At 45.2% G+C, this 144,179-nt stretch overlaps 1 protein-coding gene across 1 annotated transcript; it reads left to right on the top strand.

Annotated features, from left to right (window-relative positions):
- Positions 1–33,497: 33,497 nt before the first annotated feature.
- Positions 33,498–90,482, top strand: LOC119185559 (glucose 1-dehydrogenase-like). Its single transcript, XM_075890481.1, has 9 exons — positions 33,498–33,680; positions 37,357–37,496; positions 39,399–39,491; positions 49,262–49,400; positions 52,853–52,893; positions 54,745–54,814; positions 69,808–69,844; positions 88,668–88,731; positions 90,171–90,482. The coding sequence occupies exons 1-9, from the start codon at positions 33,644–33,646 to the stop codon at positions 90,369–90,371; spliced, it is 822 nt and encodes a 273-aa protein (XP_075746596.1). The 5' UTR covers positions 33,498–33,643; the 3' UTR covers positions 90,372–90,482.
- Positions 90,483–144,179: the final 53,697 nt, after the last annotated feature.

The raw sequence follows: 144,179 nt of genomic DNA on the forward strand, positions 1-144,179 counted from the left end.
ACTTCTGCTGCACACTCGAGGCACTCTAACACAGCGCCTTCAGAATAACATTCACTGATTTTTTTTCAATCTTCCCTTCTATTTCTCGGTTTTTTGTAAATATTTTTGTGTGCCTGTTCCTGTTTCTCTCTCTTTCTTCATCTAAATCTTTTTTTGCTTTTTCAATTCGTATTCTTATGTATATATACCCTTTCAATCTCTCTCTGCTTCTCCTTTTTTCTCTTTTCTTAATATTCTTTTCTTCTATGTCTTTACTTCTGTGTTGATCTTTGTTTTTTTATACATTTTTTGTATCTGTTTCTTTATATCTGTCTCTCTCCCTTACCTTATCTTTCTTTGTTTTTTATATTTTAAAGTTTTTCTCTTTTTATCTTTAATTGACTCTTCATCCCCGCAGGGGTGTCTGCGCAAACAGGCGTTTGGTGTGTAGCAACACCATTGACCCGAGCCAACGGGGGGTTTCAACCTATCCCACGCCTAGCCGTGCGTGGCTGAGCCGTGTCCGGGGAAAAGGGGATCCTGGGGGTTGAGCTGACGCCTGGAGATGGAACGTTTAAGGCGTCCCGGCAGAGGCAACACACCCCTTTGGCCACTGCTTCACGTAGACGGCACCACTGGGCTGACCCACTCAGGGGAAAGCGGAAGTCGCCTTTTCTTGTCTCCTTATACTCTCAAATCTTCGCCTTTCTTTCACTTTTATTCTTTCCCGTCCTCTCCATCTTTCACTTACTTCACCTTTTTCTTGGCGGCAAGGGTTAACCTTGTGTTGCGTGACCTACCTAGGTTATCCTATAATTGGTTATAGTGGGAATTTACAGCTGGCGTTCGTGTTTACTTCGAGTCTCACGGCGTGCCCTTGTTGGGCTCGAAGGTGGGTAGCTGGCATGTCTGCCGAACAAATTACACATCTTGATAGGATCCCTTGGCTCTCACCAAACTGATCGTCCCTCAAACAGTTGGCGCACCAATGTCCTTTTTGAATTGCTGCCGACAAAGTAAAATTTCTAAGATATCACATAATTAACAGCAAAAGCAACAAAAAGAAGGCCAGAATTATTTCACATTTTATAGTGTCAAGTGTCTTGTTTAAACCCTAGGCGCCGGGTAGAAAGCGATCAGGACTGCTAGTGGAGATCTGCTGCTAGAACTAAAAGACCGCACCAAATACGAGAGAACGCATGACCTAAAAGAATTCCGTCCATAAGCATCCCACCACATCGTACTTTGAACACTGCGAAAAGACTCGTGTCAGATGGTGATCTGATGGATCTCTCCGATGAAGAACTATCGATAGGCCGGAAGGACGAGAATGTCATCAAGGTGCAACCCATAATCATACGAAGAGACAAAAAAAAAATACCTCCCACCAAACACCTCATACCTACCTTCGGATCCGCCACACACCCTACAGAAAAAAATGGGACATCCCACGCACAGTGGGAATCGATGATATGCGAAGCACGAATGAGAAAGGTTGATACGTCACTTTAAAATCAGCGCAACATTACGAGGTGGAGGTAAATGATGCCGTACATGACTTCCGTGTAATGGTTATCATGTTTGGATGTATCATTCACCTTTTTCACCTATTCAACTAACGTGATACCCAACTTAGTATACGTGGAGCTAAGGAAACGCCCGCGCGCACACTATGAGCGGAGTATGTTGTTATGTTCTCACATTACACGCATGTCAGAATTATCATGTTTGCACCAGTCATATATTTTGTCATTCATTGACGTCACGTAACACCAAATTTGTATATGTTGAGGTATCACAATGGGCGCGAGCGCATCATGAAGGGCCGAATATGCGCCTACGTAACGTTGACGCGCCCGCACGCTGGGCACACCGACGCTACGTTAGCCAAACGCGAGCACTCTATAGTCTGACGCCAGGCGCGACCAGCGTCCGTCGGTGCGGCCCGACGGCAACCTGCGCGAAATGTGACATGCTGCATTTTGCGCCGATGCGTTACCCAGACGACACTGGGTCTCCCTCTTTTCGTGACGGAGGGACGCCGGACGCGCTGAAACGGGTATGTGTCAAAACAACGAAGCGTGGCGCGCTACCGGCGCCTTGCGTGGCAACACCGGCGTGACGCGACGAAATGAACGCCCGTGAGCCCACACACCGCGTCACGTCGAAATGTATTGGCGCCTTGACTGTGGCATGTAGATATGTTCTCGTATGACACTCACCTCATGATTATCATGTTTGCACCAGTCACATGCCTTCGTCACCGCGTAATACCGAATTTGGCACATGTGAAGCTAGCGAAACAGCCGCGAGCACATCATCAGTGTGGCATGTAGTAATGTTGTTACATGACACGCATGTCATTTATTCATGTTTGGATGCGTCATTTACTTATGTCGTCCGTTCGCATCGCGCAATACCGAATTCGGTACATGTGAAGCTAGTGAAACGGCCGCGAGCCTCATGAGCGTGGCAAGTAGTCATGTTGTTAAATAACACGCATGTCATGATTTTCATGTTAGGGTCTGTCGCTTGTGTTCGCATGCAATCATGCCATACCATACCAGTTTCGCAACATTCCATATGAACAAAACCACCACAAGAGCTGCAGGATCACGAAATGTAAATCATGACATTTCTGACATGCATGTCATGATTTTCATGTTCTGACTAGTGAAATGTGTTCTTCATATAGTAATGTTATTCCATAGCAAGTTCGGTATTGATACAATTACCGGAACGGCCAGGATAGCTGAAAGTCGTAGGCGGCTAGATAGACAGATACGCTCAATGTCGCCGAAGTTCACTAAGAAATGCTTCGCATTTAATAAAACCAGGTTATCTCAAACTGCCAGTGAGACCATACATCCCACACCCGCGGTGCTGTTTCAAGTGCCAGTGGTTCGGCCATGCCTCGCAGAACAGTCTAGGGCAGCTTACCTGCACGAGATACGGCAGCAAAGTCCATTCCGCTGACGGTAATTGTAATTCAGAAATCTACTGCGCAAACTGTGCGGGTGATCATCCCGCATATTCCAGGTCATGTGTGGCCTGGAAAAGAGAAAAAGAAATAATAACCACAAAGTTCAAACTGAACATAAGCTTCCGTGAAGCGTGGCAGCGCGTTTACGCGCATTATGCCGAGAACACGTCGTATGCCGAAGTGGTGCGAGGGGGGTCAGCACCACTACGGTTTTCGGCGATGCGTTGGATCATGCCTAGCGTGCGGAGGCAAACGCCACAAGCCCCCATGGGGGCAGCAGACTCGGCTGCGCCACCCTCCCTCAACACAGCTCCACCGAAGGCTCCTGTCCACCCTGGCACCAGCCAGGGTACCACACAAGCTACAGAGGTCCCCTCGACCTCCGGCCCGGTGGAGTCAAAAGCTCCGTCCATCGCGACGAAGCCTACACCGAAAACAGTCCTGTCTGGCACCTCTACTGAGGCAATGAACACCTCCGGTGCACTGGCGCAGATTGCGCCACTGAAGAGGCCAGGTCCTCTCGACCACTCCAAAAAATGACGAAACAGTAATTACAGGGCCTTCCAAAGGCCCTGTAAAATCGGTCAGTTTTCTTTTTGAGACACCAGCCACACTCATTTCGTACACACAGCACTTCTTTACTCCCATTATGTAGACCTAATTTATACAATGGAACGTCAGAGGACTGCTTTGAAACCTCGACGATGTCCGGGAACTCCTACACAAGCATTCTCCGAAAGTGCTGTGTTTACAGCAAACACTACTAAAATCCAAAAATGCAATTTTTTTGCGTCAATATGTCATCTTCCGAAATGACAAAGATAATGCTGTAGTGTCATCTGGCGGTGTAGCCATAATTGTTAATCGAGGAGTAGATGTACTCATGTACTCCTACTAACATCATTAAAGGCAGTGGCTGTACGAGCAGTTGTTTTGAATGAACTCGTCATCATCTGCACTTTGTACATACCCCCCCACTACCACCTTGAAAAACATGAATTCCACTCTTCAATAGATGAGATATCAGAACCTTATCTGGTCCTCGGAGACTTCAATGCAGATAGTAAACTATGGGTGGACCCTCGCTGCGATGCACTAAGAGGTCCAATCAAACAACTCCTTTTTTTCCTCCAAGGCGTGTTGCTTGAATCGTAAAAAGCCAACGTAATATAGGTTGACAAACAATACCTACACGTCCATAGTTTTTCCCATCCCATCCCCAACAGCACGCAGGGGCGTCTGCGCAAGTAGCGTTTGGTGTGTAGCAACACCACGGACCCGAGCTAACGGGAGGGTTTTGACTCCCTCCCACGTCTAGCCGTGCGTGACTTTGTCGTGTCCGGGGAAAGGGGGATCCTCGGGGTTCAGCCAACGCCCAGTGATTGGACCTTTAGGGCACCCCCGGCAGAGACATCACACCCTTTTGGCCCCGGCTTCACGTAGACAGCACCCCTCGGCTGACCCACCCAGGCGAAGTCGGCAGTCGCCTTTTCTTATCTCCCTGTCCCTACATCTTCGTATTTATCTCTCACTTTCCATCTGTCCTGTCTTTTACTATCTTCTGTTTACTTCAAAACTTCCTGGTGGCTAGGGTTAATCCTGTGTGGCTGACCAGACTTAGCTCACCATATTTGGTTATAGCGGTGGTGTACGGCCGATGTTGGCAGGCTTGTCATCGAACATTTTCTGTCGCGTCCCCTTGTTGGGCTCGGTGGTGGGTGGTTGGCGCCACCGCCGAAACAGAAACACCTACTATGTCAAGTATATCCTTTTCCCAACTTGATCTTACCCTGAAAAGTGTACGCACCGAAGCACCCCTGCAATTTTTCGCAAGATGTCGGAACGTTTCCGAAAATATCACGTTGTGCACAGCGAGCAATCAAACGAAAAAACCACAACCATTTCACCATTTCCGGTGACAAAAAGCCTGATTGAAAAACTAGGACCAGGTTACAAAGCGACTAACATGGCGGGTGGCGATCTACTTCTTGAGCTCAAACAGAGGACGCAGTATGAAAAGCTCTCCAACTTGACATCAATATGAAACATTCCTGTCACAGTCACCCCACATAGGTCCCAAGCACCGTTCGTGGTGTCGTTTCAGATGAAGATCTCTTGAACTTCTCTTAACATAAGCTACTTGATGGATGGAAACAGCAAAATGTCGTCAACGTAGAGCGAATCAAAATAAGAAGGGACAGCTCAGAAAAGCCAACCAAGCACATAGTATAACTTTTGAAGCAAGTGAATTGCCAGAAACCATTGTGACAGGATACACGTAACTTAGAGTTCGGCCTTACGTTCCAAACCCACGCAGATGCTTTAAGTGCCATAGGTGCGGCCACAGCTCCCATACTTGCAAAGGTCAGTCTACTTGTGCCAGATGTGCCTCAACGCAGCACGTTTCTGAAGGCTGCGAGGCCGCAGCCTACTGTTTAATTTGCGGCAGTAACCACCCAGCATACTCGCGATCATGTGAATCCTGGAGAAAGGAAAAAAAAGAAATAATTTCATTGAAGGTCAGAAAGAATATATCTTTTAAGGAAGCCAGCAAACGAATTGCACCGTTATATGGCACCACTTATGCGGATGCAGCACATCAGGGGGCAGCGTCGCACCAGCCTATGGCCCCAGCCCGGCCTACGTTAAGCGCGCTATCAGCTGTGGCACCCGCCCCCAAGGCAGCAGCAGTTAAATCTGCTCCGCCAACACAGCAGAACTCGGCGACTCCAGTGTCGTTGGGTCACAAGGCCTCGTCTCACCGAGCGAGGTCTGAAACTCGAACGATCAGCCTGAATAAGCGGGCATCCAGTGCCTCCCACGAAGCAATTTACACTACTCCGATGCCTTTGGCACCGAAACAACGGCGCATCTTTGCGGACCGCAGTAAAAAAAGCAGAAAATCACGGGTCCTCCCAAGGACCCTTGAGCAACAGCTTCTAGAATAATACTGTCACTCACAGAAACCTCTATGTTTGCTAATATGTCGACACAAATAATGATTTATAATATCAGGGGCCTCATTTGCAACCTACATGACTTAAATGACCTGCTTTGCTCCTAGCAGCCCAAGGTGTTCTGTGTCCAGAAGACACATTTGAACTCGAAACACACGAACTTACTCCGGCGTTTTGCCATTTATAGGTAAGATTGTTAAGAAACTTTTGCTTCATCAGGAGGTGTGGCAATAAGTGTTGACAAGTCTGTGTCTTGCCATCATCTAGTCCTTCAAACGCCTCATGAAGTAATTGCAATCAGTGCTATTTTATTAAGTTGGTTACCATCTGCTCCATTTATATATCATCTATCTACCCCCTCACTAAAGCGGAATTACACAACTTGATAAACCAGCTTCCTGAGCCCTACATTATTGTTGGAGATTTCAACGCACACGACATACTCTGGGGAGATTTGCGCTGTGATTCAAGAGGTCGTCTTGTGAAGAAAATTCTTACAACCTTTTATATATGCCTTTTCAACAAAAAGGAATCAACATATTACAATCTATCACACAATGCATACTCATTTATTTACCTCACAATTGGTTCAGCAGTTATTCTTCCCTATCTTGAATGCAATGTTGTGAAAAACCTATTTAAGAGCAACCACTTTCCCATAAGGCTGTAGTTAACAGAGCAAGATGATTTCCTGCCCCATGCCTCCAAATGGAAACTAGACTTTGTTGACTAGGAGTTCTTCAAACAATCCACATATGTGTAACAAGATTTTATTGATTATTTTAACATCAACGCTGCTGTTGCATACTTTACCAGTTTTATTTTAGACGTAGCCGAAAAAGTGATACCACAATCAAATGGACACACTAGCCGGCGAGGAGTTCCCTGGTGGAAGAACGACTACAAGCAAGCGCGAAGAAAGCAAAATAAGGCATGGGGTACCCTACGAAAATATCCAACTGCGGAAAATTTGGTATAGTTTAAACTGATCAAATCACAGGGAAGGCGCACATGGAGGCAGGCCAGACGGAGAAGCTGGGAGAAGTTCATCTCCTTCATAAACTCGCACACTCAAGAATCTAGAGTATAGAATAACCTGGGGAGGTTGAAGGGGCAACAAGCCCAACCATTTCCAGTTGTGAATAATGAGAGAAACACCTTGAGAGATCAGGCAGAGGCCCTGGGAGAGCACTTTGAACGTGTATCCAGCTCTATGAACTATTCAAAGCCATTCCAAAAATACAAAGACAAAGAAGAACTCAAACCACTGGATTATAAATGACATCAGAATGAACCTTGTAATCGGCCTTTTTGCATAGCGGAGTAAAGGACTGCCCTCTCTTAATGTGAGAGCTCTGCCTCGGGACCTGACAGAATTGTATATGATATAATTAGGCACCTACACACTGACCCACAAATGACACTACTTGCAATTTACAACATTTGGGCAGATGGACACATTCCAGACACGCGGAAAGAAGCGATAGTGACTCCCATATTAAAGTAGGGCAGAGACCCCTCTTCGGTAACAAGGTACCACCCTACCCTATCGCACTAACGAGCTGCCTCAGCAAGGTGTTTGAAAGAAGGATAAACTGCCGCCCATTGTATCATCTTGAAACAAAGAAGTTTCTAGACTCGTAACAGTGTGGCTTCAGGGAGCGCAGGTCGACAACTGAGCACCTCGTGCGTGTTGAGACCTACATCCGCAATGCATTAGTCCATAAACAGTACTTCCCCTCAGTTTTTCTTGACATTGAAAAAGCGTATGGTACGACTTGGCGTTATGGAATTCTTCGTGATTTGTCTACAATGGGTGTTGGCGGAAACATGCTTAAAATTATTGAGAGTTACTTATGAAACCGTACATTCCGTGTCAGGATTGGTTACACGCTTTCGGGATCATTTATTCAAGAAACTGCGGTACCACAAGGTGGGGTACTTAGCTGTACCCTTTTTATTGTAAAAATGACTTTTTTGCGAAACTAAATTCCAAAAGGCATGTTCTACTCCGTGTATGTCGACGATGTGCAGGTAGATTTAAGGTCCTGTAACCTATCTGTGAGTGACACGTACAGGTAAGTCTAAACAAAATATCCAAATGGGCTGATCAGAATGGCTTTGAACTTAATGTGCAGAAAAGCTCCATAGTAATTTTTACTAAGAAACTAGATGCTTGGTCTCAGATCCAGCTATTGAACTTCATGGACGACGCTCAACGCTGTACGCAGAGCAAAAACTTTCTACGTGTTACACTTCACTCCAAGCTTACTTTTATTTCCCACATAAAATTCCTCAAGGCTATATGTCTCAAAACAATGAATATTCGGAAGATCTTGTCACACACCTCATGTAGTAGTGACAGAAAGTGCCTGTTAAATCTTTATAGAAGCCTTGTTCGATCACGGCTAGACTGCGTTGCTGTAGTTTATCAATCGGCTACACCCAACGCCTTAAAGATGTTGGACCCAATCCATCTTTTAGGCATATGTCTCGCCACTGGTGCTTTCAAAACAAGCCCAATCCAAAGCCTATATGTCGAGTCAAATGAGTGTTCACTTGACTTACAACATTCATACTGTGCTTTTATTATTTCCTGAATGTACATTCTAATAAACACCACCCCTGCTAACCCATAATCAATGATACCTCCTCTGCACTAGTTTTTCACAACAAAACCACAGTAAGAGAGCCATTATTTAAGTTTCGGACCAGTCAACGTAACTAACGCGTTTTTAAAAAGATATGCCGAATGGATAACAAAATGCCTGCTTTATAACCAATCATTGTCGTGGCATACCTTACCACAGGATTGGAAAATAGGAAAAGGGATTTCTATACATAAGTTCGGAAATAAAAACGAACCTTCATATTATCGTCCCATCTCATTGACATGTACGGTTGGTAAACTGCTCGAACACATAATATTAAAGCACATAACAAAACACCTAGAAGAACACAAAATACTGTCCCCTTTTCAACATGGCTTCCGCCATGGCATGTCTACTGCAACACAACTCATTGAAATGGTCCATGACGCCTCATTAAGCATCGATCACCAAAAACAAATTGATCTTATTCTGCTGGATGTCTTCTGCCCCGCCGCGGTGGTCTAGTGGCTAAGGTACTCGGCTGCTGACCCGCAGGGCGTGGGTTCGAATCCCGGCTGCGGCGGGTGCATTTCCGATGGAGGCGGAAATGCTGTAGGCCCGTGTGCTCAGATTTGGGTGCACGTTAAAGAACCCCAGGTGGTCGAAATTTCCGGAGCCCTCCACTACGGCGTCTCTCATAATCATATGGTGGTTTTGGGACGTTAAACACCACATATCAATCAATCTGCTGAATTTCTCGAAAGCATTTGATCGGGTGTCGCACAGCAAACTCATCTTGAAGCTACAACTTCTTCTAGGCAAGGGCCAAATTGTTGACTGGATTACTAACTTCCTAACAGACAGGTCGCAGTTCGTGGAATTAAACCATGTTTAATCTTCAATCATACCAGTGACATCTGGCGTACCGCGAGGCAGTGTTTTGGCGCCGGTATTATTCTTAATTTTTGTGAACAATCTTCCTTCATCTGTTAATGTTGGATGCAGATTATTTTCAGATGACTGCATCCTGTACAAAGAAATTGACTCACACGATGACCATATCGCCCTGAATACAGCGCTAGACGCAGTTTCAGCCTGGTGCAGTGATTGGCCAATGAATATCAACGAAAAAAAGTCCGCGCTCTTATCTATAACTAGAAAAAAGAATCTATCCAATTTCAATTACGTCATCAATTCAGCTACCCTTTCTAAAGTCACGAAACATAAGTATCTAGGGGTCAATCTGTCACATGACCTACGGGGGACGCTCATATTCATTACATCACATCACCTGCGCTGAAGAGACTGTTATTTATAAAAAGGCGATCACAGCAAGCCCAACCACACACAAAGTTTCTGGCCTACAATACACTTATACGACCTATTCTGGAGTATGCAAACACCGCCTGGTTCCCGTACACAAAAAACCCAACCAGCAAGCTCGAAGGTGTTCAACGGAAAGCGCTTAGAGTCATCTTTAACAAATTTAACCGAACAGATTCACTTACGGAGCTGCTTAAAAAGGCTGGACTACTAACTATAAAAAACCGGGCGATATTGGCATGCTTAAAGCTGGTGTACCAACTGTTACATGGTCAACTAAACAAAGACAAGTCCCGCTCCATAAAGCTATCCGCCGCTATAACTACCCGCCACAATTACTCTCACACCCTTACCCCTCACAGATTTCACACAGATGCCTTTAAATTCTCGTTCTTCCCGCTTGCGATCATAGAATGGTATAACCTGTCCCCCTCCCTTACCAGTAGCACACCCTTAGCCACTTTCACAAAAGTAGTAGAAAGCTACTTGATAGCCTCACAAACATAATATGGTGCTATGTGATATTTCTTCTTCTTTAAGTAAAGTGCCAATATGATTGTACTTTGACAAGTGTGCTTATATATTTTCTTTTTTATTGTTGATTTGTTAACTTTTTTTTATTATTTTTTCCTTTTCTATTGACTGTACTTAATCCCTGCCTTAGATTGTCCACGTGTTATAATTCCTCGGGGATTGACAGTATGTTTAAATAAAAATAAAATTTGCACATCGAGTTAGGCGGTTGTGTGAAGATATGTCTGTTCCACTTCTTGAGCACCGCCTAATGGCTCCATCTGAACAGTTCCCGCCATGGATGTGGAACATTGTAGACGGCGACACGTCATTTACGGAAGTGAATAAGCATGCTCCAGAACCCCATATCCACACGCATTTCCTTGAGCTGCAGTAAAAATACTCCTGCCCTGAATATTACACAGATGCGTCCAAGTCTCTGACTGGCGTGTCTTTCGCAGTCGTTGTTATATCCTTCACTGAATCAGATGTTCTACATCCAAATACAAGTATATTTACAGCCGAAGCATATGTCATACTTTCTGCTGTCAAAAACATCAAGCAGCTTAGACAGGCCAAGACACTTATATACACAGACTCACTGATCATGGTTGAAGCCATAATGTCATGCCGGAAAAGCATAAACCCAGTATACGCGGACTTGTATCAACTACAGTGCTCTGTCAACACTTCTGGGCAACACATTACAGTGTGCTGGGTGCCTGGGCACAGAGTTATCGGGGGAAACGTACTGGTGGACCGAATCGCATATTTACTCCACGCTAATGCAAATGGAAGATCTATTGCTGTCCCTGTACAAGATCTAAAGCCATACCTGCGAAAAAAAACTGCGAACTCACTGGCAACATGACTGGGACTCTCAATCTTTAGACAAACTCCACATTGTTAAGCCACAGTTAGGAAGTTGGCTATCATTAACGAAGTCAGCACGAAGTGATGTCCTATTCTGTCGCCTCAGAATAGGACACATGGTGCGCACAGTTTTTTTTATTGACTGGTGAGCAGCAACCCCTGTGTGGTAGATGTGGCGAAATGCTTAGCGTTCAGCATGTCCTGTTGAAATGTCATTGAATTGAAAGCGTGAGACATTTTGCTTTAGCATATAAACAATGCATACCGCTTCCCTTGTCTCTCTTCTTAGGCAGAGAACCACCATTTAGCGCAAAATCTGTTTCAGCTTTCTTCAGCGATATCCGTGCTCAACATTATCTGCTGTAGTAGTCGTAACACTGCCTCTCTCGAGAGGCAGTAGCAATTTTATCTGTAACGGCACATGTCTCCTGAACCTTGTATTCAAGCCCTTTGTGAGGCTGATGTGCTTCTTGGTATTTCATCTATTAAAAGTTAAGACGCATTTTTTTAGAATTTGACGTCCTCTATTCACAGAATTCACCTCACTACAACAGCCACCATATTTTAACTTCTAGTTATTTCAAAGCACCTACAGTTTTGATTTTAAGGCTTCTCTACAGCCACTGCATAAACGAGAAAGCCATACAACAACAATACCGCAGTTTTGGCCCTATTTCGCCAAACCATGACCCTTGCGCCACTAAACGCCATACAACATCATCATGATCATTATCATCATCATCCCCAGCACTTCTACCCCTTTTCAACTGGAAAATCATTAACAATAATTAGAGAAGTGACCACTTTCCAAAAACTCTGAGCACACGATTGTTTTATGAAGGTCCTGCACCGATTCCCACATGGCAGATAGGCAAGGCTAACAAGGAACAGGTTCAAACAGCTACTCAAAGAAGTTGGTCTGATGCTCATGACTTAAGCATAGATGCAGCTGTAAAGTACTTCACAGCTCTTCTTATTGATGGTGCCACAAATTGCATCCCACAAACTGGACTGTCCACCAAGCGACGCGTCCCTTGGTGGAACAGTGATTCGCGGAATGCACAAAAAAGCAAAATAAGGCAAGGAGGTTGTTTCGAAACTCACCGTCAACCGAGAACCTTGACAATTTTAAAAATATAAAGTCTCAAGGCAGAAGAACGCGCAGACGGGCGAGAAGGGAGAGTTGGCATAACTTTTTATTCGGAATCAATTCATATACAAAGGAGGCGAGAGTCTGGAACATGGTAGGCAAGGACGGCAATCTAACCCACTCCCTCCTGTGAACACACAAGGCGACAGCTTGGAGGACCAGGCGAACTCTCTTGGGGCGCACTTCTAACAGGTCTCCAGCTCGTCACACTATACGACATCGTTCCAGCGGTACAAAACAATCATCGATAAATAGAAAATAGAGCGGGAATCCGCATACCGAGAAGCATATAATGAACCTTTCGTTTGAGCTCAGCTACAGGGATCACTAACCTGCTGCAAGATCTCTGCCAGGGCTCCAACCGTGTATTTTATGAAATGTTGAAGCACGTGTGCACTGAACCTCAAAAATTCCCTCTTCACCTGTATAATTTCGTTTGCCTTTCCGGCAAGATCCTCTTTGTCTCGAACAAGCCATTCTAATTCCAATTCTGAAGCAAGGAAAAGACTCATCTTCCGCTGCAAGTTACATGCCGATTGCATTGACAAGTTGTCTGTGTAAACTTTTTGAGAAGATGATTAACTGTCGGCTCTCACATTTTCTAGAAACAATGTACTGGACTTATATCAGTACGTATTGCGCGAGCGTAGATCTACTACTGACCATTTGTTACGAATTGAAGCGCAGATACGTGATGCTTTTGTCCATAATCAATTCATCCTTTCGCTGTTTCTCGATGTGGAAAAAGCTTATACCACTGGCGCTTCGGAGTACTGCGAGACCTCTCACAGTTAGGTGTCTGAGGTAACAGGCTGACCATAATCGAAAGTTATTTGTCCAACCGCACTTTCAGTGTCCGGGTGGGGAATGTTTTGTCGCAAACATTTGTCCAGGAAACTGGAGTGACGCAAGGTGGTGTCCTAAGTTTCACACTTTTCATTACAAAAATGAATACCCTCAATTCCTGCATACCATGCAATATGTTCTATTGCGCATACGTCGACGATGTGCAGGTAGGCTACAAATTGTGCAACCTCGCAATGTGCGAACGGCAACTTCAACTTGGTTTGAATAGGGTTACCAAATGGGCAGGTGAGAACGGGTTCATTCTTAACCCGCAAAAAAAGCACGAGTGTTTTATACACAAGGAAGAGAGGTCTTCAAACAGATGCGATCATTCACCTCCACGGGCAGTGATTAGCTGTGAAAAGTGAACATAAATATTTAGCTTAGTTCCAGACAAGAAATTAAAATTTGTTCCTCACTTGAAAAACCTCAAGAACAAGTGCCTGAAAGCTATGAATAATCTGAAGGTTTTGTCGCGGACATCATGGGACAGTGATAGAAAATGCCTGATAAATATTTTAAAAGCCTCATACGCACTCGTTTAGATTACGGAGCGATTGTCTATCAGTCTGCCGCACCAAGCTCCCTGAAAGTGCTTGACCGGTCCATCACATGGGTATCCGGCTTCCTACGGGTGATTTTCGCCATAGCCCCGTAGAAAGCCTGCACATCGAGTCGAACGAGTGGTTGTTGCAGCTGCAGAGGGCTTACATGTCTCTTGTGTATTACCTCAAAGTAACCGCAGACGATAAGCACCTCTCACACTCTGTAATCAATGAAATTTCCAGTTTCACAGTGTATGATAGCCGTCCTTCGTTTCGACAGCCCTACTCGCTTCGAGTGAGAAGCCTTGCGGAGAAAACAGGACTGCCACTTCTTGATCAGTGTCTGATGGCTCCTGCTCTGCATCTGACACCATGGCAATGGCAGCTCATAGAATGTGATATATCCTCCGAGTAAGTTACGAAACACGCACCCACGGTACATATTTGCACGTACTTCCTAGAGCTTCAACACAAATACAACTGTCCTGACTTCTTCACAGATGCCTCCAAATCTCACACTTCTCTCTCGTATACAGCAGGTGGCCCATCTTTTTCGGAGACTGGCCAACTGCATCCTCATACAATCACCTTCATTGCAGAAGCATACGCGATACTTGCGGCCGTCAAACACATTAAACAATCAAAAATACAAAAGGCAGGAATTTACACAGTTTCTCTAAGTGTCGTAAAGGCTTCGAAACTCTTAAAAATCTGCCAACCTAACCTTCTGTCTCCCCCTAACCCGCTTTTCTGCTCTGGGGATCCAGTTAGTTACCCTTAATGACCAGCGGTTATCCTGTCTACGCGCTACATGCCCGGCCCATGTCCATTTCCTCTTCGTTATTTCAACTATGATATCCTTAACCCCCGTTTTTCCCCTAATCCACTCTGCTCTTTTCTTGTCTCTTAAGGTTACACCTACCATTTTCCTTTCCATTGCTCGCTGCGTCGTCCTCAATTTAAGCTGAACCCTCTTTGTAAGTCTCCAGGTTTCTGCTCCGTAGCTAAGTATCGGCAAGATACAGCTGTTATATACCTTGTTATATTGCTAATGACGTAAGTGACATAACCGTCAGGTTGTTCGCAGATGATTGCCTAATATACCGCGAAATCAATAACCAGAATGATCAGGCGTCACTTAAGCAAGCTCTTAGAGCCGTAGAGAGATGGGCCACTAAATGGCAAATGAAAATCAATGATTCTGAATTGGTTATGCTCAGAGTTACGAACAAAAAAAGCATGCAATTAAATGTCAATATGAGATGAACTCCACAACTCTAAACGAAGCTGACACGATAAAATACCTAGGATTAATCATTCATGGGCGGCGATGGCGTAGTGCTTAGAACATCCGCCTCGCATGCAAGAGGTCCAAGGTTCAAATCCCGGTGTCGCAAAGTTCCCAACCGGATTAAAAAAAATCCGCTTGTTGATGAAACTGCATTAAGAGGCCCGGGGTGTGGCTCCACTGGTAACCACCGCCGGAACGCACTCCCTCACCAGAGAAGGATTGGCCACCCTGGAGCAGTATCTGGCCCCTATCTCCCACATGCACACGTCGAATAACTCACGGCGGTTCAGTCACCAGCAGCTGCGAAGCAACTGACCACGGCGGCGGTCAGATCTGCAACGCAGCAGAGGGTGCTAAGAATCTCTGGATGCGGACAGGCCGCCATTGGAATCTAGAGTGAAGTACATTTTGGCAAAACAACGGCTCGGCTAGTGGAAGCGAGGGCACATTTCGTGCTTTAACTCGTACACTTTCACAGGTCCAGCTTTACGGTGGCTGCAACGCCCGAGAAAATTACAGTAACTTCCTCTGCATGCAACTTGTAAAAAGATATGCTTATAGGTTAATCTGGTCAGTACCAGTGGCTCCAGTTGGTGCCATTGCTTTAAGCAAGCGTACTTGACTATGAAATAAGGATTTCTGCCTTCAAGTTGGATATCTCACGAGGAAGGCATTATATTACTTAAAGGAGTCGTGAAACGTATTTCTAACATTTCACTATTGTGCTGTAAATATAAACATGGGTTTCCCAACCCTAACAATCAGAGAGAGGGATGAAGGAAAGAGAAACGCAGTGAGGCTAATCAAGCTAGGCTCGGTTGACTACCCTGCACGTTGGGTGGGGAAAGGGGCAATAATAGATGAAAGAATAAAGGAAAGAAGGCAAAGCAAACCGCAAGGAGAGTGCTTTGGTGCAGGGGTATGCATCACGTATACTTGTTTTGTTATCACTACGTGAAAACGACGCTTTTGATTTCGATACCAAAAAGGTGGGGTCACTGTAACGGGTCGTAGCAGTGAGACATCACGGGGAGACAGCAATGCGTGACCTACCAGTGGCAGATCTGCTCGCGGTACACGTAAACAACATGGAGTGTATTGCCTCCAGTGACGGTGATCTCTGTGATTTACCTTGTGCATGCAGGGCGCAGTCATCGCAAACTCAGAGGAACTGCATTCACTAGTCGTGATTATGTCCACTGCGGCGTGGTTGGCTTGCTGATGCTGAGCAACGTAAACTTCAGCAGCAAATAGATAGATGAATGGATACATTTTATTGGCTCTTGTGAAATCAAACGAAATATTTTATACGCGTTGGCTGACTCTGGTATGCGCACAGCGTTAGCAGTTATACTTAGGGATGTCCCTTTTGCGATGTTTCAGAATCGTGTTAATACACCTTTAAGTTCGATGAGACGGCACACCATGTTAGGTATCTGTCAAGCTCAGCGGGCATGAAAATGATGTGTCACAGAAACGTCCACTTATTGCTCTTCGACATTTTGCTCCTCGTAAATGAAATTTCCTGCAGTTTATTTTTGCCCATTGTGTGTGACAGCATTGGTCAGTGTTCTCCTCAGAAGTTGTATTAAATTTCACGCATAATTTGGTTCTAAACTACAGGTAACAGCTGCTTAAGGTAATAAGACTGTTCTATTAATTATGCTTATTGCCCGGAAAAATTTACATTACGTCATTTCTTAATTACGCTTCAAAATTAGTTATTTTTTGTTTTCTTGTATGTTCAAAAGCTACATAAAAAGTTTAAAATGAATTATTTTTGAATTTCATTCTTTTTTGCTTTAGGAGAGAAATATTTATTATAAACTTGTTCCCCGCGAGCCAGCAGGATGATCTTCAATGTGAAGCATAAAGCTTTTTCTCAGCATACAATGAAAAAACTTGCGTGATAAATTGTTGCTGTGCTGCATTTCGTTAAACATGATTGTATGAAATAAAAGTGCAAATAAAGCACATTCCTTATTAACTTTCTAATTGTTGACTTTTACGCTCTCTCTATATAATATTCAGAGTTTCCGAAACTCCCGAGATGGTTCTCAAACATTAGTTCCCCAATTATGCCAAATATGATTGCAGAGAATAATAAAAAACGCAAACCAAAATTATATAGGTGAATACATATCTAAAAAAAGCAATATATGAAATGTAATTACAAGACACCGATTTGCATTTTTCGTAAACTGGTGACAAATAAAGCCAAGCGCGTGTTTCAACTTAATATGTAAAAATAAAACATGTTGCTTCATTTTTCGGAAGTTATAAATACTAAGCCACCAACTTGCCAACGTTGACATTCACGCGCAATTGAATAAATTAGGGAGAATGCTGCTGTAGTTGCCATTTTTACATTATTGAGGGCATCATTATGCCCTCTCTTCGGCTCAAAACATCAAATTGACAAAAAATGAACAAGAGTTGCTTTAGATTGGAAATGTGTACCTATACGTCTTTGTACTCGTCGTAGTACTGCTCCTGGTGAAATACATTACTGGAAAAAGTTCGTCTAGAAGCATACTCGAGTCGGATTTGTGCATGCAACAGCTTCTTCAGCACTAATGTATACGCGTCGTCATGCGGTCATGGAAAAAAAATCGGTCCACGCAGAAAGTGTGTTTTGGGACGGCCCTCACAATTACCGCCTTTATTCACCTGAAAGTGTCGTTTTCCCTTTCTAGTCACCTTCGGAAAAGAAATTTCTGTGGAGTAAAGCCCCAAGTTTATCTCCTCAACAGCACTTCAGGAACGAAATATTTTGACAGACACCGCATCTGCACATTTTACGCCAATCTGCTTGAAGTGGCTGAAGGAGTTTCCGAGACTGAGAGATCTTCTTCTGACGTAAAGTTCATGAACAGAGATTATCTAGGTCTTCCATACTACAAAAGTTCTCCTTATAGTTGATTTTTACTATTTTTGTGCTTGTACAGAGATCACTACAGGATAACTATGAGTTGTGTAGATATGCCACAAAAGTTCTGCAGAAGGACTTGTTCCGTGGCTAGTTTGTTCCGGATGAAATTCGTAGTGTAGTGCAACAAACGACAAGATGGACAAAAAAAGCACTTATGGTGTGTCGTTTTTTGTGTCCGTCTTGTAGTTTGTTGCGCTACAATATGAATTTGAGCCACAAATATCAGGGGAGTGCAATAAGCTTATGCATACTAGCACAGGCTGCTCAGCAGACGATTGCCAGGCAGTCGGCTGCATGATTGACGAAGAAAAAGCTGCTTCACTGCTACCATTTCAAGCTTTTGAAGCAAACTGAACTTCAGAAAGGACACGGTCATTTCAAAGACACAGACAAATTAGCGTTGGTCTTCACGTCCTCAGACGTACCCGGGTATGCGTTAATTAAGGTCCAGACAAGATTAAAAAGTACGCAAAGCTCTCAGTGTAACAAAAAAGATAGTTAAATAAAACAGTCTACTCAGCGTGTTCATGCATAGCAGATGGTTCGAGCCCGCACTTTCCGTGCAATTGTAATAGAACGGATAGTCCTTAGACCACCTTGAGTGTTAGCTTGAGCACTACAACGTTTATCCAAATTGAAGGGCACGCTTTCAGCAGTATCGCTCGTCTATCACTACTGTTATTGATCGGGTTACACATAACGTCTGAAAGCAGAAATTATTCAAGCGTTTGTCTGAAGCCCTGTTCCTTGACGTAAATATAGCATACGAGTAACTCGCTACACGAGGCAGTTTTTGATACTCTGCGATGGTTGGCCTGGGTGGTCGAATATCCCGATGGAATTCGACCACCCAGGCCAACCATCAGCTACTTGACATGAAGGGTATTCTTTGTGTCAACCGACGACGACACAACTGCACGAAACTATACCACCCGGGAAAGCCAAGCCCCATTTTATTCAACCTCGCCTTGTTAAACTTATGAAATGTCTGCTGAGTACGATCGCGGTATACATATACGCAAAAGACACATATGCCTGGACATCTACCGTCACACACCCTCAGATACAAGCGAGGCTTCAAAAAGTTGCAAATTTGACCGCGAGCTATCTCGGCAAGCAGGACTTCAAAATATCACCGGGAAAATTTGCGTTAGTAGCATTTACATGTAAACCAAGGAGACACTTTGCCGTTTCTATTGAAAGATGGATTTTTATTGTGCCCATGCCCACAATTTTCCGTGAACAATCATAGACAGAGACTTTTGTTGCAGCTGATGTCTGTCTTACATGAAACAGCGCTCGACAGACATATCCCAGGTGTCCAAGTTTTTGTGCGGCAAAACTTTGGCCATGTCGGTAGACTGTAAACTGGAACTGTACAGATCACTGTTTCTGGCTTTTTTAGATATGATCTGCCCGCACTGACTAATACTCTCAAGACTATCAGACTATCAAGACTCTCAGACAGGCTGTAGAAACTCAGGCTCTCAGAGTCTGCCTTGGCTAGCCGAAATGAGCGCCGACTGAAGGGACTATTTCCATTGGACAGTACTCTGTAGTGGCAAAGCAGTGGCCCACGGAAGGTATTTTTGCTGGGCCCATTGTCATCACCTTGAAACACTGCCTTCAAAGAGCCCACAAGTGTCGTATCGTGCATTAATTTTTGTCTATTCCCCCCGACTTTCATCAGGCTTCAGCCCCACATCTCAGCCAGCAATGCCACCGTGGAGCTTACACCATCCTGAAGTGCACCTCAATGTACCCTTAATAAAAAAAACTGAACTCGCATCACTAGTGCTGGAACAGCTATCTCTGATGCTTTTGGACGAGAAGTACACCCATTATGTACATGTGCACGCACTCTGCAGTGTTCGTTTGGAGCAGTGGTCGTCCCAGCGAAAGATATTACCTCCAGTTTCAAGACAGCCCATCCAACGTCATTGGCGGTGGCAAAGCTTGCTGCTCTTCGCGCTGCACGTGACCTAGTCAATCGCGGACAGCCTCAACGTTGTCCAGTCTTCAGTAATTCAAAGGCAGCTCTGTAATCTTTACCCTGTGGCACGGACCATGCGAAGAGCAGGTCTTTGAGGTTCGGTATCTATTTCATAGTACGTTTGGGGAAGCACACCATGTCACATTTAGGTGGCCTTGAAATCACTGTGGCGTGATAGGCAATGAACACGCGGACAACAATGCAGCGTGTTCATTGCAACGCTTCAATGCAACAGGCTTGAGGCAATACCGCTATCGAGGACTGACGCTCCTGGCCAACTTCGTGTCGCCACAAGGGAAATTGCTCTCTCCACTTGAAATACACGTAGACCGCGCAATCAACACTACAGCCCGAACACTTTACGTGTACAGACACCTACTGGACTAAGCCAAAATGATGCCGTTCTACTTCGCCGTTTGTGGCTGAGAGTGGCTTTAACGAAGTCATAATAGTTTCGTATCAAAATGGCTGGCCATCCACCCATTCTGTGACAAGTATGGTAGCGTAGACGCACTACACGTCTTCAGCGACTGTCCTTGCTACACTGCACCGAAAAAATCACTTGCGGTTGCGCTAGGTCGTATACATCGCAGACAGATGACGGAGGAAACCGTCCTGGTATGTCGTTCAGAGAGGTCATTACGGGTAAAGTGACGAAAGCAGTCCCAGATTCTGGAAGGCAACACACTTGCACCGGCTAATATAGCCTAACGCTGTTATGATGACTGTGAAGTGCGACTTTGTGTGCGCGTGCTCTCCTATCTCTCTCTCTCTCTCTCTTTTTCTTCGTCTTTCAAACTCCCTCACGTCTGTCCCCAGTGTAGGTAGCATACCCGTCATTCTAGTCTAGTTAATATCCCCAGCTGCCTTTTCTTTCCATCCTGTTCCTTCCTTTTGTATCATTGTAATTCGTTCAAGAGTGAACATGTGGTATCATTTATGTATGTCGGAATTAAGTCTTGTTACGAATGCATTTGATAAGTGTGAAGCCCATTTTATAAAAAATGAAGATAATACATGCCTAAGTGAACTGTACGTATTGTTGAAAGAGGTACGTACGTAATCGAAGATCCATGTGGTAATGTGTTTTGTGTTTTGCGCGTAAATATGCTGAACTTTTCGTCACAATTTTAATTGTTGGAACGTATGTCTGGCTTTGTTAGCTCCACCTATATTTCGCTCTGCCATAGATGTAGTATATAATCATGCATGAACCAGGCCAACAATCAGTTTTTATCTACGTATATGTGTAAAGGTATACGTACGCTCCCGCAATAATAAATGATCATTGTGTCTTCAGGATCATAATGTTCAAAGAAATTGTTTTTCGGTAAGTATACGACTTCTGATGTGGCTGTAGTTGTAGCGTGTCACGTCAGTTGTACCACTAGCATGAGAGGATACCTTGAGCATGGGAAGAATAGCAGCCATGTGAAACGCATACCACGATCGTTTGCGGCTATAGTGCCTGTGTTTTAATTGAGTCGCAGTATATGAAGCAATTATAGCAAGACCAAACCTATTTTGTTTTAACTTTGAAAGCATGCGCTTAGGCGCACAACAACTTCGTGTCTTAAATGTCCACGCAGTGTTTTTTTTGTTTTGAAGTCCGACAGTGTGCGCTGGAAGGTTTCCTGAATCCACTGGTCGATGTCGGGTGGTGCGGCGATCATGAAGCCTGTTGCATGAATGTAGTAAATATGGCTTTAATATGGCTTGCCAAAGTCTGCAGCAAGTGCGCCGATGTCATATTGTAAAGCAAGGTGGTAAAAAGGGGCAGGACTCACCAATGAGGGCCTTGGTACTATTGCGCTCAGAGAGTGGACGAAGACTAACCGTGTAAGCATAAAGCCGGCACGAAGCCTCCGCAACCTACCATTCCTCTCGACAGGTTTAGGCACTAGGTAGGTCTAACATCTTTCAAGCTTCGTATACAATGGAGTGATGTATCTCTTGTGGAGACAACGCTTTATGAACAAACATAATAAAGGTAACCGCAATAAAAAGAATGCCGAGCGTCTCAATTGAGCTCAGCATTGCCTTCACTGCAGCAGATTGCAATGATTAACGCCTAATTCTTCAAAATGGTTCTCAGTAGAACTTGTTAGGGCATAAACCATGCTTTTGCATCGCACGTTTTATGTAGTCGTCATGTCTTCGCTTCTAACCTCTAAGTATTTCACGTCATATTGTAACGAATGTAGCGGCCTCACAGTAACGATGTTCTATTTACACGGTTTATTAAGGCCAAACTTGTGCCCAAAGTGAACGACGCACAGCAATCAAGATCCAAGGGCGGTAGTCCTCGTAAGCCTCTGCCTCGAGCACCCTCGTTCTCTTCCTCTTCACGTGCGTTGGCTGTTCGGCGGAGTACCGGGCACATGCAGGGCCGGCTCGTGCATTGCGGCTGGCTTCGTTGCTCGTAGTCGTGCCGTTAGCATTTCTCTGGTTCCGAACCTCCGCGTTGCGCGGAGCAATGATAATTTGCTGTGGCAATATATCATAAGCAGAAGCGCAAGCCACATAAACAGTGACCATCACGAGGTGACAAAGCGAGAAATGAGCAATATGTAACAACTTTTAAACGCGAAAGTGGCGAGAATCGGAATCATGTCGGTAAGCACCTCTTTCACGCCCGTGCAGTGTCATAACGACACCTGAAGGCTAAGCAGCAACAGCCTGCGCATTCTCCTCATTACTTAAGAAAAAAATATCGTAAGTGCTCAATAAAGAGTAGCCAACATGTATTCCACAAACAAAACAAGGAAAAAAAACGAATTTAGCCAGAACCAACACTCTAACTAACTACGTTTTTCGAGGTTGTGGCGCATAAGGTTATTATGTGTTGCTAAATCTTCTATTCAAAGACCACGAGAAAAAAAACCTTAGATAATGAGGACTTCGCCAGGGGCTACACTCAGCGGGCTAAATAATGGTTAGCTGGCTCACAAAAGCTGGCCCTTAGAAGATGCGTGACACCTAGTAAATACGAATCATTTCTTTCCTCCACGAAGGTAAAGACGAGGTCAGTCTACCACACCTGTAGCGCTAGTGCTGAGGCGTGGTGCGTTTTCCGCCATGATAACTACATATTCTCTATCTTACTTGTCTTAATCGCGCAACGATATGCACAAGGGCAGTTCACAGTAAGCAAATGCGGACGCGATCAGAGTGGTTCATTCATCGCGACAAGCCCCGCACATCCGCATCGGCTTATTCACCCATCTCAAGACGCCAATATCTGCCCTTCACTTCAGCGTACAATGCCGGAACTAAGAAGATAAGTGGTCTTGATAAACGGTCCGTCTTCGGCGTCTAGTTGCGGCCTTTTCGAGAGCGGCCTTTTTCGAGTTGCTGCCTTTTAAAGACGGTAGTCTTTCTTGGGGATCTTCGACGCAAAAATTTCTGTCTGTCTGTCTGTCTGTCTGTCTGTCTGTCTGTCTGTCTGTCTGTCTGTCTGTCTGTCTGTCTGTCTGTCTGTCTGTCTGTCCGTCCGTCCGTCCATCCGTCTGTCCGTCTGTCTGTCCGTCTGTCTGTACATTTGTCTGTTTGTCCACTCTTAACAGCATCGGGTATTTGAAACGGCCGACCCCATCCGCAGCGGCCACCTATGTTGCTCAAGACTAGCGTTCATACTTGTGCGATTGTCGATTAAAAAGCAATTATTGCGCGTCTCTGGGGCACCATGACAACACGTATATATTCTGCATGTGCGAATTTTACTACAATGGGCATACATAAATAATTTTAAGGAACGTAGTGCTTATCACGCTGCGCTGACCATCCAACGCTTGTAAGGAAAGGCGAGTGTTTCCAACGCTTTGCTAAAACGAGATGGTGGTGGCACCTACCCGCTGCCTTGCGTTCTACAGCTTATCACCTCTCATGCGGGCATGCATACCCGTCTCAGAGCCACACGCTTTGTTTTTGAGAAAACAAAAACTGCTAGATGGCGGTCTTGTCTCACGTGTGACAAGACTTGATGCGCTCGTTCGCCTCCGTTGCATGCTCGAGGTACTCTAACGCAGCGCCTCCAGTATATGATTCACCAAATTTCTTGAGCAGAACATAAAATGAATGTTTTGTTCCCTCTCTTCACACACAAGACTATCGTTTTTCGACGACATTTGCAGATAAAATGCAGATACGGGGTCATTTTTTTTGCTGCTCTACCTCGAAGAGCTCCTGTGAAAACTAATTTTTGGAATGGATGTAAGTGTCTTTAAAGGTTGCGATATGTACAGGCATGGCCTCTTGAACTGCGCGTGCGCATGTCAGATGAGACTCGTGACTCAGAATCGTGACTCAGAAAAACACGAACGTCACTTCGCTCGCGGTCGCGTCCACGTTATCGAAAGGAGCACGCTGCTCACATACTATGACCAAATAATTGCATGTGACAGTTATTTGTTCGCACTCGTCATGTGTATTACTTTAGCGATCGTCTTGTGCATATTTATTTCTGTGTATTTTTTTAGGCGTGGTGCTTAGACAGTTATTTCTTTGCCATCCTGCTGTGTATGCTCATTTCGTGCTTTCTGCAGGAGGGGCGCATTGTAAGTTTCGAGCTGCTTGCCATTCTTCACATAAAATGGCAGTTTATGGCTGAAGCATTCATTCGCCATTGTGGTGAAACAATAAAATAAATGCTCAGCTACCTCAGTGAAGACGCGTTTCACTTTCCTGTTATATCAATCCCCCAAAAAAGGGATCAGCCATGTTTGATTTACATCGTTTTTTGCCACCACAAAGAAACAGAAGGAATGCGAACAAATATTTAGTCGTGTGTAATGTAATAGCGAAAGACGTCTTTCCGGGCTTAGAGATGAACCTTCTCTCAGGAGATCTTTCTATGTGCAGTATCATGAACAATGTCATAGAGAAGTGTTTGCTTTATTTTTTCTTGCAGATACAGCATAAGAAGGGGGGGGGGGGGAGCATCGATGCTTACATGCATCTCTTCAGTACCATTTTATTTTTGTGCGTAGTGTTCGGTTCCACAGTGCTTATTTTATGTATCATAGCATTCAAAAGCTGGTGACAATTTACCACATAGAAAACTAGAGTCGCCGCTATATTGCTAACTACCGTAATGGGGCATCTTGAAGTCTAGTTTCCACTGCATACGAGCTTACCTGATTTTACCTATGTGTTGCATCTTTCCCCGGTTTGAAGTACTCGCAATATTACTTTGTTCAAGAGTTCTTGCATGCATTTCGAAACATTCTAAGGCTCTTATGAGTTTTCGTGAAGCTCTACGAAAACTATTATAAAAGTCTTGAATTCGTATTTAATTTTATGTCATTGCTGTAGGATTCGTATCTGAGTAGTTCTTACCTTAATTATCCGCACGTCCGTAATGAACGCCAACAATCGTCTTCTTTTACACACCCTGCTGGTGCCTGTATATCTTTCTGAAAGAGTTGATTTTGATACTCCCTCTCTGACAATATCCCAAGATATCCTGATATTTTTTCTGGTTCCGAGGTGGTGTTGTATATAGGGGGCAGGGGCAATGTTTTAACTTAGGGCTGACCCCCCCTCCCCCCCCTCGCCTCGCCTCCGGCGTTGGTTCAGAAGAAAACACGACACGCCTCACAATGAACAAAAAAAATCTCTGAATATCCACGAAGTGTACGACGAGGAGTGGCCGAAGCTCCGGAGGTAATCAATTTGGTGTATCGTAAATCCTGTGTACACTTCGCTCATACGATAAGCATGTGAAGACGTGACAAATAGGAGGTGATACAGCATTTACAAACACAACTATTTTATTTGTCGCTGTATATACAATGAAACGTTGCTTTTATTGATCCTTCATTTTGAAGGCTTCATTATGACAGTTTCTCGAGCTCTCAACTTCGGGTGGACACGAAGCTGGCCTCTCGCTTAGGCTTCTAGAACCCTAAGCTCTTCATCGGCTTAACGGCGAGCCCGCGCTGCAGCTGCTTTGCGAGCCCTCTGCGCCGCCACCTTGTCTTCATTATATTCTCACAGTTATTCGCAACTCCATAAAACGTTCCACGTGGAGCGTTTTGTGATAGCTAAACTTAACACGGTAAACTTGGCGCTATCGCTTGGCGCTGTGATGAACTTTCTTGGTTGTAGCATCGAATGGCGTTGCTTCGTCGAAAGCGAAAAGGTGTTGGCCGCAGATCACCTCACTCGCATCGGCATAAAACATTTCACTGGCAAAACAACGGAAAACGTTGCGCTGTATGTACAAACACTGAGTCTCTTACACGAACCGCGCCAGACTTACATCGAGTTGGAGAACCTGTTCAGCGAGCCTGAGGTTGAAGAAGGCAACTGCTCATGTGAAGTGGACCTGCACAAAAGCTGCTAGCTGCGTTGCGTTGCTGCACTGCTACAGCAAAGACCTCAACAGTTTTAGAGGTAACTATGGGCTGAGATTCGTGTTGCTGATTGCATGTATCCCATTATGTTCCGTTGCACCGTCAAAAGCTGAATACGCCTGCCGTTCACTTGATTATTGAACGGAGCTGTGCCGGGGTCAGTGTATCTTGAGATAAGGCGAATAGTAGTTAAGCTTTTAATAGGAGTGCGCTTTTCTTTATGTTCGCGAAGGCATGTTATTAAGTTTATAACAAACGAGGTCGTGGGCTTCTGAACACTCGCTTCTTTTTGTTAGCTGTACTTCATATTTAATTTCATTTTATTTTATATATACATACAGCAGCCCATCATGCGTTATTGCAGGAGTGGTGATAACGTCCCCTGCCAAGCACAGAAAAAAGTCGGTCATTGGCAGAGTGTGAACAAACCAAGACATAGCAATCAAACGTCCAACAGTTGCAGGAAAGTAGCTATATTTGTACAAATCAATTCTAGATTTAAGCGGCAAAAGAATAGGATTATGCGAGCTACGAGTACAGGAAGGTTGAGCAAACAGAAAATACTGATTTAAGTACTTTCAGTTCATAAATTCGGAGACCAAAGCCCATTTCACCAGTTCAACCAGACACCATGAATTCAAAGCACGCACAATACGCAGGTTATATACGTTAAAGCTGTAAAGCGCGCACGAATTTCGCATACGAAGGACGAGTGCGGACTAGCACATGTAACATCATCACACTGTAAGAGCGCTCTTTCAACAGAAAGACGCACAAAAGAGGACAAACGCGAACAACTTTCACCATTCTTCCTGCGTCGTGTGACAGCAGCACACTCTTTTCATAAACGCGGCCGTGGCAGCGTGCGAAGTGAACTACGTCGTGTCCCTAGTTACGAGTCTGATAAGCGCGTACTTTACGTTTGGCCCGGCAATTTGTCTTGGCAGACGTTATAGTGCGTAAGCCGGTCTGCTAGGATGCTTTCAACCCCATCGACACCCAGTCAACTAGACACTGTCCTGTAGGGATTCTAGGTAGTGGCCGGGTCTCAAATAAAGCTTCGCGAGACAACTCTTTTGTTGAACGGGTTCAAACAGCGTGGGAAGGCGCCACTGTGGCAGTTCCCATGGAGTCAGAATCTCGACTCAGCTGCCATCGCGGACGCGAAATCGCCACAAAAGCCTTGACTGTCCAAAAGCGTGTGAAGGCGTCGCAGTCGCTGTTCTCAGGGATTGAGCACCTGGCCTGCCGAGTTCGGGAAACTTCTGGCAACACTGTAGCGGAACGATGCCTTGGACCGCTGCTGACGTTCGTGTCAACGGCCATCTCCACGGAGGAGTTCAACTTCCCCTCTCCACCGGACTCTACCCCCTCGCCCTTCAACGTCTTCAAGGCGTGGGCCGGGTGCGTCATTGTGTGGTGCGTACGTGCTACCATTGAACATTTTCGCTCAGCCAAGTGGTGCAATATTTGCACCCTTTCTGGTGGGTGGACCACTGAGACCTCGTCACGTGATTTGTGGCAAGAGTGGTAAGCGCCTTTTTTGGACCTTCGTGTAAGGAGACGGCAGGCTATAAAAGCCGAAGACATTTTGTAAACGATCGCTGAATCTTTGAACTTAGCTCAATAATCAGCTGAATCTCTGTAGAGTTCCATCTTTTAACTATCATGTAAATAAACCTTTCGTTCAGTATCCTATAAACGCGTCCCCTCACTGGGGAACATCGGCTATGCGGACGACGGCGGTAAGCCAGCTACCATAAAGAAAACCCGCCGTACCTACCATCGACCTCGTACCGTTAACAACTAAATGGCAGCGGTGAAATGGGCCTCGCGACATGATGCTGTGTTGCGGTGAGTACTTGGTCTTTGCTTTGACTTTGCAGGCTTCATTTTGTGAGTGTGAGTTTATTAGAAGCCGGATTGTGTGTGAGTTAGGGAGATAACCTATTTCTGAGTACTGAGTTAGTCATAGGAATCCCCTGCATTTGTTTGAGATGCAGGACCAAAGTAAGCCAGCAATTATGGGGGTTAACACACTACTGAAAAGTGCACTCTTGTATATTTGTAAAAACTAATGTATTAAGGTCGAGGAGGGTATAGGCAGAACACTGATTGTGAGGCTGATTTTGCAAAAAGCCAGTGAGAAGATTGAATTGGAGTTGAATGCTTTCGAAAGTCAGGCGGATAAAGAAAGAGAAGAGAAAGAAAGAGAGGAGAGAGAAGGCTAACAAAAGAGAAAGGCAGGAGAGGGAGGATAAAAGGGAAAGACAGGAGTGCGAGCAAAAAAGAGAAATAGAAAAACGTGAGTGAGAAATGGAAAAGCGTGAGTGCGCACTCGATCTGGAGATTGAAATGCTGGAAAGTAAGGTTAAGGCAATGCGTCCAAAATCTCAGTCATCCGCAACTGTAGCGCACGAGAAGTGCGATGAACAAGTGAGCGAAGTGCAGTTCAGAGCCGTAGAGAGGGCTAGCACGTATCAAGACAGCAGTAGGTTCGAAGATGAACCGAATGTGAGAGCTGCGAAAAATTCTGCTCCAGTGAGAGAAGCCGCCGAAGGCCAGAGTGAGTGCGATGAGGGGCTGTGCCAGTTGAATGCTAGTGAAAGAGCTAAGATAGTGTTCGACAAGCTGGCACGGACCTCAACTCAGGTTGTCGCGACGGTTAATCTTGCAAACGAGGTGAAAGTAGTCGAGAACACCGGAGAGAGCTCAGGAGAAGCAGCGAATACAGAGAGTAGGGAAAACAGTGTGGTTGCAGTCAGCTCCCAGCAAGGCGAGCTAACTTGTTCGAAGGAAAATAGCGGCATGGTTTCTAAGCGCGTTAAGCTGTCCACCAGTCAAGAGTGTGAAAGACATAATTTTTTACGAGAATAATTTAGACTGCGCGGGTTAGACAGCTGACGAAAGCTGTGAGAGGGCTCACGAGTGTGAAACGCGATCGAGAGACTCCAAAACGAGCCGCAAGAAGTGGCGCAGACGCAAGAGACGTTGGAGAGCAGCGAGCGAGACAAAAGGCACTACGCGTGTTGATGAAAGCTCGAAACATTTGAGCGTAGCAGGCAAAAAGAGTCGTTTCGCATCAGCGTCAAAGTTGCTCTGCATGCGTCGGAGCCGTTGGATGAAAAGAAATAGAAAAGCGGGTTTTTCGCGAATGCATTCCCTTGTAAGGCGCTGATACTTCAGTTCTATCGACAGCACGTTTCAAGGCGCGCACGAGGGCAGCTTCAGTACAGTTGAGTCGGCCCGACATGGCAACAATGCCAAAAAATCGAAATGCCGAAGTGCTAAAAAAGGTGGTGCAGATGCGCCCTTGAGTTGTGATTCCACCGATGACGCAAACCAAGGCTCACTTTCTAGTAGTGAGAAAAAGGTCGGTCGCAAATGTCGCCGCAAGAGAGTGAAGCGTGCGCGCGCGACAAAGCAAAGGAATGACAGAGCGGCAAGCAGCCGGACGAAAGAAAGAGGGTTACATCATTGGCTAGTCCAACGAAAGGGCCTTTGTGGCGTGCAGTAAGCGACCAGCGGCGCAACGGTAGGCCATGGCGCGCATTCTCGCGACGGAATGCACGCCGGGGATTTATAGCTTTGCGCTGACATGAGCATCGAAGGTGTCCTAGAAGAAAGGCAACACTAACTAAGCACCACGCGGGTGCAAGAAACAGGACATCGCCACTCTTTCCCGCGCGTTGCTCGGATCCCCTCTGCCAAACTGACAAAACCAGGCCGAAATCACGAAGGATGCGTGATACGCAGTTCGGTTTTTAGCACGTGAACGTTGTCGTCTTGGGCGCTTTCAAATCCGCCAAGACCACGACCGCCACGTGTACGATTGAAGTGAGGGACAGCTGTAGACTGGAGAGTCGGACAAAGGAATTTTTTAGGAAGCATGTTTGTTCAATTTTGGTTCTAATGTAGTATTTCTATATCACCTCCACGGATAGTTCGTTTAGCTACAGTTTCTTCCTGCTAGATTTTGTTATTGTGTAAGCTTTGTCAGAGTTTAGATTCAAGTGGTTAAGCATTATGCGGAAGAAGTAACCCGCATCAGTCAGCCGACTGCGTACAATGAGTTTTTCTCTGATTAAGAGCGCGTTAGTAGTGAAAGAAAATTTGTACGCCCCGCTAGTTTTGAAGGCATGGTAGCGTTGTCGAGCGGAGCCGAAGTTTGTATGCTTCGTGCTCTTTAGTGTAGTGCGAGGTTTTCTACCATCTTTAGAGAGTAATTGAGCATTGTTAAAGAATGTTTTAGAAGAAAACCAGAAGCGATTTTCGAAATGCTCCAGTTTGAGAATCATTCAATGAAGGGTTTCTAACACAAAACTTAGGCAAGTTCTGTTAGGTGCTCCTGAAGTGTATGGCATCTAGCGCTGTTTTATATGTTGTTCCTTGTGAACATTTACGGCCAGATGCGTGTTTAGAGGTGCCTAGGTTATATGAATATGACCTATGGTTAGGTGTGTGTTAGCATACTAAGCATTCTATGAGTGAGAGTATTATGTCGTGCTACGGCATATAGCAGTATACTGTCCGTTCTTTAAAAGACATGGGCTGACGTGAGGCTACCTTCAGCAAATGAGCGTATTAGTACACAAGATTTGTTCCTTTTTGCTATTTTAGTGAGTGCTCAGAGCTAAAGTGATCTCTTGAGGAAAGTGCTAAGCTTTAACGAACGTCGAGGCTAGAAATACATTACACGGATTTATAAAAAAAAGCAGTTCGATCTGTTGTGAGAGAGTTATCGTTGGCGTCAGGGTGTCCTACAAGTAGATACTCACGACTACGCCTTGAAAGTATGTAATCAGAAAATAGAGAATGCGAATATACTTTGTGTAGGTACAGGCAGCATTCCTGTGAAACCATTGCAGTTAGTTGTGTTTCATTATGTGAGTTAGCGGATGTTAGTTGCTACATAGTGGTGCGGATGGTAGGAAGTTGGCTTTGAGAGAGGTTGTATATTTTTGTGGGGGGCCAAATTGTATTTGTCGTTGTGTGCTTTTCTCGCAAGGTAAATATTTCCATCTTCAGTAGGCATCTCCACATCCATGAATGTTGTAACTTTGGCTGCACAAAATTCCGTAAAAATTTCTGAGTAGAATTTGTTTGTGTTTCTTGAGAAGCCTGGTGGGTTTTAATCGAGTTCATTATGCTTTACTGCGGCATGGTATTGTGTTGTGCGATTCGCCTTGCTGTTGTCGATCATTGTGAGGTGGTTTGGGAGTTGGTTACGAGTTCACAGTTGGAAGTTCCAAGCCAGGCCGTCGTCCTCGTCAGCAGCCATACTCTTCATTCCCAGCGGTTGGGAGCACTGGCCAGCCAAGATTTTCCGGGCGGCGGAGGAGCTGTAACGTTTGGCCCCGCAATTTGTCTGGGCAGACGCCATTGTGTGTAAGCCGGTCTGCTAGGATGCTTTCAACCCCATCTGCTCTTTGCCAGCTAGACGTTGTCCTGTAGGGGTTCTAGGTAGTGGTCGGGTCTCAACGAAAGCTTCGGGAGACAACTATTTTGTTGAACGGGCTCGAACAGCATGGGACGGCGCCACTGTGGCAGTTCTCATGGAGTCAGAATCTCGACTCGGCTGTCATCGTGGACGCGAAATTGTCACAAAAGCACCGAAAGTCCGGAAGCGCGTGAAGGCGTCGCAGTCGCAGTTCTCAGGGCACCTGGCCTGCCGAGTTCGGGAAGCTTCTGGCAACACTGTATCAGAACGCTGCTTTGAAACACTGCTGATGTTCGTGTCTGCGGCCATCTTTCCGGAGGAGTTAAACTTTCCCTCTCCACCTGACTCTACCCCCCGCCCTTCAACGTCTTCAAGGCGTGGGCCGGGTGCGTCATTGTGTGGTGCGTACGTGCTACCATTGAACATTTTCGCTCAGCCGAGTGGTGCAATATTTGCACCCTTTCTGGTGGGTGGACCACTGAGTCTTCGTCACGTGATTTGTGGCAAGAGTGGTCACCGCCTATTTGGAACCACTGTGCAAGGAGACGGCGGGCTATAAGAGCCGAAGACATCTTGTAGATGATCGCTGAATCTTTGTACATAGCTGAATAATGAGCTGAATCTCTGTACAGTTCCATCTTTTAACTATCATGTAAATAAACCTTTCGTTCAGACTCCTATAAACGCGTCCCCTCACTGGCGAACATCGGCTATGTGGATGATGGTGGTCAACCAGCTACTCTAAAGGAAACCCACCGTACCAGCTATTGACCTCGTACTCTTAACAGCGCGCAGTAGAGACCACGCTCCGTGGAGGCGGCGCTTCGTGGAGGCGACGAACTTTATAGCACGCCCAACGTGAGCCCGTCACGCGGTCTTGTTACTGATAACAAAGACGCTCTAAAGTTTCGAAGGTCAAACGCTATATAATGTATATAAATGGCTTGCCGTTAGCATTCCGGACAGCACAGCTCTGTGACGTAAGTACATGGTTAGACCCGCCTGTTGAGAACTGAGAGGTTGCTGGTTCGCTTCCACACCACAGATGCTTGCCTTCGGGGTTTTTCTTTGAAATCTGTTGGAATATATTTTTCAATGACACTTCCGTGACGGAAGTACGTCCGCGGAGCCGCGGTGGACCCCGGAATACTACACTTTTGCGTTAAAAGTAATGACGGAACGTGTTTTTCTTTTGGATTCAGATGCGTTGTAGAACTATTGATGTAAGATTCACTTCAGTACTCATTAGAACGTCTGGCGATCGCAATGACTTTCTACGAAATATTAGTGTTAAAGAGCATGAATAGTTACCTAATCAGGGATCTGGTGCTTCTACTGCATCTGATTACCCTTTTACTGTGATTATGTCTACTTTTTGATTGTGTTATGGCTGTAATTGTTCTTATTGCAACTAGTGATTGTACTCTTAATGTGTTATTGGTTATATTCAATGTTGATTTGTATCGTTCTAATCTGTTGATTCTACTGTCCTAGCAAGGTACGGTGGGTTTAGGTACTCCTAGTGCCTTATCTCCTGAGTAGATACACCTTCTATATGTGTTCTGACGAAATGAAGTGTATTTATATGTTTTCTCTACTTCCGCCTCTCGAGGCTAGGCACCGATATACGCACGTAATCTCGTTGTACCAACATGCGCAATCTTAGCTTTCTATTATTTGCTCCAAGCCGACAGCATTTTATCTCTTCTTTCGTGACAGTACAAGGAGACGGACGCACGGGGGTGGTTCACAATACACAAAAGTAGACCCGATGATTGTGGTTCATTCGTCGTGAGAAGTCCCGCACGTACGCATCGGAGTGTCAAGGCATCCCGAGTCGTCCATATCTAGCGTACGTTCGTCACCGCGCGATGCCGGATCTAAGTGGAAAAGTGGCCCTGATAACCGGTAGGTATTGATCATCTAAACTGCGCACCACTCCAGTTAGGGATTGTGCTACTCAGTCTCGAGGAACTCCTGTAGAAGCTGATTCTTGCAATTGACGCTGGTATTTTTAAAAGTCTGGATACGTGCATGGTGTAACAGACAGGTTTAGTGATGTACTTAGCTATTGTTTGAATCTGTCGACTTGGCTCTCCTCAGTGAAATAATGAAATCAGAAGTGTGAGGAAATTGTATCAAGTAGGTGTGTGGTATAATTAGCGAAGAAGGTTAACCTCCAACAATTGTCTCAAGAATAGTGTTTTGGCTGTCACACTGCATTTGCGTATAATGTAATGAGGAAGTTTAAAGGTAACATTGCTAGTGTATCGACATGTATTGGTCGCCACCCATATTTAGCACTTTCACGAGTTTGATGTTAGTGCAGGGTGTGTCCAGACAATATCGAGCTAATAACGTGGGTTTACCGCGAGAGCTGATATACGATCACAACAAGGTGCCATAGCTGTAAGCCGCCGCTACCGCCAGTGTCCGTAACCACTATCGCGCAAGAAAAGAGAAAAAGCTAAGTACATAAAAACTGCCAGTATGCAAAGAAATTCAAACTGGGGTCTACGGCATGCCAGTCCAGTGTAATACCACTGAGCAGCGTTGGTGCTCCAAACTCCGTTTGAAGCTGGCCTTGGGTAGGCTTGATTACGGGAAGGGAATCGATTCAATATGAGTAATAAAACGTTTTCGACAATAAAGTTGTCACCAACCAACCAAACGTTTTAGAACAAAAAAGAACAACCAGGTGTAACACAATGGAAATTGCGTAACTAGTGCGTCGTCAAACGCTCCCACCCATCTTCAGGCAGGATTCATCGTTGTCAGTCAGACAGAGAGCCAGGTATCCTAACCACTAGACCATGCCAGAGATGTTGTCAGCCAAAGCGTGAAAAATAGCACATAATTCCTTGAAAGTGTGTAGCGGGTCCCACGTTTCTCCGAAAAGTGACGAAGGATGGCATAATGAATTCTCTATACATGGACTTCATATGGGATCACCTCTTTACAATTATTCGTTTCTTGGCCAATACACCGGAGTGCGTGTGAACCTTAGACATAGGTCATCATCAACATCATGATCAAGAATACCTCCCTGCTACACGTATTTAATGACGTAGTGAGCACCTTCCAAGTGCGCTTGCAACAGTTGCCCAAAGAGTGCTCAAAAAAGTTTCTGAAAGGTCGCGCTTGCAGCTTTTGCTGTGACTGTGCTGCGTGTACTGTGCAGTCCTGGCGGTTTTTTACAAATTCAATAACTAAGAAATAAGGCGAATTCAAGTAAACAAGGCTGTTTCATTCCATTTTCTTTTGCTTCACAGTCTTGATGAACGTAAGTCATTTTCCAAAAACACTGAAGTTTAAAATATATTTCGCAGAAAGGTAATTTCTTATTTTTCAAATCCCCGTGATTGAAATCATTAACCCCATCTGCTAATCTGAGTGAAAAACGTTCCATGAATTGTTTTCTATGAAGTTGTTTATTTATTTATTTGTTTGTTTATTGATACGTGTATTTTAGCGTCCCAAAGCCACTATACATATATAAAAAACGCCGTAGTGAAGGACTCCGCAAATTTCGACCACCTGGGGTTATTTAACGTGCGCCCAAATCTGAGCACACGGGCCTACAGCATTTTCGCCTCCATAAAAAATCGAGCCGCCTCAGCCGGGATTCCATCCGGCGACCTGCGGGTCGGCAACCAAGTACATTAGCCACTAGACCACCCCGGCGGGGAAGAAGTTGTAAAGCGCCACATATTACCAAGTCAGCCTTTTGGCCACGTAGTTTGTTGTGGCCTGGAAATCAGATTTAACTCAAAATAATTTTACGCAAGACAATAACAAAACAGTGGCTTCATACCAACAATTGAGCAGCCAGGTTGCATGGGACAGCAAGCTTTGTCGTGATCAGCCGCTTGATGACACCGCGGAAGTCGCCGTACGATACTTCAGGTTGTGACATTGCGTGAGTGCCGCTTCGACGGTGGACGAGCTCTGCCTCCGCATGCAAGCTGCGCTGCTAGGACGAATGACGTAAGAGGTATTTACCTTCGCTCAGAGGACCAGTTGAATAAGGATAAAAAATTTCCGAATGAATCAATTCAGGTGGAAGATTGCGCCTGCCCGTGGTCGTTGTCGTCTTTTGTGTAAGACAATTTTCGTGCAAGAAATGGTAGAGCGTGTATTACCAAATAGTTCGAAACTTGTTGAGCTTGGTAGGAAGTGGACTGATTCCTGAACTGGTATAGATTCCTAAATTAATATTGGTCCACCACGTGGACCAATATCAGAAAACATCAGAGGTGGGGGAGAGTTCAACGATGGAATCAATTGAGAACACAAACGTAATTCAGCGCGTATCTCACGTCAGGGCTCTTTATGTCTCGCAATAAGTCTCATTCCTGATAGTTTAACTTTTTTACGAACTGTGCTACAAGTAATCGCTTTCACGCATTCTGGTAACTTAACGTGTTGTGAATATATTGTTTCTTCATTTGAATTAGGTAAGCGGAAGTACGGTTGGCATCGCTTGGTCCTCATTGTCTCTCGACTTCCATACATGTGATTTTCTCAAGTTGAGTACCTCAGTATTGTTTCTCCAAATTTAGTGCATAGCGAAGGTTGCGTCTCCGGTTTATTGTTCAGTAGACTCGACGCTACAAAAAGGAACACTGCTATTCAAAGAAAAAAAAAGACGTTAGACAGCCCCCACCGTGACATTGAGTAACGTGACTATCTCGGACAACTCATTTAAAACTTACAAGTACTCATGAAAGGATAGGCGCTGTGACTCGATATGTCAAAAAATAAGAGGCTAGATGCGTTAGCGTGCATGGCTAGTCTACAACTAGTGTTTTTTTCTTCCACTTCCCTTCGATGTATTTGTTCGTTTTTATCTTGTGTATTTGGCGAAGGCTAAAGCTATGATTTGCTACTACTGTGTACCCATTATTATTCTATTCATTTGAAAGTGTACAGCAAAAATTACATATTAGACCTATTGTAAGTATTCTACTTCCTTCAAGACCAATATCAGAAAACATCAGAAACGGGGAGAGTGTAACGATGCATTCAACTGGGAACAGAAAGCATCTATCTGAATCTGTTTAGTTTAGAAAGTTGAGTAAGTTGCTAAGAATTCATATTGAATTGAGCCACACGAAGACAGACTCATGAGAAGAGAGCCAGCCACCAAAAACGCTGTTTGAGTAGACTTGATCAGTTCTCAGATACGCCTCGCCATATCTGTTGGTATTTAATGTTTACGGGCGCTTCCAATCGCTCTGGTGCGCTGTATATTAGGAAGCTTGCCAGAAAAAAAAACAAATGCCTGTGTTTCAGGCCCAAGAGGCATCGTCTGCAGCCATAATAACGATGCTACACGTGCTTGGCACGTTTCACGGCTCGTGCAAATTAGTAAATGTTCTCTTGGTTTTTGTTTACTCTTTGTATCAGTCACTCTTCAATGTCCTTTAGCACGAACTGGCCCTACATTCAAGAAAAACAGCAATACATAAATTTTCATGGGCGTGAAGTTAGGCGATGCTAACAGTTTCGAACATATTGAACACTTATTTTGTCATTGCAAGCGAACCGTCTCGTTTCCCTTTTGTCCGTTTTATTGAGGCAGGTGCTTCATCAGGCATTGGCGAAAACACCGCCGTACATTTTGCCTCTCTCGGCTGCTGGCTGTCGCTGACTGCACGGAACCAGGCGAATCTTGAAAGAGTGGCCCAAGCTTGCTGCGACAAGAATGTTCCACGAGACAAGGCAAGTGCCATGTGTTGTCAAACTCAAAGGTAATGAAAATCCCTCCCCCCCCCCAAAAAAAAATTAAGTAAACATGTTTCTTGATCGCATGATGCAACAGTCCACTAAGAGTGAGCATAACCCTGAAAGATTGGCGTTGAAACGTGACAGTGAGCTGCTCAGGTTTGAATTATTCATTTGGCAAAAAGCAAACGTGAGACTCATAACATTGAGTTAGCCTGAATTCTAAAATACCTGCTACCAAGTAGCATTCATACGGACATAAAGAATGGAATTGCTTCGAAGGGTTCGCCCACACCAACATAGGCGTGCGAATAGTGTTTATATGTGTGAAGGGGCGGTGGAGGCTGTATGCTTCACCCTACATTGCTTAAGGAGCACTGCTAACAGTGTTAACACTGTTATCATTCGTACGAAAGAACAAATTGTCTTCAAGAATTCTTGGGAGGTCGCTGATGACGAAGTAGTCAAACGAAATACAGGCGCCAGAAGAAGATGCCAAAGAAGAGGATTTTTGGCGTTCATCACAAATGTGCGGATAGTGAAGTTCAGAAACTAGTCGGATATGAATAAAATAGCCATGAGATCGAATAAAATGTGACTTGACTACTATTAAAGTAGTTTACGAATAGCTAGAGGACCATTTTTATAACAGCCTTAAAAACGTTTGCCAAGTTTGAAAGAAGTCTTCAACAAAGTACTATTACGATTACTTCGTACTCGTGAAAGATGCAGCTATTACGTTTCTAAGGTAGGCTTGCAGCAGAGACTGCACTTCGAGATACCTTGTTACTGTAGGCTTCGATGGAGCGGTGACAAAAGAATTCAATGTGGTACATTGTAACGAGCTTTTAAATAAAACTGGAACATAAATTAAGCAGTGTACAACTGGAAACTACGCATACAAATCAATACGTATTGAAGAGATAAACCACTTATCACCGCGTGTCCCTTCGAAGAAATTGGAGGTAAACATGAATTTAACCATGCTGTATCTACAAGAACAATTAAAGCAAACAACACTGCCATCGGTTATTGTTTAAGTAAAAATAAAGTCTTTCATCAAGAAGGCTCGTCTATCGCAGACACGGTGGCCCGAAATACCACCTAAGTACTGAGAACAGTAATGAATTGAGCGTGCACTCAGTTCAGTGGCACTGATGTTTCACGAAAAAAAGGCTTATTCGGTAATCAACACCGCATCTATTCTGCCCATAAAAGCATACGCTGTAGCTCATTTCGTACCTCAACGATTAATACAATTTTAAAATTATTTATCCCTAACATAACGTTTTGGGCCTACGGGTTTTTCCCCTTGGTAGGGATCATGCGAAAAATATATTCGAAAGCTTTAGGTCTCATTGTAATCCGTGAATGTGGCTGACCTCTATACATCTTCGAAAGAAGCAAACAGGATTTATAACATAAGCCGTACACTCACCCTCAAAATAAATCCGAAATGTCTGTCCAGAATGTCCCTTTTCACTTTAGCCCATGCTTCTTTAATTGTTCATTTGAGCCACATTGATCTTTTGCCTCGAGGTACGTTTGCTTGCCTGGCTTGCCCAAAGCACCTAACGTTTCGTGTGCGATTTTGAAGGGCAGTTTCAACAGCACCATGATTATTATACAGTGTACAGTGTTTCTGATAGACTTGTGAAAGCGGAATTGCCCACGCTCACAGCGTTAATGCCAGGGAATGTGCGACACCATCACATGCAGTGTAACCTGTAAGTAATCTACGCAGCCCTTGATCATTCGAGAGAAACTAATAATTATAAGCCTCCTCAATCGTACATACAGCGAAACAAATTATTTCATGAAAAGTGTTTCGTTTATCATGTATCGACACGAAACGTGACTTCTCAGTATTTTTTTTTTCTTTTTCGAATTGATCTTCAGGTGCTTGTCGTTCCCGGCGACATAGCTGTGGAGAACGACGTCGCCAAAGTGGTCGAGAAGACTTTGAAGCACTTCGGAAAGTTAGACATTCTGGTGAGTTCGATGACTACGTGCAGTTGAACGATCTGCACTTTCGGGCTGGAAAAAAGATCGGCGTTTCTCGCAACTTGGAATGCCTCTTTCTGGTCGTCTGCAGGCACCTTGCAACAAGGGAGGCGAACTTTCAGACCAAAACTGTTTATTACAAGCAAAAGTCAAAGGTTAAATAAGATCAGGTACACGCAAATTATTGCGCAGCGGTGGCCGATTCCCGGCTCGCGCTCCTCTTCATTCCGCATACACCTTGTTTATAAACAGTCGTTGTATGGTTCGAATCCCTCAACCTGTTTCGATCAATGAGTACATCAGGTCGTAATACCTAAAAAAAGAGGTAAGGCTGTTCTAGTAGTAGTAGTAGTAGTAGTAGGATTTTTATTTACAGTAAGCCGGATGCAGAGCTCACTGCAGGGGCAAAGGGCTAAAGGCGAACAGCCTGACAAAGGCCCTTGTCCCTCCGCAGTTCGTGACAGTGCAAAGCTTAAACAATATATATATTCAATACACTGGTTTCAAGCAACCTGAAATTGTAAACACAAAATTCAAACATAAATAGCATAAGAAGTTTACATAACACATTTTAAGAATTAGAGGTCACTCTCGTTATAGTTCACAACAAAACAATATAAATGAAACAACATCTAAAACAGACACAAAATGCATGCGGATACAATGAATTCCGCTGTATACACTCGTATAATTAACATAGAAGTTGATGAACAATTTAAGCATTTGCAGAGGCATGAGACTCCATTACGTAGTTTCGGTAGTGTAGACCGGTGGTTCTACATCGTAGCCGCCCACTTTTGAGCCCGCCCTGTACATCTTTGGAGCAACACTGTGCAACAACTACAGCAGTGTCCCAGAGCCTTTTGTTTACAAATTGCTTCTGTTTGCTTGTAGTTGGCCTGGCGCGCCGACATCACACGTGAGTCCCTCAGCTCGCCAAGATGTCACCACCTCCGAGCAAGTTAACTTGCCCTTCGCCCCATGTGCACAGAAATTCAAAGCGAGATCGCTCTTCGTTGTTGGCTTTTTGAAGCAACAGATTGCCGCCGCCGAGGGGTGCTCTTTGTCAACAATCAGGCTTCCCCTAATAAACGATACCGCCAGGCACTTAAACGCCTGTCCTCCCCCGGCGAAACGAGCATTCTCCTCTCGCTCAACACTTTGAATGAAACTGGGCTGGTGTGGCAACATTTCTCTCCAAACCGCAATTGCCTCCGAGGGTTGCGCCCAACACACAGCAAAGTTAGCCTTCCGTGCCGCTCCAGCTGTGGCCCAGGTCTCCATCATTCCCCCAAGTCGCAAAGGACGTGCGCCCCTGGGGAGGTTCTTTGCGCATGCGCGGACCTCTCCCGATGTACACAGATGCATGGCGGAACGAGCGGACGTCCTTCAAAGGAATGGTTCTTCTGCCCCCACGCATTGAATCGAATGCAGTGGTGCCAGAACGGGTGCAACAAAACCCTTCAGCAATCCGAACACGTGTTTTACGTGTTAACCGCTGACTCAACCACGTGAGAGTTCGGCTCGGTGAAGTTAACTGCTACCAACGACTGTACATACGCAGCAAGGCACTACGTATTCAATGGGAAATTTTCTCGTCGAGAAAAGGAAACTCAAACGCTTTACTGTTATTCAGTGCACTGAGCCTTATTCGGTCATACGGCTTTAATGAACCTGTAGGAAGAAATATCTGTGATACACGATCGTGGTAAGCTCTTGTTTTTTGTAGTATTTGGCTGAGAAGCCCTAGTCGTTGATTGCGTTGTGAGCGTTATCTCGCGCGTACAGAAGTGACATTGGAGAAACAATATTAGTAATACAGATTCAATAATGAGATTGGTACTAAAGGGCACGAGAAGTCGGCTCCAGAGCACGACCTAACCAAGCTGCTCGTTGTAAGATACAGATACAAGCAACACAATTCCTCTATGCAATTGTTTGGGCGCAGATCTCATGTCCGACTTAAACCAGTAAATCTAATTGTGGTACTGTAATTATAACAACCTTTGAGATTATCACGGTACCGGCCACCAGATACTGCGTCACTTCTTGCTGGCCACGTAAGTTTAATTCCTCTGAGATTCATTAGATCGCTGCAGAAGTAACCTGATGCCGACGTTTTGTGGCACATTTGCCATAATTTAATTCACGAATGAAAACAAAGAATAAGGTGTGTGGTTCAACCACTTTCCACTGGACCGGAGCAAAACGCTCTCAGAACCAATAGTACCTTTAGGTGACCAACAACATTTGCCCTAGCTATATTCGCTATGTAACTATATTTCCCGTTTAAAACTAATGGCTATTTTCCTGAGCGTCATTTTAAAGCACAGAGATCAAGCATTTGGTTTGGACGTTACCAAGGATATTGATACGACCACAGCACGCCGCACTACATTACTGTGTTGTTCACGGAAACACCCCCCAGGGTACGATCAATTTATCCCGAGTTGTTATGACTTGTAAGCCCCGAGAGATGGTCTTTCGCAATGACTTTCTGCGAGACTAAATATTCATATTCGTGTGTGTTTTCAGTTGTTTTGTGGCGGCCAAAAACATTAAACTGATGAAAACCAATCTCTGTAAAGTCTTTAGATACTTTCGCAGCCACTGCGAAAAATGGATGAGAAACACAAAACATACAAAAAACCTGTACTAACTTTTCATATATATCCACCTAAAGTTCCTGCTTTGATTCATTCAACGCACCATGGGGTTGTGCAATGAAGGTCAAGGTGCGTTGTCACCTGTCTTCGTACAGTCATTTACCACATCTGTAGATGATATGCAGGAACTGGCCACGGTGGTCATTGCATACGTTGCCCTGTATAGTAGCCACAATAAAGAAAAATGGGTCCTGCCAAGCACAAAAAATTGTAATTATTCAGTAATATGGGTTAGGAATCTATGAAACCGCACCAGCCTCGCAAGTGCGTGCGACGAAACACGAGAATGCACGTTTAGTAATTGCGAGCGTGTAATTCTATATATAGCGCCATGTTGGTGAATGCGCACTGGGGGCCAGCTTCACTGCGAACCCAGAATGAGGGCCCAGATGTTATTGACAGCACTGAGAGATTCGAAGTCACAGCGAGAGCTCTGGTGCGAGCGCTTGGTTTGTACTAAGCTAAATCTGTCATTGCAACACGTGAATGCTCCGCATGACCCTGCACCGGAAGTTCGTTATGCACGTATCCCGCAAATTATTCATACGCATAACATTCCTATTACACTCTTGACGTTTCTGTGGCTACAATATCAATTATTAAGAGGATGGGGTCAGGTTAGAAGCAACAAAGTTCTGAAATTGTAAATATTTATTTTTATTTCCCTCCTTACAAATAAGCATCAAAGCATAAACTTTCTTTTGGGTCGAATGTATGTGTTACATAAATATTGCCATCTTGCCACCACTCGAAACATTATTAAAGAAAAAATAAAAAACTGCTCCAGACGTCTCATTTTACTCCAACCTGCGAGGCAAGACGAAACGCTGCGTGGAGCATAACAAGACAGCGTGAAAAAAATTCATTCCTTCAATCTTTGCAGTAAAAATACTTTCAATTCACTCTGTGAGCCCTTACGCAGTATTAAGAAGCCCAGTGTTTGGACTCCATGCATTACATCTACACAGAAGACGGTGTTTTGTTTCTCCGAAACTCTTTACAAAGCGAACACCACCAGTCTTTCCTTGTGCTAATGTTGTCTGTTGTTGAACGCTTGCACCTCATGAGATTATTCAATAATTGGATGCTAGAGATGCTTTTGACGTATCTTCTTCACCTATTCTTGGCGTTTTGATGCAGAACTGCTCGGGCGTTTCACAGTTTTTAACTTCGTTCACCGGGCTTTGTGAGGCAATGATTCTAAAACTGTGCTAGATTTATACTTTCTAGCGCTTGTTTTTTTTTTCAACAAGGGTACAGGAGGAAAGACTTTAAACCTAATCTCAAGATGTGTTTGAGATTCTGCCATTTTTCTACGTGTCTCTTCAGTGCATACACGGGAACACTGAAGAACCTCGATGAAGGGCGAATGGGGGGAGTCATGTCCTGAACGGCAATCAGTGGTTTTCATATCGTTTTTCACCCAAGAAGCTCTTTATGATTTTCTCTTCTCTGTACAAGCCCTTCTAAACAAATGTAATATATAATAAATGGTAGTTATTGGTTCAAATATTTAGGACACTCTCTAAGGCAATTGGATGCCTTTTTGTCGCAGTTTTCCCCTCTCACATGCAATATTTAAAAAAAATAATTTCTGCTTTGTCCCAAGGCACTATATAAACTAAACTTTCTTTGTTATGTAGCTCGTAGTCTAAAGTAACAAAATAAATATTTAGGTCACTATACTGACGCATGAGTAGTTTTATTCATGGATCCAAAATTTCGGCCGAGCAGAATTTCGGCCGAGCAAGCAGGTTCTGTTCGGTCAGCGAGGTGACGTTCACTCCGAAAGACACGGAAACTGCAGAGTCCTCACCTGAAGAGTGCATGCTAGGATTGCTGTATTTATTTCTCGCAGATTCACATAGTGTAGCTACGTTATCCATGAGTTTACTGGGCTGTCGGTAACGAGATGTGCCTCCGAACCGTAGACTCGATCGCAGCGAAGCCATTCCGACTCAGTAGTGCAGCTTTGATAGATAGATCTTCAACGTTATATAAGCAGCTGGAGGTGTGAGAGCGTCATAGCCGTTAAATAGGTGGTAGCTGGCGCCACCTGGAGAAACTGAACCACGAAAAAAGAAAAATCGCCTGCGGCGACGTACGTTGTCATCCCCACTATCACGGCTCCCTTACGGATTGTTTACGCCTCAGCCCATTCAGGATTACTCACTGCCACCGAACGCCTATTATGTGCTGATGCAATGCATATGTACACAAGGAGACATACTACACATAGTACGCATATAGTACGCAATAAGTACGCTAACATATAGTACGCACATGGTACGCAACAAGAGCACCATCAACCATTCACAACAGCGGCACACACTTCGACGTGTTTACCCACACCCTACTACGAAAGCGCACAAGATTATATTGCGATGAATTTCGACTGACCATAGTGCCACAAGTTACAAGTAGGTTTTCCTACACCTTTCTTTACGTTTTGTGGCAATAACACAACATGCGCACACGTCAGTATATTGTATCTGATGCTTAGAAAATCCGAAGTTTATCAACGGTTGAACAATAATGAACACAATAATTACTAGAGGTTATCTGGTTTTCACGAAAGCGAATACCCCCAAGCCATGCATAAAATGCCCTCGGCATTCCGAACGGTGCGCCATCTCTCAACCACTGCCACAGTTATTTTTTTTTCTTGAAGCCTCCGAGAACGCAAATGGTTGCCGCGCGCCAGCCATTTCGGAAGAAACGTTTTTTTTTTATTCTTCTTCTTGTTACACAAAGAGGGCGCAGCATGCAGACCAAACTTAGTCTCCGTCGTGGTAGGTGTTCTGTAGTCGCGTCGACCTCGTTTCTTTGTTTCGTGTTAACGTTTTCTTATATATACCCCGGCTGCGACGGCTGCATTTCCGATGGAGGCGGAAATGTTGTAGGCCCGTGTGCTCAGATTTGGGTGCACGTTAAAGAACCCCAGGTGGTCGAAATTTTCGGAGCCCTCCACTAAGGCGTCTTTCTTAATCATATGGTGGTTTTGGGACGTTAAACCCCACATATCAATCAATCAATCAATCAATCAATCAATCATTCAATCAATCAACGTTTTCTTATATTCTTATTACGTGCTTATCACAAAGGTGACCGTTAGCCATGGATACAGTACACCGCCAGCCCTTCAACGACTATGTTTTTGATGCAGTAACGACCATCCTAGCAGTGTATACTTAAGTTACAACGTGGGTCTTGCGAGAGAAATAAGCGATGACCTCGCATCCGACAGTAATTTTTCGTGAGCTATAGCAGTGGCTGTTGGCGTCGCGGCAGCTCTATTACTTGAGTGGAGGAACTAGCGCTGCAGTGCGCAAATTTACTATAACGTTATAGCATGTTGTGCCTACATACATTTCTGCTTCAGACGCCTCTCGCGATTCGCCTCGCGTGTCAAATTGCAATCATAGTGCGCGCCACAATTTTGTTGTTAGTGCTGTGGCTGGTATGGTTATTACTCTGGATTTGGAATACTCTTTTCACAAAGGTGAGTGAGCGTTAGTACTTACTTGCTGTGCACAGCTGTTACTAGAAGTGCATTTTGTGTTGAGTTTCTCAGGACAAAGGAGAATCATAAATGAGAAAGGCATACTGCACGCGTGCATTATTCCGCCTTACTTCTCAGTGCTGGCATGGGCAATTCAAAACGCATGCGATTAAGGATTTGGTTTAACTGACAGAAGTCATTGGTTTACTTTTCACAAAAGTTACGTTATGATTATGTTTAAAACGTTTCTGATGGTTGTAACCTAGTCTGGCAAATAAACGCTCGGTCAAACTTCGCAGCCTGTTTCCCATTGTGCTTTCACCTGCCGAAGTAGCATAGCCTTATTGGGTGTAGTGTGACTATGCTGGAGGACACAGGTTCGACTTCCGCCCACGGCAGCCGTATTCGAATGGCGGTTAACTGCAAAGAACATACATATGACGGTAGTTGGTTGATATGTGGGGTTTAACGTCCCAAAACCACTATATGGTGATGAGAGACGCCGTAGTGGAGGGCTCCGGAAATATAGACCACCTGGGGTTCTTTAACGTGCACCCGAATCTGACCACACTGGCCTACGACATTTCCGCCTCCATCAAAAATGCAGCCGCCGCAGCCTGGCATGTATATCTCTATCAATTGTATATGATCGTGCTTTCACGCATGGACTGTAGAGTGGTATCAGGTTTCCTAGAATGTTGAAAAATTAAGTGTGATGCATCTTTATGCGCCTCGTTGAATTCATGAGTGCTGTTGGTGCCGTGCGAAACCAAAAATGCGTGGGCTTACCAAGTATGTCAACACCGAAAAAAAATCATTATTTTTGTACACTCTAAGGTAATCGATAAAGCAAGACTGCTTGGGAAGCAGATCCCCTTGTATTCGCGACTAATTAGTAGTATGAAACAACACGAGACACACATGGAAGTGTGCGGAGCATCGTGCGAGTGCCTGACGATAAAAAAAGAGAGGCTTTTATTCTACACCAATAAAACAAAAGAAAACGTACACCTGCATTGCATTGCTTACATCAATCTTAGGCAAAAGCAATCTCTCCCGACTGGCCGCGGCCGACTAGGCTTGGCGTGTGCATGCGCGCGCGTAAGACCCCCGGGATTGAGAAGAAACTTGAACGCTGAAGGAGGAACGTTGCTCCTTTGGTCTTTGCCGCGAGAGGGCGCGACGGGTAAAGCGCCCGAAAAGGAGGATGTCACTGCGCCGAAGGAGGAACAGAGCCCGTTTCTCCATTCTCGCTCCTTTTTTTTAGAGTGTACGAAAGTTTCGAGAACCCACATAAATAATTTAGAATTCTTTATGTATTGGTGTGTCACTGGCACTTCTCTTATTTAAGTTATATTTGCTCAGACATATAGTTAGTTATTCAGCGTAATTTTGATAGTTTCTGATTTCAACAAAAGGGAGGGAATGATTCATAGATGTCAGTAATAAATTACTCTTTGTATTTAGCGCTATACTCTGCGCCACCTTGTTCGGAAGTTCACACATTTGCACTCTCGCTTGCACACTCAGCTTCATATTCTGTGGTAATAACTTAAGTACGCAGGCATAGAGAGGCTGCACAATCAATCCTTACACCTAGGATTTTGGTGCTTGAAATAGTTGTTTGTGACTGACATGATGCAGCGTGACACAGCACTCGGCAAAGGGCCGATCAGAGTCACCAGTGAATGCCGCCATCGCCAATGCGGGTACTGCCACAAAATTCAAACGGGCGATGTGACAAGTACCAATTTTGAAAAAAAAACAGCAATATTATATTGATCACTTTCATTCGCATAATAAGACAGACAGTCGCTATTGGTTATGGTACAGTAAATTTCGGCCAGTTCGATGAAGTTCAAAAAGTTCCCGGATGGTAAAGTTCACGCGAGCGCACTTTTCAGCCGATATGGAAGGTATTATTGCAATCTTTTGGGTGAATCAACAGCGCTTGCTGAAGCATTTAATATCAAGATGAAAGGTGGGCGCTATATGCGACTGCTCAGTGGCTTATTTAAATAAACGGGTAAGCGTGTGCATTGCACAGTGCAATAAAACGAAGCATCAGCCGCGTACCTACAGAGTGGGATCACCGGAGTGCCTCTAAATATTCATGAGGTCAACAATCTCGCTCGTTTATGCTAAAAAATATAAAGAAATTGAATGAAAAGAATATATTATATCAAATTCAGCACAAAACGTTGCCAGGAAAATGTAGATATTCATTTTGAAGATGAAATAAGTTGGAACGTTCTAGCTTTCCCGTTTCCCACAAAGTCGTCAAATTACCATCCCGACAACAGATCAAGAGAAACTAGCGCCGTCCCTTGCGGAGCCCACCTATTGCGCTTCAAGGGCCATACTCAAATCCGACGCGGTGCTATCGCGATAAGTTACGTGTGTACTATCGTATTTCTTAAAATCCACTACAGGGAACTTTGGCACTGCGATCATTCAGCTACCATGGAAATGATGGGTAGTACACCGACTTGCCTAATTCTCGTGCCCATAGTATTTGAACGCGATTTCGGCTTTGTTTATTGCTATGATTTGGTTTTGTTATAAATAAAAGGGCGGATTGTTATGACCTTCGCGTCGTGCCGATTCGAGCAGGTGAGGTAATTCAGCGTAACTGCTTAACGTTTGCTGAACTTCGTCTTGCGGCAAATTGTATTCAGGTCATTCGGAGCAAAACCAAGTCGCGATAACAAGAATTGGACAAATTTCTATCATTCCTATATGCTGGATGAAGTGCTATGCAATGCAGTTCCCGTAGACACTAGCGCCAGAGCTTCCTCTATTGTACTTATAGGAAAATTTATGGTGCCTAAAACATGCCCATGCAACTCAGGAAACGTACTAGCCTCGATAAATTTGGCGCTCAGGTCACCTCACTGCCAAAAACGGGAATCGCTCATTTGGTAGGGCCTTCGCTTCCTCCGCAGCCATTTAGGACTGGTATCGCACGGAATAATTGTGGTGCGGTGTGTCGACTATACACGATGCAACATAATGAAAATTACGTGCTCAGCCATGCATGTATGAGTTCGGTCCAAGGTGCCACATTGCGCTAATACCATCTCCAAAATGATTGTCAAGCGAGTGGCATACTTATGGTGAACCAAAAACGGAACGGTGAGTACCGAAGATCAATGATGTCGCAAAAGTGGAGCGTGAAAACTTAGTTTTTATGTCTTTTGCACGATATGCATCTATGTTGTTGCTAGGTAACAGCGTAATTGTTACTTGCACGAGTTTTGTGGCTCTAAATATTCAAAAGTTAGAGTATTCCAGCTTTAGAATGCGCATTCTAAGCCACATATACACGTGCCTGCAATGTCAGTAAACGACTTTTTGATTATGCTACTGTTGCGCCAAATGCTTAGCGCTTGTAAGTTATGAACTTGATAATGAAAGGTAATGCTACTTTTAGAAAAAAAAACGCATTTAGCTTCCAAATGTTGACTATATCGTGGTAGTCAGTGTTAGTCGGGTGGCCTACTTCGCAATATGAGATCATCATTGCGGAGAGTGAAAAATTTCGCCACAGTAATGTGTAGCTCAATATAACTTTCTTCTTTCTATTTCAGGTGAATAATGCTGGTATTCCCATGCAAGGAAGAATTCAAGATGCACCGATGGAAAATTTTCATCGAGTTTGGGACACTAACTTTCGCGGTCAACTAATGATGACGCAGAAAGCAATGCCACACTTACGCCACAGCAAAGGTACGTATGTACATTGTTTAATAAAAATACAATAGATTAGCTCTAGTGTAACTGTTTATGGAAGCTGTAATGCACTGCGCTTCAGCCTGTATGAGAATTATGCGTTGTTCACGGATTTGTTGACGAAGCTCAGCAAAGGGTTAACACTTACGCTTCACCACCTCGGCCTTTTTAAGCTCACCAATTTGAATCGGCTCACGAAGTGAATGATCTCCCGGCTCACGAAGTTCACAACTATTTGTTTATATATATTCGAAACGAAGCCGAAACACTACAATAAACAAAGCTACATGAGTAGGTGTAGAAGGAAAGTGTTTTCGCCTGTAGAGTGCTCTCCTCGTTTTTGTTCTGGTTTTTTTTTGCGCCAAATGCTACCCGCAATAAAATGCAAACTCGCCCTACGTTTGGTTCATCAAAGCTTTAATAAGTACGACGGATGACAAACGCATGCACGAGCGGCAAACGTTCGTTCGGCACACATGCACGATTACTCTTCTCGTGCCCTGTGATGTGATTGTGCGCGTTTAAAAAGTGCGCCAATCCATCAGCCAGAAGAATATGGAGATGACGCTCGGTTGCGGCACGTGTGGGCGTGAACATTTTGGTCCAATGAGGTCCCTCAACAGAGATTTAGGAGAGCCACTGGAGAAGAACAGCGAAGCTATAGGGAGACGTGGCCGAGTCGGGACCGATTGAAGAAGGTGGCCAGGGCGCGGGAGTGGCGGCCAGCAGAGCTCCTGCATCAAGGTCCCAGTGGTCTCCCACCTGGACACAGAGCTTCTTCTCGTCACCTGACGTGGGCCAGGCTTGTTCTGGTCTTGTGGCGTTGGCCAAGAAACGTCTGTGGCTTCGTGTGTGAGCTGAGGCTGCTGAATGCCGAAAGGTCACCGACTTCGACCAGCCCGACGCTTCCTTCCGTGCCAGTCAACCACGTGAGCGTCTCAAGCTAATCGCCATTTTTCCCTGCTGTACAAGTGCGTCTTTACTATTACTCGGTCGCATCAGTTGCAAGCCCCGTGTCACCGCTGCCATCGTTTGCGTGAGTGCGTACGTCCATGCCTTGGTAGCGCAGCCTTCGCTGCAAGCACCTCGTCCCGCTATGTCGTGACAAGGTTTATTTTCCACTGAACATTTATGTCCCTGCACTGTTCATGTCTTTAGCCGTTTGTTCTTCTTGCTAACCTCTTTCTAGTTATGTATGCCATGTTCTTTGTCTGCTATTTGTCTTTTAGGGGTTCTAAATATATTAAGTGTTAGGGATTTCAATGGAAGCAAATGGTCTCGTCAGCTCTTTTTCTGATGATCGTTATGTCATCAATGGTTTTTGCTTTACACGAACCTACACGAGAGCTTGCCCATTAAAGAACCTCGTGACATGCCCACACTTCATTGTTTTCTTTCTGGAATGACTATTGAACACACTCCGTGGCCCGAGGTGATTAGTTCTATAAAATACCATTGTCGAGGGACGTACAGAGCCGTCCAGTTCTACCTGAACACCGCGCCGTGCGGCCAGTGTTCAGGTAGAACTCTACGCAACATGGCTGTAGTTTGGGGGATCGTGCAGCCGGCGCACGAGCAGCCGCCACTAGTGTGCCCGTCACTTCGAACTGCGTACTATTTTCAGCTGCAGCCACCGTGTTGTCAAGGTTTCGCTGAGAAGGTCATTGACTCTAGCACGTATTATATATTACTCTGCGTGTTGAGAAACGCGTGTGAGGCGGTATTTTTGAAGGAAAAGGACTTTCGAGCGCCGGGCACATCGTCTGCTGCAGTGTGAAGAAATGCACTTGCGGCTTTGTGAACGCTGCTCGTGCCATGGTCGGGGAAGATCAAGCTGCCTTGCTCGTGCAAAACGGGAAACTACGCCTGTGACTGCACGGAGTGTGCACAGCGGCATCCAACACAATTAGTGATTCTGGTAGCTGAGCAAACAAACATTAAAGAGTAAATTATTGCTACTAAAATTCGCAGTACCTGTCCGACTACGGTAGCTCACTACCGAATTCAGAAATACCAAAGTAAAAATCACCAGCATCAAAATAAAATGCACCAGCGAATCGCCAAAGTGAGGCCGACTGAACGATGGCACGAGCTGGCTGTACGAGCATCCCCCAAACGACAGTTACGATGGCTGCCGCGTGGTGGCACCACCATCTGTCAAAGTTGCAAATACGAGTATGCACCGCAGGGGGTCGACAGTTCATATCTGGGCAAATTGTTATTCAAATGCAAGAGCGTAAAGAAAGACAAATATCGGTAGCATACGTGAACCACACGAATGCGAAGAACAATGTTAAGATCTTCGCAAAAATCAGAGCAGGTCTTCTGCGTGGCAGTCCGGTATTCTACCAAGATAGCAACACCTGGTCTAAAGACTGCGCCGTCATAACGCCCTTACGCAGGTGTAACGTCGGTGCAAGGTCAACTGCCATTGCACTACTGGCTATTTAATTTCATAAGCAAGCAATAAACACAACATCTGTACTCGTGCCATACGGGCGCCATGTCAGGTTAACGTCTGTGGTTCTAGTGCTAACTCCACCTTTCTAGCAGTCCGATAAACCTAACAATTGCATTGCTATGAACCAGCAAGCTATATGCGAGCGTTCACCATCCCCAGAGGCATAGACTAACGAAAGTTACGTATAAAAAATTACCACGGTTTTTGAAACGCTATCGTTTCACTAAGTGAATTTCGTTTTAATAATACTGATACATGTTCTCTAACAAGAGCGCTGACGTTTGTCAAGCGATATTTTGACCTCTAAAAAAGGAGTGTTGTCTATATTAGCCTGGTAAGACGATGATGTGTACAGAACTATAACACTTATGAAAACACGCTAATGCACCTTAACACTTATGAAAACACGCTAATGCACCTCAATATAATATATATGGCTCAATACAACAATACACGACCTAGAACTACTGACTACTTTGCATAAAAACTATTACCATAAGGCCAGGGACCTGCCAATGTTTTATTTTGGCTTTGAGAACCGTTTGAAAATTCTCGCTCACTTTAAAAGGGCAAAGCATAAATCGTACCCTTGAAAACTGCTCCAAATGCGGAAGACGACTCTCATTCACTCTTGCCACAAAAGTTGCCTCTAAAGCACTTTCTCTTCAGTTTGCAAACATTTTGTAACTTACCGCGTCAAGTTTCGGGGCTAAAAATTGCACTCGACAAGATCTGAGCCTAATCACGTAGCGTACGTAATTATTACTTCATCGAGCATTTGAAGAAAAAGCTGTGTTTTCTAATAACAACAAATAAAAGGCGTTACAGCCAATATATAGGCTCTAAATTATGGCTCTCATATTTTTATGAGCTAAAATTAATCAGGAGAACCGCATGAACCATAAAAAAGCGCTGCGCTTTTTACAGCGTTTTCGAAGTTCAAATACAAATTAGTTTTCTGATGTGTTATTTTTTGTTTATTTTTCAGGCTGCATTGTCAACGTTTCTAGCATTTCATCGCTGACTACGGTAAGCATATTTTATGGGCATACAAATATTGTGGTCGTCCTTTCTTTGCTTAATATTTAAACTTAATACTATTGTATACAATACGTACAGAGTTTACGTGCACAGAGCAAAAACGTAAACGGAACAACTTTGCTGGTGACCAAGGTTTCCGCTGCTGCGGCAACTTGATTGGGGATGTTCACGAAGCCTTTCCGAAGACGCCTTTTCGACACTCGCGGTGGTAGTATATGCTACCTGACATGAAATAATCTGGCTCCTCCTGTCGTTACCATGTCACACACTCTCAGGAAGACAGCGATGCGGACTGCGGCGCCTGGTTTCGCTTGTCTGCAAACGCCGTTTTCCGTCCAATGTGCGACGCATGCGTGGTGCTTCACTTTGGGCGGATTCCGTTAATCGTCCGAATTGACCTGTTTGCGGACAAATGGGACCGGATTAACGACGGATCATTGAAAAGTGCAAACAATTTCCGGGACCAGAGAAACGTTCGAATTATCCCACTTATCGAATAAAAGATGGCCGAATAAGGGAGATTTTACTTTGGCGTGCTTGCAGGAAGCGCTAAAACACGTGCCTGTTGATTTAAGATTAAGCACCTAATTTTCATGTTTTTTTTTATTTGCTAGGTAAAGTTTGTAGCTGTGGCTCGCATGACAGGAGTCACGTAAGCTTGAGCTGCTGATACAATTCACAACACCTTTAGCTTCCAAAGGTTGTAGTGGAACCTAAGGGCATTTTGTCTTATCTCACGCAAACGAACAGGCTATTTGGACAAGGTTATTTTGGATGCAAAGGATGTTATGAATTCTCAGGCAAACCGAAAAACGATTTGGACAAGCAAAAGAACATTACACTCTCAGTTGTGCAAAGTCTTGACGGACAAAAGGGTGTTTGGCTTGCTTGAAATCGTTTTGAATGTATAAAGTGTCTACAGCAAGACAAGGCATGCGGTGTAATTAGGCAAATGTCAAATAAGAAAGAAAAATGAGCGGCCACCAGAAAGAGTTGTCCCAGTAGCATGATACGTCAGAATTACTTCAGAGTCGATTAAGCATTGAAGATTTAAATAAAAAATTCGCGCGGTAATGATACTCGTTCAAGTGCGACGAACAATTGGTCAAGCTCTTTCAATGGAGTCGGTCAAGTTCATCCTGCAAGGGCTAGTTTAGCGAGATAATGTGGTTGAGTACTTTGTACAGGAGGCACTGGCAAATATGCACAATTTCTGAATACTACATTGAAAAGCAACCATCAATTCTTTGCGCGCTGCGTTTGTGTAAAACTCATTGGGAATAGCTGGAAATTTTCAATAAATGGATGCTACCCGCCATGGTGGTCTAGTGGCTAGGACACTCGGATTTTGACCAGCAGGCCGCGCGAATAAATTGCCGCCGCAGCAACCACATTTCTGATGGAGCCGAAAGTGCTTGATGCCCATGTGTTTAGATATAGGATATACGTGAAATATAGATATAGATATAGAGATATATAGGTATACGTGAAAAACCACCAGGTGGTCGAAATATTCGCAGCCTCCACTCATGAAAATATGGGGCTTTAGCATGTTAAACCAGAAAATTATTATTACTAAAAATAAATAAAAGAAAAAATTTGTCATATTATTTATTTGAAAATAAATGTTTTGTTTAAGAAAACTGTCACCAACCTCAAAATTATGCTTGAATCATTGCTCCTTAAGCCCTCTGGCTAATGTTCTCGGTATCTTTTTTCTTTTTGAGGAACCGTTTGGGGGGGGGGGGGTCTTTTTTCCAAGAAGTTCACCGCCATACCACTTATTCCTTTAGGTGGAAGAACTTTAACTGACAGTGTTTTTACGAACTCTTTTAACAGATACCCAATACTGCTCCATACGCCGTTACCAAAGCGGCTCTGGACCAGCTGACACGATGTGCTGCACTAGGTATGTATACTTGTGTGATAACCACAGCCCCTGTCTGAAACTTTAGCAGCGTGTGGGAGCACTTACAGTACATCATCAAGGAGTAAATGCGCCTTAAAAATACACACAATGAATGCGTTTTTTTATTCCTAACAACAGCGAGAAGATAAACGCCATGTCAGATTTTGTTACATGAGGATCATTTGAAGAAATAATTGATTTGACTAAAGTTGATGAAAAAAACGCGATGTCAGTTATCCAACAAACCGTTGCAGCAGTGTTTATGAGAAGTAGGGACAGCTACTTTAAGGCTAATTACAGATGCCTAAGGTTTCTTGTAAGATACCATATACGTTGAAAGCCATTCTTAATGTGTGAAAGTCCTGCTGCAGACGCTATGGGGCGCCGTGACATGAAAAAAAAAATTTAGTAATGGATGACCAATCTTCTATCAAAGTTACCGTTTTAAGAGCGAAAATGATCTTCGAGGCTTTCGTGTGCGCAGTCGTCGTAGAATTGGGAATGGGTAGGTGCTATTAGTCAAGACTCTTACCACTAGTCACAACGCCCACCACTACTCCAGCCAATCATTGCACATCATTCAACGACTTCATTCAATTTCATTGAATTGACTTCATTTAACCCACTTCACTGCAGTTTCATAGCACATCATTTGAATTCCGCCTCATTCAACCAGCGGACACTCATAAAACAGCTCCGCTGTTTGATAAGTGTCTGCTACTTATAGCTGGTTGAATTTTTCACTCGCCGAAAAGAGAACTTTCGCGCAAAGATCTACGCTAATTGAAGCATGTAGCTGGCGCACGTGCAGGAAGCCTCTGAGTTCATTCGAGTCACTGACTGTGCTTCTTTGCATGACAGCAGCGTACAGATGTATGTATTTGATGAAGGCATCATCATCCCTAAGACCAAGATTAAATTTTTTGTATGATTTTTTCATCAGGCGCACAAGGAAGAAAGCCTTCGTCCAATGCACCGACGTACCGAACCAACCGTTTCGATGAACACAGCAATGAAACCTGAACAATGCCAAAGACATCAAAGCTTTGGAACACATATCGGGCAGTAGTCTAACAAAAGTTGTTGTTAAGGTACGACAAAAGTAATAATAAATATAACGTTAATGTAGTAACGAGCGTTTAAAAGTAAGTGTAAAAAATTTCGCCATCTCCCACTAAAGGGACCATGTGTAGATGCGAAGCAGCGGGCGCTAGCGATTACACTGACGGTGACGTTGACGGCAGGGCTCATCGCGGCATTGCACATCAGAGAACCCTAGGGCGACGCAAACACGCAGTGATGGACCGGTGTTTTCTACTGAAACATGCAAGTCGCTTCTAGTGGCCAATGAGAGACAAAAGACTAGATTGGACACAGAGACCCTCAGTCCACTTTTAGTTAACGCGCGCGCTAAAATTTTTAAATTTTTTTGTACACCAACATACAGGAGAAATCTCCCACTGGTAATACCTTGAAGGTCAAGATCTAGTGCCTGTATTTACGGAACGGCTCGTGAACGGTTGTGCAGCGCGATCAGTAGGTTTTGAAGGGACACTAAATTCAAATACAACATATGTCAGAGCGAAAGCTTAATGTATGATAACATCTAAAACGACAATATTATCAACAACAGTGCCCTACTTACCGTGAAATTAAGGTAAATCCACCGGAATACAAAGCCGCAGTAGGACACTTTAAAAATGATCGCGATGACATCCGACAGACCGCATACAATTATTCACTGGTAATCCATCTAACTGCACTAAATAAAGAACATTCCGTGCATCAAGAGACCCAACAAAATGCTGCTTGTTCGTTTCTGTTTGATTCATGGGAAAAAGAACCGCCGGATGTTACTATGGGGAATGGTACGAGGGGTTAAAAAATTCAATTTTCGCTTGATTACACTGGACAGGTGGTTTCATCTAGCGGGGCGCAGATGAAACAAAAACGCCTGCAATCTTGAAGCCAATGGCGGAAAATTGATCAATGGCCGTTGTTGCTGCTGTGGCTCCCGCTGCTTTCGGTGTGCTGCTACTTGTGCAGTGAAGCCGGGTAACGTTGTGCATGGCAACAGTGACATGAGTTGGTCCGTTCGGTCCGCTTTTTGAGGCGGGTAATTTAAAGTGCGCTAACCGGATGCAGAGCACTAAAGCATGATTTTATTTCAAAATCGGCCCTTCCTTGGCACCAAGGTAACCCTACGAGATTTTTGGACCGACCTTTCGACAATCAACTTCGACCTAATAGTTGAGTTTAGTGTCCCTTTAAGGGCGTTGCTCTATACGCTGTGGCTCAGTCCCACCGTTGTTGTAGCCACCCCTTACTTCTCACAATGTTCACTAGATGGCGCTGCACTGTGGCAGTACGTACCCTCATTATTCATGATGTACCTACAAGGATTAGAGGTCAAATTAGAGGGAAGTGGACTGGGCTTCAACCTCTCTTTAGTCAAACAAGGAAAACTCATTGATCAGGCGCTACCAGCATTAATGTGCGCAGATGATATAGTGCTAATGGCCAACAACAAGGAAGATTTGCAGAGATTGATGGACATCTGCGGTAATGAGGGAGATAGGTTAGATTTCAGATTCAGTAAGAAAAAAATCAGCAGTCATAATTTTCAATGATAACGAAGGTAGTGAGCTTAGAATACAGGAGGTCACGCTAGAGATAAGAGATAAATACAAATATCTGGGCGTATGGATAAGCAATGGGACCGAGTATCTGAGGGAACACGAAATATACGTGATGACTAAAGGTCACAGGAATGCAGCAGTGATGAAAAATAGAGCACTGTGGAAATACAATAGGTATGATGTTGTGAGAGGAATATGGAAAGGGGTCATGGTTTCTGGGCTGACGTTCGGCAATGCGGTCTTGTGCATGAGATCAGAAGTTCAAGCAAGATTAGAAATTAGGCAACGTGGAATAGGTAGGCTTGCTTTAGGAGCTCACGAGAATACGCCAAATCAGGGAGTACAAGGTGATATGGGATGGACATCATTTGAGGGCAGGGAATCTAGCAGCAAGATAAAATTTGAGAAGCGATTGAGAGAAATGGGGAGGAGCGTTGGGCTAGGAAGGTTTTCAGCTACTTGTATATGAAAATGTCGATACAAAATGGAGGAAGCGAACCAGGAAATTGACTGATAAATACTTAGAAAACAGCAGGTGGCCAAACCAAAAGGATTATTGGTTAAGAAGAAAGTGAAGGAAACGCAGACTGACATGTGGAGAATGGGCGTGATAAAGAAGTCCGCACTAGAGATCTATCGAACCTTTAAGCAGGAATTTGACAAGGAAAGGATCTATGATAATACTCGGGGTAGCTCTCTACTGTTTGAGGCCAGGACGGGAGTACTGCGAACCAAGACATATCGGGCCAAATACGAAGTGGTAGACACAGTATGCAGTGCGTGTGGAGAGGAAGAAGAAACTGCCGAACACTTGATAATGTTCTGTAAAGGGCTTCACCCTATAGTTCACAATAATGGCGCTGAGTTTTTCAAAGCACTGGGGTTTAGGGACCGGGAGGGCAAAATAGACTTTAAGCGGGTAGACTTAACTATAAGGAGGTTATCTGATTGGTGGCTAAAGTCAAGGCACGAGTGAAAATTAAACCCTTCACTGCAAAGTACGAATCCTCAAACTCACTTTTTAAAGAAAAATAAATAAATTTAGTTTTTGGTTCATTGAGTATTGCGGCTTGGTGGCGCTAGTCACCGCCCGATCTAAAGGGTATAGCCATATCCATCCATTCATCCATCCATCGTGAGAAAGTTATCACTGAGGATAATAAAACAGTGTGGACATACACGAATCTAATTAGATTGTTTGAGCTAGAGCTTGCTAAAGCCCGTGACAAGTTACCCCGAAAAAGAGGACACATACCCAAAAGTTGGTGGGATGAGAAAGTTATAGAGAGCCATAGCAAAACGTCAGGAAGCCTCTAGGGAACACAGACATTCTAAGCAGCGGGGTGAACCGACAGATGATGTTAAAAGAAAATGGGAAATCTTTCTAGCCTGTAGAAGGGGTGCATCCCTTCCGATCAATGAAAAGATTAGAAGAAAGGGAGCCCAGTGGCTGGCAGAAATACATAACGAAAATATAAAGGCAGCTGCGAAATTTCGGAACCATCTACGCTCCCTAAGAAATGAGACGAGCCTAGAGCAGAGGTTTATAACCAACGCTCAAGGCGCAAGGCTAGAAGGGGACGAAGCTATTGAATATATAAGAGCAGGGTGACAGAAAAATTTCGAGAAAGAAGTGCTTTATGCACCATAATAGACAGGGATGGATCAAGTGGCACAATGGCTCCATTTTCACAACGAAAGTGGGAAAGGGCTGAGAAGAGGGCTCTAAGTAGTACATCAACAGGCCCAGATGGCATTCCAATTATGCTGATAAAGACATTAGGTCCGAAGTGTAAGCAGGCTTTGAGAGAAGCAGTGAGCAAAATAATATTCAATGGAGAAGTTCCCGATGGATGGAAACTTAGCAGGATGAGCATGATCTATAAAGAAACGGGGGACAAAGCTGACATAAACAACTACCATCATATAACAGTGAAATCCGTGGTCTACAGGCTGGCGATGCAGATTATAAAGGAAAGACTGCAGGCATGGATAGAGGATGAGGGGGTGCTGGGGGAACTACAGAATGGGTTTCGGAAACACAGGAGGTTGGAAGACAATCTGTTCTTACTGACGCAGTGCATCGAAATAGCAGAAAAGGAACAGAGGCCCCTGTGGCTAGCATTTTTTTGGATATCAAGGGAGCGTACGATAGCGTGGTTCAAGAGGAATTGTGGGGAATACTGGACACACTAGGCGTGAAACATGTAGTGACTAATCTTTTTAAGGATATCTATAAAGGTAACAAGGTAGTTATAAAGTGGAAAAAACAGGTATCAATGCCCACAGAGGTGAAACGGGGACATAGGCAGGGCTGTCCACTGTCACTCTTGTTATTCATGATGTACCTACAAGGATCAGTGGGCACGGGAGCAGCGCATCAAGCATGATGCCTGATCTGCGTGTTTTTCCAATGCAGGCTGCGCTTGCGCTGTTGGTGGTCTGGCTACCGGCTGTCTCTTCTGACTCGGCGTGTTCGCATCTGCTCTGGCAGGTGCATTCTTCTGGCGTCAAAACCACAAGCAGTGGCATATTCTTCAATGCAACCTCATCGGCGAAGCTCGACCATCATCTACCAACAGCATCGACAATGACATCGCTCCTCGGAAACCACAAAGGCAGCTTGCGGACCAACCTGTTCCTCAGTGGGCACGGGAGCAGCGCATCAAGCATGATGCCTGATGTGCGTGTTTTTCCAATGCAGGCTGCGCTTGCGCTGTTGGTGGTCTGGCTACGGGCTGTCTCTTCTGACTCGGCGTGTTCGCATCTGCTCCGGCAGGTGCATTCTTCTGGCGTCAAAACCACAAGCAGTGGCATATTCTTCAATGCAATCTCATCGGCGAAGCTCGACCATCATCTACCAACAGCATCGACAATGACATCGCTCCCCGGAAACCACAAAAGCAGCTTGCAGACCAACCTGTTCCTCAGTGGGCACGGGAGCAGCGCATGAAGCATGATGCCTGATCTGCGTGTTTTTCCAATGCAGGTGTGTAGAAAATATTCTCTTTATGCTAAAAAATCGAATAATACCCGCCTTTTGCTGTTCCCGTGCCCATGGGCTTTGTTTGATACCTTTTGTGACTGCTTTTCCACTGCCTTCCTATTATTGTGTTGCGGGGATATCGAAGCTAATCCTGGGCCGACAACGCGTTCTGAAGCGCTATTGCAACTTGAAACGCTACCCGAGAACCCCGCTGAACAAATGAGTGTGCTATTTCAGCTCCTTAAAGACGTTCATGCGCGTTCTGTTCAAAGTTCGAAGAATCACGCTGATCTAGCTGCTGACGTAAAAACCATAAAAAACGGTCAAAAGGACGTCGAGACGAAAGTAACCGGAATACTAAAAAGACTAGATAAATTAGAAAACAAATCCAAGATTGCCGAAAACTTCAAAAGTGAGCTATCTAGCACGCGTAGTAAGGTATCAGAAACTACTGCTCAAAACAGCTTGTTACAGGCTCGCCTGGACGAGTTTGAAGATAGGTCTCGACGTGACAATTTAATTTTTCATGGGTATCCAGATGTCAAAGAATCTTGGGAAGAAACTGAAGCAAAGGTTGTCACTGAAATTACGTCCGTCATAGGGTCATTTTCGCCAAACTCGATTCATCGCGCACACCGACTAGGCTCATTTTCACAAAACCGATGCCGTCCCATCATTGTAAAGTTTAGCGACATCAAAACTAAAGATAAAATATTGTTTGCACGCTCCCAATTTAAAATAAAAGACATAGGCATTAGCGAAGACTTCTCGCCCGCTACGCGCATCATCCGAAAAAAGCTCACTGATTTCGCAAAAAATCTGCCAGAATCCCCCCAATTTAACTTACGTTACAACAAGCATATACGTTAACAAAATATGCTACATGTTTGATACTAACGCTGGATAGGTTATTGAAGTAGAACGGCCTGGTCGAGGTTTCGAGAGTAACATCCAGGCACGTGTCCCTTCCTAGGAACGCGCGAGAGGTAGTGGCCCTAAATATAACCCAAGGATCTCTGTTCTGTTCACGAACATAAGAAGCCTTCTTAACAAATACGATTCTTCATCTTTCGCAATAGATACCTACGATGCACAAATAATTGTGCTAACTGAAACGTGGCTCCGTGCGCATGTGCAGGACTCAGAAATTTTTAATCAAGCGAGTCATTTTGCAATTTATCGTTGTGATCGAACTGCGCATCGGGGTGGCGGTGTTCTGTTAGCGATATCCAAAAACATATCTTCTTCTTGCATACACATTACCACCACTCTTGAAACTATCTGGGCTTTGCTCACTATTGGCCATCAAAAAATCGTCCTAGGCACATGCTATCGTTCCCCTTCGTCGTCCTCAACATTTGTTAACGAACTCTACGACGTTATGAACCACATCGTAACACGTTTCCCCAGTTATCCCTTATTTTTACTCGGCGACTTTAACTTTCCGAACATAAATTGGACTACACAACCAGCTCCCATTTCTCCTTTTTCGACACAAGCTTCTGAGTTTTTTAACTTTCGCTCTATCTTATCTTTAACGCAATTAGTAGATCATTCAACTAAAATATCATCTCACGCAGCTAACACTCTTTACTTAATCCTAACTACGCGGCCCGACTTTACTTCCGACATAATGTACTTGTCCGGAATCGGCGATCATTCTCTTCTCAGTTTTTCTTTTAATGCATCATTCCCAAAAGTTTCAAACAACAAAAAAGTAATTCGTGACTACAAAAAGGCGAACTTTCAGGCAGTTAATCACGAGTTATCCATCTTTCTTGATAATTTTTTGGCAAACTTCGATGATCATTCTGTTCAAACTAACTGGGACATATTTGCATGGAAAGTTTACGATCTAACAGAAAAATTCATACCGAAACGCACTATCACATGTAATCATCGCGCCCTGTGGTACAACGCCCACTTGAAAAGGCTGTCTAACTGTAAGAAGCGCCTTTATCGTTCTGCCAGGAAATCGCCAACTGATTCCCGACGGGAAGCTTACAGATTAGCATCGAACGCTGACATATCTGCACTAAAAGCTGCTAAATCTTCATTTTTATCCCAAACCTTGCCATCCATGCTTAATAATAACGTTAGAAAGTTTTGGAAAGTCATAAATCCGCCACATGATAACAGTATTTACTTAGAAGACGCATCGGGCAATTACATTTCCTTGAGTGATTGTGCAGCTGTGCTCAATGATACATTCACGAAAAACTTTTCAGTTCCTTCCACAATTAATGCTCCTAGCATGCAGACATATAATTTGCCTGTAATGTCCTCCATCTGTATTGAAGCGCCAGGTGTGGCTAAGTTGATTGCTGGACTTAAATATCATTCTTCTCCAGGTTACGATTTAATAGACTCGAAGTTTTTGAAGAATACAGGTTCATTTAGTTCTATTAATTTAACAAAAATATTCCAGCAATCACTTGACACATCTACGCTACCCATACAATGGAAAATAGGTAAGGTGGTTCCACTCTTCAAATCTGGCCAAAAAACATCCCCCGCAAATTACCGCCCTATATCTTTAACTAGTACCTGCTGTAAATTACTGGAACATATCATATTTTCACATCTAGTCAATTTCCTTGAATCCAATTCGTTTTTTACATCTGCACAGGACGGTTTTCGCAAATCGCTCTTATGCGAAACACAGTTAATATCTTTTACTCACAAGCTACATCACATTTTAGACCAATCATCAAAAGCTGACTGTGTTTATTTAGACTTTTCCAAAGCCTTTGACAAGGTATGCCACAAGCTGCTACTACACAAACTAAGCAAACTCCAACTTGATGACACCATAATGAAGTGGATTGTATGCTTCTTTAAAAATCGCTCGCGATTTGTTTCAGCGAATAATCATAACTCTTCACTCAGCCAGGTTTCCTCTGGGGTCCCCCAGGGATCTGTTATTGGACCTCTTTTGTTTCTTATTTACATTAAAGATCTGCCTTTTATTATATCCTGTAATGTTCATTTGTTTGCCGACGACTGCGTAATTTTTCGGGAAATAACTGCTGACAACGACTCCTACTCTCTCCAATAAGATCTAACTAGTGTAAGCAACTGGTGCAAAGAATGGTTAATGGAACTTAATGTCACTAAGTGTAAAGTAATGCGTGTATCGAGAACTACTAGTTGTATGCCTATATATTGCCTGAACATTACACCACTTGAAATCGTTTCCTCTTACAAGTACTTAGGTGTTCATATTACCAACAATTTAACTTCGACGAAGCACATCGAATACATTGTTACCAAGGCAAACCGCATGCTAGGTTATTTACGTCGAAACTTTTTTTCAGCCCCGTCTTCTTTAAAACTTCTTCTATACAAAACACTAATCAGATCAAAACTAGAGTACGCAACACCAGTATGGGATCCTTGCCACGACAACTTACTCACCGCACTTGAACTTGTTCAGAATAATTCAGCCCGTTTCATTCTATCAAATTACAATAGAACGGCAAGTGTAACGGCAATGAAAACTAGTATTGACCTCCCATCTTTAGCATCACGACGTCGCATTTTTCACCTTACTTTATTTCATAAGGTTTATTACCATGCTTCTCTCCATGCTGAACTGCTTTCACAACCTCAGTACATATCTTGTCGAATTGACCATAATCATAAAGTTGGAGTTGTTTCATCTAACACTAAATATTTTGCTGATTCTTTCATTCCAAAAACATCCCGAGAGTGGAACCACCTTCCCACCAATGTTGTTTCCATACGTGTTAATCACCTGTTTCATCAAGCATTAGCTAATATTGTATAATCAGGATTATCTATGTTTTTTCTATTTAAACACATGCTCTGTTTTTCTATGTTTTGTACATCTTGTTACTCCTACTTCCCTCTTCAATGCCCATGGCCTTGAGGGTATAATAAATAAATAAATAAATAAATTACAGGCAAAATTAGAGGGAAGTGGACTTGGCTTCCAGCTCTCTTCAGTCAAACAAGAAAAACTCATTGATCAGGCACCACCAGCATTATTGTACGCAGATGATATAGTGCTAATGGCCGACAACAAGGAAGATTTGCAGAGATTGGTGGGCATCTGCGGTAATGAGGGAGATAGGTTAGATTTCAGATTCAGTAAGGAAAAATCAGCAGTCATGTTTTTTGATGACAATGAAGGTAGTGAGCTTAGAATACAGGAGGTCACGCTAGAGATAACAGATAAATACAAATATCTTGGCGTATGGATAAGCAATGGGGCCGAGTACCTAAGGAAACACGAAATATACGTGTCGACTAAAGGTAACGGGAATGCAGCGGTAATGAAAAACAGGGACTGTGGAATCACAATAGGTATGATGTTGTGAGAGGAATATGGAAAGGGGTCATGGTTCCTGGTCTGACGTTCGGCAATGCGGTCTTGTGCATGAGATCAGAAGTTCAAGCAAGATTAGAAATTAAGCAACTTGGAATAGGTAGGCTTGCCTTAGGATCTCGAGGAAATACACCAAATGAGGGAGTACAAGGTGATATGGGATGAACATCATTTGAGGGAAGGAAATCTAGCAGCAAGATAAACTTTGAGAAGCAATTGATAGAAATAGGGGAGGAGCGTTGGGCTAAGAAGGTATTCAGCTACTTGTACATGAAGAATGTCGATACAAAATGGCGGAAGCGAACCAGAAAATTGACTGTACCCTATTGGAAAAATTGCCATGGTGGATACTGGAAAACATGGTGGGCGTAGTGGAAATAATAGTGGGCATGGTGGAAATAATAGTGGGCATGGTGGAAATTATGATGGCTATGGTGGGACGTAGTGGAAAATATGGTGGTTATGTCGGGACATACTGGGTGGCATGGTGTACAGATGATGGGTAAAGTGGAAATGATGGTGGAAAGCAGAGGCTAGATAGTGGGCAATAATGGGACACTCTGCCCACCATTGCGATAATGCTGGGAAGCCCTAAGCATATGGTGGGTGGTGCTTATTATGGTGGGCTACATGGTGTACCAAGCTGAGAAACTCTTCCCACCATTGCGATAATGCTGGGAAGCACTAAGCAGATGATGGGTGCTGCTTGTTATGGTGGGCCACATGGTGTACCAAGCTGAGAAGCTTTGCCCACCATCACGATAATGCTGGGAAGCAGTAAGCAGATGATGGGTGGGCTTATAATGGCGGGCAAATTATATAGTGTACCAAGCTGGGATCTGTACACTACATGTTCTACCATCATGATTTCCACCAAAGGTTAGGCCTACTGACCGAGCCCGTACAATTGTGTTATCCGTGCTTCCGGGTTTCAGAATACACGATTACGACGATTAAGTATGACAATACAGCGCAACCATATGGCATCAATTAACCTAAATGAAGCATTTTTCATTGTGTATGCTGTTCGCTCAAGAAGCAACAAACATCGATGCGACGCGATTAAAGCACTCCCAGAGAACGTAATTAAGTGTCGTCTCACCGACAGCCGCCGGTCGCACTCGCCAGCACTTCTCTAGCTTTTGTACGAGAACTCAGACGTGGCAATTCGTGTGCTTGGTGAACCATTATGATAGCGTAATGTTTCCGGTACACTGCATTCGTTTTGGCCAAGCCGTTATGTAGTTGTTGCTTTAGCGGAAGAGCAACAGCATTGCGCTGGCGCGACCGCCCTCTACATTGCACGAAAAGCATCCCAATACTCACTCAAATAAATTAGGCGGGCGTATCTATGAAATGAGCCTAGAAGCTTCAAGCGTGAGCAGATGTCGCCCTTTAGAACGAGCGCGAAACGGATATTAAACTTGGCAAACCCCGCCGGTAAACTGTTGCTGCCCCCCAGTCTACTTGGTTTTTTTTTCCTTTAAGTTGTGAATTGTAAAAAAAAATAGCACTAGTGCCAATAACATAGTGGCAATCGTTACAGGGCGCAGTAGCTTGTGTTTAATAAATGTGCAATTTTTAGTAGCAGGTGTAGATCTTGTCTATGTTGTGTAGACGACAAACATCTTAAGTTGAACCTTAAGTTTGTACGCCAACTAATTATTTAACACTCAACCACCATCATGTTGGTGTGGCGCGGTGGTTAGCGTCTTCGAATGGGAATCTGCAGGTTGCACGTTCGATCCTCTGTGGCGCCTTGTCTTTTTTTTTTACGGGACGGGTGTTTTTCTATACCGTTTTTATAGAATTCTTTTTTATTTTTTGTGGCAGCTCGTCACGGTGATTCTGACGTCATTTTGCGCTCAAGTGTTGCCGGCGCTGCAGCACCCACCATACCCACCATGCGCCATGGTGGGTGTTTCCCACCATTCACCCACTACATTAATCCACTATAATGGTGGGTGGTGGTTTCCACCATGCCCACCATTCGTTTTTTTCCGATAGGGTAAATACTTGGAAAACAGCAGGGGGCCAAACAAAAAAGAATTATCGGTTAAAAAGAAGGTGGAGGAAGCCGATACCGATATGTGGAGAATTGGCATGATTAAGAAGTCCGCACAAGAGATCTATTGAACTTTTAAGCAGGTAATTGCCAAGGAAAGGATCTATAATAATACTCGGGGTAGTTCTCTACTGTTTGAGGCCAGGATGGGAGTAATGCGAACCAAGACATATCGGGCCAAATATGAAGTGGTAGACATGGTATGCAGTGCGTGTAGAGAGGAAGAAGAAACTGCCGAACACTTGATAATGTTCTGTAGAGGGCTTCACCCTATAGTTCAGGGTGATGGCGCAGAGTTTTTCAAAGCACTGGGGTTTAGGGACCGGGAGGGCAAAATAGACTTTAAGCGGGTAGACTTAACTAGAAGGAGGTTATCTGATTGGTGGCTAAAGTGAAGGCACGAGTGAAAAATTAAACCCTTCACTGCAAATTACGAATCCTCAACCTCACTATTTAAAGGGAAAAAAGATAAATTTAATGGTTAGTTCACTAAGTATTACGGCTAGGTGGCGTTAGCCGCCGCCCCCATCCATCCATCCATCCATCCATCCATCCATCCATCCATCCATCCATCCATCCATCCATCCATCCATCCATCCATCCATCCATCCATCCATCCATCCATCCATCCATCCATCCATCCATCCATCCAACGTGAAGTGGCCACTGGGTGGCCTGGAAGCACGCGTTGGGTGTGGTTTCATTCGATAGTATCAATAGGATAGCAGACAGACAGATGAACGCACAGACGAGCGGAAGCTTCGCCCCACTCATCATCATTCACTCCGTGGATATGCTGTGAATTTTTCAATCAAGAAACTTGCTAGCAGACGTTGCCTGCGTTAACGTTGCGAGGCGAGAGCGGGGAAGAACGTAGAAGAGGAGGGCAGAGAGCGTGCATGCGCAATGAGGGTGTAAGCGCCATGGGGGCCTGCCTGGAGGAAGGGAGGTAAGCGAGCGTAGGTTGGCAGACGTTCCCTGCGTAGGCGTTGCGAGCGGAGAGTGGAGCAGCAAAGCAGAGAAGAAAGAGAGGACGCGCATGCGCAATGGGGTTGGTAACATCGCAGGAGGAATGCATAAAGAAGAGAGATGTGGTTGAAAGCGCAAGCAGGTTGTGAGAGAAGGGGAGAGAGTAACGCGCAGCGGTTAGGGGGAGGAAGCAGAAGAATCGCGCATGCGCAGAGTGAGTGCTGATGCTGAGGACAACGCGGGACGTGCTGCTGCTATAAGCTTCGCATGTAAAAACAAGGTAAACAGCGATGAAAATATAATAATACTTAAACGACAGGGAAGTTTTCAAGTGTAAGAATACGCCTATGCAAGGCTCCGGCTCGAAGTCTATACTTTGCTGAACTGACCACAATTGCGTGGGCTTCATTTTGACATAGAATGGCGGACTCTTCATAACTTGGTAGGTGCTGTTATTGCCACTAGCTTTGCAATGAAGTGATAGACTTCACTGAGGTCGTTTTGCTCACTGCAGGAACCGTCTTTTCCTATGTCTGTGTTTCGTTTGGTTACGCCAGATGAAATATAATGGACGTAGTCAAAGCGCATAGCTGGGGCATGTGCTCTGGGAATGTGCATAGCAGCCGCACCAGCGTCACTGCCGGGTAGCCGCAGCTAAAGAACTCCTCTCTTTCTGAGTTAGTAGCCGACGATAGTTGCACATGTAAAGAATGAGTGATTGCATTCACACACACACTAGATTAGAAGTACATTGAACAAAAATAACAACATGCCCGTTGAAATGCGAAGTGGTAGACATCTGAGGCTCATGGCGGCTGTCGGATACTCAAAGTGAATCTTAAATCGGCACGGCTGACGAAGCCACGACGTTCGTGTACAGGATGTGTCGAAGGGGCTGTCGGCATATGGTAGTATTTCTGACAATACTATGCAGCTTGGAAAGAGCTCTGTAGTACTGAGTGGAGTTTCCATAGAGTTTTTTTTTAACTAACCAGAAGGAACTCTGGCACATTAATCGTTCTTCTACTATGGGACTTATTGGTAGTACACGGATTTGCCTTGTCTTCGTACCTGAGGGTCTCGAACGTGCTTGCGGCTTCGTTTATTGTTGTGTTTAGATTTTGTTTCTAATGAAATAACGAACGTATATAAGCTTTGAGAGCTGGTTAAAAAGTGAGCCTAATCGTACAAGCAGCGACACGCAACTGTAGGACATTTGTCGCTTGTCGTTTTGTGACAAAGCAAGTTCAAGCCACGCGAAGCCAACCGAAGCCGGAATTACAAAAATTAGACAAATTCGTGTACTCTCCATCATTCCCATGCTCGCTGAAGCGCCGTGCGTTGCAGCTCTCACAGACACTAGCGCCAGAGTTCCTTATAGTGCATCTATAAGGAACTCTTATAGTGTATCTCTGGAGTGGAGGACCGGTGCAAGACGTCACGTTGCTGATGGTGGTAGTGAGCAAAGAGAGACGCTGTCGGAGCCAAAGCAAGTAGTTTGAAACGTACCTTACGGCGTGCTCCGTCCACCTTGCCGCGACTTAAGCCACAAAAATACTGGGCAACAGTAGACATTCCATTGTTGGAGGTAGTAGGCCTAAGGAGTAGAGGTATCTATCGAATGTACGACAGTCCTTCAACTCATAGACTGATCACATGAAGAGTGATCACTATACAGATAATAAGGAATATCACACAGACCCAAAGCAGATGTATCACTTAAAGGGAAGTAAGAATATCTTCATAAGATGTTATAAAGTTTTATAAAATGCATCATATGAACGACCGAGCTCTAATAAAAAACTGCCTGTAAAGCAAAGTGACAAATTTTCAAGTGATGTAATGAGAAAAGATAATTTACAGAGATATATCACACATTCGGTCATATCAAAGCGCAATAAATGGAATATCGCTGCACTAAACCATAGCTATTTCGCATAGCTGATCAGTGCAACTAATGCCTCTTTTTGCTTTCTTTTTCAGAAAACGCGCCTTATGGCGTCCGTGTGAATGCTGTCAAGTAAGTGTGCTCAGCATCTTTTGAATTTGTTTACCTTCCAGACTCGTTTCGTCAGTTAGATGTTGAAGAGCCTAGAGAAATTGCTAAATTATGCAAGAAGTACCTCCGAACAGCTTCTTCTGTCGTTCACGAGAAGCTCGAGAGAGGGCAGAGCTGGCCAGTTCCCCCGATTTCCAGGTGCGGAAGCACCACCGTGTTCAATCTAGTTGTGAAGATTTGTGGAAATGTAAACTTTGCTGTGCCCTCTTCCCGTCGTACGTTTTGCAATATTCTCTGGAAATGGAGGTAAAATAAGGCACTGAATAAATAGATGGTAGAAAATTTGTTGCATTTTATAAAAGGCTGGATGCTTTCAATGAATACTAATAAAAACGGGAGAAGTGTTGCAGCAAAGCATCCTCGAACGAGCATGATCAAAAAAACTGCACATTACTGCCTTTTCTCCTTAAATAATTCATGTGTCCCTGTCAAAGCAGTTTGCGGAAAGCTCTCCTGACGATGAGCCCAACTAAACGAGGGTAGCACCATAGCTTAATAACGCCGCCAACACTTGGCTAGCACTATCTCAAAATCGCACTGATATTCCTACGCAAAACAGAATTTTGAACTGAGTACTGGAGCTACGGCACTCAGAATTAGGTTTTATGGTCAAAGCTCCTTAAAGGGCCCGAAAACAACCTTTGATATTTGTTCAAGCATTTCAAGTAAAGACGCGCATCGTGTGCGGAATGCCATCGCAATCGACGATTCTATACGTGGCAGTGCTACGAGCCACCGGCATGCCACAATGTCCAAAAAAAAGTTCCTCCTTCCCGAGACTTTCGGGCCTCAGCGGGACGCGCCAATGAAAGTATGTTGTAATTGGTCGAGCAACGGCCCTCAACTCCCCGTGAGTCCGCAAGCAGCTGTGCACGCTGCTTGTTGTTCTTCGTGTTGCCCGCGTGTGTGTGTCTGTGTGACGTCCCCGCAAACACGGACTGAACCCCGCTCCTATTAGGATGTTTACGCTCGTTTCTTAAACCCACGCATGAAAAAAAGAAAAAGAAAACCTTCGGAGCAGTGAATGGGCATTCCGGAGTGGAGTACCTGGAAGGATTGCTTCTACTGTTCTCGCGGGCTCCCCCGTGCAAACACGAGGACCGGGCGGCGCCTTGTCGTCTACAGACAGTGTGACAGTGTGCAGTGGAAATAATCCGCGCGCACCCTTCAGATTTGTGGCATGGGGGAACAGCAAAGCACTTTTTGTTGGTTCGGGGAGTGCGACCCTGCCGCAGCGCCTGTGCCGGGTCCCGCCTGACTTTCCGTCAGCCTCCGTGGCTCCAGGGCTCATTACTGCGTTCTGCGCGGATGGCCACCCGTGGCGTTGAATGACGAAGAAGCGGCGGCTACGGAGAATTTCGCGGGAGACACCGAGCTGCATGGAAACGTTGAGACTTGGTCTGGACATCGGCTCATCAAGTACCGGAAGCATTGGCACCATTGTTCGCCCGTAATTGAAGTGTTTTGGGACAGCTCGCCCATCTCTCTCTCCGAGGCTTGAGTTTGTACATTGTCACTTGCTCGGCTTTGTTTGGGAGAGGGTTTTCTACTGGTGTGCGCCACGGGGGCAGCCGTCGAAGATGATACACTCCGACTGACAAGAAAATATGCCACGTCGATAGTAGCGATTGGTTTGGTGCTCCGGTAGTCAGAACCCGAGAAAAGCGGCCACGTGTCAAGGAAGGAGAGAGGCGAGGAGATTGATTCCGAGTGGGAAAAAGAAGTAGACGGCGACGAAAAGGACAGATCAGACCTCGACGCCAAGAACTAACCTTCAGCCCCGACTCGAGCAGCCAACCCCGAGGCTCCGACTACATGGACATTCTGTGAGACGAACTTCACCTCCCTTACTTAAACGAGCTTTGCGGGAAGGGATACGGCATATGGAGACATTGCGCGGTCTTATTAATTTATCAATTTATCATTTGTGTCGTCGTGTGTGTACTATGTATTGAGGCAGCTTTGAATTGTGACCGTTACTTTGTTTATGTATCCTGTTTCGCGTGTCGCGAGTATTTGCTGATGTGTTACAATTTCATGTAATAGAGATGTCGTTCACGGACGATATGTGTGTACGCCATTTGTACTTGCTATCGAAATAAATGCGTCCATAATTAAGAAAAGATCGTGACGTCTCTTACTTCCCGGCCCCAGCACGAATCCTTGTATGTGGAAAGTGATTGAGGCACGTAGCCAAGAGGGAACCGAATAAAAAGGGGTTAAGGGCTCTTTCCTCTCTTTGGCGATCGGTGGCGTAGTGGGGACGTCTCAAGTGGTGGCAGCGGTGGGATAACTCCTGGGGCGACGGTGCGAGATTTCACCCTCGTATTAGGGAAGGAGAGACGGCACGATGAATGAACAGGCTACGCAGGTGGCTCATGGGAGCATGCGGAACGAGCGCTTTGATGTTAGGAAACATGGTTCCCTCGTTCCCGGGAGACGCTGCAGGTCCGAACATTAGGGACTTCCTGCAAATTTTAGAACAGGTTGGTAGAATGGGGGATGGCAAGACAGCCAACTTATTTACGTTGTGCGATGTAAGACGCTAGGCACCGAACATGATTTTGCGTGGAGAGACGATAGTGTCACCGCAGCGTCAACCTTCCCTGAGTTCAGAGCTTTGGCGCTTGAGCGGTTCGACATGGAACCCCTTTGCTGCATGGTGGAGCGGTTTAGGAACGCGAGACAAAACGCCGGAGAGGAAGCGCGCTCGTTCGCAAATTGCGTACGATTGCTCGAGGCTGCCACTCTGGCTAACTCCAGCGGCGAAGAGCCGGCGAAAACTCAACTGCGCCGCGAAATTCTGGCCGAGCGAATGCTGTCGCAGTTCCTAACTGGCCTAAGGGATTCGGTACGCAGATTTGTTTTGTCTCGCGACCACAAATCGTTCGACGAGGCCATCGACGTAGCAGCTAAGTTAGAACGTAACGAAAAACTTTCACAGAGCTCCTCAGTGCCCGTTCGGCATGTCGACGAAAACGCGAATGCGCACGAAATGCGCAGCCGCCTCGACCGCCTGGAAAAACTCCTAGAGGAGAGTTTGAGGTCACGTGACCCCGTCGGAGAGGATGGGCGAAGAAACGCAAGGCGGCCCCTTTTTTCCGGTCGATGTTTTAACTGCGATGGCTTTGGCCATTTCTGGCGAGAATTTGACCGGTACCGACGACGCCGACCGTGGAACACGCGTGGTGATCGCCGTACGCCGGAAAACCGTGGCAGCGAGGAGACGACGCCGAAGTCGGCGGCTCAGGAAAAGTAGGTGCGGCCTCTTCTGGTAACTACGACAGACGGAGGTCAATAGCAGTGGTAAACTTTTGGGGGAGACGAATCCAGTCGTTGAGTGTGCCGTAGAGAAGGGTATACACTGAGGCTGCTGGTCGATACGGGATCAAAGGTGAGTCTTGCGAAGACCTGCGCACTGGGAGGAATAGATGAGAGGTGGCAGGAGACATTGCAGAAAGAGGATAGCGAAATGTCCCTCGTTGGCATAACTGGTGACCCTATACACACCTTCGGCCGTTTTAGAGTACCCGTAAAAACGAAAGAAACCACGTTTGCGGCAAAATTTTTCAGTTGTGGAGACGGACTGTCATTACGGGCAGATGGTATAATTGGCCAAGACATTCTAGTAGAACAAGATGCCGACCTCCTGCTAAGTGAGGGGTGCCTGAGAATAGGCAACGAACGTGTCCCACTTACCAATTGGGTTGGAAAGCCCAGGCCAGCCGAAAAAACTAGTTCCGGCGAAAGGAGCCACGGTTCACTGAGGCCGCGTAACGATAATGTTGTCTCCCTGATCGAAGAGGCTGCTCTCCCACCACTATGCGAGTGCGTGCTGGTAGGTTGGGCTCGCACGCCGGTGCCCCCAGGCGAAACCAAGGTTGTCTAGGTTAGTGGCCTAGAAACAAACGGATTAACTGCAGTACCTACCTTGACCACCACACGGGAAGACGGCGTATTGCCAGTAAGGGTGGCATATCTAACATTGAAGGAGATCCACCTCCATAAGAATAAAGCGGTCGGCTCCTTGGTTGACACGGAAGCCTACCACGCGGTCGCGATGGTTGAGGGAGCAGGAGGAGGCCCCATTGACGAAGGAGATCTGTTGAGGATGTTCGATCTGTCGCACGTCGACGGAAAGGAGAGACAAATGATGGAGAGCATGATAGTGCAGAATCAGTCAATATTCTCAACAGGAACAACAAACTTGGGGCAATGCGATGCTATCAAGCATAGGATTCACACCGGAGAGGTGGAACCTGTATATCGCCGGGCATACAGGATCCCTTTCGCGCGCAGGGAAGAAATGGAAAGACAGGTAGACTCCTTACTGGAAGCCGGAATAATTCAGCACTCAATCTCCCCCTCGGGAGCACCCGCACTGCTGGTCGAGAAGCCAGACGGGTCATACCGATTTGTTGTCGATTACAGGGACATCAACAAAGTTACCCGCATTGACCCTAATCCACTTCCCAATGTCCACGAAACACTCGCCCAGCTGGGGAAGGCGAAATGTTTCACGGTCGTGGATATGGCCAGCGGGTACTGGCAAATTGAGATAGAGCCTGGTGATAGAGAAAAAACAGCCTTCAACACTCCCTCCGGTCATTACGAGTGGAACCGAATGCCCATGGGGCTTGTAAACAGTGCGGCCATCTGGCAGAGAACCACAGATGTGATCCTCGCAGGCCTACTCAGCAAACTTTGCCATGTGTATTTAGACGACATCATAGTATACAGCGAGACGTTCGAGGACCATGTGCGGAACCTCGGTGAGGTGTTTTCGAGAGTGCGAGCGGCTGGCTTGAAATCGAAACCCGCTAAGTGTTAGTTTCTAAAGCCGGAGGTTAAATACTTGGGACACATCGTGTCCGTCGAGGGCGTTCGTCCGGACTCATTGAAGGTACAGTGCGTAAGGGATTTCCCACCACCTAAAAACACAACCGAGGTGAGACAGTTCTTAAAACTTTTGTCCTATTACAGGAGGCACGTTACTTCATTCGCGGAAATAGCGAAACCAATTACCCGCCTCACCAACAATAGCCCATTCGAATAGAATGCAGGCACCCAGGTGGCATTGGAGCAACTAAAAACGCTGCTCGTAATGGCACCTATCCTGCGGTTTCCAGACTTCTCAAAACCGTTTATTTTGACGACGGACGCGTCAAAATACGCTGTCAGAGCGGTGCTATCTCAAGTCCATGATGGATTTAACACCCAGTGGTCTACGCAAGCCACCAGCTTAATTCGGTGGAGCAGAAGTATGGCGCGACTGAAAAAGAGTGTTTGGCCATCGTTTGGGCAGTGCGTCACTTTAGGTGTTACTTGTATGGTAGGAATTTCCGAATTGTTACCGACTGTCAACCTCTCAGGTGGCTCATGAACGTGAGAGACCCTAGCTAGAGACTGGCGCGCTGGAACTTACTCCTTCAGGAGTACAGCTTCGACATCGTACATCGCCTAGGAAAGCGGAACCAAAACGCGGATGCGCTAAGCCGTGTGGATGTGGCGGGTGTGGTCAATTTCACGCTGTCGTCTGACGAGGCTCATTTCCGTGAGGAACGGGGTAGGGAAGGGTACTTCAACAGGTGATCCAGCAATGCAAAAACTCCACAGACAACACCTGTGGGAGGTATCGGCTAGACAGCGCCGGACTATTGAGACTAAAGGAGGGAAGTACCGCAGACGTCGGGAAAATCGTCATACCGAGATCGATGGTGGGCGAACTGATGAGAGTACACCAAGCTTTACCTTGTGCTGGACGCCTGGGAATAAGAAAAACACTGTTGCGATTGAAGAAGGTATTTTTCTGCTTAAGAATGAAGGCGGACGTGGTCAAATACTGAAGCAGATGCGAGTAGTATATTCTCCGGAAGGTTTAGAAGGGTCGAAAACCGGCTCCACTTTGAATATTCTCTGATGTACACGAGCCGTTTCAGAGAACTGCGATGAATATTGTGGGACCGCTGCCATGTACGACGTCCGATAATAGGTACATCTTGGTCTTTATCGATCCCCTGACTCGATTCGCGGAAACATTCACGCTGCCAGACCAGAAGGCGGACACGTTCGCTAAGGCATTCGTCGAGGGCGTAGTGTTGCGTTATGGCGCCCCGTTGCAACTCCTCACAGACCAGGGCACCAACTTCACTGATAAACTCATGAGGGAGGTATGCGACGTGCTTGGTGTGAAGAGGTTACGAACGACCGCCTACCACCCGCAGTGTAATGGAGCTGCTGAACGCCTACACCAAACACTCGTTGGGATCATGTCCCACTACGTGAGCGAAGACCAGGGGATTGGGATAAGTGGCTCCCGTTCGCGACGTTCGCATATAATACCACCGTCCACGAAGGCACAAAAGACAGCCCTTACTACCTCCTGTTTGGCAGAGACCCCGTCGGTCCCGGGGTGGCTTTCTGTGAACCAAAGGGGCACTACGGCACACTCGATGACTACCACGCCGAGCTAACACTTAGGCTTCAGCGAGCTCACAACATGGCTTCGTCCACGCTCCGTTCTGCGGCAGAGTTGCGTAAAAAGAGGCTTGTACCTTCCCGCAGGGACCCGAAATTTAAAGTTGGAGAGAGATTTTATATCAGGGTCGGCGCGGTCGTGCGAGTACTGGCCAGAGAGTTAGCCGCCAAATGGGTTGGACTGTATCGCATCATTGAGCGTCTTTTGTCCGTCACCATGAGCGTGCGTAACATCAAAACACGCGAAAGCAAGGTCATCCACGTAAACAGGCGGCGACGAACGGTTCCCTCGGGACGCGCCGAACTTGAGCAAAGTAGCCGACCAGAGTCCTCGACTCGGTCATCCGGTAGTCCAAACGTCGGGGCAGGTAACGCGAACATGCCTAACATACCCCCCGGAACTGCTGCTGGAGTTAGTATTACAAGAGCGGCGGCAGTGACCCGTATGTTCAGCAGGGGCCACGAGTCCTAGATACGTCCTTAGAAGCCAAGGTACTGTCCCCGATCCACCTTAGGTTAAGAGACAACGGTATGGCCCACCCATACAGCGGATGAACAGGTAGGCAAGAGGCGAGCCGCGATCTTGGGCCACCTGCTATGTCGGTGTCATAAATATCCATGGTGCTTGTTATTTTGATCCCTATGCTTTCACCCATATCCTACTTTCATTACTTTTGTTTGAGCACTGTGTCGAAGTTTTCCGCCCCTCGTGAATTTTGTTTTGATCCCTATGTTTTCACTCATATCCTACTTTCATTACTTTTTCGTGAGCACTGTGCCTAAGTTTTTCGCCCCTCGTGGATTTTTTTTGCTTATATACCTGTTTCCTTTGAAAGATTGCCTTTCGAAGAGGGCATGTATTTCACTTGATTATTGTGGCTTTGTGTTGCTCACAATATCTGATGTTGGCCTCGGAGCGATTGATGTGCGTGTAACTGATTTCACCTATGGCATAGGGGAGGAACATAGAGTTAGTTATTGTGAGGTTACCTAAACCTAGCCGCGTGTCGGAGAGAGGGTGCGAGGGGGACTGATCTGGGAAACGTTGAGGTTTAGATAGACAAGATGTGTGACTGGCATCTATGACCCAAGCTAGGCAGATTGTGCGAGGTGGTTGGTCGAGATACCTAAATAGATGCTGCACAACAGGTGATGAGATGAGACAAGTAAAGATAACAGACAAGCTACGGTGTTTTCCCTACACAATAGTGTCATCCCTCGATAGGAGGCGGAGAGGGCTGGCTGGTGGGAAGAGATGAAGCAGCCCCGGTATCGACGAGGCGAGGTGAAAGTTCGAATTGAAATGGTTTCACGGCGTCTCCCCGCACGGAAGTGTCGCGCCTCTTTAGGAGGAAGGGGACGTCGTGATCGGTATTGATGTACAACGCCCAGTGTCACAGCTGCATAGGACAGCACATACGCTACGTTCTCAGCCAATCCGAACACGCAATTCGCGTTGAAGATCCCTTTCCCTCACCGACAGGTGCAGCAGAGGCCGGGCAGGAGATGGTATGCGAGGGTAATTCAGTGTTGCTGCCTGTATGACCTATGTTTTGCCACCATCCCGCTTTTCGTTTGGTTTGAAATGTTCGATAAGGTCTTGAAATTTTGTGCATTTGTGGAATGAAAGCATATTGAAATGTGTGTATATCCTCTGTTCGGTTGTGCCGAGAGTGGACACTGCAGGGAAAGTGTGGGATGTGCTCGCATGGTAGTGAACCTTCCGCACACTTGACTGAACGTTGCGTGCCAAATCATCCGACGAGCAGCTGTGACCAGTGTGCGTTTTGTCCACGTGTTTGAATTTCCCCGCTGGGAAACTTTTTCTGCAAGATGAAGGGATTGTGACGTCCCCGCAAACACGGACTGAATCCCGCTGCTTTCAAGATGTTTACGCTCGTTGCTTAAACCCATGCATAAAAAAAAGGAAAAGAAAACCTTCGGTGCTGCGAACGGGCATACCGGAGTGGAGTACCTGGAAAGATTATTTCTACTGTTCTCGCGGGCCCCCCGCGCAAACACGAGGACCGGGTGGCGCCTTGTCGTCTACAGACAGTGTGACAGTGTGCGGTTGAAATAATCCGCGCGCACCCTTCAGATTTGTGGCATGTGGGAGCAGCAGAGCACCTTTTGTTGGTTCGGGGAATGCGACCCCGCCACAGCGCCTGTGCCGCGTCAGGCGTGACTTTCCGTCAGCCTCCGTCGCTCCAGGGCTCAATACTGCGTTCATCGCGGATGGCCACCCGCGACGTTGAATGATGAAGAAGTGGCGGCTACGGAGAATTTCGCAGGAGACACCGAGCTGCATGGAAACGTCGAGACTTGGTCTGGACATCGGCTCATCAAGTACCGGAAGCATCGGGACCATTGTTCGCCCGCAAATAAAGTGTCTTGGGATAGCTCGCCCATCTCTCTCTCTCTGAGGCTTGAGTTTGTACATTGTTACTTGCTCGGCTTTGTTTGGGAGAGAGTTTTCTACTGGTGTGGGCCGCGGGGGCAGCCGTCAAAGATGATACACACTCCGACTGACAAGAAAATATGCCGTGTCGATAGTAGCGATTGGTTTGGTGTCCCGGTAAGGCAGAGTCGGAACCCGAGAAAAGCGGCCACGTGTCAAGGAAGGAGAGAGGCGAGGAGAGTCATTCCGAGGGGGGAAAAAGAAGTAGACGGCGACGAAAAGGACAGATCAGACCTCGACGCCAAGAACCAACCTTCGGCCCCGACTCGAGCTGCCAACTCCGAGGCTCCGACTGCATTTATTTTATTTATTTTATTATTATTTATTTTATTTAGTACGTACTGCGAACCATAAATGGTTCAAGCTGGAAGGGCACATCACATAAAAAACAGGAATAACATGCATCATACATAATGCAATTCACCTATTTAATTCACAATAAATGGGGATCACATAATTTTTTCCAATCAGACACTGTCCGTGGAAAGAAAGAATACATAAAGACATCAGTTCTCGCGGAATATGGGGTAAGCAAATTGGGATGGTGATGTCGGGTCCGCCCAGTTGATAGAAAAGATAGATACGGTGATGGATCAATGGCGGGTTTATAGTTAAGTAACAAGAAAAGGAAATCAAGCCGTTGTTTGAGTCTTCGCGAAGCAAGTGGCTGAATGTCATTTGCAGTCATTAGTGCAGAGGGTGAATCAGATAATATGTATTTGTTGTATATAAAACAAACTGCTTTCCTTTGAACCCGTTCAATTTTATCAATAATAAACTTAGTGTAAGGATCCCATACTGTGCTGGCGTATTCTAATTTAGGTCTTACAAAATAAAATTAACTAAGAAGGTTTATATTTGGAGGGCAGTTACGAAGTTTATGTCTTAAAAAGCCGAGTTTTCGGAGGGCAGCTGAACATATGTTGTCTATTTGGACGTTCCAAGATAAATTGTTAGCTATGGTCAAGCCCAAATATTTATAGCTAGTGACCTCTCTCAGGGATGACGGCCCTAGTTTGTAGATATAGTCTAGCGGATTTTTTGACGCGTCAGACGCATACAGACACTTTTGTCTACGTTGAGGGTCATTCCCCATTCATTACACCACTGATGTATATTGAAAAGGTTAGTGTTAGGTTCGTTTTGATCATGAACAGAGTAAATATCACAAAACAAAACACAATAATCAGCAAATAATGTAATTTGTACTGTAGGTGTTATGACATTGACAATATCGTTGATATAAATGAGAAAAAACAATGGCCCCCGTACACTTCCCTGGGGCACACCTGATGAGACATGAAGAGTTGGTGAACGGTGGTCATTAATGGCAACAAACTGCGACTGGTTAGTAAGATATTCGGCAATCCAGTTTACGAGAATGTCTGGGAGGCCAATCCGCTTAAGTTTTTGAATCAGTTGATCGTGAGGTACTCTGTCAAACGCTTTACGGTAATCTAAGAAAATTATGTCAGTTTGCCTATGGTTATCAAAATTTAGTGCAAATGAGTGGATTACTGTAACCAATTGCGTTACTGTTGAATATCCCTTTCTAAACCCGTGTTGAAATCGTGTCAAAATAGAATGTTGGTCCGAAAAATTTACTATTTGGGTGGCAATAATATGTTCAATTAACTTACAGCAGGATGACGTTAGAGATATAGGACGATAATTTGGAGGAGAAAGACGGTTCCCTTTTTTGAACACGGGACTAATTCGAGCGGCCTTCCAGTCACCTGGTAACTTTGATGACAACAATGAAACACAAAATATTTTATACAGGAATTTTACGACATGCTCAGCATACCTTTTTAGAAACATATTTGGCAGATCATCCAGTCAACACGATGTTTTGGACTTAAGGTTTGAAAGCATCGCGAATACGCCAGAGTAAGACCTAAAAGATGCTTCAGATGGATCGAAAACTTTACCGCTTGGTACGTATGTACTAGAACCAGAAAACACACTTTGAAAATACGTATTAAAATGCTCAGCCACCGCTTTCTCATTAGTAACAATCACGCCCTTAATTGCTATTTTTGTCACGGGTTTCTTTTTGTCGGCAATACAATACCAGAATTTACTTGGGTCATTTTTTATGAAATTGGGCAGCAGTGTCATAATGTAGCGATGTTTGAAGGAGCGTGTGGCCCATGCAAGGCTGACCTTGAGGGTTTAAAGAGCACTAGCCTGCGCTTGCTTTTTCAGTAATCGCTTTATTTTTTGCTTTAAATGAATATTATCGCGCGTAATCCAAGGAGTTTGTTTGTGAACCTTCTTTCGTTTATTCGGAATAAAGTTGTCTATGCAATGGTGACACATTTCTTTAAATCGGTTCCACATTGTTCCGACATCTTCAGCATCACATACAGCAAAACACGATTCCATGTAGTCTACCACAGATACGTCATCTGCTCGCGAGTAATCTTTAGAACAACGATCTGATGATTATTTATCGCTCGTGCATCTGGTCAGCGTAACGGATACACTAACCAAGTTGTGGTAAGACAGGCCCTGTTCCACGGAAACAGTGTGCTGCTCTAGTTCACGGCGAATAAATACCAAATCAAGAACGAAACTACTGGACCCATGCACATGGGTTGGCTTTTTCACAACTTGCATCAAGTTATGAGTAAGCATGACGTCGAACAAAGCCTCCGTCTCTTTTTTGTTCAAGGGCCCCGTCGTTAAGCGTTCTCAGTCAAGAGAAGGTAGGTTAAAATCACCAGCTGGTCATTCTGTGAGACGAACTTCACCTCCTTTACTTAAACGAGCTTTGCGGGAAGGGATGCGGCATATTGAGACATTGCGCGATTTTATTAATTTATCGCATTATCATTTGTGTCGTCGTGTGTTTACTCTGTATTGAGGCATCTTTGTATTGTCACCGTTACTTCGTTTATGTATTCTGTTTCGCGTGTCGCGAGTATTTGCTGATGTGTTACACGGCCTCATTTCGTGCGGAAGTTGTTTGGCCCGGCGTGTCCCCGAACGAGTCTATCGCGTTGACTTTTCATTGAAGGCATGCGTGCAACGCACGGTCCACACCGGCACGATTCAATTCATTTCATTTCATTTATTTACTCTCAAGGCCGAAGCATTACAGAGAGGAGCGGGTATACATCATACAAAAAAAATCAGGAAATACAGCAAATCAAAATTATATGTGCACAATGGCGATCTGAAAACCATAAAAGAAAAGAAAAACTGCGTGATGTGAAGAAGAGGCAGGGTGGTTGTAACAACAATGTTCAACATGGTTGCGTCTTTGAGTGACACGCGCACACAAAAAACTAACAAGAGAAAACACAGCGTGACTTATAAGTGGCGAATTTACGCGAAATGGTTAGAGAGGGCGTTTTTAAACAAAGTGAGGTCAGTGATAGCAGCGATAGGGGCGGGAAGGTGGCTCCACTCATTTGCAGTTTTCGGGATGAATGATTCAAAATATAAATTCGTGCGGGCGCTAGGAACGCCCACTTTAAACTGATGATCGTTGCGTGAGGAAACGTACGATGGGGGCTGGAAAAGAGTGTTGCTAAAAGACGGAATACAATGAAAGATCTTATGGAACAGGCAAAGGCGAGATATTTTACGCCGCAGTGAGAGAGTGGGTAAGTGAAGATTGGCTTTCATCGAGGTAACACTGGACGTGCGATGGTAGTTAGACATGACAAAACGTGCCGAGCGATTTTGAACCGCCTCGATGCTGTCAGCGAGGTAATTGGTAGTTGGATCCCAGACTGATGACGCGTACTCGAGTTTGGGTCGGACTAATGTTTGATAAAGCAGAAGTTTAAGGTTAGTCGGAGCCAAAGAAAAGTTTCTGCGCAGATAACCTAACGTGCGATTCGCGTTGTTTGTAATATAATCGACATGCGTGTTCCAAGAGAGATTGTTAGAAATATATACTCCTAGGTACTTGTAGGACGAAACCAGACTGAGATTGCTGTGGTTAAGTGTGTAGTCGCACGGTACATTATGAGAAATACAACGGGAAATTCGCATAGCCTTGCATTTAGTAACGTTTAGCTTCATTAACCATGCGTCGCACCATGATGAAATGTGATCCAGGTCTGTTTGAAGGGCAAGATTATCTGCGTTAGTCCGGATTTCACGGTAAATTACACAGTCATCGGCAAATAGTTTGATGGATGATGAGATGTCTTTAGGTAAGTCGTTGATGTAGATAAGAAATAGTAGGGGACCAAGAACTGAACCTTGCGGAACGCCGGACGTTACAGGGCTAGTCGGGGAACAATGGTCGTTAGCAGTTACAAACTGGGTGCGGTTAGATAAGAAACATTCAATCCATTTTAAGACGTTAGCATCAATATTTAGCGCGTTTAGTTTCAGAAGAAGTAACTTGTGGCAGACGGTATCAAAGGCTTTTGAAAAATCTATGAAGACACAATCAACAGTAGATGAACGATCAGCAGCAGAGAATAAATCGTTAGTGAAGGCCAGAAGCTGTGTCTCACATGAATAATATTTCCTAAACCCGTGTTGGTGAATGCTAAAGAAGGCGTTACTTTCAAGATAACTCACGACGTGGGTGTAAATTACATGTTCGAGAAGTTTGCATGGTACACTGGTTAGTGAAATGGGGCGATAGTTCCCGGGACTATGAGCGTTTCCCGATTTAAACAAGGGAGCCACCTTCCCAACCTTCCAGTCCTCTGGGAGAACACCTTCTTCTAATGACTGATCAAAAAGTCTCGACAGAATAATTGAGGAATGAACGTAAGTGTTTTTCAAAAATTTGGAAGAAATGCCATCGACGCCTGGTGACGACGAAATTTTTAAATTTTGGATCAACTTGCGTATGCCGGCCCGGTCAACGTGCACAGAATTCATCACAATGAAATCGCGAGCTTGAACACCTGGAAGGACGGCAGGAGTAGTGTTCGTAAAGAATGAAGAAAATGCATGGTTAAGGGTGATACAAACGTTCTCACTGGAAATTACTTCGTCCGTGTCAGTGGTAAGTTCAATCTGTTTCCTATCGCCCCCATTAACGACCTGCCAAAATTTGTGGGGATTGTTTTGCAGAATTAACGGTAGCGTTTGCTGAAGAAAGGACTCCTTTGCCGCGGATAAAGCACGCCCGTATTCATCGGCTACCTTTTTGTAAACCTCCCATCTTTCAGATAAATTAGAACGCTTGGCTTGGCGGTAAACGCGCTTCTTTTTATTGGACAGGCGTTTCAATGTTGGCGTGAACCACGGTGATTGACTGTTACATGCGATTTCGCGTAGTGGTATGCACTTGTTAACGAGTTTGGCAACTTTATTTTTAAACAGCATCCAGTTATCGTTGACAAATCTTTGGTTGAGGTCTTCTTGAAAAACGGAGGTGAAATGTTCAAGTTCGGTATTAATGGTTCCATAATCAGCTCTACTGTAGTCCCTGAATCGCTTTTTACTTTTTTGTTTACGGGGCGATGCGCAGGGGAGGTTGAAAACGATTGCTTCGTGATCACTGAGGCCTGCCAAAACAGAAAGCGATTGCACGAGATCGGGGTGAGAAGTCAGAACTAAGTCTAAAGTTGAAGCACTTGAATGTGTAATGCGAGTTGGGCACATAACCAGCTGCGTTAAATTGAATTGCGCGCATGTGTTAAGGAAGCAGGCGCTTTCAGAGGAGCCAGAGCCAGGCGATAAATGGGAGTTGTTCCACGAAATATCAGGAAAGTTAAAATCACCTAGGATTAAAATTGGTGTGGCAGGGAACCTCACGTGCAAGTCACTCAAGACGTCATGAAAATCATTGGAAAAACCAGATGGCGCATTCGGAGGGCGATAGCAGGCACAAACAATGACATCTTTGTGACTTATGCGGATTCGGACGCACACCAATTCAAGGGAACATACAATGGGAATTTTAAAAGACATGAATTCCTCTGAAACAGCGATCAAGACACCGCCACCAGAACGCGAGCCACGGTCACACCTAAAAAAGGAAAATTTTTTGTCGCACTGCAGGATCTCACGGTTTTCAACTTTTGACGACAGCCAGGTTTCGGTCAAAACTATCACATCGGAAAGGCACGTGTTTACTAACGAAGACAAGGCATCACGCTTGTTGATAACACTTCTGATATTACAAAGCAAAAAACAACAGTCAGAGTTAGAGGTATTACAACTTGTGTTAGCATCTAGCTACAGTGGAGAAGATGGGCCTCTGATGACAGGATCATCGCGATTAGGAGGATTTGAGGGGTCACGCGAGTCCGTTACTATTTCGCACACGCGATCTGAAGATGCGCAGTAGGTGTATATTTTATTGCCAATGACCACTTTATTGTATTTAAGAGAAAATTTGTGACCAGTTGACTTGGCGAAGTCGATTAGTTTTTTCCGGGTGGCGCGTGTAGCCTTGCAGAAATCCTCACAGATTGATATATTTGTGTCACGAAACTTAGACTTCTGAGACAAAACACTATCTTTAGTTTTGGAAGAAGTGAAACGTGCTATCACGGGCCTAGTTTTATGCCGCGAAAACGTTCCTAGCCTGTGAGCACGCACGATAGCATCGTCAGTTAGCTGTAAGTTTAACGTAGAGGTGAGAATCAATCGGACCTTTTCTTCAGAATCGGCCCAAGTTTCTGACGCTGAATCTTCAATTCCGTAGAAAATCATGTTCTCACGACGAGACCTATCCTCGAACTCATCCAGACGCGCTCGGAGCGAAGCCTGTTCACTTCGAACGGCGGTGGCTATCATTTCCTGCACGTGAGAGCCGTCTAGAAATTCTTCAAACGAATCGACTCGTTTTTCTAGATCAGTTAGCCGAGTGGTCAAATCTAACACTTTGGACTCAAGTAACTTTTGGTTTTCTTTCACTTCGTCTATGGATCTAATGAGGGTGTCATGCCGTTGGTCAAGGTGTTTTGTTAAATCTTGAATAGCCAGAAGAACGTCACTGCTCTGTTTGCTAGGGTCTTGTTTCGGGGGACCAGGGTTGAGCTCGACGTCTCCGCTGACCAACAACGTTTTAGCAACAAAAACACACTCCACAACGGTACAGGCAAGAACACTTGGGCATGGGAACAGCAGCAGAAACAGGTTGTTTGAGCGTTTAGAAAAAAGGGGTGGGGCGGGACCAACCTGAACAAAAAGACAAAGGGGGTTGTCAGCCGCCGGCATCACTGCTGCGATCCAATGCCCACTGAAGGGCGAAGGGTTCCGCCAGCCGGTTATATGGTCCGTCAGCCTTGATGACGATGTCACACTGGCTTCTTCTGCGTAGTGGGGTTTCAATGTTGCGTAAGGCGGCCAACCATGGTCGACGCAAGGTGACGAGTCAATCAAGGGACATGCGTCGATCTCGGGAGGCAGTCGCAGTCGATCCGCGCAGGCAGCAGGGCACGTTCCAAGGATTGCAGCCAGCTGAACAAAAAGACAAAGGGGGTTGTCAGCCGCCGGCATCACTGCTGCGATCCAATGCCCACTCATTAAGGCATCCATGGTTCGTCAACAAGCACGCAGCTACAACGCGACTGACGGAGTGGACGGCCAAAGTCACGGCAACCGGAAGTAGACGGTGGTTCAAGCGGTGCGTTAGCGATAACGTATGTTACCCGAGATCAGGAAGGGCACTGGCCGAGATGGCAAAACGGCTTGGGAGAGGGGAGCAGCGGCGAAAAATGCAGAAGAGAGTGAAAGGAGTGAGCGTGGCGGTCTGTCTGTCTGTCTGTCTGTCTGTCTGTCTGTCCGTCCGTCCGTCCATCCGTCTGTCTGTCTGTCTGTCTGTCTGTCTGTCTGTCTGTCTGTCTGTCTGTCTGTCTGTCTGTCTGTCTGTCTGTCTGTCTGTCTGTCTGTCTGTCTGTCTAGTTGCCTACGTCTGGGTGCTCGCAATCACCTCCTTACCTTGATGTAAATTGAAGTTAGGATGCGAGAGTGAGAGGGCTACACAAATGCGACTTGCTCGTGATGAAAGGAATAAAGTGTTTATATTGCCGTGTCCGTCTTCAAACCGTTTCACCCGGACACGTCAGCCACATGTGAGTGACAGTTGGTACATCTAGCAACGGCGACGACAGGCGTTAAGGGTTTAAGCGTGTCAGCGTTATAACTGACACTGACAGTGTAGATGTAATGAATGCAAAGAATGAAAATCAGGGTTACAGCTGAAACCCAGGCGTTCTGCGTGGAATCTGCGTTTTCGGCCATACTTCCATGTCAGGTATTGAAACTGTTTTGTAAAAAGACCCCATGCAGGGGTATGTATTGTCACCGAAAGGTCATGTAGTTACGATGCTTACAATTTAATTTTTCAACAGCGCAATAAGCACTGTAGATGAACTGTTTAGACTCAGACGTCACGTCAGATAAATGCAAATTGTGGGTAAAGTGTTGGCTCCGTTTTTATGACAGTCTATAAACATTACTTTTCTAGTCCTATGATTAAGAAAGCTATGTTCAAGAGTTGTTGGAAGCCGGCGGAATATGCTCACGAAAGTCACGTATATTGGCGTTGCAATGTGCTCTTCCCATCAATTGTGCTGGCGTGACGGAAGGGCTGACGTCACTACATACCCTAAATTACTTTTTAAACGCCCCTGCAGCCGACGTTCTTAAGTAAGCCCTAGATGTGCGCGCAACTGCTGTACTGGCTCAAAGCCGAAAAAAGGGTAGAATATACAATTACTCGTCGACTGCTTCTTTTAAGCCGATTTTCGCAAGGCGTGCAATCTGCCAAATAATTTCTCATTTGTGGCAGTGTTTATAATATTTATTTATTTCAATACCCTCAGGGCCCGAGTGCATTACAGAGGGGAGTGGGTTACACAACATAATGAAAAAGCGGAAAATTGGTGGTTACATGGATCAGTGAAGGAAACCAACAAAAAGTAATGCACCTTATAAGAACAAAAACGGGTATTAAAGAACTACAAAGCCTAACAGGTCTACTGAAAAGTGGAAATGCTATATTCTTAAAAGTTACGGCGACAGGTTAGTTATAGCAGCCTTAAACATAGAGGTATTAGTCATCTCTACTACAGATCGGGGAAGGTGATTACAACTTGCTGACATATGGGAGATGAATGAATTGTAAAAATGATTGGTGTGGCATGTGAGAATGCCAACCTTATGACGATGGTCGATGCAAGCGGATACGTAAGAAGAAGGGGTTATCAATTGATTCTTAAGGACTGAAATGTGGTAATATATCTTGTGAAACAGGCAGAGGCGAGATATTTCCCTACGTTGTGAGAGCAGAGGTAATGATAAAGTTGTTTTCATGGAACTGTTGCTGAAGGTGCGATGATAGTTAGAAAGAATAAAACGAGCAGCCCGACTCTGGATGAATTCAAGCTAATGAATGAGTGTTTCTTGGCTGGGGTTCCACACAGATGCAGCATATTCCATTTTGGAACGTACTAATGATTTATACAGAAGTAATTTTACTGGAAAGGAAGAAAGATGAAAATTACGGCGTATAAAGCCCAGCGTGCGATTAGCGTTATTCGTTACATGTGTTACATGCATCTTCCAGGAAAGATCAGAAGTGATGAGTACGCCTAGGTATTTGTAACATAACACAGATTCTAGGTTAGTATTATTAAGATGATAAGAGGGCAATGTTGTATCGTGACGTGAAACGCGCATGTGCTTGAATTTGTTAGTGTTTAACTTCATGTTCCACGTGGTAGCCCAGTCACAAACACGGTTTACATCTGATTGAAGAAGAGAGACGTCAGCGCCGCTGTTAATAACACATTATATAACACAGTCGTCAGCAAACAGTACTTGCAACTTCGAAGGTGGTGCGCATCATAGCATATGATCGAAGTGGTACGCCTGTTGCAGTAGTGAAGTGACACCTATTCATTGTAAATGCAGCCCTGCTTGCATACTGACGCCTATCATAAAGGACCCAGCCGTGAGCATGGAGCAGCACGCAGAGGTGCGTACATTACGAAGCAGCTTCTCGAAATATTCGCATACAGCATGCAACTGGTCACGTAAAGCTTAACTTCTCCGCTTTAGGAGCAAATTTAAAAAGATTTGCTTCTTGAGTTCTCGCTTACTTTTAATAAGTGCAAACTGGTGCCACTTTTGTTCTTCACATGTCGAAATTCAGCGTGTGCAGGTCAAACAACAGATTATATATAGGAGAGTTAGAAAGAAATTAAATGATGCGAGCTGATTCAGCCATCTTTACCTTCGCAGCGCAGCTGTAATTATTATTTATTGCATATTGTTAATGCTATTTAAATTGCTTTTACGGAATAAGCGCTCGAAGCTTCAGGTTTACTTACTTGAAGCATAGCCACTCACCCGCAGCACAGTCAAAACGCAAACTTCAAGAGCAGCCTTTCCAGGGGTTCTTTTTAAAACTGCTCGGGCAACTAGTACAAGCGCACTTTTATGGTACCCAATACATCAAAAACCATAACTATTCTTCATAAAAGTGGGGTACTCGGAGGGAACTTCTAAGGCATTATGTACAATTGATTTGGGCTGAACACGCCTTCGTACAGTCGCTGATTGATTGATACGTAGGATTCAAGGTCCCAAAACCACCATATAAATGAGAGAAACCGTAGTGGAGGGCTCCGGAAACTTTGACCAACTGGTGGGTAACGTGTACCTGAGTCTGAGCACACGGACTTGGAGAATTTTCACCTCTATTGAAAATGCAGCCGTCGTAGCCTGGATTCAATCCTGCGACCTGCAGGTCAGCAGCCGAGTACCTTAGCCACTAGGCCACCGAGACAAGGCGTTGTGCAGTAGCGGAAGCACTTTCCAGTTGGAAAGCTGGCTATGCAAACTGCGCTTGTGAATACAACGGTTAATGTGAGAAGCACAAGTTTGCTTTGACTGGCCTGTTGAAGTGTGGCATCGAATAGTGGCAGCACTTAGCTGCATGCGATACGCTAGAGGCTCATGCACCTATAGATTCAACATAAGGATAACTGACACTAAGTCGCCAAAATTATCGAAACTCTCCATGACATCGTCCCTTATCATCACATAGAAGTGTTGTTACGGAAAACCCAAGAAATAATATTATCGAAAGCCTGCTTAGAAACAACATTTCTAATTCTAGAGTTCATCGTCATGTGAACAGTGGCACATGTAATGCTCGCAAACCAATTACCCTTTTATAAGGCACTCAAAAATATTTCTCCGATTTAGTGTGCTCCTTGTAGTTGCTATAGGTGTGCCTGGTTGCCTGCTATTAGATAAGGCACAGCAGCGTTACTAAAACACCCGTACTGATTTCGGTGTGAAGCGCAGCTGTGGCCGAAGTAGTACAGTTCTGAGTTTATTTCCATGTCAAGGAACTGCTAACTATTCACAGTTTAGGCACATTTTTAACGTGTTTTCGAATTCACACAGGCGATGCAGAAAATTGCCGGCGCAGCACACGCGCTGGGCCGTATCGGAATGCCGGAAGAGGTGGCACGCTGCATCGCCTTCCTGGCATCCGACGATGCCTCCTTCGTCACGGGAATCACCATGCCTGTCGACGGAGGCATGCTTCTGCTCTCCGCTCTTTCAAGCGTGCCACAGGTGGTGTCAGCCGCGAACGATGCTTGATGAACCACACATGAAGACTGCAATGGCGATGCCGGATGGTATACTAAATTCGAAATATAAAGAACAGAACTGCTCATTGCAAATAAAATCATGACGAGAAAATGGCAGAAACGGCGCAAATACTGTTGTAGCTTGGGCAAGTTTTTGTAAAAGTGTAATTTATAAGGTGCATGCCACGGTCTCCCATACCACCACCTGTAACCAGCCCATGGTCGTCACTGAACGGCGACGTTCAGTCTAGACATAGTCTAGACGCATGGCGACCGCCTGCACCCTTCTCCTTATATCCTGCTTCTGCGGCTCGTATGGGAGATTCTCAAATTGGCGCTACAATGAAAAGCAGCGCTAGTTCCATGAAATGAAAGAAAAAGTAACCCCTTTAATCGAGTGTAACCTGTGAGCGTGGAACGCAGCACTTTTCTGCATTCGCTTGTTCGCCGGGCTCTCCTTCTAGGGCCGGAGCCCCTTACGCCGTAGGTCAGATGTCCCGTGTCATAGCAGTCGTCGTAGACAGTTCCATTGCATTGCATGTCAATAACAAAGTCACAGCATAATTACGGAGTGATGATGAGTGGGGCGAAGTGTCTGTCGTTCTGTCCATGCGTCCGTCTGTCCATTCGTCCACTTCAACCCACTCATTATCATTCCCCTCGTGGATATGCTGTGATTTTTGTTTCTTCGCCATTGCCTTCCATTCTATACACCCTGCCAACTTTGAACTACATAATGTAAAAAAAAACTCTCCGAGGTTGAAGTAAAACATCTGTACTCTAGCATCTCCCCTATTCGGAGCAATTTTCGCTCCAGTTCTCCGGGGAACGTTTTTGCTCCGGCTGGCCGGAGTACCTTCAACACGACTGTTGAACTGCGTCCCCTTTTAAATAATCTTCGAGCGATCGATGTTTTGATGTTTTCATCAAATCTGATGATGGGGCGAATGTAGTAGCCATAATATTTGATGTCGCTCTTACGAGAGCCGTGTTTCATGCTGTCCGAGTGGTACTGATTGGTAGGAGCGTTACAAATCTTTTGAGCACAATTTGAAGTATGCTGCAGAATTGTATGGGGTGAGCGAACGTTTTGAGCATGCAAGCAGGTCGTGTCTAATTATAATCATCACAGGGAGAATAGGGAGTGACCGTTCTCATATTATGTAGACAGGGCGAGAATTATGCTTGTTTCCTTACAGCAGTGTGCCGTGTTCGGGTATACGACGCATGAAAGATCGTCCCAGACATGTTTGTGTATGCGCTCAGTGTATCTGCTTGGTGCTCAAATAAAGGTGCTGGATTCGCGAGATAAATTATCACATGGGTACACAGCGACTATTTCTAATGAATAATTTCAGCTTGTTTTGAATACTACACTCTTTATAAAAATCAGAGCATATCCACGCGATTAGTGATCACGAGTGGGCGAAGCTCTGAAGGAAATAATCGCTAAACCGTGAATCTACCGTATTTAGTTCGTGCTTCCCGCGGGTAGCAACAATTAAGTGCCTTGTTCCTCTTCTAACCACTACCACTACTACCTTCCGTCGACTCCGAGCACGCGCCAACAGCGAGCGAATTTTATTACAATGCTCCCCCTTGCGTATATCGCCGCACTATTGCCTTCAACTAATGACACGTGCCATATGTGGCACTATTCATATTATAACATCTCGCATCTTTCATCATAAACTACAAGTACCGCCATCAAGTTTTAGATTTATCAACTACAAGCATCATCAACTACAAGTCGTCCATCAACCCGTCCATGCTTCCGTCCGTCCGCGCGAGCATCTGTGCGTTCGTTCTAGCGTCCGTCCGTCTGTCCGTGCATCCGTCCGTAAGTCCGTCTCTCCATCTCTCTGTCTGTTTGTGCGTTCATCTGTCTGTACGTCCACACCTCTATCCATCCGTCCATCTGTCTGCTAGTCTGTGCCGTCCGTGCATTCTTCTATTGAACATTCCATGTACCGCCATCTTCCATCTCGCACCCCCTGTGACTCATACCCGCTCTAGAGCTGGTATGTGCTACCAGTGGCTGCGTTCTATTACATACATACAACGAATGGACAGACCCACGCCTTAAGGAGCTTCGCCCCTAAAACCTTTTAGAACAGTCACCCGCGGCACAAACACACTAAGCATGTTTCGTGGTATACGTGCACGCACCACGGGTGATTCATAGTATATCGGCCCAATAAAGCAAGTAAATCGTAATGCGACAGCCCTAACGAGCTCGTGCAGCAGAAAAACCACTGCTGCCATTGAAAGAGTTTTCTGTGAGCGAAAAATGCCGACGGTGGCAACGAGACGTCACTGCGTCCCTTGCGCATTCACCAACAACATTTTGAAGGTGAAATATATCTACTTTCTTTTTTTCAGTCGATGTATGTGGGAACGAGGAACATGAGCCATGTCTTTGCGTGCCATAGTGAACCGCAATTTTGTTTCTCTAATCTTGTTTATTTCATTAATTTATTCATAGGTATTGCAGCCTCAACCAGGCTATTGCAGTAGTGGGATAAAAAAACAAGAACACAACTGAACATTCCTCAACAGATTTCCAGAAATTCTTCAAGGGGTAGAGAACCAACACTTCCGGGCAGCGAATTTCAGGCTACTATAGTTGAAGAAGAAAAAAAAGTTGTATTTGAACTTGTCAGCGTGTGTGAAAAAGTTGCGATGCTAAAGGCGTGGTCACTCTCCGTAGAAGGGGACTTGGAAAATTTCAGATATGATTCGAGAGTGCTGAAGCGAAAAGCATTGATTGAAATGTGCAGATATTTTAGGCATTCAACATGGCGACGATTCGCAGGTGTAGTGAGACCTAGCTGGGGAAGTTGTGAGCAAGGCGATGTCTATTGTGAGCAAGAAAAATTTCTGCTCTCCACATTGCTTGCAGAAAGTGGCACGCAGAACGACTCGTAGAACGTGGTAGTACCTACAGAAAAGTAATCACATGTATCAGTACACTGCAAAATTAACACTAAAGAAGACAAATTTATTACACAGGAGGTTCAATATATCTAATGTACAATATCTCTTGCTCTGTCTTAGCCTCTACTTGATACGATTAAAAGCAACTAGTGGTTTACACAACTGTGTACATAGCGTCTCAAAAGGTTAAGAGTCCCCCAACCTTTTCGCCGAACGTTTGCGGCAAATGTCATACAGATTAGTTTGGACCATCCAGCAACGACCAGTTTTGATCGCGACCACGAAACCATATTCTCAGTGGCGCTGATCGCGATCGAAAGTGCGCGTGTGGCCTCACCATTCGTTGCAATATATCTTGTTCCTGTGCTTTAAAGTGAGTGGCAACGTTACGCTGGACCATGAGCTACCCTTCGCCCGTCAGTGTACTCGAAATGCCTGGCAAGCCCGCGATATGAGCACAACTAAACTTACAGTATTCTCAATCGACGTGGTAGCGCTTTGCTCAAAGCAAACAAAAATAATAATAAATGTGGCACAGGTATATGCTTCGTATGAAATAGATTCCCACTTGCGTGAGATCTGCTGATTTTTTTAGAAGTAAGAGTTGGTGCATTGGCTCTCGTCTGCCATTGAATATTTTGCAATCTGTGTGCTACCAAACTGTTGCTCTCAGAATAAATATGCATGACTCATGCAGACCACTGTAAAAGCTTATTTATGTTCATGCTGTATTTCTATTTAAAAATCACGAAGACTGTTGTTACTAAGTATTCCTGTATAGGGTTCGATACGTAAATTGTCCATGTTGTTCAGATATTCTTTTGTGTAAACTTCCTCAAGCTTCCCACCATTATTCTTGAGCATACTTGGTGACTTATTATTGGAGGCGAACGTAGCAGAGCCGTAGAGCATTACAGAGCTGTATAGTCAGAGAGTGATATCAGGTTGGCCTAGGGGATGTCCAGCTTAGCAAATTGGCTCTCGAATCTTGAAAAAATGCACAAACAATATTACCAGTAAAAATGCAGTCTTCACAACATTTATACGAAGGAATAGCTTCGTTCGAGCGCAAGCTTATCAGCATAGTCTTCAAAATTCTGCATTTTCTGGCGACAAACATCGGTTGTGTGGACCAAGTGCCAGGATGATTTTACTGCTGAACTCTTATAATCGAACCTTGTCAGTCAACAGACATGTCGGTTCCAGCACCATTAAACAGCGAGAAGGGGAAGCGCCTAGAGAGAAGGAAACAACAGCATAAGCAAGCATAGGTGAGAGGGACAGCCTAGAATAGCAGAGGTGGAAAAGTAGTGCCAATTTGAGGGTGTAAGCTAGGTCACTATAGTACGAGCACATGGGAGTCAGTACAGCATTGTAAAGAAAAACAGTGTGAAGGTATGGAATTTTTACACAAGAAGCGCCGCGCAAGCTAGCCGAGACGGTGAGAAACGCCGTGAAGCAGAGAACGTTCACTCTGCTCATTTTACAGCATATAAAAATAAACCTTTATTCAGCTAGACAAGTTAAGGAGTAAACGTTGTAATGATGACGATAGTTATGATGACGATAATATTAAAAATAATAAAATCTTGAGCTTGGTTGAGCGATGTCACCACCATGTTATAAAGGGAATTAAAGCTAATGGGAAGCCAGCGCTGCCAAGGTGGCGCACCTACGCTTTCCACATGCCCGCCTAAAATTTACACGACGCGCCACCCTGGCGAGCTGACTACACTCTAAGGCAAAATTACGCGAAAAAGGAGTAACGGAGCCCAATAGGTGCGCGCGATGAACGGATAGACCGTTGACGAGCAAGCACAGAGGGAAGCGTGCGGCGCGAAACCACTTACTCTCCACTAGAGATGAACCGCCCGAGCATTGGAGGCAGCGCGAAAAGCGTTGCCAAGGTGACCAGTCCTCCTTCTCCACAGAACACATGTCCTTCTCCTCCTCTGCTGGCTCAGTCTTTCCCCGTATTTTGCCGGCGGCGGGTGCGCAGCGTCGCGACCATGGTCGCCTGTATTCGACGATCTAAGAAATACGACGTGGCGCTTGTGTGTACGCCTGGATGAGCGTGGGCTGCTGCTTGAGCGTTTCGCTGCACCCATGAAGTCTGGAGCAAGCCTCGACAGGTCACCACGCCGCGCTGTATATGTCTGGCTTCAAGATAGTCACGACCAACACACGACAGCAACAGTCGGGAAGGCCAATATGGCGTCCAAGAAGAACAGGCCTATCGGATATATACTTCAGTCCGACTCTGGGCAGAAAACAGCGCTGGATTCTAAGGCAAGTAGGTTATCATTCTTTATTCTACTCTACATTTCGCGTGTGCGATACGGATCGTGCTTGCCGGCAACGGGCTCGGTAGTGTTGTATATCGCACGCACGAAATGCATCGCGAAGGTCAGCTTCGGCGTCTGCAGTTCGCCTCTGCTTCGCGACTGCCTGGAAATTGGCCGCCATTGCCGTAAGCCTCCCGTACGCTCGCTTATCGAGTGCTCGCCTGTCTTCGCCGCCGCCATGAGCTGCGTGCTGACGATATTGGGCTGAGACCTTGTCGCTGTGTTGGGAGTCGTCGAAAACACGTTGCGGGTTCTCGTAAAGAGCTTGGTTGGAGTATGTCGCGCGCTGTAAGTGCACCAGCACGGGCTAGCGGGGCTTTCGCTAGCGTCGGAACTCACTGAAAATTGGTCGCCATTACAGTGGGCTCCCCCGTCAGTCGGTTGCAAGCAGCTCGGCGCACTCCGTTGGCCGCGGTGGCGGACTCGCATTTGCGCGCTGACCTTGCTCGAGTTTGTGGAAAAGGGCCGCATTACCGTCGATTTCTCCGACGCTAGCTCCAAACCAGCTCGGCGCTGTTCGTGGCGGCGGCCAAACGTACGCTCGCTCACCTCTTCGAAGTTCGCCGGCGGCAGACACTTCGCGTGCAGAGCCCTGTTTGGTCTCGCGTTCACTTGCTCGAGCTGAACGACGTCGCTCGCTTAGGACTCGCCGACTTGCTAGTGGCACGGTGGTTCACGGAGTTGTGACGGCGGCCGCCGCTCCTAAACTGTCGCGCTACGGGGATAGAAATGAGTTTTTGACGATGTGTGACATCACGGTGAAATTATTAGCATATCATATCTCACATATGTTTTCATTTCACCTATCACGTATTTCTCATATGCATTTGTATTCATCCTCTGTCATGTCTGACTCACTATTTTACATACTTGTTGTGCAGCCGTGGGCACACACCATGCTGAAGAGTGTGTGTTGGCGTCTGCAATGCCCGTCATCCATCTCTTTCGTCAGAGCAGCTTCAGAAAGAATGTGCGAGATGTGAAGGTAAAGTTATTTGTGCGTCATATTTTAACCCTTGTTTTTATATTAACGTGCGCGTGCTTGTCTCATGCGTGCATCTTCATCTTCTGTGACGTGTGCCAAACTATTTTTACTTTATTATTGTACGTGCAGCCGTGGCAACACAACAGGCAGGAGGCTGCGTGCGCTGGCGTCTTCAGTGCCTGTCTTCTATCGCTTGGTCGGAGGAGCTCCCCAAGGAGTGAACGAGATTTGGCGACGACACTGGACTTGTACACTTCACCATGAATTCCCTTAAAAGAATGGGGAAACTTCATGTGTATGTAGAAAAATAAAAGATTTCGAAGTCTCACTTTTGTCTTTCGTTGTTGCCGTGACTGTGAAAGCAGTTACACATAGGTGGCTAACTACTTTTTCGCGCGTTCTTTTCTGCGGAATTTCTTGCTCACTGTGCAGAAAAACAGGCGAAAGAAGTATTAGGCCTGGCGGAAAATAAACAAAAAAAAACAATGCTTGAACTGGCGACAAAAAGTTCATCCGATTGGAGTATTTGAGTGGATCAGCCATTCGTCCGGCGAAGTGCAACAGTAAGCACTAACGGTTGCCCGGTGACGTGTAAATGTGGGGATTAACAGTTGCTTTATAAGGTGCAAAAGCGAGGACTAAATGTTAATCCTTTGGGGTGAACTGTAGGACTAACGGTTACTCACCAAGGTGTAAATGTGAGCACTAAATGTTAGTCCCTTGAGGGGACTAACTGTTAGACCCCGTGCCGTTAGTCCTTAAAGGTATAATGGTTGTGGCAGCCCCATTAGTCCCCAAAAGGACGAACTACACACCCTTTCAACACCCTTTAGCCTTAGAGTGTAGAAACAGCTATAGGCACCCGACAGTGAACCAGAGGGCGCGACGAAGCTCTTTGGACCCCATCAGCATTGTTGGTACCGACCGCTAGGAATACTAAAAAAATGGAACGCTCGCTGAACACAGTGGCACGCTGAAGTGTCAGTGCCTTTTTTGGCGCATTTCCAAAGAACGCTTCCTGGGCGCCTACATAATCATCCGTGACTCCCTTGCTCACAACTAAAAAAATGATATGCACGTGCAAGTTCGGTTTTGCTGCGTGTACTCGCTAGGCTACGCATTGGAAGACTCAGTTTTGCTGCGCCTACTCGGTAGGCCATGTGTTCTGGCGCTGTCATCAGATCTCGTAAACTGCAATGCCGGGTGCCTATACGCTCGCTCCATGTCTGGAAGGAACACATCGAATACATATCAGTAAATGGTGTTCGTGTGGTCGGTTTATTACGCAAGATTAGTCAAAGCGAATTTGGCATGCGAAGGCAAACGCCTTTATCAATATTGCCACAGTTCGACGTTCGCAGAAGACGCGTGCGACAATTTGCGTTCTAAAAGCCGCCACAGAAGTAGCAAGAAAGCCACGCCGTGGAACGCTGTCCTGCACGCGCCACGATGCTACGCCACGGGACCGGCACGAGACTCGAGGTGAAGAGGAAGAGACCGATGAAGTTGGAGACAGCAAGCAAGGAACATTTTGGCGGACCATTTAGTTTTGAGTTTACGGGCACAGGTTTGCCCCAAATAAATAGTTTGTATAGTACCAGGGTATAGTAATATTAAGTAAATAGTTTGTATAGTACCACTTATAGTAATAGTTTGTATAGTTTGTATAGTACAATATACGGCATGTACGTTCGGCCGGTCCTGGAATTTGGATGCGTATTATACGCTGGCACTCCTGCTTATTAGCTTCGCCCGCTTTTAAGGCTTTAGAGGCAAGCTTTGCGCCTGTGTTTAGGTCTTCCTAAATTTGTAACAATTAAAGTCTCTTATATGGAAGCCAGACTCCCATCACTTGATTGACGTTTCAAATTGTTGGCAATACAATGTTTTTAAAGCTCTATGAATCCCCAACAAGGCATTCCAAAAGAGCTTTAATCTTCCAGCCTGAGTTGTCCTTTGGACCATATTGGCCAAGATTTTACACGCCTCAAGTTCTTCATTTACAGAGTTTTTTTGACAATTTAAGTGTCCAAATAAGTGCCGTATCTCCGATCAGTGATAGCAACAGCTCTGTCAGAATACAGTTTGGTGATATTTTTCCACAAACAAGTGGAAGCAATGTGAGACCGCATTTTAAATTCTATTGTGTGTGATTGTATGGTTCCTTCCCCAATAAGGACAGGCGTTGCGACAGATGCTTCACAAAATAAAGAAAAATGTGAAATAAGGATGTTCTCCCCTATTCTAGATTGGTCATTTTTTTCTACGCATTCCAGATTTTGTAGCCATTCTTGTAGCAGATTTTTTAAACATAATTTCAGCTCTCCGCAAAATAATTGCACCAACTAGTTCGGCTATAATTTTCACTGATTCGCTGTCGGTATGTTCTTCTCTCACTGCAAGTGAGAACTCCCACGCGCGGAGTACTTTGAAATAACTAGTTCCACCGTGTATACAGTTGGTTAAATTGGTTTGGGTACCAGCGCATAAGGAAATTTTCCTCAATGAAATGGTGGATGCATTATCTGAGTCATCATAAAATTACCCGGTTATCCACACACTTCCAGCATCTAAATTTGCTTTAGGGGCTAGATTTAGAAGAAAAGTGATGTTAGAAGCATTTTCTTTGTTACCCGTAATAAACAAAATGGAATTTCAACACCTAATCATCGTTGGAACAGTAAAATATGTGACACGCGTGCAGTTGAAATCGCAATCACAAGGCCGAGGCGTCACACTATATATCTCAATTTTTATTTTCAGAGAGCTGGTCTGACTGCTTCTCCTAATTGTTGCTTTTGTGGAGTCCCTGAGACATCAGATCATTATCTGGTATATTGTAAAAAACACGCTGCATTGCGCAAAATCCCATTAGATTCCGTCTTTCGTCTCGCAGAATTGGAGTTGACCACTCCAAATGTACTTTCCTTGGGGGCTTTGTCCCTAGGGTTCTCTGACGGGAAAGTTGCCGATGCCTTAAAGGAGTTTATTAAAACTTCAAAAAAATGTGGACTGTAGAACCTATAATTACTCCAAAATTAAACTTTTCCAAATTGCTTTATTTATTCAAATATTTATTGTTGGTGAAACCATCTGCTTCATTTTCTATATCCGTTATGTCTAATTGTCTGTTTCTCATTTATTTTTGCCCTTTTTTAATACTTTAAAAAATGTGAGCCGGCAAATTAACAGTATTTCTTCAGAGCTACCCGGTTCTTAGCCAATCCCCCAGCGTGCGTGTGTGCCACAGTTTTCAGATCCTCCCCCTCCCTCCCTTCCTTCCTTCCTTCCTCTCTCCCTCCCACCCTTCCTTGCTTCCTTTTTTCCTTTCTTCCTTCCTTCCTTCCTTCCTTCCCTTTGTTCAGTAAAGAAGGGTCCATCTCCACGATCATGGGTCCTTGTTTTATCATTTGGTGCCATGAAATCCGCGGGAACTGGCCAGTGCTGAAGCAGTACGACGAAGCCATCACTACTTATTTCAAGGATAATCATGCAGAAAGAGTTGACGAGGAGCAGATTCCAGGCCCTAATATTCATTATATGCGACATCATGCTTTGATCAGCCGAGGTGCAGCGACCACCAAGCTCCGGGTCGTCTTTGACGCGTCGTCTCTTGTCGTCGGAAAACCGTGCCTGAATTAAGTTTTGTCGAAAGAGGTAAAGCTTGGTGTTAACATGGTGCAACTATTGTTGTCCTTTTGTTACTACCCGGTGATTCTTGCGGCAGATATAGAGAAGCCTATTAGCAAATGCGAGTTCATTCGACCAGAAGACTGCGGTATCTTACGTTTTCTACGGGCTCAGAAACTGCCAAACAAGGAAGATCTAGCCCACCCATTGTCGCATGGCGGATGACTTGGGTTCCTTTCGGAGCAGCATCAAGTCCTTTTCTGCTTGCCGCCACGCTACTCCGTCTTTTTCTGTTGTGTTGGTAAAAATTTCCCGTGCCAGTGGTCCTCCTGAAGAAGGCATTTAACGTAAATGACCTCATATTTAGTGTGTCTACTGTGGAATAAGTCTTGACTGTGTACAAGAAAACACGCGCTATTTTCACTGAAGCATGCACGGAGTTACGGAAATGGGCATCAACTCCGACCTGCTAAAGCAGCAGTTTCTGCAAGATAACGTGGCTATTGATATGGAAGCAGGAGATGACCATCTCAAGAAGGTTTTTGGCGTGCCGTGGGAATGTAAAGGTGATACGATCGCGTTGACAGTGCGCGACCACAGTATCCTTTGCCGCAATGAGACCGGCCTCCAATCGCACGATCCTTCAAGCAGTGGCCGGAGTTTATGATTCGATTGGTTGCCTTTCCGCATTCACCGTGAAAAGGAAGCTGATTTTCAGAGACTTGTGGAAGCGGAAGTACTCTTGGAATGGCATGCTGTCAGATGAGGTACAAGCAGCATGGAACGCGTGGTGTGCCAAGTTGCCAGATGTCCAGGCACAGATACCTCGCTACATGTTTCAGCACGACAGCAGCGTAGAGCTGGCATTTGAACCGCATATATTTACCGATGCCAGTCCCAAGGCTTGTGGAGCGTGCATCCATGTTCGGGCGCTTCTGCCGACAGGGCATGCGTCACATGATTGCTCATAAGCTGAAGTCTCGTCGCTCCCCTCAAGTCTATGTCCCTGCGTCGACTGGAGCTGATATTCTGCGTTATTGGAGGACAGCTAGCTAAATACGTACAGTCCGTGCCAACTCACCGGCAGGCATCCGGTCACGTTTGGACCAACTTCTTCGTCACCCTTCACTGTATCCGAGGTAAAACAAGGAATTGAGATCTTTTCATCAGCATTCGTGTGGCCGAGATATGGAAGCTCACCAAGCCCGACAGCTGGGCGCATTGCAGCAGCAGCAAGAATGCTGCCGATCTACTCACCGACGGCGTCTCCACAAAGGTGTTTTTGGAGTCGGATAAATGATGGGACGGTCCCCCTTGGCTCTCGAAGCCAGGACTGATTTCTAGTTTCAAGCTGGATGACCTTCCGAACGACAGAGACATTGAGCCTCTCTTTGAGACAGCCACGACGATCTGTACACCCATTGTTTCATCGAGGACTTCAACTGTGTGTGCGGAAGATTTCAGCTAGCTGAATAGGCGTTTGCGCGTTACTGCTTTTGTGCAGCGATTCGTCCACAACGCTTCGAGAAGGAGCCCTCCCCGCAGTGGAACGCTCACGGCTTTGGAACTTGAAGAGGCTGAGAGTTATTGACTTCGACTCGTGCAAGACTAGTATTTCGGAGACGAAATACGAATTCTCGAGGAACAGAAAAAGCTACCGTCAGCGTCATCGGTCCTTCACCTGGCATTTTTTCTGGGTACAAATTGACTCCTCCGTGTTGGTGGCAGGCTCCACAACGCCAGTCCTGACATCCGGCATCTCGTTCTGTTTCCTACAAAATTCAATTTGACCACGCTGATTGTGCAAGTTGCTCATGCCTTCAGTCTTCATCATCATCATCATCAGCCTGACTACGTCCACTGCAGGACAAAGGCCTCTCCCATGTTCCGCCAGTTAACCCGGTCCTGTGCTTGCTGCTGCCAATTTATACCCGCAAATTTCTTAATCTCATCTGCCCACCTAACCTTCTGTCTCCCCCTAACCCGCTTCCCTTCTCTGGGAATCCAGTCAGTTACCCTTAATGACCAGCGGTTATCCTGTCTACGCGCTACATGCCCTGCCCATGTCCATTTCTTCATCTTGATTTCAGCTATGATATCCTTAACCCCCGTTTGTTCCCTAATCCACTCTGCTCTCTTCTTGTCTCTTAAGGTTACACCTACCATTTTTCTTTCCATTGCTCGCTGCGTCGTCCTCAATTTAAGCTGAACCCTCTTTGTAAGTCTCCAGGTTTCTGCTCCGTAGCTAAGTACCGGCAAGATACAGCTGTTATATACCTTCCCCTTGAGGGATAGTGGCAATCTACCTGTCATAATTTGAGAGTGCTTGCCGAATGTGCTCCACCCCATTCTTATTCTTCTAGTTACTTCAATCTCGTGGTTAGGCTCTGCGGTTATTACCTGCCCTAAGTAGACATAGTCTTTTACAACTTCAAGTGCACTATTACCCATCTCGAAGCGCTGTTCCTTGCCGAGGTTGTTGTACATTACTTTCGTTTTCTGCAGATTAATTTTAAGACCCACCTTTCTGCTCTCATTGTCTAACTCCGTAATCATGAGTTGCAATTCGTCCCCCGAGTTACTCAGCAATGCAATGTCATCGGCGAAGCGCAGGTTACTAAGGTATTCTCCATTGACTCTTATCCCTAACTGCTCCCATTCTAGGCTTCTGAAAACCTCGTGTAAGCACGCGGTAAATAGCATTGGGGAAATTGTGTCCCCCTGCCTTACACCCTTCTTGATTGGTATTCTGTTGCTTTCTTTAAGAAGCACTATGGTAGCAGTTGATCCCCTGTAGATTTCTTCCAGAATGTTTATATATACTTCATCTACGCCCTGATTCCGCAGTGTTTGCATGACGGCTGATATTTCTACTGAATCAAACGCCTTCTCGTAATCTATGAAGGCTATGTATAGTGGTTGGTTATACTCTGAGCATTTCTCTATTACCTGATCGATAGTATGAATGTGGTCAATTGTTGAGTAGCCTGTTCGAAATCCTGCTTGTTCCTTTGGTTGATTGAATTCTAATGTTTTCTTTACTTTGTTAGCAATTACCTTTGTAAATAGCTTGTATACTACAGAGAACAAGCTGATCGGCCTGTAATTCTTCAAGTCCTTGTCATCTCCTTTCTTATGTATTAAGATGATGTTAGCGTTCTTCCAAGACTCTGGTACTCTTCCCGTCAGGAGATACCTCGTAAACAGGGTGGCTAGTTTTTCTAACACAATCTGTCCTCCATCTTTCAGCAAATCTGATGTTACCTGATCCTCACCAGCAGCTTTGCCCTTTTGCATGCTCTCCAAAGCTTTTCTGACTTCTTCTATCATTACTGGTGGGGTGTAATCTGGGTTACTGCTAGTTCTTATATTATTAAGGTCGTGGTTGTCTCGGCTACTGTACAGATCTCTGTAAAACTCCTCCGCTATTTTAACTATCCTATCCATATTGGTAGTTATTTTGCTTTCTTTGTCCCTTAGTGCATACATCCGACTTTTGCCTATCCCAAGTTTCCTCTTCAATGCTTTGACACTTCCTCCGTTTTTCAGAGCGTGTTCAATTCTCTCCATGTTATACCTTCTTACATCGCATACCTTACGTCTATTAATCAACTTCGAAAGCTCTGCCAGTTCTATTTTGTCTGTTGTACTTGACACTTTCATGATTTGACGCTTCTTAATTAGGTTCTTCGTTTCTTGGGAAAGCTTGCCAGTGTCCTGTCTAACTACCCGGCCTCCAACTTCCACTGCACACTCCGTAATGATACTCGTCAGATTATTATTCATTGTATCTACGCTAAGGTTGGTTTCCTCACTAAGAGCCGAATACCTGTTCTGCAGCGACACTCTGAATTCCTGTACTTTCCCTCTCAGTGCTAGCTGATTGATTGGCTTCTTGCGTATCAGTTTCTGTCGTTCCTTCTTCAAGTCTAGGTGAATTCGAGACCGTACCATTCTATGGTCACTGCATCGTACCTTGCCAATCACTTCCACATCCTTAACAATTCCAGGGTGTGCATTCATTATAAAGTCTATTTCGTTCTTATTTTCGCCATTAGGGCTCCTCCATGTCCACTTGCGGTTTTCTCGTTTTCGGTAGAAGGTATTCAAAATCCATAAATTATTGCGTTCTGCGAATTCTACTAGTAGCTCTCCTCTGGCGTTTCTAGTACCGATGCCATAATCTCCTACTGCCTGGTCTCCAGCCTGCTTCTTCCCTACCTTTGCATTAAGGTCGCCCATCACCATAGTATACTGTGTTTTTACCTTACTGATTGCCGATTCCACGTCTTCATAGAAGCTTTCAACTGAAGCGTCATCATGGCTGGATGTAGGCGCGTAAGCCTGTATAACCTTCATTCTGTATCTTTTATTCAGTTTAATTACGATACCTGCCACCCTTTTATTAATGCTATAGTATTCCTCTATGTTGCCAGCTATGTTTCTGTGAATTAGGAACCCCACTCCCAGTTCTCTTCTGTCTGCCAAGCCCCTGTAGCAAAGGACGTGCCCATTCTGTAGCACCGTATAGGCCTCATCTGTCCTCCTAACCTCACTGAGCCCTATTATATCCCATTTAACACCCTCTAGCTCCTCGAATAGTACAGCTAGACTTCCCTCACTAGATAAGGTTCTAGCGTTAAACGTTGCCAAGTTCAGGTTCCAATGGCGGCCTGTCCGGATCCAGAGATTCTTAGCACCCTCTGCTGCGTTGCAGATCTGCCCGCCGCCGTGGTCAGTTGCTTCGCAGCTGCTGGGGACTGAGGGCCGTGAGTTATTTTACGTAAGCATGTGGGAGGTAGTGGCCAGATACTGCACCAGGGTGGCCAATCCTTCTCTGGTGAGGGAGTGCGTTCTCGGCGGTGTTTGCCGGTGAGGCCGCACCCCAGGCCTCCTAATGCAGTTCCATCAACACGCGGATTTTTTTGTTTTTTTTAATCCGGTTGGGAACTGCGCTGTACCGGGATTTGAACCACGGACCTCTTGCATGCGAGGCGGATGCTCTAACCACTACGCCATCGCTGCAGTCTTCATGGTGGCACAAACTCACCCTGATCGAACACTGGGCAAGATTCTGGGTGTTGAAGCGAAAAACCACCGTAGAAAAAGTGCTTTCACTGTGTTTACCGTGCCGGAAACGACGACTGAAGGCAGCGTCTGCCCCAGTAGCAGAATTGTCACCACAGAGAATAACCGAGGCTCAAGCATTTTCGGTTGTTGGCATCGACTATTGTGGGCCACTTTGCGTTCGCACGACTTAAAACTCGAATAAATTATACATACTGATATTTTCATGTAACGTGACACGAGCTGTTTACTTCGAACTTACCTCTGACAAGACAACAGCGACCATGATTCTCGCTTTTCGTCAGTTTGTTGCGCGGTGAGGTGTTCCAGCCGTGGGGTACTCTTGCAACGCCAGTGTTTCGTTCTTGAGCACGCAGGTTCAAATATATCATCCCTGCGTTGCAAGATACGCAACTACTGCGCGAAACAGTGGAAAATTATTGAGAAACATTATTGTGAAACGAGCTCCTTGGTGGGGTGGATGGTGGGAGTGCCTCATCCGAACTACGAAACACACTTTGAATTTGACCTTAGGGCGTAGCAGCCTTGATGTAGAAGGCCTCACGACAACATTATGCGAAGTTTAAGCCATCAATAGTAGCAGACCTCTGACGTACCTGGAAGACGACCCCAATGAATTGCAGCTTTTTATTCCGGTGCACTTCCTACTCGGAAAGCGAGCCATCACCATGCCGGAGCCGGGTGTCACAGCAGAGACATCAACTTACACTCAGCTAAAATGACCAGTGTAGCACGAGAAGCGGATTAGCATGGAGTTTTGGCGAAGATGGAAAAGTGCCTACTTACTGCAGCTGCGATCAGCGCACTGCCGCCCGGAACAAGGTTCCTCATCAATTCGCATGGGTGACGTTGTGATAGTGCACAAAGACACTTCTCCGACGCTGTGGAACCTCGGGAGAGTGAAGTCGCAGCATCCCAGACGAGACGGGGCAGCTAAAGCATGCTCCATACGTTTGGCTACAGGCCACGTGGTGAACCGGTTGGTGCAAAAACTATGCGTAATAGAAGCCGCAAAATGACTGACGGATGTTTCGTTTTCTCCCCCTCGGAGGATGTTAAAAATAGACTAGTGGGGAGTTGTTTTGGTCCTAGGTACTGGGAGGAGAGGAAGAGAACAACGAAATGGGATTCGGAGCCAACCCTTTGTTCTGTAAAGACGGGTTCAGCTCAAGTATCACTGGTATTCGTTTTATCACTCACCTCACAAACGCGGGGAGAAGTAGTCGGCTCGAAGGAATCTTGCTTCACTTGTGTATTCTTGCGTTTCCGTTGGCTAGAGTGAGTCGGAAAGCGGGATAGTCTCTAGGTGAATTCGCATTGCGGCGTGCAGCCCTCTGGCATTTACACTCCAAAGTTCTTGTAGGTGCGCTTAGCGCGAGGATGGTGCCGTAGCGGAAGCTAGGTTAATGGTATAGGCAAACGCAGCTCATACCACAGTTTGCACACCCACGCCAACATGCACCATGGTGCAGGCGGAGCAGCAACGCGTGGCCACAAGAATTAACATGGTGCTTGTTGCCATGGCAACTAGGAAAAGTAACATTGTGTTTTAATGGTTGGCGGCAAGTGGTTGGTCAAAGGCTGACACCACCCTACAAAATAGAGACGCGCGCACATGAAGGCTTCCTAGCTGACGCTGACAGCATCAGCTAATAAAAAACGAACTGCTCGCGCTGCACAGCCGTTGACTGGCCACCCTGTATAGGCACCGCACACTGACCAGAGAGAGGTGCGTTTCTCACACTGCGCCGTCTCAAAACTTTTGACATTCGCCGTTAGGGGCACGCGGAAAATAGACGCATGCTCGCGTCCCCCATGTATCCCGACCTCAATATACCGACAGATGCAGGGCGCCGCGAGACGCGAGTATCGCATTCCATTTTCACCAAGGCCACCTCAAGGTTGCTTTTTTATCCGCTAGGCTATGTATTCTGGCGCTGCAGTCAAACTGGAAAACTCGACTGAACGGTGCCTATATTTAAGCACTAGATCGCACGATCAGAATTCAGTCAAGGACATCTTCACTTGGCTTTCGCTCGACTTGACGCTTTGCTTGACTCCAGTACATGCCCCATAAGTACATGCGATGGAAGTAACAGTACCTCCAGCGAATAGTGGGGCACAAGCTAACACCAGCATACCACCACATTTTGAAGGCTATGCTTTTCATTGTTAAAAAATGTTAACAATAAAGACAAAATAACAGTAATCATCCCCAAACCAGGCCCAATTACGCAACATCTACGCGATACCTCAACCACTCTGTGACGCATATACTCGAGTTCCTCCGTGGGAGATACGTGCGGTTTTTTTAGTGTTCAGATTGTAGCATAATACATTGTGTATAAAGCTATGGCCTGAAATTTATCATGGTATGCAGGAATAACTTCTTGCCATACGTGTTTTGTCAAGCTATATAGAGCTCTCCGCTTCGTTTGATTATTTTAGCATGTCAGTAAAATAGTGTTGATGCTATTTGAATGTACTTAGAGGTGGAATTATTGCATTACAGCCTGCCTGTTGGCAATGTCACGGAAATGGGCCCGAGATTATGCAGCGGAACCTCTTTGGGAAAAGCAAATTGAGAGAATTGAAAAAAAAATGTGAGAAAACTGGAATAAAAATAGAGACAGCATGTATATTTTCAGCACAAACATCACAATGATGCAAATAACAAAAAATAAAATCAATATAAACATTGATGTCACAGATGCAATGTTGGCCTCAAGCTAAAAGATGACGAGCGGACGGGGTAAAGTTTAGACGTCATGCGTTAGACCGCATTGTACCGCCCCGTGGCCCGCAGGTCGCTGACGTCATCAGCGGCATAGAGGGGGGTTGGGGAAGTTGAAGGCATGCCCGATTTTTTCTTGGTTTTGCTTGCATACTTGTGCCATGTTCAGATTCCAATGGCGGCCTGTCCATACCCAGCGATTGTTAGCACCCTCCGCCGCGTGACAGGCCTGACCACCACCTTGGATAGTTGCTTCGCAGCTGCTGGGGGCTGAGGACCAAAGGCTAATTGCTGGAATCTGAACATGGCTACTTTCAAGACTAGAATGCTATCTAGTGACGCTAGTCTAGGTGTGCTACTAGAGGAATTAAAGTGTGTTAAATGGGATGTAATAAGGCTCAGTGAACTTGGGAGGACACGTGAGGCTTACACAGTGCTGAAGAATCAACACGCCCAATGCCACCTTGTATTAGTTGACAGAAAAAAACTATAGGTGTGGGGTTTCTCATACAGAAGAATATTGCTGACATAGAAGAATACTATAGCATCAGTGGGAGGGTGGAGAGTATTGTAATTAGTTTAACAAAAGATAGAAGATGAATGTGGTACACACCTACGCGCCTACATCGAGCCATGATGATCTTTTGGTCGAACGCTTTTTCGAAAACGTGTAGTCAGCCAATAATAAAACGAAGACACAGTATGGGCGACTGTAATGCTAAAGTAGGCAAGAAACAGGCCGCAGACCATGCAGTGGGCGAATATGGCATCGGCTCTAGAAATGCCAGAGGGGAGTAATTAAGAGAATTCGAAGAACGAAATAAGTTAGATTATGAATACCTTCCTCAAAAAAACGGGCTAACCGTAAGATACCGTGGCGAGCTCCTATTGGTGAAACTAAAAATGAAATTGACTTCAGTCTGTGTGCACACGTAGACATTGTACAGAATGTAGAAGTAGTTGGCAAGATTAGATGCAGTGAAAGTGATTAGTGCAATGGTAATAGATTGTATACACTTAAATTTTTAAAAAAGCAAAAACAAAAACTGATACGCAAGGGGCCAAATAATCAACTGGCGGTGAGAGGAAGAATACAGGACTTAAGTGTTTTGCTACAGAATTGATTCGAGGCACAAAATGAGATAACCGACGTTAGCGTTGACACAATGAACGATAATATTACTAGCTAAAGAGGGTGCAGTTGAAGTTCGAGGTTCAGCCACTAGACGGGAAACGGGCAAACTATCTCAGGAGACAAAAAAACTTACTAAGTGACGACATACGATGAAAGCCTAAGCGCAACCGACAAAATAGAGATAGTCGAGTTTTCGAAGTAAATCAATAGGCGTAAAGTAGCCAACATGAGGAGGTATAACATGGAAAGAATGGAGCAGGTTGCAAAAAGCAGCAGAAGACTAAAAGCTGCGAACGCAGACTTGTGCATAGGCAAAAATCGAATGTATGCATTGATAAACAAGGAAGACAATGTCAAAACTAATATAAGTAGAGTAGTCTAGAATGCGGAGTAGTTTTACAAAGAGCTGTACAGAAGCCAAAAGAACCAGGAGGGTATTGGTAGAAACCATAATAGTCCATGAAGTTCGACATCCTACCAGTAACGACAGGAGAAGTAAGGAAAGCCCTAGAAGGAATGCAAAGAGGCAAAGCCGCTGGAGAGGATAAAGTGACAATGGACCTCGTGAAACATGGCCGAAATGTTGTGTAAGAAAAATTAGCTACCTTCTATACAAAGTGCCTCTTGACGGGAAGGGTACCAGAATCTTGGAAGAACGCCAACATCATCTTAATCTATAAGAAAGGAGACGTCAAGGACTTGCAAAATTACAGGCCAATCAGCTTACTCTTTGTTCTCTACAAAATATTTACAAAAATAATAGATAATAGAATTAAGACGATTTTAGAGTTCAACCAGCCAAAATACCAAGCAAGCTTTTGTACAGGCTACTCAACAATTGATCATATTCATAATCTTACAAGGAAACGTATATTTGCGGATATTTACGATGTTTACATGCGGTGGCAGTGACTGACACATTGGCGGGCTGGGACCAGTCTCTACCCACTTTGTAGTCTTTTCTTCCAAGCAGAGACCCTCTACCGCTTTATGTTCCTATCCCACTACTGCCTTGTGGCACTACCCCGCGGCGTTAAAGCGCCGATTCGGCGCTTGTCACGAAAGCGGAGCGTTGGGCGACATATAAGGCTTCAGTCTTACGACGTGAACAACAGTAGAAAGGGGTGGCGTTGAGTGCGCTTCATCGACGACTCGCTGTATCTCGTAGGTGAGGTTAGTGACCTTGCGTGAGACTTTATATGGCCCGTCATAGCGAAATAAGAGCTTTGCTGAGAGGCCGATGTGACGACAGGGGGTCCAGAAAAGTACTAGTGAACCGGGTGCATACGAAACTTCACGGTGATGACGATCGTACCGATCTCTCTGAGAGGCTTAAGAAAGTGTGAGTTGTTCTCGAGCAATCTCTCATGCTGCGTCGGCTCGTTCTATGGCATCGGTGACGTATGTGACAGGGGAGCTTGGACCAGCGGGAAGGAATGTATCGAGAGGCAGAGAGAGTTCACGTCCATAAAGAAGGTAGAACGGGGAATAGCCTGCGGTGTATGTCTGAAGGAATTGTAAGCAAAGGTGACGTAGAGTAAGGTTGCGTCCCAGTCGCAGTGGTCTGGAGAAACATACATTGACAACATGTCGGTGATAGGGTGATTCAGGTGCTTTGTAAGTCCATTAGATTGTGGATGGTATGCCGTTGTGAAATGTGGTTCGTTGAACAGGAACGTATAGGATCCTGGACGACATGAGAAGTATCGGCCTTGGTCAGTAACGAGCTGTCGAGAAGCACCGTGATGCAAAATGATGTCGTGCAGTAGAAAGTCGGCGACATCGGTAGCGCAGCTCGTTGGGAGAGCGCGGGTGATCGCGTAACGTGTCGCGTAGTCGGTCGCCACCGCAACTCATTTGTTCCCGGATGCAGAAGTGTGAAATGACCCGAGAAGGTTGAGCCCTACGCGGTAGAATGGTTCAGCAGGGATCTCAATAGGGTGAAGGAGGCCAGCTGGAAGCGATGTTGGTAGTTTTTGACGTTGACAAAGGTCGCAGCTGGCGACATACTTTTGCGCACAGCGATATAGACGTGGCCAGAAAAAACGATGCCGGGTGCGATCATAAGTGCGGGTGACTCCCAGGTGACCAGCGGCAGGTTCTTCGTGAAGCTGTCGGAGAACAGCTACACGCAAATGGGAAGGCATGACGAGAAGGCGGTCATGACTATTAGGGTGCATGTTGTGGTGGTAGAGAACCCCTTCATAAAGGAAATACAAGTTCAGAGAAGCAGGTGGAGTAGCGGAACTCAGGCCTTCTAGGACGGGAAGTAAGTCTGGGTCGCGGCGTTGCTCAGAAGCGATATCAAGAAAGTCTGCTGCAAGCCTCAGTAGCTCTCTCAAAGGCGTCTGGCGGATCCACTGGATAGCGTGACAGTCAGTCGGAGTCCTGATGGAGGTTACAAGATTTATACACGTCGGAGAAGGTGTATTCTTGGAGGCGGAGAGACCAAGGACCGAGACGTCCCGTGGGATCCTTAAGTGACGAAAGCCAGTATAGCGCATGATGATTAGTTACAACAGTAAAACTGCGGCTGAACAGGTACGGGGAAAATTTTGGTGACAGCCCAAACAAGAGCAAGACACTCTCTTTCGGTGATGAAATAGTTCTTCTCGGCAGGGACAAAAGGTGGCCGGCGTAGGCGATGACACAGTCACGTCTATGCTGACGCTGAGCTAAAACAGCACCGATTCCGTGGCCACTCGCGTCAGTACGAACTTCTGTCGGTGCGGTCTGATCGAAGTGGGCTAATATTGGCGTAGTCGTGAGGGCTGCAATGAGCGCCGAAAATTCAGCACGTTGAGGTGAATTCCAAGTAAATGGGACGTTTTTTAAATAAGCTCGGTGAGAGGTCGCGCAATATCGGCAAAACGCCGGACGAAGCGGCGGAAATAGGAGCATAAACCAAGGAATCTCCAGGCATCCTTAGCAGAAGAGGGTACGGGAAATTGAGTCACTGCGCGAATTTTGTCCGAGTCGGGCTGTACACAGATGCGTCAACGAGGTGACGGAGTACAGTTATTTCGCGACGGCCGAAACGGCGTTTGGAGGAGTTCAGATAGAGACCAGCGTCGCGTAATACTTAGAGAATACTGGACAGTCGCTCAAGGTGGCTCGCAAACGCCGGTGAAAAAACAATTACGTCATCTAAGTAGTGCAAGCAAGTAGACCATTTGAAGCCGCGCAGAAGGGAATCCATCATCAAAGGTGGCCGGCGCATTGCAAAGCCCAAACGGCATTACTTTAAATTGATATAACCCATCGGGGATTACAAATGCTGTTTTGTCTCGGTGTCGTGGGTCAACATCGATCTGCAAATAACCAGATCGAAGGTCAATAGACGAAAAAAACTTTGTGCCATGAAGGCAGTCAAGGGCGTCATGTATTCTTGGTAAGGGGTAAACTTCTTTTTAGTGACCTTGTTATTATGTCTATAATCGACGCGAAACCGCCATGTGCTGTCCTTCTTGACAAGCACTACCAGGGATACCCACGGACTAGATGACCTTCGACGACGCCTTTGGCGAGCATTTTCTCGACCTGTTTCTGGATGACAGAGCGTTCGGCAGTGGAGACACGGTAAGGGCGGCGATGTGTTGGGTTGGCATCGCCGGTGTTGATGTGATGGGTCACAGCTTATGTGTGGCCTAAAGGGCGGTTGTCAAGATCGAATATGTCCGCATAGGATGTCAACAGACGGTGGAGGTCTTGTGCTTCGGCGGGCGAAAGATCTGGCGCTATCATTTTGGCAATGTCAATGCTTGACAGGTTGGGCGCAGTGAGCAAGTTGACGTGCGGAGTAGGTTGCTGAGCCGACAGTTCAGAAATATCACACTCTTGCAACGACGACATGACGCCTAGTTTAATACCAGCAGGCAGCACATGCGCGGAGAAACCAAAGTTCAAAAGAGACAGATGGGTCTGGTTGTGGCATACTCTAACCACGGTGTGCGGGACGGCAATGGAATGCTTTAGCACAACGTCGGTAATGGGGGAAACGTCATATTCACCATCGCGCACAGGCAGATCACATACGAGCTGCACGTAAGTCGCGGCTTGCGGTGGAAGATGCAGGAAGTCGGTGGCACAAAGGCGACTTTGAGCATCATGGGCAACAGCGGCGTCAAAAGGCAGTTATAACTGAAGAAGGCCTGTCGAGCACTCGATAAGAGCGAGTGTGCAGAGAGAAAGTCGAGACCGAGAATCACGTCATGTGGGCACTGCTCAAGCGCAGTGAACAATACGATGGTCTGACGGCCATCAATACATACGCGAGAGGTGCACATGCCGAGAACGGTAGATGTTCTCTAACCGGCAAGCATTACTGCACACTTAGGAGGCGGCGTAATCACTTTTCGCTCTTTCATACAGAGAGCAGCGCTCATGGCTGAAATTTGTGCGCCAGTGTCTACGAGGGCTGCACTGGTTACGTCATCCACCAAAAGGTCGAAAATATTAAAGCGTGTAAGAATCGTCAACAGAAGATTTGCAGACCGGGTCGTTAATGCAGTGTCACCTCCGGGAGCTGCATGGTCTAATTTCCCGAGGTTGAAGTCCCAGGTCGTGCAGGGGCCTGGATCGGGGAATCATCGGCGAGAGAGATCGGCGGCCATGGGGTGATGGTGACCGACTGAACCTTCGGCCCTGAACGTTAGTAGCAGTAGGCTGGTGATCGTACCGAGTAAAAAACCGACGAGAGTTGTCTTCAAAGCGGCACCATGTCCCAGTGTTCTCGGATGAATTAGACGTCCAACGATTGCGACAGTAGCGCGCAATGTGTCCGGCGCGAGAGCAGTGAAAGCAGATCCGTCGATCATCTGACGTCCTCCATTCAGCAGGGTTCCGGTAGCGGGAAGGGTAGCGTGAAGGATACACCGGGATCTGGTTAACCGAAGCCGAACTCTCGGTAGTGCGAACAGCGCAAACAGGTGCGATGCCGAGATTTGCTATTTGTTGGCGAGCGACGGCTTGGATGAGGTAGACGGTGGATGCGTTATCTTGAAGGCCGTTAGAAGCGATGGCTGCCGGAGCCATTGCTTTGAGTTCGCGGCGAACAATCCGGGTAACATTTTGGGATGATGTAGCTTGCGTGAACCTGGGGTAGTCTTCGCAGGTAGAAGTGGCTGCAGTATTAGGCAGATGCGCAAACTGGTGTGCTATGCGACTGTTCTTGGCATGCTCGAAGCGCTAACATTCCTTCACCACCGCGTCGATGGTGGCGCAATCTTTAACGATCAAGAGGTTAAAGGCGTCGTCGGCTATTCCTTTTAATGTGTGGGCGATTTTGTCAGTTTCGCTCATGTTCTAGTCCACCTTTTGACAGAAGCTCGATACGTCCTGTATATAAGATACATACGATTCCGTCGAAGTCTGCATGCGAACTTCCAGGCCTTTCTTCGCGGCCTGCTGCCGCCCAAATGGCCTGCTGAACAACTCGACAAGCTTCATTCTGCAAATGTGCCTGTTGGTCAACTCCGACTCATGCGTCTCATACCAGGTGAGTGCCGTATCCCGCATGTAAAATACAACGTTGGCCAGCATCACCGTGGGGTCCCACCTTCAGTATTCGCTCACGTTCTCGTACAATGCGACCCAATCTTTGACATTCATTTTGTCCTTGCCTGCGCCTGAGAAGGTTCCGGGGTCTCGTGGAGGCAGGAAAATCCGAGGAGGCAGCTGCTGCTGCGACTGCTGTTGCTGCGGCTACTGTTGCTCTCGTGGGTAGGCCTGTCGAGCCATTGCAGGAAAATGAAGGTGGTGACCACTCTGAAGTTCCGTGTTGGTTTGCCCGGAGAGCCAGGTAAACCTACCTCACACCTACACCAATAATCTTACAAGAAAACGTATATTTGGGGATATTTACGATGTTTACTTGCGATGGCAATGGCTCACACACTGGCGGGCTGGGACCAGTTTGTTTGTTTGTTTGTTTGGTTCCCTGGGAGGATGGCTCATACCCACACAGGGGGATCGGCCAAGAAAGTGTAGTGCAGTTTTTCTGTGATCATTTTAACTATGTGTAATGAATTTGTATTATAATAAGACTAATGTAAAAACAACATAAAAAAGAGCAAATGGGCAAAAATTAGAACAGTCAAGTTGAGCAATGTTGAGATTTGGGGTTTTATGATTACCACTCAGCTGCGTTTACTTTACTTTGCCCTGGGGAGTAATACATAATAATTTTTTTATTGAAGATCACAAAGGTATATGCTTGGTTGCCTGAATATAATCGCAAACGACATTAAAAGCATCCCTGTGGCAATGTCCCAAAACTGAGGCACCAAAGCTTAGTGCCGTTTCCGCCGGCAATCTAATGCCTATTTTCAGAATGGCATAACTAGTAACCTTTTTCGAAGTATAGCGCAGCGGCGACAATACAAAAAATAATGTTCTAGTGATTCCATTTCTCCGCAAATGCGCAGCGGGGTGATGTTGTCTGACCAGCTCTGTGTAGATACAGGTTTGGGGGGGGGGGACACGACACCGAAATTTAGTAATTAAAACTTTGAGCTTTCTGGACTGGCTCCAGTGGAGTTGCCATGGAAACATGAGGTGGTTATATTCTGTCAATGTAGTTACTTTTTTTATCGTATTAGTGGCGACTGCTGATTTTCGATATCTTATTGCCGTAATATATTCAACATCTGGCAGTATGGACAAAACTGGCCCATCAAGTGCAGCTCGTGCTAAGGAATCGGCCAATTCATTTATTCTTAATCCACAGTGTCCCGGAACCCATAGTAACCTCAGGAGTCTCAACTGCGGGGGCACTAATGTTTTGAATGTGCTTAGAATTCGAGAGTTCTCTGAAGCTCTCAGAGCTGCACAAACAACATTTCTAATATTCACATTTATACTTTGTAGATTCTTTTGTACAAACATTATCCGAAATGTCTGAAACCGTGGCAAATGAGCAAGAAAGAAGGCGTCTGGGTTCGTGATAAAAGCATATTGAGATCTTCTCGCCGGTAAGCTATAAAATTTTAAAAATGCTTGTACGGTCAAAATTCGAAATTGGCAAAGTAGTGTAGGCAGGCGCGCTTCCTGGTACAGTACGTTGATAGCAACAAACCTAGGGAGTCCCAGACACATTCGCAGTGCTTCTCGCTCCAAGACAACTAGAGGTTTAGTTTTATAAGCAGGGCCACCCGAGAATAATATGAGGCCGAATTCCATGATGGGGCACATATTCATCTTGTACAACGTTATCAAGGTGTGCCTCCGTAACCCATATTTACGCTTACTTAGCTTGTGCAGTAAGCCTGAAGCCCGCTGTGCTTTGATAGTTATATACTCTATGTGTGGACTCCAGTTAAGTTTGTCATTATAAATGATTCCCAAATATTTTATGGAGTCTATTTGCTGGATGGGTTCCTGTTTATATAGAATTGAAATTGCAATTGGTTCTGCAAGCGGAAACACCATGAGCGCACTTTTGTTGACATTTAACGATAACGAAATTGACTGAAACCAAATTTCTAACATGCTAATTACTCTTTGATTTTAAGTTGTAGTGAGTAAATATCACAATCAGCAGCAAAGAATGCGATGTCATCAGCATAAATGTAGACAGTAACTTCTTGATTGGTTGGAATTGTGCTCATTAAAACATAAAATAAAACTGGAGATGAGACTGCTCCTTCGGGAACTCCGCGCATTTGTTTAATTCTAGTTGAGGAACAATAATCCTTGACGCAGTAGAATTCTCCTGATTTTAAAAATTCTGTCCCCCACTCAATAAAATATTGTGGGAAATTCAATCTCTTTAGCGTGTTTAACAATCTAAAGTGCTTCACACTGTCATACGCTTTGGCTATGCCAAGCGCTACTAAAGCAGCGTATTTCCTTCTTTTTTGTGCAAGCTGTATTCGGCTCTCTTAATCAGCATGAGCACACCAAATCGAGAAACCACTACGAAAGCCGATTTGGTTCGGTTTTATTACTAATTTGTCTGCCATCCAGATACTTACACGGCTATGTAGGACCCTCTCTACTAGTTTGACCATGTTATATGTCAGAGAGATTGGTCTGATATTATCGACTGTCAATCCTGCACCCTGATTTATAGTAGGGTGCCGCAGGATTGGAGGATAGCAAAGGAATCACTTTTGCTATCCTCCAATCCTGCGGCACCCATGAGTTTTTTAAAGAGTGGTTAATAACATTGGCGACGTCTCCAGGCGATAAATTGAACAGAATTTTAATCATGGGTACTGTGATTCCATCTGGGCCAGGAGACGCACAGGGTAAATGTTTAATCACGCTGGATACTTCAGTCTGTGTCACTTCGTCAAAGTCACACTTTGTCGTAGACTTGTGCCAGTTGTTTGGCACTACTCAAGTAAATCTGCTTTCCAGACCTTTACCGATTGCCTCTAAGGTAGTGGTCATTTCTTGCGCCGACAGATTATCACAAGCTGCATTAACTGGTGATGGCAAAATTTTCCGAGCTCTCATATATCCCAACAGTGCTTTCATATGTTTAGGCTTCGACAGGTAGTAGTCATACTGTCTTCTGTCATATTCTTGTTTAGCTTGAGCTACCGTTCTCTTAAAGCCCGACGCAATGAATTTATAATCGGCCCAGTTTTGGGGGGATTGATGATTATGTAAGAGCTGCTTCCAAGCTGCCTGGCGTCGTCGGTGCTCTCTTGTACATTCATCATTCCACCAACAGCTATGTACTCTTTTTGTGGATTCAACAGTAAATTCGGCTCTTTTGTAGGATCTTTTATTGACTACGTTCATCTTCAGTGCTTTTGTATCATCGCTCTCTTCCGAGTGAAAAGCCAATGCTGACATCAGATCATTCTTAAATTTAGTGTTTTTGCAAATACTCTTACATTTGAACAAGACAGAATTATCGGGCAAGAAATTTCAAAACTTATCGGTAAGTGGTCACTGTTGGTGCCACAGTCCAGCGCTTTCCAAGAAGAAGTAGTAATGGCCGAACTGACAAAACCTAAATCTAAGGCCGACCTGGAGTAATTACGAATAAATGTGGGGGTTCTGACGTTGAGGTACGTCAGGTCATTAGCCATTGTCCACTCCCACAAGCGTTTCCCACTCAGATCAGTTCTAAAAACCCAACTCGTGTGGTGGGAATTAAAGTCTCCAATTAAAACTTTGTCTTTGAACCACGACTTTGTAGCTAGATCCAAACTTCTTGTGTCTTGAACTCCATCCGCAAAATACATATTGAATAATGTGAAAGGAGTGCAGTTGGGTAATGTAATGTCTACTGCCAAAATTTCGCATTCTGGCGACATATGTTTGTATGAGCATTTCACTTTCATAATAATTCTATTATTAATAAAGAAAGCTAGACCACCACCTCTCGATGGACGGTCTAGTCGAAAAGACCGGAAGTTATTTAACTGGAACAAATATTGTACAGTTAGCCATGTCTCTTGTAATACTACAGTATCAGGAGCGAATTTAGAAGTCAAGTATACCAAGTCCGTAGATTCAGAATAAATTGATCGGCAATTCCAATGGAAAATTTTAAGCGACCCTATGGTTTCGAAAGAGCTGCTTCCGCTGTAGCTTTCGCTAGAATGCCTTCTTTCAAGAAATCTCTCTTTGAAAGGCTCTCCTTTTCCTTTAGATACTTTTTGCTCTTTGTTTGTTTCGGTGAGTTAGTTTTCCTTGACACAGAGGATCTAGAGCGCTTCAGGGACCTAGGGTCCAAATCCATGTCATCGGAATCTATAGTGTATGCAGCTTTGTCCTCACTTAGACTCTGTATATCTACTGCAGGGGATGCTGCAGACGGAGAATACGATGGTGCGGTTTCAGATTCATCGTCAGCTGTTCGTCGTGAACTCTCAACATGTTGGGATACTAGGCCTGACTCTCCCGTTGTACCAAATACGCGAGTCATCTGGTTAGCCAAAATTTGAGATAGAGAATCGCAAAGGTCAGACGCCAGTCGTTCCATGGCTTTTTCTAGAGTCATTTCTATGGGCTCCGCTATATTCTGGGAAATCGAGCCATTTATTTCCGAGAGTTGTCGCGCTGCAACACTGGCATACCCCTCAATTCTAGCCTGTATTTCCGCTAGGGCTTCTCGTCGAGAACAGCGCCTACGCCTTATAATTTCAAGACTTTGCATTTTCGAGCCTTAGCTGAGCAATCAGGACTATCTGCACAGTGTTGTTCGTTGCAGAGACAACATTTCTCTTCTTTAGCTTCGCAATCATTTGTTTTATGGTTGTCACCACACACGCGGCATCTGAGTTCTGACCTGCATACTTTAACAGTGTGACCGTATCGCCAGCACTTCGTACACTGGAGTGGTCGCGGTGATAGCGGTTCCACTCTCTATATTAGTGGGAATGCCTTGATTTCGCTCGGGAGATTCGCTCCAGCAAAAGTTACAATTACCAACTCAGTCGGCATCTTCTGTTTTTCTACCAGTCGTGCACACCCATGAACGGAAATATCACCAATCACAGCAAACATCTCTAATACCTCAGACGGGGTCAAGTTAACATTGACACCGCGAATAATACCTTTCACACATGCGAGATGCGGGGGAATAAAGGCGCTCACCGAAATTGTCGCGAAAATCGAGCACTTCAATAGGTCTTGGACACAGAGCTGATCAGATGAAAAACATAGAATACCACCTCTGCCGAACTGACGGACCTCTGTGATGCTGTGAAAGTGAGACGTCGCAGCTCTAAGCTCCACCTGGACCACTTTCGGATTCTTCATCCGAATGAAACCATCATTGCTAGGGACGAGGGCCACAGGAACTGCGGGAAAGCCGTTGCGCAGAAACTGATCCACTGCTATATCCCGTGGCGGAAGTGAAGCAGACCAGAGGCAAGCCACTGGTCCAGGTGAAGAAAACGGCATCTTAGAGCTCCTGCTAGCGCTAAAAATGCTTACTTGGCTGTAAAAGTACCATAGGAACACCTAATAAAGACAAAGAAAAACACAGCCACTACACAAACTTAGGCCGAAACCCCAGAGCAAGCACGACCAGCTACTTGCGTGTTCGAGAACGCTGGAGCGTCGCACGTGTGGCCGTTCTGATGCTGATGGTGGTGACCTCAGATGGATGGCGCTTACCCACAAAGGGGGATGGACCAAGAACCGGGCGGCAGGATACTTAAATGAAACTAAATTGAAAATGAAGCCATTCTGAAGAAGTAGCTTAAAATACTACTACCAAAAAGCAAAAATGTTTGCTGGGCAAGCGGTCAAACCATCTTTTGTTTTTGAAAGACATAACTACGAATTATAAACTAAAGATCTCAAAAGGTAGGTGTTCACTAGCATGGTAACCTTTAAGTTGCGTTGATGTAATCAAACAGAGTGGAGCATACATCCCCGTGGCAGTAACCAAATAAAGTTCCGCCAAGTGATAAAATTACTGGTAGATTTACTTGTATTCCTAGCTTTTGTAATGGGGCTACTAAAAATCTTTTTATCTGATAAGAATAACGATGACAGAATGAAAAGAATTGTTCAATTGTTTCAATTTCATTGCACCAAATGCATAGCGGTGACGCCTTGAGCCGAGCTTTATTAAAGTAATAATTTAGTTGTGGAACTGCACGGCGCAATCTGGTATAAGTGACCTCTAACTGGCGAGATACACACCGCTGTTTATTCCAGCAATAGCTCAAATGCTCGAAATCTTTGAATTTATCCAAATTACCTTTTCCCCATTGCAGGCAAGCATTTCGGAACCTTAGGGCGGTTACGTAAGCCGTATCTGGCAAAACTGGGATGGTGGGCCCACCCAGGGCTAGTGCTGCTAAAGAGTCCGCCATTTCGTTCAAATAAAATCCACGGTGGCCTGGTACGCGTAGCAAGTGCAGTTTTTTTACGTTTTTCGGTACTAAATGCCGAAACGTATTCGTCAGCTCTGAATTTACTGCCGCAGAAAGTGCATTACAAACTAATAACGAATCTGTAATGATAACTGCTAATGATTCGCTGTTCTTTGACCTGTCTCTATCCACTTCGTAGTCTTTTCTTCCAACCAGAGACCCTCTACCACTTTATGCCGTAATCTCGCTACTGCCTTGTGGCAATACTATCAATCGGGTAATAGAGAATTGCGCTGAATACAACCAACCCCTATACAGAGCTTTCATAGATTACGAGAAGGCGTTTGACTCAGTCGGGACATCAGCAGTAATGCAGGCACTACGGGATCAGCGCATCGAAGAACCATACATAAACATACTGAAAAAAAAATCTGCAGAAAATCCACAGCCACCATAGTTCTGTATAAACAAGGTGAAAGAATCCCAATAGTGAACTGTGTAAGGCAGGGCGACACGATCTCTTCAGTGCTATTCACCGCGTGTTTACAGGAGGTAATCAGGACCGTAGACTGAGAAAAGTTAGGGATTCATTCATTCACTGTTTATTTAGACAAAAACAATGATGATGATGATTAGTGGAGTTTTGTGGCGCAAGAGCCAGATGTGGCCAAAGAGCGCCAGAGCGATGATAATGAACTGTGCGATGTGCAATGTAGATAAAACAGACGTGACGTGGCTGTAAATCGGCCTAAAAACAGTCGCTATGGGTGCATAAAAATATATACATCGTAAAATTATGGCAATGACAAATGATGTGTGCTTTGGAGACATAAAATGGTTTAAAAGTGATATGTATGTGAAATAAAAACTTGGCATGGAGTACCAGTACCTCGACAGAGCCCTTAAAACAAGAGCATGGAGGCCTGGGGTTATTGAAAGCTGCTATCAGAGTGGCATCCTCTGAACAGAGGATGCGCTATGAGCCTCTTGGGCTAAAACATTCAATGTTGGGCTAAAAACATTGAATACTACATCCTTTAAAAAGCTTAAAACTGATTTTGCATCGAAAAGCGGTTCTTCACCGAGAAACATCATCGGATGTAAAGGACGATTATAGCGGTATGCTAAACAAAATATTTCTTTCTCTCACTTTCAGCTTCCGGACACTCCAGGACGACGTGGAGGATGGTAAGCCTCTCACCACATCTACCACAAGTAGGAGGTTCATCGCCAGTCAGCAGAAAGCTATGGGTACCATACGTGTGTCCTACTCTGAGGCGACAGAACAGGACATCAGTTTGCCGTGTTCTTGTAGCGGAGGGCCAGTAATCCTACCGCGGCTTAATCAAGTGAAGCTTATTATTCATTTCTGTGTCCCACAAGCGTTGCCAGTGGTTTTGCAGTTTCTTACGTAGAAAGGGTTTTAAATCTGTTGCAGGGACAGGAGCTGTGGGGTTAGTAGCGCGCAATATAATTGACGTGGCCATTTGGTCAGCTAACACATTGCCCTCGATGCTTCTATGGCCAGGAACCCAGCAAATAGTAACATGCTGGTTGGACATATACGATGTACACAGAACGGAATACATCTCAATTATTACCGCATTTCTGTATCTGAAAAGGGATCTTAATGCATTTACGACGCTTAACGAGTCTCTGAATATAATTGATTTTTGTATGTTTGATTTCCGTATATGCTTCACAGTCCACAATAGTGCATAACCCTCAGCCGCAAATATGCTTGTTTCCGGGTGCAACACACCGGATTCCGAGAAGGATGGTATGACGGCTGCATAAGCCACCCCTGCATGCGACTTAGAAGCGTCAGTATAGAACTCTACGCATGAGTAGTTGGACTGGAGTTGTCGGAAATAAATTTTAATATGTGCTTCTGGTGCATGTTTAGTGATCTCGGCAAAGGAAGTGTCACAATGTATGAGCTGCCACTGCCACGGCGGTAAATGTTTTGTTGTGGGCATAGGACAAAGTTCTAGCAGTGGAACACCCATTTCCTCATTTAAGCTTCTCACACGCAAAGAGAACGCCTTTCTCGCTGCGGTTCGATTATGGTAGAGGGTGGCAGCGGTCATATCGTTTATAGCTGAATAAGAAGGATGCTTTATGTTTGCACATACCTTTATAAAATAAGTGAAACTGCTATAGGATCGCTGCAGGTGAAGTGACCACTGATTCGACTCTACATAGAGACTCTGGATCGGACTTGTCCTGAAAGCACTGGTTGCCAGTCGGATACCCAGATAGTGAACGGAGTTTAGGATTTTCAAAGCACTTGGCGTTGCGGAATGATAATTTATAGAGGCGTAATCAAGGCGTGACAAAACAAGGCTTTTGTACAAATTCAAGAGACACTTCCGATCACCACCCTATGTTGTACGTGATAGCAGTTTTAGGACGTTCATCGCTTTCAATCATTTCATTTTGACATATTTATTATAGGGAATAAACGTCAGCTTAGAATCTAAAGTGGTTCCCAGGAATTTATGCATCGCAATATTTGCTAGTGGCATTACCCCTCGTTTGTTGGAGAAAAGTACGCAAGTACTTTTCTTGGTGTTTATATTAGAACCATTTTCATCCGCCCATTTAGAGAATTTATTCATTCAAAGCTGCACTTGTCGTTTGCAGATAGACATATTGCATGATTTGAAACTCATCTGCACATCATCAACATACACGGAATAAAACATCGCGCTTGGAATGACTGACTGCAGGGAGTTCATTTTTACAAGAAAGAGGGTGCAAACTAAGCACGCCCACTTGCGGAACACCTGTCTCTTGAGTAAAAGTTTTAGAGAGAGCATTTCCCACTTTTACGCGAAAGGTTCGGTTAGACAGATAACGTTTAATTGTGTTTAGCATATTCCCATGGATGCCCATGGCGGCAAGATCGCGTAGAATCCCGAATCGCCATATGGTATCGTACGCTTTCTCCAGGTCTAAGAATACCGAAAGTACAAACTGCCTATAAATAAATGCACCTCTGATGTATGTCTCTATGCGAACAAAGTGGTCTATTACCGACCTCCCCTCTCTGAAACAACACTGAAGGGGGTCTAGTATACTGCTACTTTCTAGGAAGTGGGTTAAGCGCCGGTTTACCATTTTTTCATATAATTCGCATAAACAGCTTGTTAACTGTATTGGCCTGTAGCTGGCGGCCAAGGACGGGTCTTTGCCTTGTTTGAGTACCGAGATGACTATCGCTTCTTTCATGACAATGGAATATATCCAGCTTCCCACATGGTATTGAAGAGGGTTAGGGGCGTTTTTAGTGCTTCTGGGTGAAGATACTTGTTCATTTCGTACGTTATACGATCGCCACCTGGCACCGAGTTGTTGAAGTACGCAAGAGATGCCTTAAGTTCAGCTAATGAAAATGGCCAGTTGTAAGCCTCCCTTGATGGACGTTTAGATTTAAGGTGTTGCCGCTCTTCGCGTTCTTTGCATCTTAAGAACGTTTCTGTGTAGTGCGATGCACTTGAGACGTATTCCAAGTGTTCGCCTAGGCAGCCCGCCTGCTCCTCTAAGCTCTCCCCTCGGCTACTTACCAAAGGTAGGGGGTGTGACTCCCGGCCCAGTAACTTGCTTACCCTATTCCAAAACTTCGTTTCGTCGGTGTAAGAATTTATACCGGAGAAGTACCTATTCCAACTTTCTTTCTTCGCAAGACGACGCGTTCTTCTGGCTTGGGACTTAACCTGTTTGAAATTGTTGAGGTTTTCAGCCGTTTGATAATTTCGGAGTAGTCTCCAAGCTTTATTTTGTCTATTGCGCGCTTTCCGACAATCGTAGTTCCACCATGGAATGCGACGTTTATTGGTCATTCCGTTGTTTGCTTGATACATTTCACTGCAGCGTCAATAATAAAACCTGTTAGGTATGCTACAGCATCGTCTATATTAAAATCAGCAATCTCATCTCCATCTAAAAATGTAATTTCTCTAAACAGTTCCCAGTTGGCTGACTTGGTGTTCCAGCGAGGAAAATCAGGCGAGCATGTATCTTCTTTTGTTAACTTTAACATAATCGGGAAGTGGTCACTTCCAAAAGTGTTCTTGAGAACGAACCACTCCAGATATGGAATTATAGCACTCGAGACAATACTCAGGTGTATAGAAGAGTATGTGTTGTGTGTAGTGCTATAATACGCTGGTTCTTTTTTGTTCAGTAGACAAGCACCTGACGAAAACAGAAAGTGTTCTATTAGGCTTCCTCGCGCATCTAAACGGGAGTCGCCCCATACGGGATTATGTGCATTTAGATCACCAACGACTACATATGGCGGAGGAAGTTCATCAATGAAGCTTTGAAATTGTGTCTTTGAAAGTTGATAGCACGGGGGAAGGTAAATAGAGGTAATTGTTAGTAGCTTCCCGAACAGCACTGCTCGGAGAGCAACTGCCTCAAGAAAAGTTCGGAGGTTTAATTGCTCACAGGCAACACCTTTATCAACTATTATAGCGACACCGCCCGACGAAGCGGCAGCGTCGTCACGGTCTTTGCAGAAGACGGCATAACTCTTTAGAGAGTTTGTCTGTGTGGACTTGAGATGTGTTTCCTGAACACACAGCACCTTTGGAGTATGTTTATTTAGAAGTTCTCTAATATCATCGAGTTTAAGGAAAAGTCCTCTCACATTCCACTGTAAGATCTGTGTATTCATTTTAGATGTGTTTTGTGCTGTGTGCTCAAGGATGGAAAGTTAGCTCACAGACCTTTTCCAGGGGTCATGACACGAGATTTTTCTTTTTTGGATTGGTCGACGGAGTCGCACCGATCCTTAGGCGCTGGCTGTGCCTTCATGCTCGGGGTTGTGTCCATTGCCTCTTGCGAGGCGCTGGACACGCGCTCTTGCGAGCGCTGCGTTTGTTTTGAGGGCCTCGCCTCAAAGGACGAGACCATCGCGGCCCCCAGCCCGGAGGTTGGTGGGACTTTCTTGGATGGCGGAGCAGCACTGGCTGCAACCGCCGAGGGGGCGGATGGCGTCAGCGCTGGCGCACTGCGCGTGTGCCAGACAGGCGCCGGGGGCCGTCGTGGCGCTGCCCCCTGACGCGCCACTTCGGCAAAGCTGGTTTCTGGTAAGCAGGACACCTGCCTTCGTGCCTCCCTAAATGAAATGTTTTGTTTTACCTTAATTGTGACAATTTCCTTTTCTTTTTTCCAGCATGGGCATGACCGCGAGTATGCGGCATGCTCCCCGTTACAGTTCGCACAGTGAGGAGAGTTTTCACAGGCATCAGATGTGTGTTCGTAAGCACTGCATTTCGCACAAGTTAGGCGGCCTCGGCAGTTCTGTGAACTGTGGCTGAACCGCTGGCGCTTGAAACATCGGAGAGGGTTCGGTATATAAGCCTCACTTGAAGCCTGATATACCCAGCCTCAACGGAGTCGGGCAGTACACTTGAATTGAAGGTGAGTATCAGGTGCTTAGTCTGGATTTCTTTGCCATCACGCCTCATCCTAATTCGCTCCACGTTGATGACATTCTGTTCGCTAGAACCCTCCAGGAGTTCAGCCTCCGTAAGCCCTAACAGGTCATCATCTGAAACAACGCCACGGCTGGTGTTCATGGTTCAGTGTGGGGTTACTATTAATTTGGTATCCCCGAATTTCCCTAGATTAGACAATTTTTCATACTGTTTCTGGTCGCGGAGCTCCAACAGAAGGTCACCACTTGCCATTCTCGACGCTTTATATCCTGGGCCAAAGATTTCTGTCAGAGACTTTGAAACAAGAAAAGGTGAAATTGTTCTCACTGATTTGCCGGGTGTGTCAGCATGGATAACGTAGAATCGGGGAAAGGATACTCTCTGGTGACCAAAAAACTGGAATACTTCATCGTTGCGCCCTCTTTTCTGAGGGCGAACAGGGAGTGGGGGGAAGCAACTATCCATAAGAAATGGTTTATTTTCGGCAGCGGCGCCAGCCACCCACCATGGAGTCCTACAAGGGGACGCTGCAGTGTCTGTAAGCACAGGACCTGCAGACGCCAGCTGTACACCACCACTATAACCGAATATGGTGTATCCAAGGTAGGATAGCCACACAGGGTTAACCCTCGCCGCCAGGAAACACGGAAGTCAACGGAAAAAGAGTAGAGGACAGGAAAGATTTGAAGTAAGAGAAAAGACGAAGATGTGAGGGGGAGACAGGAAAAGGCGACTGCCGATTACCCTCGGGCGGGTCAATCCGGAGGTGCCGTCTACGTGAAGCCAGGGCCAAAGGGGTGTGTTGCCTCTGCCGGGGGGCCTTAAAGGTCCAATCACCCAGCGTCAGCTCAACCCCCAGGATCCCCTTTTCCCCGGACACAGGACACGGCAAAGCCACGCACGGCTAGGCATGGGAGGCAGTAGAAACTCCCCCGTTAGCTCGGGTCCGTGGTGTCGCTACGCACCAAACGCCTACTTGCGCAGGCGCCCCTGCGGGGAGACAAAAACAATGATCGCCTAGTTTGAAGGGACTAAAGGCTGATTACCACTGCCTGACTAAGGTTCCTCCACCCATACATTTGCTCAGGTGAAGTGGAACAAAGTACAAAAATTTTATTCTGCTTTTGAATGAGAGGACACAAAATTCAAGTTCAACAAGTACAACAGATGTCGACACATACTTTTTAAAATAACACATTACAGTTATCAGCAATTTGCAGTGCCAATATAAAAATATATATATAAAAATGCAACATGGAGAAATTTCTCACAGAATTACTAAGTACCACAGAGAAATACATTTAAAAAGAAACAATTTGAGCAATTTTCATCTAATATGCAAAAGAACGAACGACACAAAAGGAATATTTATAATAAATAATACAATTAAGGCTCCTTACAAGAAAAGAAGTACATCTTAACTTTTTTTTCACATTGTTTTTAGTGTTATGTTCTTTCAAAAGTTCACGGGCATAGCTATTTTCGTGGAGTAGATAAGGTATTTGATATTATAAAGTTTGCTTACCATAAGTTTTTCTGAAAAAAGGCAATCAGAAACGATCAAAGCGTAGTTCATAGTGAGTATCGCTTGGGTAGCAATGCTCCATATAAGTACCAACGGTGTTTCCTATTTCATTAATGACATAAAAGCTGAGTTTAGGATTGTATAATTGGTAGACAGTAAGTATGTGAAGCTTGCCAAAAAATTGAGGAGTATGTTCTCTAGTTTGCAGATTTTCTATGTAGCGTACTGACCTTTTTTGTAAAACTAACAGCCTCTCAAGATTGGTTTTTGAAGTTGTGCTCCAAATTAAAAGACAGTAATGCATATTTGATGAACCAAAGAATAATATAGCTGGAGCTTTAACCAGTTTGGAACTATGGACCTAAGTTTACGTAAAACCGAAATCACTCGAGACATATTGGCATGTACTTTATTTATTTGAGGTGTTAAACTCAGGTGCTCATTAAAAAGTACACCTAAAATAGAAACAAAGATACTTGTTGGATTTCAATATTTTTAAACCACAGAGAAATCCAGTAATCTTCACACTTGTTTTTGCTCCTAAATAAAATAAATTTAGTTTTCCTAACGTTCAACTGTAGTTGATTTGAATCTAGCCAGTAAGAGAGTGAGACCAGACATTCATTCGCTTTCTTCTCAAGATCTTTTAGACAGCTGCCAGAGAAGAACGAACTTGTATCACCTGCATGCATAACTGTAGAAGAAGCCACTGGCACATGAACAATATCATTTAAATAAATAAAAAATAGAGGTCCCAGTATAGAATCCTGAGGCACCCCTAGTGTTATTGGTTTTAACTGGGAATTAATAACCGTGAACCCATGTATATTGTAACCTGACTGTTAAATAGCTACGTACTAACTCTAGAGCAATACCTCGAATGCAATAATACGGTAATTTTTTGAACTGAATATCATGCTTAACCGAATCGAATGCCTTTCGAAAGTCAAAACTATTCCCAGCGTGAACTGCTGGCTGTCTATATTTTGAGCGATTTGTTCTTTAATGCCAAGTAATGCCATTTCTGTAGATTTCTGTAGGAGTTAAAGATAAGTTCTAATAAGGAGTACCTTTGTAACCTGCGATTCGCTGATGACATTGTTTTGAGGAGTAACTCACGGGACGAATTACAGTTCATGATTACTGAAGTGGACGCGGAAAGTAGAAGAGTAGGTCTGAATATCAATAGGCACAAAACTACAGTAATGTGCAAAAATCTCGGCTGAAAACAACACTTTGTGACACATGGAGATGCGCTGGAAGTTGGTAAGGCGTATGTCTACTTAAGACAGGGAATAAGCGCAGAGCCAAACCACGAGATTGAAGTATCTAGACGATTAAGAGCACAATTGGCAAGCACTCTCAAATTATGACAGGTAGATGGCCACTATCCCTCAAGAGGAAGGTATATAACAGTTGCATCTTGCCAGTACTTACCTATGGAGCAGAAACCTGGAAGCTTACAATGAGGGTTCAGCCAAAATTGATGACGACGCAGTAAGCGATGAAAAGGAAAATGATAGGTGTAACCTTAAGAGACAAGAAGAGAGCATAGTGGGTCAGAGAACAATCCGGGGTTAAGGATATCAGTGTTTAAATCAAGAACAGGAAATGAACATGACCAGACACGTAGCCCTTAGGCAGGATAACCGGTGGTCATTAAGGGTAACTGACTGGCAGAGAAGGCAAACGCACGAAGGGGAGACAGAGATTTAGGTAAGCCGATGAGATTAAGAAGTTTGCGGGTATAACGTGGCAACGGAAAGCACAAGACCGGGTTGATTGACGGATAATGGGAGAGGTTTTTACCCTGCAGTATGCGTAGTCAGGCTGATGATGATGATTATGATGTTGATGATGCATGGGATGCATACTTGTGCAAACGCATGCATGAACATGCAAAAAGTGTTGTTCAACCCACCTTCCTCCATGTAAAAAAGCTTCTGGCGACGTTCCTGGTCGCAAGTGCCGACACTGCGCACTTCTATTGCATTGAAGAGCGCGTGGGAGCGGCCCATGGCATTGCTATAAACAGTCGCGTTTCTCAGCGGCCTGCAGAAGTATTCAACACTAAAGCCTGTACCTTGCGATTGATGCCCTGTTCGTAGTCAGCATGCCACGCGGTTGCTGCACGACGGCTCCCTACCCGAATCATGGAGTTCAAGAAGTGAGCGAAACATCGTGTTTTTGCACGTTTAAGCGTACACACCTTCAAGAATTCCGATGTAGGGAGCCTAGAGGACCACATTTTTTAGAGGGGAGACGTAACAAAAAGTGCCCTAAAAACTAAGCTAAAATCGGCGGGAAATCGGGCACGCTGTTGCCAGTTTCCGCCAAATTTAGCATAATTTTAGGGGCGAAGCTTTTGAAGCCGTGGGTCTGTGTATCCCTTGTATGTGTGTTTGTAGTAGCGCGTAGCCACAGGTGGCCCATACCTGCTCTAGAGCCTGTATATGCCACATGGGATGCGAGATGGGAGATGGCGGTACTGGGAGTGTTCACTAGATAGACGCACGGACGGACGGACAGACAGACTAGCAGATGGATGGACAGAAGGATAGACGTACGGACGTTCGGACGGATGAACGCACGAACCGGCAGAGAGACAGACAGAGAGACAAATGGATGGACGGACTCATGAACGGACGCATGGAGAAATGGACGGATGCATGGATGGACGGACGGATGGTCGCGCGGATGGACGGAAGCAATAACGAATAGACGGACGGAAGTACGGACGAGCTGACGGATACTTCGCCCCCCTCATCATCCACTCCGTGGATATGCTGTGATTTTTTTTTTCGTGCGCCGCCATTTGTGGGCCAGTCATACAATCTCCCCTTTCCCATGACAGCTACTTGTAATCTGCAAGATTATCAGTGACTTGCAGTGTAGTTTTGTAAGCCCCCTTTCAAGCTAAAATCTTATTGAGCAAAAGCCTTCGATACACCAGGCGAGAAATCTCCGTGGAGTCCAGTGTCGGCGTCGACACGATGTATTAGATAAGCGCGAAAAGTTACCGTCGGTGGGGTCGTCCATTAGAAATAACGGCAAGCTAGAAACGCCCAATGGCCCCGTCACGGTGGTCTAGTGGCTAAATTGGTCAGCTGCTGGCCTTTAGGTCGCGGGGTCGAATCCCAGTTGCGGGGGCTGCATTTTTAAAGGAGGCAAAATGCTGGAGGTGAGTGGGCTCAGATTTTAGTGCGCGTTAAACAATACCAATTGGTCGTAATTTCTGGAGCCCTGCACTACGGCGTCTCTCGTAATCATATGGTGGTTTTGGGATGTTCAACCCCGCATATCAATTAACAAACCTCGAATGCGCAGCTAAGCCAATAGCGGCATTCAAGAGCTCGTCTGTGAACTCACTCTAGGCACCTATCAAGAGGAGTTGCGAAGCAACTGCTGTGCAATGAATCATCACATACTGCGACAGATATCGAAGCACCCACAAAGTGTTTCGAATATATTGCACACACCTACGTAGAACAATAATCTGCAAAGTGTAATAATGAACAGAAGCGTGAGCATTTATAACTTCTGCATACCTATAGTACAAGCGCAACGAAGGCGCATCATTGAATTTATCAGCGTTATTTGATCATTACACCGATATTATGCAGCACTGTTGGTGACCGAAGCAAATACATCGGTAACACATCGGGATATACAACAGCTCCCGAACTCCGTAATGACTAAAGGCCACGAAGTGGCTGAGAAGCCACACCGGTGTTATGTAAATATTAGTTCAATACTCGCTATTGGAAAAGGAAAAGGAGCGGTGAAAGTTCTCTTAATATGAACCTTCTGACCTAACAATAAAACCTGCTGAGAGGATGTAAGAAGTAGTATGTTCATGGTATTTTATCAAACCTTACTTTGATGGATCGCTTCCACGATCTCTTTAGCGATTTTTTAAACGCTTTCTGCAGTGATGGGAGAGTCCTGCATTGAAGAAGAATCTGAAATCAATAATAACACCGCAGCGACGTACGTTGCTTTGAAAGAACTCGTGACGCAAATATTTAACGATTATAAAATTGCGCAAGTGAATATCTCCCTAAAACGGCGTAGGGAATGCTTAAGTGTGTACACTGAGTCAGTTCAACACTTCGCTCATACTGTTTACAACGTATCTTTCGACAGCGTTGGCGCGATTTCAGTGTGCTTTTTTACAATTTATATCTACAACAGCTGCCAATAAGGCATTTGCATTCTGTGAAAGAAATGCGCTCAACGTACTCCCGGCATTCTTCGAAGGCCTTTTTTTTCTTAGCAGTGCGTAAGCGTCCATAACATAAGTTTTGTTACTTGACGAGTTTCACCATTTATTGTTTACCATCAAGATTCACTTTTAACTGTGTGTTCATATATATATATATATATATATATATATATATATATATATATATATATATATATATATATATATGTGTGTGTGTGTGTGTGTGTGTGTGTGTGTGTGTGTGTGTGTGTGTATGCGGGGCAATGACATAATTCTGCAAAGAAAGCCAGCAGCATTCAAATAAAGAAACATATTTAAGAACCACTCCAACGGTGAGTCAAAATTTATGGGCATACTGTCAGTGCCCCTTTAGAATCATCGCAATATGCTTCTACAGTACAATGTGCTCCAAGTGGAATATTTTCAGCCGCTAAATATCTGCCGAATCCCGTGTACATATGATAAATGGTTAGTTCACATGGAATCAAAAATTATAATTACACGTCATGTATTTTTCACTGGAATGTTTAAAGCGAAAGCTCTGATTAGATCATGACAGTAATGAGGTAGTTGTCCACCGGCACCGGTGTCTGTGTGTACTATCTCACGAAATAAAAAAAATCGATTAGATGAGAAAAAGCAGGCGTTTTCTCGAAACCGCGTCGAAACTGGATACCAGCAGTTGAATTCGACGGGGGTGCTTGCTCGGCTAGCGGTTTTTCCAAGGAACATCAAGGCACGGATTTTACACGATACGACTTACACGACAGCTCTAAGGCTTATAAATGCTTTGATGCGAAATGAAACAGGCAAGTCATCAACAAATATATGGTAGAACTTCGCGCATCTGAGATATTGTTTGAATAAGCATTGGTGTTAAAATTGGCAGTTACAAGTTTCCGACACCAGAGTATGCTGTAGATTGCCACAATTAAATTTTCACTAAAGTTTTTTTTTTGGCAAGAATCAGATATTTAATGTCCCCCAACGGTACGATTCTAAAGTCACCACATATGTCGGCAAAAAAAGTAAGAAACAGCGCTGGGAATTACATGGACTATTGATACCAAGTGTTGCTCCATATTCTGTATGCTTCGACCGATTCTCATCAGAGTTAATCAGGACAACTGATGAAAAGCAAGCCCTATCTCATCAAATGTCTCATCTACTCCACTACGATTTCTATCTCCATGAACTTTTAAAACTTAGTAATACTAAGAAGTGTCTAAATAAAAAAAGCCGATATGTACATCCTCTGTTGTACTGTGCCACAATTACATTATATATTACAAAGAGTCCTCTTGGTGTTGTTTTTGTGTACTTTCGTATAATTTTGCAACGTCGCTGATTTCTTTCAAATGTGAATTACTGTATTGTACTTCACCTGTACACAAGGATATGCAATAAATATCTTGTACGATTCATTGACTTGTGGGGTTTAACGCCTCGAAACCATCATTTTGATTATGAGAGACGCCGTAGTGTAGGGCTCCGAAAATTTTGATTACCTGGGGTTCTTTAACGTGCGCCCAAATCTGAGTACACGGGCCTACAACATTTACGCCTCCATAGGAAATGCAGCCGCCGCAGCCGGGATACGAACCCGCGACCTGCGGGTCAGCAGCCGAGTCCCTTAGCCACTAGACCACCGTGGCGGGGCTCTCTTGTACGGTCACGTACAAGGGATGGACAGACCCACGAATAATGGTGGTAAGAGCATTGAAATTATTCTTAGCTGAGGAAGTATCGACTGCGAAGAGGCTCTCTTACTTCCACAGCATTGGACATGATGTATGAAAGAGAGTATAGTCAAGCAGAAGTAATTTGCCTTTAGTCCCTTCACCCTACGCGAGTTTAGTTTTGTCTAAATAGATCGAATGAATGCATAAAGCACTGCTCAAAGCGTTTCTGTTGAGCGAATTTTTTATTAAACCCAGATAGACCACTTAGTTTTATTCTTTCAGCAAAATTTCATCACTGTAAAAATACCTTGTAGCTCCTTTTCAGAAGATAGGATTACTAATAAATGTTGCAGTATTTTCGTTAATTATCTAAATGAGAAAGGTTGTGTCTATATATATCTGCTCAGCTGTTTTAGATTACCTAAAGTAAATAAGATCACAATGTTATTTTAATTTTCATGTTTGATATTCTCTTTTCCGAATACGTCATTATTTGCGTCATAATTTCCCTCTGATAGTCTGACCACCTGCTTGTTTTCATTCAGCAAGCACTGCTTTTGTGGGTGTGCGCCACCAAAAGAGAATATCGTCATCATCGTATAAAAACTGTGGGTGGCTAAGCAAGCAGCATCAGTCATTACGCGTTCAGGTGCAGGAGTATCAGCAGTAACACGCATATTATCGAAGGCACCTACAATGGAAAGTGCCACCGTACGACCTGGTCTGGCCCAGCAGCCAGGAACTTCTGCCGCTGACTTTCCACAAGACGCGACAAAGACTGCGCCAAAGCAGACCTACAAGTCTACGCAGCTCACACTCTCGGAGAATTCAGAGGCATTGCCAGAGCTGGACAACGACGTAAGGGAGTCCACCTTTGATTCGCTTGACGATACCTCATACGCTAACTCTAAGACACCCCAAAGCCCCCTATTTGCAAAGCCGCGTCACGCAAACGTCTCGGACATGTCATCCACGGTCAATGCAGGCGGGGTGAAGGTACAGAAAAGCAAAAAATCGTTTCGTGAGGCGCCTGACACGAGGTCCCCGCCGAATATCGCTCAGGTGAGTCGTCCCCCGCCATCCTATGACGTCGCTTTATCGCGCAAAAATGTGGGACCAATTGCTTCACCTGTCCGCATTTCGCCAGCACGAAGCCAAAAAAGCAAAGCGGAGAAACCAACTGCCAGTCCTCAATATGCACGTCCAACGTCCCTTTCGGCTTCAGCGACACCACCTCCAGCCAGTGAGGGAATTGACGGGCCTTTGCCGGCGTTAGGCGGTCTCCAACTGGGAAACGCTGCCGTCGCTGCCGCCAACAAGTTCAAGGAAGTGACCTTGTATAAGCCACCAGTTTTCACGCGCTGTTCCATGTGGACACCCGGCACCGAAGTCGTCCCAAGAGCCGAAGCTGCTGGCGACCTCAATATAGTGAAAAATTACTTCCATGCGCCGCAGGAGCCTTTGCCGCGCCGTGACATCGTTTCGCGTGAAATGGCTATGGTGTCCTGCATGCTGGTGTCTGTTCTACTTGTACTGGCGGCGGCGTGTATGAACATAGTGCTTGGCCACACCGCCGCAAAAGCTTCACGCACGGGTACACCGGACAGCCTGTCTACCACCAGTGAGAGTGGAGACGATTCGGTAGTTCTTTGGCAGCCGGAGAAGCCTCAGTCACAACTAGGCGTCACGAATGGCTCTAGAGACGATGCTGTTATTGAAAACACCACTACACCATAGATCATGCGAAGAACTGCTGCATATTAGTGCCACGTGTGCAGTAGAAAGTGTTGTTTGGAATGATGCCATGTGTACCGGCGGTTCTTTTGCCACTGTATTCTATAAAATGAAGAGAAACACCCACACGTTGATCTGTGAAGCCACGCTCATTCGGCACGGCTGCAAAAACATCGGTGATGTGATTTCGGAAGGCTACGAGCACTGATGGGGTGCGACCATGTCTTATACTTTTTAGTATTCAGTACGTTCCTAATTCACTATCTATATCGCAATCTGGTACGCCGGCGAAGTCGGCTCAAGTTAACGCTTACGTTTGTTGGAGCTTATTTTTTTGTCACACTGTAAAATAATCTTCCTGACACGATAGCTGCTGTGACAAGAATGCGTTTGACAAACGACACCTCAAATTTGTGCAAGCCATTTCTACAATCAATGCGCATTTAATGACTGACTACACCTCGTGTGAAATTCCAGTAGTTTACTTTATGTTGCATCTCATTTGTACTGTTCATCTGTTTATAGTATCAATTTTACTCATTTTTCTGTGCGTGCCACGCTTACCTTATGCTTTAAGCAGATCCTGTAAGGTACGATAAATAGAGTTACCAATAAAGCCTCGCATTGTATATAGATAGTGTCATTAAAAATGCTGGCGCATCATCTTGTTGCTTCTTTATCAATCAGTCCAAACAGCTGTACGTAACAAAGATTACGAAAGTTAACAACGTTATTTGGCCTAGGCGGTCTCGCACCGCACACGGGACCTCGAGTGCTGTTACAATAGCGCACAGGGTCTGATCACCAGGGATCGTCAATACGCGACTTTTCACCGTGTTTGAATCATATCGTAGGCTTGATAAACTTTCTGGCTACTCCATTCATTGCTTGAATTGCTTGGGTTCACTATGTGCTAACAACAAATAGACCGAAAGCAGCTCTGACTTTGGAAATATATGTGTCTGGATAGTGTCAACGATGAGCGTTGGAGTAGTTAGCGTGTATTTTTAGTATTACTGACCTAGCATATATGAGGAGATGCGAAAGTCTGAGCCCCTAGCCTCTCCACTTTCTCAGGAATATCAGAAAACTTCGTCTATGACATTCACGGTGTTCTGCTAGATGCGATGTTTCCCAGCACATATGTATGAACGTACAAACTTTTCAGCATGCCGAACGCACTCCATTCTAAGGTCTGAGAAAACAACAACCATTTACAGACAATGCCTCAACAATAGCTAAAAGAAAGCTGGTGGCCGGCACAGTTGACAAGCCTGAGCCCCGGGTGCAAGCTACAGTTGGTGAACCATCCACTGACCAGAGGGAGCTGCGTTGCCGGCACTAGCCAACCTAAGTTCGCTGATGTTGGCCGTTAGCGCAGAAAACAGACGCTAGCACGCGTCCCAGTGTACTCCCTGCTGCAATCTGCCACTCACGCGGTCAGGGAGACGCGGTCATCGCGTTCCATTTTGACTGACCCCCAAACTACTATTTCGTTTTTTTCTTCGCCAGACATTGCGTTTTGGCGCTGCAGTCAAACTGAAAAACACGACTGCGCGGTGCCTGTAGGCTGTCAACTTGAGTAAATCAAAGTCAACGGCTACATCGAATGAGGTTGCCGCCTACCTCCGCGTTTACCCAAACCAAGCAAGACAACAAAGTTTATTTCTCTGTCGCGAACTCTTCGTTTTATTTTCTAAAGAAACATTTTGTACTGTGCTTCGCCAATTATTCTTATGGGCACATAATACGGCATAGAATATTTACTATAGTCGGTGACCAGCTAAGAATAAGAAGTGCACCGCTGTCAATTAGTATTGTGTGCGTCCAGCTGCGGTTATACTCTTTACTCTGGCGTAACAGTCACGATGAACCAATGACATATTTAGCATGGCGATGTTCTCGACGAGAAGCAATGTGGCGCTGCACCGACAACAGCAGGCGTGCATTCGGTTTACCTACATGTAGTGTTTTCTTCGTCAAGGAGAAGCTATTTCATCTACTCACACTGAGCATCATCCTCGCCGGCCGTCATTCGATGCCGACATTCCTGATGTTGCAGCGTTTGAAGTGCACTGAAGCGGCCGGGCTTCATCGCGTTCCATTGTTTCGCCATTGCAAAGCAGCAACACGGTGTCTATTCTCTGCGTCACTAGGATGCACCATGGCATATCGCCTGAGGGTGACCGCTCTCGACGATTGTCGTCGCGGTCATTCATGTGCAGCTCTATAAGGTGAGAGTGAATGTTCGCGTCTGCATGTTCGCGTCTGGAATTTACCGCTGAAAAAACATGGCATCACCGTTGCCACACGTGCGTGTGTGTGTACGTTGCTTGGGTGTCGACACGTGAGAATCTTGGTGATTTTTCGCTACATGAGGTGTGTTGTGCGCCCATGAAATATGTAAATACGAACAAGACGTGAGAAAGAAAAGTAACCAAGAGAACCTGCTAGCCCGACACAGCACGAAAGCAGACGAATCAGGTGAGAAGAATATGCATTGTATGCACTATAAAATGAATTGGGGTAACTGGTGTGTGCGTGATTACTTTTAAGTGTGTCTACTCGCGTAGCTGTGTCATCCTATTGGAATCGATTTCCTCTGGCTCAGAATTATGTGCCAGGTTCAAGTGCCCATTGCGTAAGCGCTTGCCTCACACTCGATGCACGAACGCCTTGCATGAAAAAAGAAGCGTGTGAGGTACTTCAATCTGCGAAATGACGCGCGCTATGTAATATTGCTGCATCGATCGTGATCGATGGAGCAATCACAAATCAGTTGCATCGATTGTGATCTTTTCTGAAGCGACGCCGCCCCAGTAACGATGACACAAAACGTCTAACAATAATACATTAGACAGATTTAGTTGCGCGTCCGCAGCAGCCATACGGACGCAGCCTTCTAGCCATTCGCAATGGAAGGCTGCAGGTCTTCAAGCTCAGAGAGCAGGGGAGAATCAGTGGCGGTGCTCTCCGATTCACAGGCGGTATCTCAAATGTTTATCCGATGTACGCTACCTAAACTAGTGAGCAAAGTTTTAAGTAAGCACATAACAGGAGATCATCACAATATATGATGTCCTAGTCACGAAGGTCTGAACGTAAACGTCGTGGCAGACCGTATACCTCGAGGCTTTACCAACCGTGTGACAGCAGGCAAACACGTTGAACCTCTTTCTTGTCCGCATGAGAACCTTCTCTAACAAAGCGAGCAACGAAGCCAGTAACCTTCGGCATAAAGACTTGGATAGCCAACAAAGCTTTGATTGGAGACGCATACAAATGAGTAGCTTTCCGAATTTGTACCACCTAAGTGGAATACATCACACATTTTAAAGAAACATGTCTATTGTGTTCAGCCACAGTGACACTCAGCCACATAACACTGGAGTGCACCAAAAGGCACACACACCTCGACAGTCAACACGTTACTAGCCATTCGCACATGTTGCATAGGCAGTGGGAGGCATGGCTTGCGTACGAAGTTAAGCAGAGCCAAATATCTTTGCTTGAGCAGGCCCAGCGAGCCGCTCGTGCCAGTGGAGCCCTGGACTGGGCCCGACCACAACTGCCTGCATTTACCTTTTTTTAGGGGCGAGGCTGCTTATAAGAGCTTCACCCCTCGTAGCCGTTATAGTAGTGTGTAACAAGTATAACATTTTGACCTCCAAGGAGGTGCCGGTGAGAGATTTATTCTGTGCGTTGTTGAACAATAAAAAATAGTGCTCAATGTACATACCAATGGCTGCTAAAAGGGAATGAGAGACAGGAGAATTCGGCTTTTAGCTAACGCGCACGCTGCGAATTTTTTATTGTTCAGCAACACACACAAGACAAGAAAGGGTTGCTACTTTATACTCACTGGGCGTAATCTCCTAGGTTTTAGAAAGGTTTAGCGAGCGTTGGGCCGCAGTGCCATGATTACAGTGAACTAGTATATACCATGAACTCGAGGTGGTTAAAGGTGGGAAGTAGACACAAAGCGCAAGCCGAAAGAAAGTAAGCGTGTGCTTCCTCTCGTTCGGTCCTTGGAATGTCCGCTGTATTGCGGTGCTTCTATATGAGGAATATATGGTGAAAAGATGCCAGATGGTGTTACTTGGAGTGTTGAATAGGTGGACGAACGGACACACAGACAGATGCATGGACGGACGCAAGGATGGCTGCACGGACGGATGGACGCATGGGCGGATGCATGGAAGAAAGCAGGGATGGCCGCACAGATGAACGTGTGGACGCACGAACAGACGCACGCACGGACGGGCGGATGAATGCACCGGCGGCCACGCAGACACACGCATGGATGGACGGGAGCAAGAACGAATAGACGGACGGATGCTTCGCCCCACTATCCATCATTCACTCCATGGATATGCTACCAGTTTTTTCGTCAATAAATTTTTTTCTCCTCCTAACACCTTTTCACATGAAGGAAAAAACACCGCCATGATGGGCTGTGCGCGGGAGTACAAAGGCTAAGGGCACCGCGTTGTCAGTGCATTTTCGAGGGGACGTGCCAATTTGCACAGCCGAAGAAGGGCTATGGTGGCGCCCAGGGAGGCGTTTATAAAAAGGTGAATACCACGAAGACAAGCAGGATGACGTGAGACGAACATTCGGTATTTACGGCAACACAAGAATAAAAATTCACATACGTTTCTGCACCCAAGCTCTTCCTTCAAGTAAAACGGAAAATTTTGAAATATTGCAGGATACATAACACAAATCTAGCAACAGAGGCAGACCGGAAAACACCGCGCAAGTTACTAACATGTTGAATCATGACACATGAGTTCCTATTTAGCAATATTCATGTGGTATCACTTGGATATACTGCCTTAGGGCACATATAAGAAACGACCAGCTCTCTTGGGAGAGCTAGCGATGCGTGATTCCTCGAACTAAAAAAGCTTTTCAAAGAACACTGGTTTTGTGATGTATGACAGCAAGCTTGACCGAGAAAAGAAATCGCCACGAACACAAGAATAAAAATTCACGAAGTCAATCTCAGATCACTCCTTCATTCTGCTCTTCTATAGTCATAGTTGCTATAGTTACAAAAAAAGAGGGAAGAAACCACGCAGCGAGAGTTTCGCAAAAGGCAAATAAAAATGCCTGTGACCTCATGAAACGTGGATAATGCCCCTGTTTTATTTTGTGAAAGCGCAAAGAACAATTTCCTATTTTTAAACATTACGTCAGTTATGACATTCTTTGTTTTAGTACCACCATACGTACCACACAGAAACATCGCCATCGAGAGATGTACATTGCTTCTTCATAGACTCCGAGATTAGCGCGGGGGGGGGGGGGGGGGCTGCGATTTAGACAACAGATATAATTGCTGAGCTGACGCTGAATGCTGTGCCTTCTTAGTGTTTTTTACCGAGCTTTGTTTCCCTTATTTCAATAACAATGGTTGTATGCGTGAAAATTATTGCCATTGTTTGGGAACTGCTCATTTTGGAACGCGGAGACCTGGAACATAACTGCAATGCGGCCTCGTAAGTGGAGCTAATGTTTATCGTTAGGTTATAGATGTAGATCCTAATTTTTTGGCTATCATTAGTTGCCACTGACTATAGACAATGAAGAAGACGACGACACAGGCAACGCTGACTGTTTTTCGCTATGCAGGTATGTCGCTTTCACGGCACCCTTTCTTCCCGTACAGCACACATGCAAGATAAAATATTTAGTGCAGCAAAAGACCATAAAATGCCCGTAAGGACAGTGATTTGTGGTAAATACGTTCAGCTTATATAAAAATTATTTCAAGTCAATCACGTGCATCAACCAATGCCTTCTACAACGAGTACTTCGGCGTTTGCATCTTCCTGGAATCGCACCAAATTTATCCTTCGTGTACATCGCCGCGATATTACATTCACCATATGTTTTTTCGTACCACCAATTCATTACGATAATGAATGATTAGTTGGCCTCCATCGCAGTTGAAGAGCGCAGAATTAAGTTTTCTGCAATCATTTGTTTATTCCCGCAGGTTGCAGCAACGGGACCACTGCTCCCGACGACTACTGTTCTGCGAAGAAAGCGTACTGATTCTGCGACAAGTACGAACTCTCAGCTAGCAAGAAAAAAAAGCAAAAGTTCACACGGAAGCCACACGTCTCTTCATGACGTCAAAGCGGCTGGCGTCAACGCTGCCAAATATCGCATCGACAGAATTACCAAAGCCTGGTTGAAGTGAGTACCTAAAAGGAACGCGGTAGTATTTTGCTCAACGGTCATACGTTTCTGCACCCAAGGTCTTCCTTCAAGTAAAACGGAAAATTTTGAAATATTGCAGGATACATAACACAAATCTAGCAACAGCGGCAGACCGGAAAACACCGCGCAAGTTACTAACATGTTGAATCATGACGCACGAGTTCCTATTTAGCAATATTCATGTGGTATCACTTGGATTTACTGCCTTAGGGCACATATAGGAAACGACCAGCTCTCTTGGGAGAGCTAGTGATGCGTGATTCCTTGAACTAAAAAAGCTTTCCAAAGAACACTGGTTTTGTGATGTATGACAGCAAGCTTGACCGAGAAAACAAATGGCCACAAAACTGGATCACCATGCTTGTAGGCAGAGTCATCTTAGCTTACGGTGTTCCACTGTAACAACACATGCGACGTGTGCAGGAGGCAGGCTGTTCGCATATTCGGACATTTTCGCTTCTCCAATTATGTCTCGGTGATTTAGAAGTGACACTCCCTAAAACTGCGAGAAACGTTATTCCCTGTACTCCCGCACACCAGCCGGATGACGGACCTTGCCTTCTTCTGGGTAGTTCATAGCTTACAATAACAGTTGAGCAACGTGTCCTTTCTAGGTGCCACGTAGACAACCCCCTGCAGACGTGTAGCAATTCCTAATGTGGTATTCGGGTATTAGTATGCCTCAAGGTTCACCGGAGCTCATTATGAGCGCATACAGGAAGAACTGGGCAATTCATAGCTCAGTAGCCATTGTTGGAACCTCATGCTAAAAAGTTATGCATTCAGATACATGGATGTTTGGTGCGATGGGAGTGCATTCGTGAAAAGACAATAGCTCTACGACACGCACGCGGAATACATCCTCCTTCAAGATTTCTTACCTGCCGTTTTTATGGCATATGTGTTTTGTACCACCAAATGGTTCACACTGTAATTTTATATAGAGGAAGAGTGTAAAGCAAGTTTCTATCTTAGCATAATTTTTGATAACCTTTAGCGTGAATGTTCTATTACGCCAAGGTAATTCACCGTGTCGTAATGAACTTGAGTCCCAGAAGAGCATGTTTGTTAGGCACAGCGTCACGTCACGTGATTGGATGCGAAGAGGAATCTCAGCAGCGCTTGCAGTACCACGAGATTCTTTGAACCTGTCAGTATACTCGTTAAAAGTCAAGGTAAACACAACTTTTTCTCTGGATACAATGATCTACAAAGTTTGTCGACCAAAAGTTGTCTGAGGTCTACAAACTCGGCCATCTCTTGTAGTAAATAAGCACTGGCTAATATTGAACAAATAGTGCTTCATTCTTAACAATGAAAAAGTAGAGTCACGTGCTCTTATGATTTCTACCACAGAAACTTGAAGGCAGTCTTGGGGCAACCATTTTATTGGGGCAGAACTTGGGCACTAGATGGTCGGCGGTAACATCTTCAAGGCACAGCTGCCGTGTCGGCGAGTCACATGAAAGAACACTCAAGGCGCGGCGCCACACGTTGTTTCTACCTCGCAGTGAGCCGGCTTGCACCATACCAATACGAGAGCAGAACAGAACATGTTACCATGTATGATTCCACATCACCGCGGTGGTTTAGTGGCTAAGGTACACGGCTGCTGTGGCCACAGCTCGCGGGATTGACTTCCCGCTGCGGCACCTACACTTTCGATAGAAGCGAAAATGTTGTTGGCCCATAAGCTCAGATTTGGGTGCACGTTGAAGAACCCCAGATGATCTAAATTTCCAGAGCCATCCACTATGACATCTTTTATAATCATATGGTGCTTTGGGATGCTAAACTCCGCATATCAATCAATGAAATGATACCATCAGTCCTACAGGATGATACTAGGCAACTACGTTTGGGCATGTAACGACGATTAGCATAAATTACAAGCGCCCACTTCTATCACGACACACTGAAAGACATCACAGAATTCCTCGCCTTTCTAAAGACGTCATCTCGATGTTTAAATGAAAAAAATGCCGTGGCTGTGAGCAAAACGATGCAAACAACAGCACAAACCATAATAAATAGAAGATGTGAAATAATGTGTTAGTGCTAGCGTACAAAGTAAAATGTCAAACGGACAGTGTGCACCACTACAGAGTGCGGGTGACGTCATTGCGTAGCGTCCATGTTATCGGGCACAACTCAGTAGTCTGGAGGACCTAAACACTGTACAGTTTTATAAGATCGGAAGTAACGGCACAAAAGTTTTTCATGGAGTCTTCGCTTTCGAACAAGCGTCCATACGCGGTCACCTGGTTGGTATTGCTGGTCGCGTCGGCAAAGATTGTATCGTCGGGCGTAGGCTTGCTGCTCTGCTTT

The sequence above is a fragment of the Rhipicephalus microplus genome, chromosome 3, assembly GCF_043290135.1.
Source record: "Rhipicephalus microplus isolate Deutch F79 chromosome 3, USDA_Rmic, whole genome shotgun sequence".
In the NCBI taxonomy this organism is placed as follows: Eukaryota; Metazoa; Arthropoda; class Arachnida; order Ixodida; family Ixodidae; genus Rhipicephalus; species Rhipicephalus microplus.

Excerpts from the sequence above, each read along its gene's own strand:
- LOC119185559 (XM_075890481.1), top strand. The coding sequence starts at position 33,644 with ATGCCGGATCTAAGTGGAAAAGTGGCCCTGATAACCG. Across the intron at positions 52,894-54,744 it reads GCATTTCATCGCTGACTACG|ATACCCAATACTGCTCCATA; the intron begins GTAAGCATATTT and ends CTCTTTTAACAG. Across the intron at positions 69,845-88,667 it reads GTCCGTGTGAATGCTGTCAA|CCCTGCTTGCATACTGACGC; the intron begins GTAAGTGTGCTC and ends TTGTAAATGCAG.